The sequence below is a fragment of the Dendrobates tinctorius genome, unplaced genomic scaffold, assembly GCF_039654945.1.
Source record: "Dendrobates tinctorius isolate UK_male_01 unplaced genomic scaffold, ASM3965494v1 ptg000178l, whole genome shotgun sequence".
Classification (NCBI taxonomy): Eukaryota; Metazoa; Chordata; class Amphibia; order Anura; family Dendrobatidae; genus Dendrobates; species Dendrobates tinctorius.
In genome coordinates, this window is record NW_027361845.1 from 1,779,395 (window position 1) to 1,895,540 (window position 116,146).

The following is a 116,146-nucleotide window of genomic DNA, read 5'->3' on the forward strand; positions in this document are numbered from 1 at the left end:
TTAATCTCTCCCTCTCCTCGGGCATTTTCCCATCCTCCTTCAAACACTCTATCGTTACTCCATTACTTATGAAATCCACTATCGACCCATCCTGCACAAACAACTACACACCAGTCTCCAATCTCCTCTTTATCTCTAAACTTTTGGAGTGCCCAGTCTACTCCTGCCTTACCCATTACCTCTCCACTAACTCCCTCCTAGACCCTTCACAGTCCGACTTCCGCCCCCTTACATTAGACTAAAACTGCACTCATCAAAGTAACCAATGACATTCTGACAGGAAAATGTAATGGTGACCACTCTTTGCTTATTCTTATCGACCTTTCTGCAGCTTTCGGCACGGTTGACCACTGTCTCCTACTCTCTAGGCTCCAGTCACTAGGCATTAAGGACACCACTCTCTCCTGGTTCTCTTCCTATATTTCTGACCGGTCCTTCAGAGTTTTGCTTGCTGGCTCCACATCCAGGGGCGGGATTCAGCCGGTTCTCCCCGTTTCGGTGGAACCGGTTGTTAAAAAAAGCAGCCGGTTCCCCGAACCGGGGAGATTCACAGCCACGATCCGATACTGTGCGTGGCCGTACCCTCTGTTCTGTGATGCGGCCGGCAGCAAACATAGTCACCCACGTCACAGTGTATCGGGCCGGGAGCTGTGCACAGCCGTCACCTTGACAGCTGCGTAGCTCCCTCTCTACTTCCGGGTCAGGTGTCGGGCCTGCGAGCTGACGTAATCGCGCAGACGCCAACATGTACCTGGACGCTGGCTGCAGAGAGGCACTGCTGGGAAGTGGCTATGAGGTACAGTAAGTATGGGAAACCTTTTTTTTTAAAGAATTCAGTGGGTGAGGGGGCACCACATGATGGAGGAAGCGAATGGGGCTGCACATGATGGAGGGAGATGCGGGGGCTGTACATGATGAGGTTGTGAATGGAGCTGTACATGATGGAGGGGGGTGAATAGGGCTGCATATGATGGCGGGGGTGCGGGGGCTGTGCATGATGGAGGAGGGTGAATGGAGCTACACATGAAGGAGTGGGGTGAATGGGGCAGCTGTACATGATGGAGGGGGGTGAATATGGCTGCACATGATGGAGGGGTTGTGAATGGGGCTGCATATGAGAGAGGGGGTGAATGGGGCTGCATATGAGGGAGGGGGTGAATGGGGCTGCACATGAAGGAGGGGGATGAATGGGGCTGTACATTATGGAGGGGGCTGCGGGGGCTGTATATGATGTAGGGGGTGAGTGCGGCTGCACATGATGGAGTGGGGGGAGTAGGGCTGCATATGATGGAGTGGGGGGAGTGAGGCTGTACATGATGGAGTGGGGGGAGTGAGGCTGTACATGATGGAGTGGGGCTGTACATGATGGAGTGGGGCTGTACATGATGGAGTGGGGCTGTACATGATGGAGTGGGGGGAGAGGGGCTGTACATGATGGAGTGGGGTGAGTGAGGCTATACATGATGGAGTGAAGCTGTACATGATGGCGTGGGGCTGTACATGATGGAGTTGGGCTGTACATGATGGAGTGGGGGGAGTGGGGCTGTACATTATGGAGTGGGGGGAGTGGGGCTGTACATGATGGAGTGGGGCTGTACATGATGGAGTGGGGGGAGTGGGGCTGTACATTATGGAGTGGGGGGAGTGGGCCTGTACATGATGGAGTGCAGCTGCACTTGATGATGGGGGGTAAGGGGGACTGCACATGATGAAGTGGGGTAGTAAGGGAGACTGCACATGATGAAGTGGGGGGTAAGCGGGACTGCACATGATGAAATGGGAGGGTGATAGAGGGCTGCAAATGATGAAGGGGCACTGCAGATGAAGGGAGGGGTGATAGGGGACTGCAACGGATAAAGTAAGGGGACTTCAAATGAAAGTGGGGGGACTGCAAATGATGATGTGGGGGAGAGGACGGGGGACTGAAAGTGATGACTTCAGTGTGAGTGACAGGGCACAGCAATTTAATTGATGGTGGGGGGTGAGGAGAGCAAATGATGAATTGAAGGTGAGGGGTAAGGAGAGCAAATGACCTATCTGGAGAACAAATAAAGAAGTTTTGAGTGTGGGGGAGCAAGTGATGTATTGAATGTGGGGTAGAACAGTTGATAATGAATAGAGGGTGGGAGAGAAAGACATGACAATGAATTTGGATCACCCTCGCACCCAGGGCGGCGGGGTACTCGGAGCCGGGCCCGTTGATGTCAACGGGAGATGTCACAGCAGCTGTGACCGGTCCATGGCCCTGGGTGTCCATTGTAAAAGGGAGAATGTTTGAACGTGTGGATGATGATTAAAGTTTATGAGTGAATGATTCGTGACGCCACCTGTGGTGTTCGGCAATGAAGATGTTAAGCCGACGCTGCAGACAGATCCTCTGGGACAGATGGTGTGGTGCAACAATGATGTTGTGGCCCTCTACATGTAGGGCAGTGGTCCCAAGGCAGTGTAGGTGAGGAGATAGGGAGGAGACGTAGATGGTGCAGTGTTAGGCACAGCGATGTAGCAGTGCTGAGTGTGTTGCGCAGGAATAAGTGGAGGACACCAGGGCATGTAGTTCCAAAACTTTACTCACAGTCTGTTGTGCATACAGGTGCCCGCATCCGTGCTGTGTCCTCCAGGCCAGGGGCTCAGTCTACTTCCAGGCAAGATGAAGTACTCCGTTCCAACACGCTGCCAACATATGTGCCTTTCCTGAACGTCTCCCTCCTTAGCGCTCATAGTGAAGTACTCACAGTACTGAGTTACACTGGAGTTCCTCCTTTCTGATGTTCTCAGAACTCTACTTGTACGGCAGACAGCTGTAGGCTGCTTTGGGGACTCCTTACTACTAAGTCCCGGCTCACTCACGTTGCTGTTGTGCCCCCAAGTCTTGTGTGGGAATAAAGTGATGACAACTTCTATTCCTCCGGTGTCTGCTGCAGGACCATTAGTATCCATACAACCTCGGGGACCGGACCCCGGCCTTGCGCTTAGAACTTGAGGAAGGGCTCTACTCTAACCCTAGTCCTTAGTCCTCTTCTTCTCCTTACGTTCCATACAAATCAATCTATCAATCTTTCTTATGGAGAATTAGGCTTTCTGAATATCTCTTTCCTGTGCCAGCAGACCCAGGTCACTGAGGTCTGCTGCAGCACTTCCTTCAATCCATCCCACTCAGGGGATCATCTCTCACAGACAGACCTTGTTAGACTGCCCTAGTCGGACTGACCTAGTCCTAATGTCTTCCCACTCTTTTGGTGCAGACTAAGCTCCACCCACTTCCCAGCACTCTTCGTGTTCCAAGCAGGGAGCCACCAAAGGTGGTTTGCTACACTACTATGTTGTGCGGGATGCAGGTGTTGAAGTGTGGTCAGGTGTCTCCACCTTACCTGAATGGTGGGGTACCACACCTCAGGAGGAGGTGCAGTACCTCTGTGGCAACTGAACCCTCAGGGGCACCACAAATTGAGGGTGGAGGGGCATGTAAATATAATGAATCGGGGTTAGGGTTAGAGCGGGAGGTACATAGTGGGCGGCGTTGAGGTTGAAGTGCCTGGTAATGAATTGGGGGAAAGGGTACAGGTGCTAATTTATATATTAAATGGGGAAAGTGGCATTTATAGTTAGTGGGCACACAGTGGTGGATTGTAATTTATATTTGGAATGGTGGGTTGCATAATAACAATTATGTATTAATGGTGGGTGTATATTTGTATTCAGATGTGTAGTGTAGAAAAAAGGGGAAAAGTGGGGAATGTGCTCTGGAAGCTGTGCTCTAGGTAACTGTGTTATTTCATGCAGAGACGAGTCCTGGCTGGAAGAAGTGATGACGGTCTGTGCTGGATGAAAAGCAAAGATGAAGGACTTCAGCTAGAGACGTCTCTGGTGAGTCAGTGTGTTACCTGTACACTGACAGTAAATACACAGTTCCTGTATACAATTGCACTTAGTATTGTGTTTTTAATTAATGATCAGTATTGTAGTATTCAGTATTCAGTCACTATCTGGTGGTAATATGTGGTCTGGTCATGGAGTGGCGCTATTTGTTCCTTGTACATGGTATTATTCAGTCACTATGTGGTGATAATATGTGGTCTGGTCATGGTGTGGTGCTATTTGTTCCTTGTATGTGGTATTATTCAGTCACTATGTGGTGGTAATATGTGGTCTGGCCATGGTGTGGCACTATTTGTTCCTTGTATGTGGTATTATTCAGTTAATATGTGGTCTGGCCATGGTGTGGTGGTATTTGTTCCTTGTCTGTGGTATTATTCAGTCACTATCTGGTGGTAATATGTGGTCTGGTCATGGTGTGGCACTATTTGTTCCTTGTATGTGTGATATATATGCGGGGACAATACCAAGAGCTTTCTAATGATCTTTTTACTCTTAGACCTGTGACGGGGACAAGGGGGCATCCTCTACGTCTGGAGGAAAGAAGGTTTAAGCATACTCACAGACGCGGATTCTTTACTGTAAGAGCAGTGAGACTATGGAACTCTCTGCCATATGATGTTGTAATGAGTGATTCCCTACTAAAATTTAAGAATGGACTGGATGCCTTTCTTGAAAAGTATAATATTACAGGGTATATACACTAGTTTCCTTAATATTGCGTTGATCCAGGGAGCAAGTCTGATTGCCGTATGTGGAGTCGGGATGGAATTTTTTTCCCCAATGTGAAGCTTACTTGTTGCCACATGGGTTTTTTTTGCCTTCCTCTGGATCAACATGTTAGGGCAAGTTAGGATAGGATATGGGTTGAACTAGATGGACTTAAAGTCTCCCTTCAACCTTAATAACTATGTTACTATGTTACTATTATTCAGTCACTATGTGGTGGTAATATGTTGTCTGGCCATGGTGTGGCAGTATTTGTTCCTTGCATGTGGTATTATTCAGTGACTATGTGGTGGTAATATGTGGTCTGGTCATGGTGCAGCGTTATTTGTTCCTTGTATGTGGTATTATTCGGTGACTATGTGGTGGTAATATGTGGTCTGGTCATGGTGCAGCGTTATTTGTTCCTTGTATGTGGTATTATTCAGTCACTGTGTGGTGGTAATATGTGGTCTGGTCATGGTGTGACGATATTTGTCCCTTGTATGTGGTATTAATGGTTGTTTAAAAAAAAGTAAATGTATGCGACTCATTCCCTTAAAGAAAAATACATAAATATATATTTTTAATAGTTTAGAGTAGAGTAGGGCCCGGCCGAAAGAGTCTCCCGTGTCGTGGTATAAGCTTAAAAATTATTTTGGCCAGAACAAAAGCTGCTGGTTATATGTGTGATCTGGTGTTAGATGGGAACTGTTAATATCAGAATGTAGTGCACAGCCTGGCCAGATGGTCAGTCAAGTGAGACAGCTGCATAGAAATATATGCAGCTGTCACACGCGGGTCAGGAGAGCTGCTGGCCAGATTGTGCACTGTTCTGATATTATTCCAGTTTATTTTTTTTCAACTTTTTGACTGCGCCCCTACTTGTGTATGTTTGAAGAAAAGGTATGTGTAAATGGGTGTGGCTTAAATGGGTGTGGCTTAAAATGGGTGTGGTTTTCCTACACATAAACACAGAACCTGTTGTTAAAAATTTGAATCCCACCCCTGTCCACGTCATCTCCTTTTCCTCTCGCTGTCGGGGTACCTCAGGGCTCAGTCCTTGGCCCCCTTCTCTTCTCTCTGTACATGACTCCAATTGGACAGACCATCAGTAGATTTGGCTTTCAATACCATCTTCATGTTGATGACACACAACTATACAGGTCATCAAACAACCTTACCTCCGCTGTACTACAGAACGCCAGTGACTGTCTGTCCGCAGTCTCCAACATCATCCTCTCCACTGTACCCCACGCAGTGTGGGGTACAGCACGCAAGCATCCCATAAGCAAAGCATCACAGAAGATAAGCATCCAGCAAACCGGCAGTTATACATGGCATGGAATTAACATTCATCTTCTCTCTTCACACAGGTAATCAACTGAGCCACCCTGCATGTATTTACTCCATTCACTGCTAGCAAGCAGCCTGAATGATACAACTTCCCACCTCTGCTGCCTCTATTCTCTGCTGCTATATATCCAAATGGTAATCAACTGAGCCACCCTGCATGTATTTACTCCATTCACTGCTAGCAAGCAGCCTGAATGATACAACTTCCCACCTCTGCTGCCTCTATTCTCTGCTGTAATATATCCAAATGGTACAACTCCATACTTCTGCTGCTTTACCATTTTGCTGCATATTTAAATGTGCTTTGGTATAATTCATTTGTTGCACTGTATGTAATACTTACTGCTTTAGATCTGTGACTGGGGCCTTTCTAGATCTTATCAGGTGGAAGGTGCTATAGCATATTGCCACATCTTGGTCTAGTGCCTTTGATCATCTAACCATCCCCTGGTGTGCTGGCCCCAGCTGCCAAATTATACCCAACCAGCTCCCACAATCCCTCTCTCCTGACCCTGTAGTGTGGCCTATATATGTAGTAGTTGCTAAGGGGAAGCACGCAGTGTGGGGTACAGCACGCAAGCATCCCATAAGCAAAGCATCACAGAAGATAAGCATCCAGCAAAACGGCAGTTATACATGGCAGTTAGTCAGGGCAGGAGTCAGGTAACCCACACTTTGCCTTCCCCTTTAACCATGTGCTTTATTTTTATCCTCCTGTGTTCCCTTGCCATCCACATTCATCACCCTATCCCCCCTCCATCACGACTCATACACATCAGCCCCTCTATACTTCCTTCTCCCATGTACAGCTCCCACACACTCCTCACCTTCCTGAGAAACCTCAGCCCATCTTGCCCAAACACATCACAGAAAAAAACTACTTACAATTCCAACAACTATTGGCTCTTTATCTTCCTTCTCCTACTGATTTCAGGGGACATCTCCCCCAACCCTGGTCCACCATCCCCCAACCTCAACCCTTACCCTACCTCATATCGAAACCACAATAATCTGATTAACATTACTTGCACTCCCTCATCTCAATCTTTTAATTGTGCCCTCTGGAATCCACGGTCTGCTTGTAACAAGCTTCCTTTCCTACACAACTACTTTCTGAACAACTCTCTTAATCTGTTGGCCCTCACTGAAACCTGGATTCAGGATTCTGACACTGTCTCTCCTGCTGCCATTTCCTACGGTGGCTTACAATTCTCTCACTCCCCGAGACCCACAAACAGACCTGGTGGTGGAGTTGGCATACTCCTGTCCCCACAATGCACTTTCCAGGTCATCCCCCCAGTCCCATCACTCTTATTCCCTTCTTTTGAGGTCCACACCATCAGGCTCTTCCGTCCCCTCTCCCTCAGGGTAGCGGTCATATACCGGCCCCCAGGCTCACCCACCCACTTCCTTGACCACTTTTCAGCCTGGCTGCCACACTTCATGTCCTTAGAACTACCAACCCTCATCCTGGGAGACTTCAACATCCCCATTAACAGCCCTAATTCCATATCTGCATCCCAGCTTCTATCACTAACCACCTCTCTAGGCCTCTCACAGCTTTCAACCTAACTACAATCTTTAATCTCTCCCTCTCCTCGGGCATTTTCCCATCCTCCTTCAAACACGCCATCGTTACTCCATTACTAAAGAAACCTGCTCTCGACCCATCCTGCACAAACAACTACAGACCAGTCTCCAATCTCCCCTTCATCTCTAAACTTTTGGAACGCCTAGTTTACTCCCGCCTTACCCATTACCTCTCCATTCACTCCCTTCTAGACCCTTCACAGTCCGGCTTCCGTCCCCTACATTCGACTGAAACTGCACTCATCAAAGTGACCAATGACCTTATGACAGCAAAACGTAACGGTGACCACTCTCTGCTCATTCTTCTTGACCTATCTGCAGCTTTCGATACTGTTGACCACCATCTCCTACTCTCTAGGCTCCAGTCACTAGGCATTAAGGACACTGCACTCTCCTGGTTCTCTTCCTATCTCTCTGACCGCTCCTTCAGTGTTTTGTTCTCTGGCTCCACATCATCTCCTCTTCCTCTTGCTGTCGGGGTACCTCAGGGCTCAGTCCTTGGCCCCCTTCTTTTCTCTCTCTACACGGCCCCAATTGGACAGACCATTAGCAGATTTGGCTTTCAGTACCATCTTTATGCTGATGACACACAACTATACACGTCTTCCCCCGACCTTACCCCCGCTGTACTACAGAACGCCAGTGACTGTCTGTCCGCAGTCTCCAATATCATGTCCGCTCTCTATCTGAAACTCAACCTCTCCAAAACTGAACTTCTTCTGCTCCCGCCGTCTACTAACCTCCCTAAATCTGACATTTCCCTCTCCGTGGGTGGTACCACAATAACACCCCGGCAGCAGGCACGCTGTCTGGGTGTTATGTTTGACACCAATCTCTCCTTCACATCCCATATACAATCCCTTGCCCGCTCTTGCCGCTTACACCTAAAGAACATCTCTAGAATCTGCCCTTTTCTCACTATGGAAACAACAAAAACCCTCACTGTTGCATTGATCCACTCTCGCCTGGATTACTGCAACGCTCTATTAATTGGCCTCCCCGTCACTCGACTATCCCCTCTCCAGTCCATACTTAATGCAGCGGCCAGGATCGTCCATCTGGGTAATCGGTACTCGGACACGTCCGCTCTTCGCCAGTCCTTACATTGGCTGCCCATTCATTATAGGATCCAATTCAAAGTACTTGTTCTCACCCACAAAGCTCTCCACAGTGCGGCACCCCTTACATCTCTTCTCTCATTTCTGTCTATTGGCCTAGCCGATCGCTGCGCTCTGCAAACGACTTTCGACTAACCTCTGCACTAATCTGTACCTCCCACTCCCGACTCCAAGACTTCTCCCGTGCTGCTCCTATCCTCTGGAATGCTCTACCCCAAGAAATCAGGACTATCCACAATTTGCATAGTTTTAGGCGCTCCCTCAAAACACACCTGTTCAGAGCGGCCTATCACATTCACTAATCAAAGTCATTCTCTGTGTAAGTGTGTGTGTGTAGCCCATTCACTATCTCCATCCATCCTTCACTCCCGCAAGATGGCTGGACCTTCATTGTAAATACACCATTGTAAATACACACCTGTACTCTGTATTTCCCTCACCTCATTGTAGATTGTAAGCTCTCACGAGCAGGGTCGTCTTATTTCGTCTTATTTTGCTTTAATTATTGTATTGTTAGCGTTGTTACTTATGACTTGTGAACTTATGAACTGTTTGAAACTGTTAAACTGTAAAGCGCTGCGGAATATGTTGGCGCTATATAAATAAAGATTATTATTATTATTATTATCTCCAAAACTGAACTTCTTCTGATCCCGCCGTCTACTAACCTCCCTAAATCTGACATCTCCTCCCTCTCCGTGGGTGGCACCATAATAACACCCCGGCAGCAGGCGCACTGTTTGGGTGTTATGCTTGACACCAATCTCTCCTTCACATCCCATATACAATCTCTTGCCCGCTCTTGCCGCTTACACCTACAGAATATCTCTAGAATCCGCCCTTTTCTCACCATGGAAATAACAAAAACCCTCACTGTCGCACTGATCTACTCCCGCCTGGACTACTGCAATGCTCTACTAATTGGCCTCCCCGGCACTCGACTATCCCCTCTCCAGTACATTCTTAATGCAGCAGCCAGGGTCATCCATCTGGCTAATCGGTATTCAGACACGTCTGCTCTTTTCCATTCATTATAGGATCCAATTCAAAGTACTTGTTCTCACCCATAAAGCTCTCCACAGTGCAGCACCCCCCTACATCTCCTCCCTCATTTCTGTCTATCGGCCTAACCGACCACTGCGCTCTGTAAACGACTTTCAACTAACCTCTCCACTAATCCGTACCTCCCACTCCCAACTCCAAGACTTCTCCTGCGCTGCGCTAATCCTCTGGAATGCTCTACCCAAAGAAATTAGGACTATCCACAATTTGCACAGTTTTAGGCGCTCCCTCAAAACACATTTGTTCAGAGCGGCCTATCACGTTCACTAATCAAAGTCATTCTATGTGTAAGTGTGCGTGTGTAGCCTATTCACTATCTCCATCCATTCCTCAAGATGGCTGCACCATCATTGTAAATACATCATTGTAAATACATCATTGTAAATACACACCTGTACTCTGTATCTCTCCCACCTCATTGTAGATTGTAAGCTCTCACGAGCAGGGGCGGCTTATTTTGCCTTAATTATTGTATTGCTAATGTTGTTACTTATGAACTGTTTGAAACTGTTAAACTGTAAAGCGCTGCGGAATATGTTGGCGCTATATAAAGATTATTATTATTATTACTATAGCGGTGACCATCTTCCTAGCATTAGTTGCCCGGAAAATGACCATATTATTTCTTTTTACCGCTTTACGGTTTTCGAACCCTGAAGCGCTGAAAAGAAGTAACAAAAGACCGAACATCTCGTTTCTACATTACTTGTATTGTTTTCCCCTGTGACTGCCAGTGTCACCGGGCTCTTTCATGGGTGGTTCCCTGAAAAACACATCATGTGCACATTCCCTGTGGCTTTTGTGCATACAGAAACTTTTCGCATTTTTTCCAGAGCAGAAACTGACATGAAGCCACCCAAATCCCCCTCAAAAATGCAAAACTTTCCAAAAACTTGTAGTTTCTACAGACTTTCCTCTGATAAAAACTCGGCAAAATGACTGTGCGCACATACCCAGTTTCTACTGCAAAAATGCTCTGAAACACACTGTGTGCACATAGCCTTACAATAGAAATGAATAGGAAGTGTTTCATACATTTCTTTAAAAGCAATCTTTTTTTTTTCTCAGGCATTTTCAGAGTGAACCTGCTACTAAATAACTCCTTAAAAAAAACTCTGTGTGCACACAGCCTATGTCTGTGAGTTCTGTGTGGCTATACTGCCACCTACTGGAGGACCGTTGCATAAACATGAAAAATACTTACTAAATACAGACTGTACATATCTGATCACTTTTGTGTCAAAGTTAAAAATTGAGTAAGGCATATTCTAATCATAACTATGTATGAATATCGTACACTGAAATATGATCAGTTACAGTAAATATTGCTATGAAACAATTGTGGCAGTGGTGGGATTCGACCACACTCCCCCAAGGAGACTGGAGCCTTAATCCAGTGCCTAAGACCGCTCGGCCACGCTACCTGTTGTTAGACTCATGTTTTGTGTGTTGTGGTGTAAAATAAAGATAATTTGCTGTTGAATCTGTATTCACTGAACTCCAAATCCGGGACTGATTGTGGGTACTGAGGTAAAAGTTCATGACAAGTCAGGTAACGAACAGGTGGTCTAGGGGTATGATTCTCGCTTTGGGTACGAGAGGTCCTGGGTTCAAATCCCAGATGAGCCCAAGTTTTGTACAGTTGCAACGAAAATCAAACCTTTTCTGCATTTCTCTGTTATTTCCATCTACATACAAATCAGTATAGTACATAAGAGGAGTATTGTAGTTATATTCTTGTACATGGGGCAGTATTAGAGTAGTTATATTCTTGTACATAGGAGCAGTATTATAGTAGTTATATTCTTCTATATAGGAGCAGTATTATAGTAGTTATATTCTTGTACATAGGGGCAGTATTACAGTAGTTATATTCCTGTACATAGGGGCAGTATTATAGCAGTGATATTCTTGCATATAGGAGCAGTGTTATAGTAGTTATATTCTTGTACATAGGGGCAGTATTATTGTAGTTATATTCTTGTACATAGGGGGCAGTATTATAGTAGTTATATTCTTGTACATAGGAGCAGTATTATAGTAGTTATATTCTTGTACATAGGATCAGTATTATAGTAGTTATATTCCTGTACATAGGAGCAGTATTACAGTAGTTATATTCTTGTATATAGGGGCAGTATTATAGTAGTTATATTCCTGTACATAGGGGCAGTATTATAGTAGTTATATTCTTGTACATAGGGGCAGTATTATAGTAGTTATATTCTTGTACATAGGAGCAGTATTATAGTAGTTATATTCCTGTACATAGGGGCAATATTATAGTAGTTATATTCTTGTACATAGGAGCAGTATTATAGTAGTTATATTCCTGTACATAGGGGCAATATTATAGTAGTTATATTCTTGTACATAGGGGCAGTATTATAGTAGTTATATTCTTGTACATAGGGGCAATATTATAGTATCTATATTCTTGTACATAGGAGCAGTATTATAGTAGTTATATTCTTGTACACAGGAGCAGTAGTATAGTAGTTATATTCTTGTACATAGGAGCAGTATTATAGTAGTTATATTCTTGTACATAGGATCAGTATTATAGTAGTTATATTCCTGTATATAGGAGCAGTATTACAGTAGTTATATTCTTGTATATAGGGGCAGTATTATAGTAGTTATATTCCTGTACATAGGGGCAGTATTATAGTAGTTATATTCTTGTACATAGGGGCAGTATTATAGTAGTTATATTCTTGTACATAGGAGCAGTATTATAGTAGTTATATTCCTGTACATAGGGGCAATATTATAGTAGTTATATTCTTGTACATAGGAGCAGTATTATAGTAGTTATATTCCTGTACATAGGGGCAATATTATAGTAGTTATATTCTTGTACATAGGGGCAGTATTATAGTAGTTATATTCTTGTACATAGGGGCAATATTATAGTATCTATATTCTTGTACATAGGAGCAGTATTATAGTAGTTATATTCTTGTACACAGGAGCAGTATTATAGTAGTTATATTCTTGTACATAGGGGCAGTATTATAGTAGTTATATTCTTGTACATAGGGGCAGTATTATAGTAGTTATATTCTTGTACATAGGGGCAGTATTATAGTAGTTATATTCTTGTACATAGGAGCAGTGTTATAGTAGTTATATTCTTGTACATAGGGGCAGTATTATAGTAGTTTTATTCTTGTACATAGGAGCAGTATTATAGTAGTTATATTCTTGTACATAGGAGCAGTGTTATAGTAGTTATATTCTTGTACATAGGGGCTGTATTATAGTAGTTTTATTCTTGTACATAGGAGCAGTATTATAGTAGTTATATTCTTGTACATAGGAGCAGTGTTATAGTAGTTATATTCTTGTACATAGGGGGCAGTATTATAGTAGTTATATTCTTGTATATAGGAGCAGTATTATAGTAGTTATATTCTTGTACATAGGAGCAGTGTTATAGTAGTTATATTCTTGTACATAGGAGCAGTGTTATAGTAGTTATAGTCTTGTACATAGGAGCAGTATTATAGTAGTTATATTCCTGTACATAGGGGCAATATTATAGTAGTTATATTCTTGCACATAGGGGCAGTATTATAGTAGCTTTATTCTTGTACATAGGGGCAATATTATAGTAGTTATATTCTTGTACATAGGGGTAATTTTTATTGTATAAAACCCACAAATACAATTAAAATAAACAGAATTCTTCCTTAATACAAAACATAAATTCTCATGAATGCATCAGACAATAATTATAGAACTAAATTAATACATTAGGAATAAAGGTAACTTAGAGTTCACTCCTGTGGATGGAAGAATATGAAATAAACACTTTTAGTAACATGATCATGTTATTATCCCACAGACACATTCCTCCACAGTTTCTCATTACTCTGACTTTTCTTTATCTCTATCGCTCTTATCCATCTGAGCTCGGACAGTATCTTTGTGGCTGCGGTGACGGGATGGAAGGGCTCGCTGTGGAGGGACACTCGGGTTCTCATGTGCCAGTGGTAATACTTAATGGTGGTAATGATCAGGTACATTGTCCCCCTGTCGATGTTACCGTCAGTGGATGGGACACCATAGATAATGTCGGGGTATTTCAGGGACAGCAGTCTGGGGATTTTCAGCTTGGTCGATACTTCCGTCCATATTTCCCTACCTCCCCAGCAATCACAAATAAAATGCTCCATGGTTTCCTCCTGCTGACAACCAAGGGGACAGTTCCGATCCGAAACACTTAAATATTTTAAGTTCCCCCTCACAAAGAGCTTCCCATGTAGCGACAGCCAAGCAATGTCAAAAAACTTTGCTGGAAGTCGCCTCCTGTTGAGGAATCGGAGACTGTCCTTTAGAGTCCTGGTGGCACAATCTCTTAGGGCCAGTGGAGAGTAGACGAAAGTCCTACATATATGAGCACACAGATCTTTCCTCGTATTACTCTCAATGTAAGACTTCTCCAGTCCCCACTTCCTGACACACTTCAGACCATAGTCCAGATACTGGGGGAGGTGGTCACCTGTCCATCTCCTCCTCTTGAGACTGCCGCCTCGCACCCAAGATTCTGCAAAAGGCAATATCCAATACCTGATACTATTCACCCACAGGGAGCTACTGTTTTAATCCATGCTCCCAAAATTTACTTTCAGAAACAAGGAGTCAAAGAAAACCCTTGGATTTAACATATCCAGCGCGCCCTCACTCCGCTGTAGGTACGTTATTCCCCTCTTTATCAGGTTCATCCTGTTCCCCCACAAGAGCTGGAAGAACAGGCTGAGGAGCCTCGCCGAGAAGGATTCTGGTAAAGGAAAAACGACAGAGACATACAAAAAGACGGGGACCAGGTAAGTCTTCAACATAGCAACCCTTTCTCTGTAAGTCAGCCTCCAGTTCTTCCATCGCTGAACCTTTGCATTTCCGGTCTCCAATTTTTCCTCCCAATTTAGGCTGGCATTATCTTCCCTCCCAAATTTAACCCCTAAGATCTTAATATGGAAGGAGGCCTTAACAAACTGCGGCAGATCAAAGTCTGGGTCAGATTGCAATGTCCACAGAGCTTGACTCTTCTCAAGGTTGACCAGAGACCCGGAGGCCTCTGAGTAACTTCTGATGGCCGCAGACAACATCTGCACCTCATGAGGATTAGATATCACCAGCGTCACATCATCCGCGTAGGCAACCACCTTAAGAGGCAAGCAGTGGGGGACCGGCACCCCCCAAAAGTTACACTCCTGCAGTGACCTCAAAAATGGGTCTATGGCAAATACATACAGGAGTGGACTCAGCGGGCAGCCCTGTCTCACCCCCGCCTCAACTCCAAAAGTGCCACCCTGCCAACCATTAATCAGAGGAAAGCTCACCGCCTCTCTGTACAAAGTCTTCAGCCAATCCACAAATTGTCCTGGAATACCATACTTTGACAAAGTGGCCCACAGATAATCATGATCAACTCTGTCAAAGGCTTTAGCCTGGTCCAGACTAACAACATATCTCCCACACCGCAGAGCTTTACATCTCTCAAACATCTCCCGTATCGAGATGACCGCTCCAGAGATGTTCCGCCCTTTTACCGTGCCAAACTGAGAGCCTACCAACAGTGTCGGGGACAAACAGACTAACCTAGAAAACAGGATCTTCGCCAGAATCTTACTGTCAACATTCAAGAGGGCAATTGGCCTCCAGTTCTTGATGTCGCTCGGCTCCTTACCTTTAGACAGCAGAATTAATGAGGACACTCTCATGGATGGAGGCATCAGGTGATTTTCTAGACAATTTTTGTAAACATCCACAAGAATTGGAGCCAGGAGGTCTCTGAATTTCTTATAAAATTCTGCTGTTATACCATCCGGACCTGGTGCCTTCTTCAGATGTAACTTATCAATGGCCTCCTTAACCTCCTCCACCGTTAATTCTGCTGTCAAAGGAGAAAAGTCCAGATCATTAGTATCAGGCGTTGGAGTTGCCTCCAAGAATTCAGTCATTTTATGATTATCCAAAGCCTTCCTCTGAAACAAGTCAGTATAATATGATTTCACAACCCCCAGGATACAACCTGGGAGTCAATGAGACCTGTGACCAATTTATTGGCCACCCGCTCCCGGCAATTCTCAAAGGGATCAGGTGCCCCTAAGACCCCATAATCCCGTTCAAGAACCAAGGAGGTATACCTGCTGTACTGATACTGCCTTATCTCAGATTTCAACCGGTCGATCTTCTCTTTGTTAGCCCCGCCCTCCAAATAGAGTGACTCCAATTCTTTGCGCAGCCTTAGGTACTGGCTATACTTACTCCTGCCCTTCTTAACTGACAGTCTCTTCAAGAGGCATCTGATATCATCCTTGACGTCCTCCCACCAGTCGGCCATGTTGTCATAGAAGTCCACTCTCTGTAGATGACCCTGCAAAAGGGAGTGGACACAACTCTGGACAGAGACATCATGGAGGAGGCTAGAATTGAGTCTCCATAACCCCCTATCAACATCAGCTCGCTTAGTGGCCCCTAGGCAGAAATATAGGGCAAGATGGTCTGAGTATGGGACGACTCTCTCACTCATGGCACCAATGACTTCCATGGGGCTTACAAAAGCCAGATCTATTCTACTGCTTCTATTGGAGCAGGAATAGGTTAATTTTGGCTTTCGTCCTCCCCGTTTAAAGACGTCACCTAATCCAGCCTGCAGGACTATGTTATTCAAGATCCTACCATCCCTCGTCACGGTTCTACCTGAGGAGCTGTCACCTGATGTCAGTATGGCATTAAAGTCCCCCGCCATTATCACTGGAAGAGAGGTGAACAGATAAGGCTTGACATCATTAAATAACTGTATCCTGTCAGTCACTGTCTGTGGCCCATAGATGTTAATAAGCCGGAGACGCCTCCCATGGACAGTGACTTCCAGGACCAGACACCTTCCCATAACCACCTCCGTCATCCTATGTACTGTCACATCCCTGGTGTTAAACAGAATGGCGACCCCGGCGTATGGCTCCACAGCCAGTGACCAAAAAGAGGGACCAGACCACCATTCCCTCTCAGCCTCCCTCATGAGTCCCTGAGTCGTCAGCCGCGTCTCCTGCAGAAAGATGACATCTGCGTCCAGGTATCGGAGATGGTCATAGACAGCGTGCCTCGTCCTCCTCACCTTTATGCTGTTCACATTACTGGATGTTAGTTTTAATGAGAAGTCTGCGATCACAATACCACAACAGAGGAGCAGAGATGTAAAAGCCGCCATCATAAGTCTGGGGCACAGATGTTCTGACTACCACCGGTCTCCATGTCAGACTGTATCTCATTGTCAGCAGGTACGGGCTTCCGTTTTGTAGGGGGATGGTCCGCTACGTCCCTGTCATACTCAGTCTCTATTCTTTTTATCTCTTCCTCCAAGTCCCCATCAGACTCAGACAAAACATCAAACTTATTGAACATGACCATCACACCTGCTGAACTCTGGACTTTTTTCCTGCCACCCTGGCTAGTGACATACTCCTCCTCAGGTTTACGGAGGCCTTGTCCTTTTTTTTCCTTTTTACCTGATTACAGCCACTTTCTTCAGCTAGAGATGGTGATACTGAAGTGGTGGCTACATGTGGCTGCTGGACCTGAGGGACGACCTCCATGCTCCCCTCCATACCCTCTGTGCAAAGCTGCTCTGATGTTACCTGAGCGGACCCCTGGTGGACCTCTGACCTGGTCAGTATTGTCCCTGACATTAAAGCCTCCTCCTCCTGAGCCTCTGTCCCTGTCACTAACTCCTCATCAGGAAGGAGCTTACATATATTGTGCCAGGCATCAGGACAGTCCCTGTGAGGGTGGCCGATCTCCCCACAGAGATTGCATTTGATGTTCTGGCAATCTGCCGCTAAGTGGCCGACTTCCCCGCACAGGCTGCACTTTACCACGGTACAGGTGTTTGCCAGGTGACCCACTTTACCACACTTAAAACACTTTCGTGGCTGCCCAGGGTAGAAGCAAACCCCCTTCTCCCTCCCGATAAAGAAGGAGTTGGGTAAGTGAGCCGTGATGTTGTTGTGCTGGCGTAATTTCACCAGCACCTTCCATCCACCGGTCCATATACCGTCCTCATCCCTGTTTTGGTGAGGTCGGAGACAAGGTCACAATGCTTCCGGAGCCACACCACAATGTCCTGCGGGGGAACAGCCTCATTCCAAAAGATGATGTTAACCGTGGCAGTATCTGGCTTAGATATTGGAATGAAGCAGAACTAATTCCAGCCATCAGCGTCCCTGAACTTGGGGAAATTGGCCCAGAATCTGTCCAGATCAGACATAAGCTTAAAACTGATATCATAGCCCTGCCTGTCTGGCAGATTTATGACCGCCAAGATATTAACCGGCGCAAACCCCATCTGGCGGCACAGAAGCTCCCTGACTACCAGCCTCCTGTCCGGCAGGTCCTCCTTGGCACCTCTGTGCCTGAACCGCACCACATTCCTCCTTTTGAAAGCCTGCCCGGTGTAATTGGCGCCGGAGGTAAAGGACGGAGCGCCGCGGCTCCAAACATTACTGGGAGGGACCTGTGGGGCCACACTGGGCTGACTGACAGGGCGAGGGTCTGCAGCGGAGGGGCCTGTTACACTTTGTGTGCTGGAAACCAAAGGGGGGAAATCACAAACATTTTGCACATTAATATCAACATCATCATCATCAATCTCAATAGCGTCATCAGGATGCGCAATGTCCACCACAGTCTCTGTACCCCCTTCAGCCCCCAACCCCACATGAACAGTATCAATATCCCCAGAATTAGTGCTCTCCTGGACACCAACAGTAGATGCAGTCTCATGTCCACTGTCTTGCTGTTGTGCTGGGCATGCTGGGACTTGTGGTACCACTGGGATCTGAGCCTCTTGCTCCTGCTTGGGGTCTGCCGCAGGTAGTTGTGGCTGCTGGTGTAGTATCTGACCCTCCTTAAAACAGAAGCTAGCGGGCTGCAGCACCGGCCGTACCTGCTGCCGGGTCCCCCCTGGGACAATGTCTGTGCGGGAACCAGCAGAGTCCTGCGTGTAGGACCTAAACCGCTCCTGGTTCCTATATGTCTCTGCCAGGGGCCCCATCCTCGCCAGCACACAGTCTATGTCCCGCACCACAGTTGCCAGCTCTACCCCCAGTGCATTCAGTCTCTGGTCATATACAGAGTGATCCCCAGGATTAGCAGCCTTCACCTTGTAAATGCAGTCAATTTCTATTTGCAGAAGATTCCTCTGCTGCTGCAACTCACCCATCCTCCTGACCAGTCCTGGTATCTCCTCTGCCAGCTGTAGCTCTGGGGCACGCGGCGGCTCCTTCTGGGGTCTTGCTTTAGGGGTTGACACGTTGGTTTTTAATGTCGCTGGTTTTGTGGCTCCAGCCTCCGCAACACTTTTACCGCTGCCACCAGCCTGCAACCTCGTGCGTCCAGAGCTCGCCATGCTGGTCACCACATGTCCCAGCTGAAGGTTCTCCTGGAGTGTTTGCTTCTCCAGAGATGTCCGTCTCTGTCTGCCTGGAGTGAGCTGCACACCTGAAGCTGGTAATGGACTCTGCCTCACCTTCTGTGCAGCCACCTGCCCTCCAGCACTCAGGGTCTCAGCAGAAGATGCCTTCTGGGATTTCCTTCCAGGCTCTGGACACTGTTTGCCTTGACTGTCTGACTGTTTAACTGCAACATTCTTGCACACAGACAAAGCCTTCTCTTGTTTCTTTCCCATACTGAGCTTCAACACAGGATTTTTCTCCATGCTGTTGGGTCTTCCATTCTGAGGTTTAATTTCCCCAGAGGCAACTCTGGGATTTCCATCCACATGAGAAGGTTGGGAGTTTCCTCCCAGTGTAGGCCTGGAAGCCAGGGCCTTGCTTGGGGTGCTTCCCCGCCCAGGGTGGCCCCTCCCTGGGCTTGCTCCAGACATGAGGAGAACCACTGACACACAACCTCACAGCTAGGAGGCAGTATTATAGTAGTTATATTCTTGTACATAGGGGCAGTATTATAGTAGCTATATTCTTGTACATAGGGGCAGTATTATAGTAGTTATATTCTTATACATAGGGGGCAGTATTATAGTAGTTATATTCTTGTACATAAGAGCAGTATTGTAGTTATATTCTTGTACATGGGGCAGTATTATAGTAGTTATATTCTTGTACATAAGGAGCAGTATTATAGTAGTTATATTCCTGTACATAGGAGCAGTATTATAGTAGTTATATTCTTGTACATAGGGGCAGTATTATAGTAGTTATATTCTTGTACACAGGAGCAGTATTACAGTAGTTATATTCCTGTACATAGGGGCAGTATTATAGCAGTGATATTCTTGCATATAGGAGCAGTGTTATAGTAGTTATATTCTTGTACATAGGGGCAGTATTATAGTAGCTATATTCTTGTACATAGGGGGCAGTATTATAGTAGCTATATTCTTGTACATAGGGGGCAATATTATAGTAGTTATATTCTTGCACATAGGGGGCAGTATTATAGTAGTTATATTCTTGTACACAGGAGCAGTATTATAGTAGTTATATTCTTGTGCATATGGGGCAGTATTATAGTAGTTATATTCTTGTACATAGGAGGCAGTATTGTAGTAATTATATTCTTGTACATAGGGACAGTATTATAGTAGTTATATTCTTGTACACAGGAGCAGTATTATAGTAGTTATATTCTTGTACATAGGAGCAGTATTATAGTAGTTATATTCTTGTACAACAGGAGCAGTATTATAGTAGTTATATTCTTGTGCATATGGGGCAGTATTATAGTAGTTATATTCTTGTACATAGGAGGCAGTATTGTAGTAATTATATTCTTGTACATAGGGACAGTATTATAGTAATTATATTCTTGTTCATAGGGCAGTATTATAGTAGTTATATTCTTGTACATAGGAGGCAGTATTATAGTAGTTATATTTTTGTACATAGGGAGCAGTATTATAGTAGTTATATTCTTGTACATAGGGGCAGTATTATAGTAATTATATTCTTGTACATAGGAGGCAAGTATTGTAGTCATTATATTCTTGTACATAGGGACAGTATTATAGTAGTTATATTCTTGTGCACAGGAGCAGTATTATAGTAGTTATATTCTTGTACATAGGAGCAGTATTATAGTAGTTATATTCTTGTATGTAGGGAGCAGTATTATAGTAGTTATATTCTTGTACACAGGGGCAGTATTATAGTAGTTATATTCTTGTGCATATGGGGCAGTATTATAGTAGTTATATTCTTGTACATAGGAGGCAGTATTGTAGTAATTATATTCTTGTACATAGGGACAGTATTATAGTAGTTATATTCTTGTACTCAGGAGCAGTATTATAGTAGTTATATTCTTGTACATAGGAGCAGTATTATAGTAGTTGTATTCTTGTACACAGGAGCAGTATTATAGTAGTTATATTCTTGTGCATATGGGGCAGTATTATAGTAGTTATAGTCTTGTACAAAGGAGGCAGTATTGTAGTAATTATATTCTTGTACATAGGGACAGTATTATAGTAATTATATTCTTGCATATAGGGCAGTATTATAGTAGTTATATTCTTGTACATAGGGAGCAGTATTATAGTAGTTATATTCTTGTACATAGGGGCAGTATTATAGTAATTATATTCTTGTACATATGAGGCAAGTATTGTAGTCATTATATTCTTGTATGTAGGAGCAGTATTTGTAGTAGTTATATTCTTGTACATATAAAGATGCGGTATTATAGTATTTATATTCTTGTGGATAAGATAGTATTATAGCAGTTCTTGTTTATAAGGGTAGTGTTATAGTAGCTATATTCTTGTACATACAGGCATAGAGTTATATTTTTGAACATAAGGTACTATTATTGTAGTAATAATCTTGTACATAGAGGGGCTATATTATAATAGTACTTAGGGGGCAGTTGTGACAACACAGCATTTACTCTTACTTATGCCAGACGTATTATTAATTGAACAATCGATATTTGTTAATTTGTTGAATGGCTGCTGACTACATATTGTATCAACCTTAGCATTTTTTTATTCTACAAACCTTAGTTAATTGAAGACTGGAACAGAGAGGGATTATATCCTCCCTCCTTTCATCAAATCGGAGGATTATGCCCTGAATGACAACTGGTAGTATAAAAGTGACGTCTCTCTTTCTCCAGAGAAACACTACAGGACAGCAACCAAGGAACCATGGCACCAACTGGAGGAATATAAATCTGCCTCATTGACCATAACTGAACCCTCAAAGACATTTGAAGGACCCAGGTTGGGACAATCCAGTCACATGGCCACATTCCTTAATGTACTCTGTCAGCTTCCTAAGTTTGCCTCTTCCTCCTCTCTATGAATGCCAAACAAAAAGCAGGGCACCAATTGTTAGGGTAGTAGGCCCTGGAAACCCTGAAGTCTCAGATGTTCTTATTCCCGGGGAGACAATGGAAGACTAAGACTGTGTTATTTGCACAATCTTGCATATTTGCAGGGACTGTTCTATATGTTGTTAACTGTTAGTTGATTATTACTATAGTGTGTTACCCTCACCCTGTGTTGTCTGTAGTATTCTAACCATGAGGAAGTAGTGCGTGCATTCAGTGGGATGAGCCCTGGTCCATGTGGTCTTTCTAAAGGCAGCCACACCAGCAGACAAGAGAACCCACTGACCCTCATGTCACCATACGGTAGGATACGACTCAGCCCGGAAGATCCGTGGAAGCTGCAGGGAACTGGTGTTTGTAGACACCATCCAAGGGTTCCACATCCAGGGAGGCATATTGACAGACCCAGCAGACCATAGGTGAGGCATACACAGCGGGTTTCGAATGCCACCATCTCCAACCCCACTAGCTCTGCCTTGGGAAGAAGTCCAGAGGGGATATACAACCACAACAAGAAACAGCAATTACGGGAGCTGTGCCAGCTTTGACAGATCAAGTACCAGGCCACCGATGCTCATTCAGATTTGATCCAGGAATTTGTCCATTGGTATGCCCAGAACATCGTGGAGGATAATGAAAACACCATTGAGGTAGACCCAGAGGAAATAAACTGCTTGCCATATCAAGGATCCTCTAGTAGTCTGGAATCAAATACCCAGTCCCAAGCAGCCCAAAACCAGGAATTATTGATCTCATTGGGTCCCAGGGCCTCAAGCAAGGAGAGGGCTTGTGTTATGGAATCAGTTTTGGGAGTTCCTGTACCACTACCGCCAATGCCGGACCCTTCCTCCATGATGGCCTACCATCAAGGAAATCATCTACGCAACACAGACATGCCAGTGTTTGATGAGTCCGACAGGTTGATGAACATCTGCAAAGATTTGAAACCTTGATGCTTATGATCTGCCCCCAGCAGATTGCACCACATACCTGTGGACTAGTTTGACTGGCTGGGCACAGGATGCTGTCTGGTCACTTGGGATTCTGGACTGCCTGGACTATTGGACTAATAAGGACACCCTGTTGGCGCTTTTTACCTTCACCTCTGAGAGATATCACACTTTGTCTCACCTCTATGGGATGTGTTCTTGCCAAAGAAATTTATGGAGAAAATGGCCCCAGAAATATGAGAGTATGTAGCTGACCAGAAACCCAACACCCCGAGCAAGCAGCCCAATTTGCTGATGAGTTTACAGCCAATCAACGTTACTGGAGATACAATATGCCCATCAATTCCAGGACACCCCTCATCCAAGGATTCAAGCATCCATGAGTCATTTGAGCAGGGCTATCCCATTACCCAGTAGAAACCCCACCAGAAAAATGGTTTACAAACGTGACCCGTGATTTTCCCAACCCATGGTGCTGTTATGTGGGAGGGTACCTTGGACACAGGGTCAAGAATTGTTTACAGGGCTGAGGCCCCATGTCTAGAGCAAGTCTAAAAACCCACTCGGTTTATGTCTGCCAAGACAAGCCATTATGGTCTGACATTATCTCCAGTAGACACCAGCAGCGTATGAAGCGATATACCTGTCCACACTATATGGCAGATTGACAACCCTACACCAGCTAACCTTCATAGCCACATCCAGCCTGTCAAGGTCAGTGATGTCCAGGCTATGGTATCTCAGTACACTGGGTCTTCCATCACCCTTGTCAGCCCAAATATTGTCCACCCAGAACACCATTTACCAAGCTGCCAAGTGGAAATCTCTCAGGCTGGGGGTCAGCGCCCTCAGTAGAGGTGCATTTACATGGGCAATTTGTTGGCCAATGGGAGAAGGAGCTCGAGGAGTTGTTACATTGGTATGGGCAGATCAGTGCCATTGAGCTTAAGAATAGCAGGGGAGGTGGTGCTACACCGTTCACCTTCATCAGCTTTCAGGATACAATGGGATATGGAGGATGCCGTGTTTGAAAGCAATGGATACGAATTTGGTTCTCAAGGGTTACATGTGGAGTTTCTCATGTCCAGCCAGGAATCAGGGGGAGGATATGGAGGACCCCACAGGAGGAATGCACCCCTGTCCCGACTAGCTGAATACAGAGTCCTCGTCTCAGGACTTCCCCCATTGGGGAGTTGGCAGGATCTGAAAGATCATGTGAGAGAAGCTCATGTGCTCATGCACACCACAAGAATGGAATGGGGATTGTGGAGTTTATTCGCATGGAAGACATAGAATATGCTTTGCGGAAACTGGATGATACTAAGTTTCGTTCTCATGAAGGTGAAACCTCTTACATTTGTATCTGTGCTGAAAGAAATTACAGTATAACAAAAAGACACGTCACTCCGATAATTCGATACGGGGTGCTCAGAACAGGATACCAGTCCCAATAAATCATATAAGAAAAAAATCCGGCACTCCCAAATGCAAAAAGAAGTCCCTTTTATTTTTCACAGCTTAATAATCCACATGATGTATATTCAATAACGTTTCGGTCTCTATAATGGACCTTCTTCAGACTGAAAGTGACACAATAAAAGAAAAAAGAAAACAAAAAATACATAAATAAAATAAATAAAACAAAGCTGGTTCTCAAAACGCCTATCAAAATACAAATACTATCAATGAAGACTAGATCTGCACAGGAAACCAGATTATATAAGAGTGAATCATATGCGCATCATATTTATCTAGTGGTCACAAAAATAAGAACACATAGTAATCATATACAAATTTCAGAGAGGTAAAGTATCCCATATGAGACAACACCAAAAAAATATCATACAGCATAATATAGAGAAATACAATAACAGATGGAACTCCCAATGCACGGGTTACTGAAGAGATCTTCCATGTAGCTATCAAATCGTCATTTAGAAAGAAATTACAATGAACTGTCCCTGACAAGTGGAGGATGATCTGGAACCTATTACGTCTGGCAGCCCCATCAACAGTGACCATCTACAGGTTCCTGAAGACTCCAGGGCTAATTAAGAAGGGGGAGGAATTTGATGAGACACTTTATATTCTTAATTGCACCAGACGTATTATTCAGTACATCAAGAGACATGAGCCATTGTTCATATAGGCTTGCAAGTTGACTCCTGTATGTTGGCTTATTCTATGTTGATTTGTTGAATGCCTGCTGATGACTTATTCTATAAGCCCCTGCAGCTTATTATTCTATTAACCTTGGAGGACAAAGATGCAGGTTTATTGAACAATATGTGTTTGTTAATTTGTTGGATGCCTGTTGACTAACTATTGAATCAGCCCTTGCAGACTGTTATACTACAAACATTGGTTAATTGAACATTCTAACAATGAGAGATTACTCCTCCCACCTTCCCAAAAACCTGTGAATAATGCCCTGAATGACAGCTATGGGTGCAAAAGAGACCTGTGAGTATAAAAGAGACTCTACAGGACAGCAACCAAGAAACCACGTTACCATCTGGAGGAATAGAAATCTGCTCTATTGACCATCACTGAACCTTCAAAGACATTTTGAGAGCCATGGTTGGGACAATCAGGTCACCTGGCCATATATCTCAATATGTCAGATTCCTAAGCTTGCTGCTTCCTCCACTTTTTGGGTGTCTGCCAAAAGCATGGTACTACTTCTTTCAACGTTCTTTTTATTGAGTTAAAATGTATCGAGAACAGTAGTAGAAACTTCTTAAGAAAAGTCATAAAAAATTAGAACAATTTGAAACAGAGCAGGAAAAACACTTCTCCTATTATAAACAATATACACAGTAGGCCAACATAGCAGGCTAGGAGGAAATGATTGGTAATTCACTTGTAATCAAGTAAGCCAATTATGGCATAGAGGTAAGATTTTAAGGGAGAAGTGGCTGTAGGGGAGGGATGGGGGGAGAACACAGCAGGAAAGAGGGGAGGCAAGAGAGTCAGTCCGTTGTAGAGTGAAAAGTGGAAAAGCAATTGATGTAAAAGATCTCCTCCAAGATCTGAAATTTCAAGGATAAATTCTGACTGGATCTGAATTGGACCCAATGTTTCCAGACATTTTGAAAAGTATTGAACGATTCTTGTGTGCTAGCCACTATTTCGGCGGTCTGATATATTAGGTCAATTTTCTTGAGAACTTGTTTCTTGGTGGAAATTTGGGATGTTTTCCATAAAGTAGGCATTGAGAACTTACCAGCTGCTATTATATTGCTAGCCAGTTTTGAAACTAATGTGTTCTTTGGCCATAAAGGTAAATTAAGTAGAGTAGTTTGTGGATGTAGAGTTGGTGTCTGATCTAACATATCAAAAATTATCCCCGCTACCATCTGTCAATAGCTAGGAGGATTACCCATTTCATAAAACATAACCTTTAATCAGTCATTAAAACCTGAGACATCACAAATAACACAGATCAGTGCTCATTAAAAAATGGTTTGGTCTCACCATTAATCATGGACATAACCGTCCCGGTATAATTTCAGATGTATCCTGCCGGGTACTGGATCCACACGATGGAGCAGGACAGCGTAAGGGGAAAGGGATATAGGTATGCAATTTTCCCTATCCTCCCTGTCGTGCCCAAGTTTTGCTGCTGTCCTCACAAGGACAGGCCCCAAGTGGACCCTGTAGTGTCACCCCCAATTATAATAGGGGGTACTGGCTCCCTACGCGTTTCCTCCCCAATAATGGGGATTCATCAGGGGAGTTGAATAAATGAATGAGAGGGGTTTTTGTTTTTATATAAATTTGTCTGAATATTAAATATAGGCCCCGCAGTGGCTGAGTGCCTTATCCAGCAGAGTGACTGTCCATGTCACTGCCAAAAAGTAAGTCCCCTTTTCTTGAGATCTTGTTTCTTGGTGGGATTTTGGGATGTTTTCCATAAAGTAGGCGTTAAGAACTTACCAGCTGCTATTATGTTGCTAGCCAGTTTTGAAACTAATGTGTTCTTTGGCCAGAAAGGTAAATTAAGTAGAGTAGTTTGTGGATGTAGAGTTGGTGTCTCATCTAACATATCAAAAATTATCCCCGCTACCATTTGCCAGTAAGGTTTGATTTTTGGGCAAGACCACCAAATCTGCAAATAGGTTCCTGGTTCTGTTCTGCATCTCCAGCACACCTCAGACGTCATGGAATGCCATTTGCTCAGTTGTGACGGAGTGCGATACCAGCGGGTTACCACTTTGCAAGAATATTCTTGTACCTTTACACACTGGGATGGTCCATGGGATCTGTTATAGATAGAAGCTATCTATTCCGCTGTAAAGTGGATATTAAGATCCCTTTCCTAAAGACCTATATATGCCCTTTTGGACATGCTTTTTCACAAACCAAGTAATTATAGATTTTAGATAGAACTTTTTTGGTGAAATCTGCTGCGCACAAAGTTGTTCAAAATGTGTGATTGGACGGAGAAAATGGATTTGGCCTTTATACTTGTTGCAATAGTCCTTCACTCTGTTATAATGGAGAAAAGAAATGTTAAGCTGCGGCTCGAGTGCCTGGATTTCCGAAAGGGTCAACAAGGAACCGTCTGCAAACATTTGATCTATAGGTATTAGCGAAGTGGCCAAAGGTCGAGCCCTACTATCAAGGTCCTTAGGCAATTTAGAGGGGATGGGGCTCGTAATGTCTTGTAAAGCTAAAACTGGTGATAAGGGAGGAGTTGCTCTGAAATATTCCATCCTCCATACTTTGAGAATAGCTAGTGTAATTTCATTTGAGATTAGTTGGTTCTAGTTAATGTAGTCGTAAAGTAAGGACAGAGATCTCAGGGGGGCGGGAGCTAAATGTTCCTCTATGGGCAACCATAGTTTTCCCGGGGGTGCTTTCTTACCCAATCCACCACTCTAGTGAGCAGAGCAGCTTTCTAATATTTAAAAATATCTGGGGCACACATGCCTCCCTTGGATTTGGGCAACGCAAGAGTGTAGGTATTTGTAAGAGGGCATCTGTTTTCCCAGATAAAGTTTAAAAAAAGGAGTTGATTTTGGAGAGGCAGTGATTAGGAATATGGATAGGGAGCATCTGGAATAAATATAAGAATTTGGGCAAGATTATGATTTTCAGTAGGTTTTTCCTGCCAATCCAGGATAGAAAAGGCGCTTTCCATGCTTGTACTGTGGCAATAGCGTTATTTAACATAGGCAACACATTAAGTTCCAGAAGCTCCCAATACTGATGCCCAAGTACGTTATGTACCTGGGCGGTCAGTTGAAGGGATGGAGTTTTTTAAGTTTGTCAATAGAGGTTTTAGAGATATTAAGGCTCAGCGATCCTGATTTTGTTGAGTTAACTTTAAAATTAGATAGTTTCCCTTATAGATCCAATAAATGCACAAAATCAGGGATGCCCTTACTAGGTTCAGACAATATCACCAAAAGGTCATCTGCGAACTCTGCTGATTTGTGTTGGAAACCACCCACCAGAACCCCTCTAATCCCCTCATCCTGCTGGATATTTTGAATTAGAGGTTCCTTAGCTAATACATAAAGGAGAGGGGAAAGAGGGTAGCCCTGTCTCGTGCCATTCTTTATCAGGAAGGGGTCTGACAATAGATTGTTGATTTTTATCCAAGCCGAAGGGGTGGTAAACATTTGAAATATAGCTTCTATCAGTTGATTAGGAACATTAAATGCGAGGAGCATTTCACGTAAAAGTCCAGTCCTCCCTGTCAAAGGCCTTCTCCGCATCTGTCCCTAGTAAGACCAGTGGGATTTTATTAATTTAAGCAAATTGTATCAAATGCAAGTTTCTGTTTGTATTATCCCTCCCCTCTCTGCCGGACACAAATCCACTTTGGTTAAGGCAGATAAGTTGTGGCAGCAACTCCTCCAACCGTTTAGCGATAAGACTCACATAAATTTTTAAGTCAACATTTAGCATAGATATGGGTCTGTAGCTCCCGCAGCATTCAGGATTTTTCCCCTCTTTATGAAGAAGGGATATATTATTTTTATTATTATAATAAGAGAAAGAATGGGTATTCATGTCCTCAGCCGCCTGGGTCATCATCATCATCTCTTGTTGGCGCAACTTTAGAGGCTCGTTGTTTTGTTTGTTGTGGCTTTAGTTTAGGAGATTCCTGCCACAGAGGTGGGAGGGGGAGAGATTTTAAGCAGTAGGCATCATGGGCTGATTCTAGAACAGGATACTGGTCCAGGTGAATCTCCTGCTCTTTATAGGTCTCTGATGTCAGCAGAGGATCTTATCAGGAATTTCCATTCTTTGGCTGTGATGGATAGACCAAATGGAAACAGCCACCGATATTGATATCGTCTTTGTTGTAGGATAGAGGTGAGGGGTTTCAAGAGGTGCCTCTTGTTCAAGGTAGACGCTGATAGGCCCTGGAAGATTTGGATTGGTTTACCTTCATGGACAATTGACTCTGCCTTTCTGGCTCTTCTAAGTAGGAGATCCTTGGCCATGTGATCCAGAAAGCAGCATAAAGCATCCCGTGATAGTTCCTCTGGTTTTGGTTTGGGCCTCAGTGCTCTGTGAACTCTCACCATTTCAATCTCTGTTGGGTCAATAGGGGTGAGAATAGACCGAAAGATTTCAGTGACTGCTGAAAAAGTCGATTCAGGAATTCCCTTCAGTCTTAAATTATTTCTCCTTTCCCTGTTCTCGTGGTCTTTTAAAATAGTAGAGATCCGTTAATGTGGTCTTCTTGTTGCTTGTGGCAGGACAGATAGGCGTTGGTACATTGTATTATTTCCGATTGGGTAGACTCCACCACCTCAATTTTGTGACCCAGTTGATTAAGATCCTGCTTGACATCTGAAAGATCTTTTCCCAAAGGCTCAAGTGCTTTGCCTAGAATTATTTTAATGAATGACCTGGTAACTTGATTGCCACTGGTAGGTTCCTCCAGAGGCATATCTAGGGGGGGCAGCCGGGGCAGTTGCCGGCAGGGGGGCGCAGTCGGGCCGCCTAATGCAGAGGTCTGCAGTATCCTCCCTGGCGGTGGTTCTCTGTGTCAGCTGTCAAGCTGACAGCTGGCACAGAGAAGGTGCGCGTGCCGGCTCCCAGGGAACAATTGTACTGGCGTCTATACAGACGCAAGTACAATTGAAGCTCTGTCCGCCGGGTAAGAGCGACGTCAACAGCATGATCAGGTCATGTGATCACGCTGCTGACGTCACTGCCCGCGCCCAGAGCGAACGCTGGTGGTAAGTGTGCTCCAATGTGGAGCTGAAGAACCACCGAAGATGGGAGATGGGGGGGTGTTAATGAGTGGGGATGGGGTTAATGTTTGTGGGGTTAATGAGTGGGGATGGGGGTTAATGTGTGGGGGGTTAATGAGTGGGGATGGGGGTAAATGTGGGGGGGTTAATGAGTGGGGACGGAGGTTAATGTGGAGAAGGGGGTTAATGAGTGGGGGGGTTAATGAGTGGGGATGGGGTTAATGTGTGGGGGGTTAGTGAGTGGGGATAGGGGTTACTGAGTGGGGGGTTAATGAGTGGGGATGGGGGTTAATGTGGAGAAGGGGGTTAATAAGTGGGGGTTAATGAGTGGGGATGGGGGTTAATGTGAGGAAGAGGGTTAATGAGTGGGGGATTAATGTGTGGGGGGTTAATGAGTGGGGAAGGGGGTTATTTAATGTGTGGGGGGATTTGGAGTGGGGGGTACATAATGTGTTGTGGGATTTGGGAGTAGGGACAAGGGGTTATTGAGTGGGGATGGAGGATACTTAATGTGTGGGGGGATTTGGAGTGGGGATTGGGGTTAATGAGTGGGGAAGGGGTTAATGTGTGGGGGGATTTGGAGTGAGGGTACATAATGTGTGGGGGATTTGGGAGTAGGGAAGGGGATTATTGAGTGCGGATGGGGGGTTATTTAATGTGTGGGGGATATGGAGTGGGGATGGGGGTTATTTAATGTGTGGGGGGATTTGGAGTGGGGATGGGGGTTATTTAATGTGTGGGGGGATTTGGAGTGGGGATGGGGGATTATTTAATGTGTGTGAGGGATTTTGAGTGGGGATGGGGGTTATTTAATGTGTGTGAGGGATTTGGAGTGGAGATAGGGGTTAATTAATGTGCGTGAGGGATTTGGAATGGGGATGTGGGTTATTTAATGTGTGGGGGGATTTGTAGTGGGGATGGGGGTTATTTAATGTGTGGGGGGATTTGGAGTGGGTGTACATAATGTGTTGGGGGATTTGGGAGTAGGGAAAAGGGGTTATTGAGTGGGGATGGGGATACTTAATGTGTGGGGGATTTGTAGTGGGGATGGGGGTTAATGAGTTGGGATGGGGGTTAATGAGTGGGGGGATTTGGAGTGGGGGTACATAATGCGTGGGGGATTTGGGAGTAAGGAAAGGGGGTTATTGAGTGGGGATGGGGAGTTATTTAATGTGTGGGGGGATTTGGAGTGGGGATGGGGGATTATTTAATGTGTGTGAGGGATTTGAAGTGGGGATGGGGGGTTATTTAATGTGTAGGAGGAATTGGAGTGGGGAAGGGGGGTTATTTAATGTGTGGGGGGATTTGGAGTGGGTATGGGGGATTATTTAGTGTGTGTGAGGGATTTGGAGTGGGGATGGGGGTTATTTAATGTGTGAGGGATTTGTAGTGGGGATGGGGGTTAATTAATGTGTGTGATGGATTTGGAGTGGGGATGTGGGTTATTTAATGTGTGGGGGGATTTGGAGTGAGGGTACATAATGTGTTGGGGGATTTAGGAGTAGGGACAAGGGGTTATTGAGTGGGGATGGGGGATACTTAATGTGTGGGGGGATTTGGAGTGGGGATGGAGGTTAATGAGTGGGGATGGGGTTAATGTGTGGCGGGATTTGGAATGGGGGTACATAATGTGTGTGGGGATTTGGGAGTAGGGAAGGGGGGTTATTGAGTGGGAATGGGGGTTATTTAATGTGTGTGAGGATTTGGAATGGGTATGGGGGATTATTCAATGTGTATGTGGGATTTGGAGTGGGGATGGGGAGTTATTTAATGTGTGTGAGGGATTTGGACTGGGGATGGGGGTTATTTAATGTGTGAGGGGATTTGGAGTGGGGATGGGGGTTATTTAATGTGTGGGGGGATTTGGAATGGGTATGGGGGATTATTCAAAGTGTATGAGGGATTTGGAGTGGAGATGGGGAGTTATTTAATGTGTGTGAGGGATTTGGAGTGGAGATGGAGGTTATTTAATGTGTGAGGGGATTTGGAGTGGGGATGGGGGGTTATTTAATGTGTGGGGGGATTTGGAGTGGGGATGGGGGTTATTTAATGTGTGGGGGATTTGGAGTGGGGATGGGGGATTATTTAATGTGTGGGGGGATTTGGAGTGTGGATGGAGGATTTAATGTGTGTGGGGGGATTTGGAGTGGGGATGGGGGGTACTTAATGTGTGTGGGGGATTGGGGATGGGAGATTTGGAGTGGGGATGGGGGATTTAATGTGTGTGGGGAGATTTGAGGACACAGAGTATGTATGAGGAAACAGTATGGGGAATGGGTGCAGACAGTATGGGGAGCGAGCGGGTTAATGTATGTGGACACAGTATGGGGAGTGAGGGTGATGGGATGTGTGCAGACACAGTATGAGGAGTCAGGGGTATGTTTGAGCAGACAGTATAGAGAGTGAGGGGGTAAATATATGAGGAGACAGTATGGTGAACAGAGGGATGTTAGAGGAGACAGTATAAGGAGGGAGGGGAATAGTGTGAGGTGACAGTATATTGCAGATATTTTTATTTAGGAACATTATAATGACATTTCTATCTTTAAGGGCATCGTGTGGAGATTTGCTGCAGAAGACCAGAGAAGATGGAAGTCTGCAGAGACGGCTGTGGATGAGGAAACTCATCATGGGGTCTGGACAAGAAGAAGAAAAGGAGAACAATTCCAGAGATGACGTCATCTATAAGGTACCTGGATGTAAATATTATTGTGATACTGACTATTTCTCATGTTTTTATTTACGTTAGGAACATTAAAGGGGTTGTCCTTATTTGTGCTGAGTCTGCAGTCATTCTATGTGACTGCAGACTTCTGAATTCTCACAGTGCTCATTGAACGCTGTGAAGATTCTCTCATGCCGGTAATTTACATACATACGGTCACATGCTGACTAGACATGTGTGGCCTCACTCAATGAAAATGAACAGAGCGAGGCCGGGCACGTATTATCGGAATGTGGCCAGAAGTATATAAATCACATACTTGTGCTGACATTACTGTACATCGGCAAGGGAGAATCCTAAAAGTGTGCAGTGCATTCGTTGTGAGAATTCAGAAGCTGCAATGTCAGGACTCAGCTCTGCAGGTTCCAGTGTCATCACATAGACACTTCAAACATATGTGATTTTCATAGTTACGATCCTGTGACAACGAGCTTCTCTTCCTGCTTCTTTCAGTTTTTTACTGAACATTGAGAGCATTAGGGAGAGCAGCTCGTGGGTACATGGCTAAGTGTGCAAGTCGCATATGTACTTGGGGGGGCGCCGAACCAAATTCTTGCCCCGGGTGCCAGAAAGCCTAGATACGCCTCTTGGTTCCTCAGATTCCCCATCACTTTCCGGATCGGACTCCGTGTGGTCATCTGTTGCTGCCCCTAATAAGTGGGAAGTTTTGGTGGAGTTTGGCAAGTTTCTTTGTTTCTTTAAGAACTTGTCCATGTCAGCTTGAGAGCTTACTGGACTTAATGCTTGATCTTGTAAGTTTATGGGCTGATTTGACCATTGTGAGCAAAATGTGCATCTAATATAAAGTTCACCCAAGTCCCCTCAGTGTCTCCTTCACTGATAATTACATCTTACAGCGGATTATGATGTGGGGGTTAATATTTCAGCTGGGTTTGGGCAGCGAAAGGGTGAACTCTAGTGAGGATGAATGCCTTTATAGTAGTCTAGTAGGGGGGAGGGTAGGTTCAACCAAACAATCAGATACATTAAGAGGTGAGGCAAAAGTATTCAGGTGTTGATGATAAATTGTTCCAGGGCTTTATGCAGAATGAGAGCATCACTGCCCGGAGAGCAGTCAGGAGAGGGCTGAGGAAGCGTCGGACTCACTGCCAGCCACCCGCACCAGCACAGCAACGGTCCACACAGGACTCCCTCATGGCCCGTTCAGCCTCCACTATGCAGCCATCCAGCATGCAACTCTAGGTCACGGTCCGTCCAGAAGCGCAGGCCGCAAGGCGCTGCGGCCTCCACAGATCACACCGGCCATCTCTGATTCCACCACTGCAGCGCTCCGGACGGGGCCCAGGAGGGGTAAGCAACAATCTTCTTTCCTCGGGGTCTCCACAGCGGGAGGGAGGTGAGAAAGAACAAGTGTAGGCACCTGGGAGAGTTTGACACCGGCAGGCCCCGGGCCTACGTGCAGGCCTCCGCTCCACCAGCCAACAGGCAGGTTAGACAGATGCCGGCAACTGACCATGCAGCCTCTCAGAGCTCCCTCAGGCCAGAAGGAAGCGTAGATGGGTCCTCAGGAGCCAGATAAAAGCTGGAATCTAGTTAATTTCAGAGGAGCTCCGGAACATGCACCCAGCTCCAAAGTGAAGTACTAGTGGTTAGGGTAGTTGGCCCTGGAAGCTAAACACCAATATCACAAAAAGAGGACTTGAAAATCCTCCAAAAATTCAAAAATACAGCAAAAAGGCATGATGCAGTGGACCCATATAGTTAAGATGGCGGCAACACAGGTGCAAGAATACTGATGAGACCACCGCTCACAGCCTACCAATCCATGGAGGGGGCGGCTGCTTGGTATATAAATGGACAATGAAGACTTGTATGTGGTGCTGTTCACACTATGGCAATGCACAGCATCCTGGTTAACAGCCTATTAGTTACGCCCTTCTATTAGATCAGGCGGGCTGCCCAGCACTATCAAGATGCATCCCATTTGAAACCACAGTTTACAAGACCAAATGGGCCCAATAGCACCCCGAATAAAAAAGTGCAAAAAACACATTAAAAAAAATGTGAGGTATTAGTTGATATTTTGGCCAAAATACGTAAGCTCGTAATCCTCGTCACGGATCCCCACATACATTCCGGTTTCTTCATCTGTAATCACCACCGCTCCCTTTGTTCTCCGGCAGTTTGTGACCTGTTGGCTTCTCCAGTGATACATGGAGTGAGCTAGAGGTCACTCTTCAATGCAAGTCTTTGAGAGAATCGTTCTGGCTTCGCCCTGGTTCTCATTGTCTTGTTTTGAGAATTTGTGATGTAGCATCTGACTTCCAGCCAGTTAGAAGTTGCTATCACAAAATGGTGCTGTGGGACCGGAGCGGCGCCAAAAAACAGTGAAAATGCCGATTCGTGAGTATAAGTCGGAAGGCAAGGAGCTTAGGTTAAAAGCACCATTCCAGCACTGAAAAAAAACTGCTGGAGAGGAGTTTTTATTTCAGGACAAACAGTTCTCTGTTATTTGAGCAGTAAACAGTGTCACTTTGTCCTTCTGCCCAAATTAAAGCTCAAACCTTACCTAATTAGGCTGCTTTTAAACTTACCGTGTTTATGCGGGCCAAGTTTGCGGCCCCAATAGATTGCTATGGGACCGCAAAATCGGCCCGCAAAAATTCAACGGTGCGCCATATGCCATACAGCCGTGAGGGCCCTATTTGCAGCCATGATTAAAGATCGAGCTTGCTCGATCTTTTTCATGGAGTACGAATACGGCCCCATTGTAAATCAATGGGGTCGCAAAAACAAACGTAAGTTTGTTTTTGCGGTGCACCGTGACTTCTGGTTTTGCGGAACGCCGTTTTTTTTTCGATACTATTTTCATAGTATTGAAAAAATAAAAAACGGCGATCCACAAGCTGTTTTGCGGCCCATTATTGCGGCAGACCGTAAAAAATGTGACGATACGGCCTGCCAAAATGGGCCACAATAATGGGCCGCATAAAAGCAGTAAGTGTAAAAGTAGCCTAAGGCTATGTGCCCACAGTAGCAGTTTTAAACGCTCAGGAAACGGGTCTCCTTCCTAGAAAATGCGCGTTTTTTTCCGCGCATTTTTTGCCGTGATTTTTGCGTGTTTTTTGCGCAAAAAACGCGCGTTTTTGATGCGTTTTTTTTTCCGCGCGTCTTTTGGACTATAGGAAATAGCCAAAAATGCGGACCTAAGCGGAAATTATTGAACATGCTGCGTTTTTTACCGCTAAGCATTTCCTTAGCGGTAAAAAACGCATCCATTGGCACAAAAAGGCCAAAATGCATTAAAATGAATGGGATGCTTCTTTTAAGCGTTTTTGATGCAGTTTGACCCCAAAAAACGCATCAAAAGCGCTTAAAAAAACGCAACGTGGGCACACAGCCTTACTCATACAAATAGCCTCTTCAGACAAAGAAGAATACTTTAACTCTAGCAGCACCTATTGGACGTAACAGTCCTAAAAGCCAATATCGACTCATTAACGACAATTGTCACATGACTTCGGTTAAGAAACCAAACCAGAAACTCCATTTGCAGACACGTGTTTTGAGGTGTTTTTCTTATCCTCAGAGCACATCAAGAGATCTGAACTCCCTAGGTGAGAGACCCATGTCTGCAAATGGAGATTCTGGTTCAGCTTCTCATCCAAAATCATGTAGCAAGGCTCGTTAAAGAGTCGATATTAACTTTTAGGATTGTTAGATATGCGTGGGCTTGACTTAGTACCAGCAGTGGTCACAACCATTTAACCCTTAATGCACTATTCTATGCCTTGTATTGTTTCTACAAAAGTCTATATATATCATATGTACAATTCTTTCTACACCAAACAGGTTGTCTCTTTTATCGCCTTTTTTAATTTTAACTTCACGGTTCTCACCTGATATGATTTATAGCAGGAACACTTAAGACAACCTAACAATTGTGTTATTGCCCTTTACGTTTATATAGTCACCTTGATTTTCAGTTGTCTGCTGTCTTCAGTGTCCTTAATTTTTGTTTTTTGTTTTTTGGTGCTCTTTCCTCATCTAACCTCTTAACGACCGCTAATACGCCTTTTAATGGTGGCAGTTAAGGGTACTTTTTCCACAGGAAAAAGTGTATAGCACCCCCCAGAGTCGGAATTTACCCAGGGTCTTGGCTGCCGGGGTTAGCGGAGACCCCAAAGTACATGATTTGGGTCGGTTTTACGGACCCCTGGGTTGCGATCACCATTATATACGGTATAATGGTGACCACAAAAATTTTTTAAAAAGTTTGATTTGCCATTTAATTTCTCTCTCCTCTGATGTGATCGCACATCAGAGGAGAGAGAAATAGGGTTTCCAATCCCCCCAGTACCACCCTGTGTCCCTGGGACCTCCTGCTTCCCCCCACAGCCACCAGTGTCAGATGCATGTGCAGTATGGCCGTCAAGATCTGCCAGCCGGCACCCGGGAACAGTAGGAGATTTTTCCTATTGGTTCATTTTGATCACTGTGATAGACCTTATCACAGTGATCAAAATAAAAAAAATTGAAAATCAAACCCCCCTTTATCACCCCCTTAGTTAGGGAAAAATGATAAAATAAAAAAAAGTATTTATTTTTATTTTCCCATTAGGGTTAGAGTTGGGCTAAAATTAAGGTTAGGGTTGGGGCTAAAATTAGTGTTAGGGTTGGGGCTAAAGTTAGGGTTAGGGTTGAGGCTAAAGTTGCGGTTAGGGTTGGAGCTAAAGTCAAAATTTAGGGTTAGGGTTGGGGTTAGGATTACGGTTAGGGTTAGGGGTGTGCTGGGGTTAGGGTTGTGGTTAGGGTTGGGATTAGGGTTAGGGGTGTGTTGGGGTTAGGGTTGGAGTTAGAATTGGGGGGTTTCCACTGTTTAGGCACATCAGGAGTCTCAAAAGGCGACATGGCGTCCGATCTCAATTCCAACCCATTTTGTGTTGAAAAAGTCAAATGGTGCTCCTTCCTTTCCGATCTCTGCCGTGAGCCCAAATAGTGGTTTACCCCCACATATGGGGTATCGGTGTATTCAGGAGAAATTGCACAACAAATTTGGTGGTTCATTTTCTCTTTTTACATTTGTGAAAATAAAAAAAATGGTTCGGAAGTAAAATGTTTGCGAAAAAAATGAAATGTTAATTTTTTCCTTCCACATTGCTTCAGTTCCTGTGAAGCACGTAAAGGGTTAATTAACTTCTTGAATGTGGTTTTGAGCATCTTGAGGGGTGCAGTTTGTAGATGGGTCTCTTCAAATGTGAGGTGGTCCCTAAAAAAATGGTTTTGTAAATTTTGTCGTAAAAATTAGAAATCGCTGGTCAACTTTTAACCCTTAGCATTTTGCTACTAGGAAGCCAACCCCTCCATAATTTGTCAGGTGAGTAGGTGGCTGCTCTCATCAGTAGCTTGCACTTGTGCTGCCCCTGCCTTTGTCAGTGGGGGCCTGCTGCATCCTGCTAGTGCATTGGTCATTTGACAAGGTTTGGGTGAGGCTACTTTCTTATGATGTTTTTCTGAATTTCTCTATGACAACTTTTAACTTTTAACCCTTATAACTTCTTAACAAAAAAAATGTGTTTCCAAAATTGTGCTGATGTAAATTAGACATGTGGGAAATGTTAGTTATAAACTATTTTGTGTGACATATTTCTCTGATTTAAGGGCATAAAAATTAAAAGTTTGAAAATTGTGAAATTGTAACAATTTTTTGCCATATTTCGGCTTTTTTCATAAATAAACGCAAGTCATATCGAAGAAATTTTACCACTATCATTAAGTACAATATGTCATGAGAAAACATTCTCAGAATCAGCGGGATCCATTAAAGCGTTGCAGAGCTATAACCTCATAAAGTGACAGTGGTCAGAATTGGAAAAATTGGCCCGGTCTTTAAGTAGCATATTGGCTCTGTCACTAAGGGGTTAATTTAGTTTTTATTGTTTGTTTTTCATTTGTCTCCAACTTTTTTCTTTTTTTTTTATGTGTCTAATGCTATACATCCATCTAGCGCAGTGTCATATATATACATTTTAGTGTCTTGGTTTTTTACCTCCTTACTAGAGTTGAGCGAAACGGGTCGAAAAAATTCAAAAGTCGCCGACTTTTGGCAAAGTCGGGTTTCATGAAACGAAACCCGACCCTAGGATGAGGTCGGCCACGAGGTCGGCGACTTACGCGCCAAAGTCGCGTTTCAAAAGTTTGTTTTGCGCTCTTTTTCAGCCAATCAGGATCCACGGACACTGTGGGCAACGTGATGACATATGCATGGGTCACCACCATCTTTCAGAAGGGCATGCAAGTGATTGGCTTGCTTTGGTGGGCGTCACAGGGGGTATAAAAGGGCGTGCACACCGACCGCCATCTTACTTCTGCCGATCTTAGTATAGGGAGAGGTTGCTGCTGATTCTGTAGGGAGAGCGTTAGGCAGGGAAGAAGACAAAAAAACTGCTTCTGCTGCTAGCGATTTGGCCTGCACAACACACAAGTCACTGTGTGTGCAGTGCAAGGGGAGGCTATATTGTGGTGTATCAGTGGTGTTGGTTGTTGGGCTGCCTTTTAAGGCTTCCTGACACGCTGGCATTGCTGTTTACCCACTGCTCCGCAAACTGCTTCTTTAAAAGCAATCCAATCTCCCTTATCCTCTCGTCACTTTGGTCACAGGCAGCTGCGCCATCGAGCGTGTCACATAGCGCTCAGATATCAGTGGGCCTCACACCATCCACAAGTGTCCAGTGTCCAAAAGTGTACGCAGAGATTCAAAATCTCCATTATCCTCTTGTCACTTTGGTCACAGGCAGCTGTGCCATCGAGCGTGTCACATAGCGCTCAGATATCAGTGGGCCTCACACCATCCACAAGTGTCCAGTGTCCAAAAGTGTACGCAGAGATTCAAAATCTCCATTATCCTCTCGTCACTTTGGTCACAGGCAGCTGTGCCATCGAGCGTGTCACATAGCGCTCAGATATCAGTGGGCCTCACACCATCCACAAGTGTCCAGTGTCCAAAAGTGTACGCAGAGATTCAAAATCTCCTTTATCCTCTCGTCACTTTGGTCACAGGCAGCTGTGCCATCGAGCGTGTCACATAGCGCTCAGATATCAGTGGGCCTCACACCATCCACAAGTGTCCAGTGTCCAAAAGTGTACGCAGAGATTCAAAATCTCCATTATCCTCTCGTCACTTTGGTCACAGGCAGCTGTGCCATCGAGCGTGTCACATAGCGCTCAGATATCAGTGGGCCTCACACCATCCACAAGTGTCCAGTGTCCAAAAGTGTACGCAGAGATTCAAAATCTCCATTATCCTCTCGTCACTTTGGTCACAGGCAGCTGTGCCATCGAGCGTGTCACATAGCGCTCAGATATCAGTGGGCCTCACACCATCCACAAGTGTCCAGTGTCCAAAAGTGTACGCAGAGATTCAAAATCTCCATTATCCTCTCGTCACTTTGGTCACAGGCAGCTGTGCCATCGAGCGTGTCACATAGCGCTCAGATATCAGTGGGCCTCACACCATCCACAAGTGTCCAGTGTCCAAAAGTGTACGCAGAGATTCAAAATCTCCATTATCCTCTCGTCACTTTGGTCACAGGCAGCTGTGCCATCGAGCGTGTCACATAGCGCTCAGATATCAGTGGGCCTCACACCATCCACAAGTGTCCAGTGTCCAAAAGTGTACGCAGAGATTCAAAATCTCCATTATCCTCTCGTCACTTTGGTCACAGGCAGCTGTGCCATCGAGCGTGTCACATAGCGCTCAGATATCAGTGGGCCTCACACCATCCACAAGTGTCCAGTGTCCAAAAGTGTACGCAGAGATTCAAAATCTCCATTATCCTCTCGTCACTTTGGTCACAGGCAGCTGTGCCATCGAGCGTGTCACATAGCGCTCAGATATCAGTGGGCCTCACACCATCCACAAGTGTCCAGTGTCCAAAAGTGTACGCAGAGATTCAAAATCTCCATTATCCTCTCGTCACTTTGGTCACAGGCAGCTGTGCCATCGAGCGTGTCACATAGCGCTCAGATATCAGTGGGCCTCACACCATCCACAAGTGTCCAGTGTCCAAAAGTGTACGCAGAGATTCAAAATCTCCATTATCCTCTCGTCACTTTGGTCACAGGCAGCTGTGCCATCGAGCGTGTCACATAGCGCTCAGATATCAGTGGGCCTCACACCATCCACAAGTGTCCAGTATCCAAAAGTGTACGCAGAGATTCAAAATCTCCATTATCCTCTCGTCACTTTGGTCACAGGCAGCTGTGCCATCGAGCGTGTCACATAGCGCTCAGATATCAGTGGGCCTCACACAATCCACAAGTGTCCAGTGTCCAAAAGTGTACGCAGAGATTCAAAATCTCCATTATCCTCTCGTCACTTTGGTCACAGGCAGCTGTGCCATCGAGCGTGTCACATAGCGCTCAGATATCAGTGGGCCTCACACAATCCACAAGTGTCCAGTGTCCAAAAGTGTACGCAGAGATTCAAAATCTCCATTATCCTCTCGTCACTTTGGTCACAGGCAGCTGTGCCATCGAGCGTGTCACATAGCGCTCAGATATCAGTGGGCCTCACACAATCCACAAGTGTCCACTGTCCACAAGTGTGTGCAGAAATTCTAAAACTCCCCTGTCCTATAGACACCTTGTACCTTGTTTTACATTACTATATAGTTTGTTGGATTTTGTCTACATTTCTACCAAAAATGAGGAAGGCTGGTGGAAGAGGCCGTGGAATTGGGCGGGGGTTGGCAGCTGGTAATGATGGTGTTGGTGGTGGATCTGATGGTAGTGGCAAGAGCAAAATAGGACCGAATGCAGGAGGTGCTGACCCTGCGTCATCGTCTGGCTACATAAGGCCTCGAACGCTTAGTTTTCTAGGAGTTGGCAAACCGCTTTTAAAGGCAGAGCATCAGGAAAAAGTTTTGTCTTACATTGCTGACTCAGCCTCCAGCTCTATCGCCTCCTCTTCTTCAGTTGTAAAAAGTAAAAGCACTGAGTCGTCATTGGAGGCTCATGTTCATGAACCACACCTTTCCTTGTGTCCTTCACCCCAACCAAGATTGAAGGATGACGCAGGCCATACTACTGATTACTCCATGGAGCTGTTTTCACATACCATGCCTGGATTATCAAGTGAAATGGTGAATTACCCAGGCCAAGATGAATCTGACATGGAGTGCACTGATGCACAGCCGCTGATGGATGATTCTGCTGGTACATTCACTCAGAGCACTACATTGTCCTCGCAGTGTACAGAGCCAGATTCTGACCCTGATGAGACTCAGGTGCCCCTTCCCGCACACTATACCACCATACACGGTGACACAGAGGAAGGTGCACATGACATAGAAGAGGAGGTGATGGATGACCCAGTTGTTGACCCAGATTGGCATCCATTGGGGGAAGAGGGTGCTGCTTCCAATAGCTCAGATGAGGAGCATCCACAGCAGACATCGACATCGCAACAGCTGTTATCTGGCAGGCCTGGAGCACTCCAAAGACAGGTTCCAAACATCAAAAGAGTTGCTGGACAGCTTGTCCAGAGGGTCAAAAGATCACAGCGTGCTAGGCCGCAAAATGTCTGCCAAAGTAGGAAGAGTGCAGTGTGGCACTTTTTTGAACAAAATCCTCATGATCAGGCCAAGGTTATCTGTAAGAAGTGCGCAAAGACCTTTAGCCGAGGGAAAAATCTGAAAAATTTGAATACCAGTTGCATGCTTAGACATTTAACCAGCATGCACTTGCAAGCGTGGACACAACACCAAACCTCAAGTGCCACATGTGCAACTGATCACAACGAAGGTAGTCAGCAACGCTACATTGTTTCCCCCACTGTAAGCCCACCGGTTAGCACAGCAGCAAATGTTGAGGTGTCGTTGCAAGGCCACAGCAGTCAGGGAATCCCACTGTTATATCAATGAAAGACTGATTCTAGGCCATCAGAAAGAACACCAACTCCATCACCATCATCAACCCTCTCTCAGTCCGCCCTGTCCACCGCTACTTCCACCATATGCAGCTCTCAAGTCCAGCTCACCCTCCCAGACACTATGAGTAGGTCAAGAAAGTACTCAGTCTCTCATCCGCGTACACTGGGTTTGAACGCCCACATTGCCAAACTAATCTCGTTTGAGATGATGCCCTTTCGGTTGGTGGAAAGCACAGCTTTCCGCGAACTCATGGCCTATGCAGTACCACGCTATGACCTACCCAGTCGCCACTTCTTCTCTCGCAAAGCCATCCCAGCCCTCCACCATCATGTGAAAGACCGCATTGTCCATGCACTCAAGCAGACAGTGAGCGGAAAGGTGCACCTCACAACTGATGCATGGTCCAGTCGGCATGGCCAGGGCCGTTACGTGTCCATCACTGCGCACTGGGTTAATGTGGTGGATGCAGGGTCCACAGGGAACATCGGTGGTGGGACAGTGCTGCCTAGCCCATGGTATAGGAAACAGTTGGCTGTAGGCGTTCGACCCTCCTCCTCCTCCTCCTCCTCCAGAAGCGAAAGCTCGTCCACAGAGCGCAGTCGTACGAGCACTCCATCTGCAGCTGCCACTGTTGCACACGATGTGTCCCCCTATCGAGCAGCTAGTGGAAAGCGTCAGCAGGCTGTGTTGCAGATGATGTGTTTGGGCGACAGACACACCGCCGAGGTGCTGGCCGAGTACTTGAAGCGACAAACTGAGTCATGGCTGGGCAGTGTACATCTTGAGGCAGGCAAGGTAGTTAGTGATAACGGCCGTAATTTTGTGGCAGCCATAGCCCTTTCAAAACTCAGCCACATACCTTGCTTGGCTCACACCTTGAACCTGGTGGTGCAGTGCTTCCTCAAAAATTATCCGGAGTTAACAGCCCTGCTCCAGAAGGTGCGAAGACTGTGCGCGCACATCCGCCGGTCGCCTGTACACTCCGTTCGTATGCAGAAGCTGCAGCGATTGCTCCACCTTCCCAACCACCGCCTCATTATCGACATTGCAACAAGGTGGAACTCCACCCTGCACATGGTGGAGCGGCTGTGCGAGCAGAGGCAGGCCATAATGCATTTGTGGGAGGATACATGGCCAGGCACTTTGAGAGCAGACATGGAGTTGACAGGCGTGCAGTGGTCGAAGCTGAAAGACCTTTGTAAAGTCCTTCAGTGTTTTGAGGAATGCACACGGCTGGTAAGCGCAGACGACGCCATCCTAAGCATGAGCATCCCACTTATTCGTCTGCTCATGCAAACTTTGACGCACCTTAAGGAGCAGGCGTCTGCAGCCAATGTTGATGAGGAGGAAGAGGAGGAGGGAATCCTTGATGACATTCAGCCATTGTCTGCTCAGGGACCTCTCCTGGACGAGGTGGAGGAAGAAGAGGAGGAGGAGGAGGAGGATGATGGGGATGATTACTTAGGGGAGGAGGATGCATCTCGTGGGGCAAGTGAAAATGTTGGCGTGGCAAGGTCTGGTACAGGGTTTGTGCGTGACTGGAGGGATGTGGATTTGCCAGAAATTGCTCCTCCACCCAGCACTCGCAGTGCATCATTGACACCGGGAACATTGGCCCACATGTCAGATTATGCCTTGCGGATCCTAAAAAGGGACCCCCGCATTGCCAAAATGATGAACGATGACGACTACTGGTTGGCCAGCATCCTGGATCCACGCTATAAAGGCAAATTACAAAACATCATGCCACAGGAGAACCTTGACCTAATATTGGCTAATAAACAAGCAACTCTGGTAAATCGGTTGCTTGAGGCATTCCCAGCACACAGCAGCGGTGATGGTTCTCACAAGAGCCGTACGGGCCGGGGGCAGCTTGGCAGAGGTGTTCGTGGTGCACACAGCAGAAGTGGCGTTGGAGACAGGGGTTTCATGACAATGTTGTGGACTGATTTTTCAAATACCGCTCACACAACTGGTAATACTGCATCGATGGAAAGTGACAGGAGACAGCAGTTGTCAACTATGGTTACAAACTACTTTTCCTCCCATATCGATGTTCTCCCACACAGGTCATTCCCCTTTGACTATTGGGCCGCTAAACTGGACACCTGGCCTGAATTGGCCCAATATGCCTTACAGGAGCTCGCTTGCCCAGCTGCAAGTGTGCTATCGGAAAGAGTCTTCAGTGCAGCTGGATCAATCCTGACAGAAAAAAGGACCCGTCTGTCAACCCAAAATGTGGATGATCTAACCTTCATTAAAATGAACCACGCATGGGTTTCCAAGGATTTTGTCCCACCTTCCCCTGATGACACATAGGGTGACAGAAAAATGGCTTGCTTTGGTCCACCTCTTCCTGGTACTTCACCTATTTCGCCTTTTGCATCAGCTGAATGTCCAACATCAACATATGCCACTTTCTAAAACTCCATAACTGTGCTGCCTCCCCCCCCATGGCCGGGGTCACCACCTACCGCAGGACACCGTGCGAGTGCCGTTGCCCTGGACAGGTGGGTAGGCCGACTCTTGGGCGCGGGCACTGGCACAGGGTCCCTCATAGTGCAATCAAGTGTCTCTGACGGTGGTGGTGCACACCCGCCGTCAGACACACCGCTGTACTATGAGGGGCCCAGTGCCAGTACCAACGCCCACGAGTGGGCCCCCCTTGCTTGGCCAGGGCCCCAGCATTTGCAATCTTTACCTCTCCCTGCTCCTCCGCTGTGTAATCTGGGCCGTCAAATCCATACTGTGCCTGACACCGTCTGAGCCTGCCTCCTGAGACATATATTTTGAATGTGTACGCTATCCATACATCTTATCCAGGGATACGGTACCCTTTCTAACCTTTGTGCAATGACGTGCAATCCATACTGGGCCTAACACCGTCTGAGCCTGCCTCATGCTGTATAGACATATATTTTGAATGTGTACGCTATCCATACATGTTATCCGGGGATACGGTACCCCTTCTAACCTTTGTGCAATGACGTGCAATCCATACTGGGCCTAACACCGTCTGAGCCTGCCTCATGCTGTATAGACATATATTTTGAATGTGTACACTATCCATACATGTTATCCGGGGATACTGTACCCTTTCTAACCTTTGTGCAATGACGTGCAATCCATACTGGGCCTAACACCGTCTGAGCCTGCCTCATGCTGTATAGACATATATTTTGAATGTGTACGCTATCCATACATGTTATCCGGGGATACGGTACCCTTTCTAACCTTTGTGCAATGACGTGCAATCCATACTGGGCCTAACACCGTCTGAGCCTGCCTCATGCTGTATAGACATATATTTTGAATGTGTACGCTATCCATACATGTTATCCAGGGATACGGTACCCTTTCTAACCTTTGTGCAATGACGTGCAATCCATACTGGGCCTAACACCGTCTGAGCCTGCCTCATGCTGTATAGACATATATTTTGAATGTGTACGCTATCCATACATGTTATCCGGGGATACGGTACCCCTTCTAACCTTTGTGCAATGACGTGCAATCCATACTGGGCCTAACACCGTCTGAGCCTGCCTCATGCTGTATAGACATATATTTTGAATGTGTACGCTATCCATACATGTTATCCGGGGATACGGTACCCTTTCTAACCTTTGTGCAATGACGTGCAATCCATACTGGGCCTAACACCGTCTGAGCCTGCCTCATGCTGTATAGACATATATTTTGAATGTGTACGCTATCCATACATGTTATACGGGGATACAGTACCCTTTCTAACCTTTGTGCAATGACGTGCAATCCATACTGGGCCTAACACCGTCTGAGCCTGCCTCATGCTGTATAGACATATATTTTGAATGTGTACGCTATCCATACATGTTATCCGGGGATACGGTACCCCTTCTAACCTTTGTGCAATGACGTGCAATCCATACTGGGCCTAACACCGTCTGAGCCTGCCTCATGCTGTACAGACATATATTTTGAATGTGTACGCTATCCATACATGTTATCCAGGGATACGGTACCCTTTCTAACCTTTGTGCAATCACGTGCAATCCATACTGGGCGTGAGAACGGCTGGCGAGCTGTTAAGCAAGCTACAGCACCTGTCCAGACAAGTACAGGGATTCCCTAGCGAGGAGACTTATTTGATTGTTTTCAATGTTGGGACAGCAATTTTTGGGGAGCACTATACTCTGGAGAATGATAGATGGGGCCCACCATACACTGGAACATTCCAAAGGTGGACATCAGACACTGGAGCAGCATTTACAGGGCCCATTATACACTAGAGCATTAGAAATGGGGCCCATTATGTTTGGAGCATTATTTGGGCCCATAAGACAGTGGAGCTTCATCCATGGGGACCAACATATACTGTAGCATTATGTGGAGCTCATCATATACTGTTTCAAACATTATATGGGACCAATGATTTTGTATGGAGAAATAGATGGGCCTCGTCATGAGATGTAAAAAGTGAGGTATTTTTCATTGTACTACACCGCTATTTCTCTGCCGTATCGGAGCATGATGAGTTGTGGTATGTGTTAAAGGGGCGCTCTTTCGCCCAGGGCACATGAAAACCTGCAGCCAGCCCTCCCCCCCCACAACTTTAGCCAAATAACCCCAATTTTTCAGTGCGTAACTTGTATTATGAAGTTAATTAAGGTTGACAAGCTTAAGTAAGAAGAATTGATGCTTTTGGCATTCAAATGGGCACTGTAGGTGTGTTTCCTGTCCTCCTCTCACTGCCGACTTTTATTCCCCATTGACTTACATTGGGTTTCGTGTTTCGGGACGACCCCGACTTTTCCCTATAATCGGACGATCTTGCTCGACCCGACTTTTGGAAAAGTCGGGTTTCACGAAACGAAACGCGACCCTAAAAAACCAAAAGACGCTCAACTCTACTCCTTACACTACCGGGGATGTTTAATGCCACTTTGCTGCTTTTGGCATTACTGATTGTAGTGGGAGCAAGCACGGATGTGTTTTCTTCTCTCCTAGCTACGACTTGCTGTCTAGAATCCTGGTATGTCTTCTATTAGACTCATGTAAATCGACTAAGTATGAAATGGTGAAAACCTTGAAAAGGCAGAGCCAAAAGTTTAAAGAAATTCTAAGATAAAAGAACATGAAAGTTTTTATTTTTACAAAAATATATTTTTTAATAGAATCAGCGCATTTTATACCCTTATAATCTTAACAACACATACTATGTATTGTACTATATATATATATATATATATATATACATACAGTATATATACACAGTATATATACACACACACATAGAAGAAAACACTGTGACTATACGCTGAAGATCTCAACTTTTAATCATTCACATTTTTACACTTTTTTTCACATTTATGAAAACAAATAATTTAACAGTGATAACATTTAAAGGGATCCTGTCAGCCAACACCAAACCGACATGTATCAGCCACTGGCTGTAGTTTCCCATACAGTAGCTTTTAATAGGCACTGGGGACCGGACCGCGATGGCGATTAACTGTGTAGGCGGGTCCCAGGCGACTAATCCCTGCCCGCTGACAGGTTCCCTTTAAGGCTAAGAATTTAGAGGGTTATAATAAAAAACACAGCAATGCTTCCAATATAATACAGGTAATAAATAGTCCACTGAAATACAATTCTTGTAAGCCTAAACATTCACTATATGGACAAAAGTAGTGGGACACATGTTATAATAATAATAATAATAATAATAATAATAATAATAATAATAATGTTAAAGGGAATTCCCATTTTTGGACTATCAGCTGCCGGCACCGCCATCAGGAAATTATCTACACCACTCTGTAATGCTGTAGATAAGCCCCCGATGTAACCTGAAAGATAAGAAAAATGAGCTATATTATACTCACCGGGGGGCGGTCCGGTCTTGATCCGATAGGTATCGCGGTCCGGCGCCTCCTATCTTGTAGCGGTGATGTCCTCCTTTTTGCTTCCCATTGCGGCTCCAGCGCAGACATACTTTACCTGCCCTGTTGAGGGCAGAGTAAAATACTGCATTGCGCAGGCGCCGGACCTCTCTGATCTGGTCCGGCGCCTGCGCACTGCAGTACTCTGCTCTGCCCTCAACAGGGCAGAGCAGAATGCGCCTGCACAGGAAACATGATGGGAAGCAAAGTAGAGGACGTCACCGTTAGAAGATGGGAGGCGCTGGACGGACTGCTACACCCATCGGAACAAAAAGGACCCGGACCGCCCCTGGGTGAGTATAATATAACTCGTTTTTCTTATCTTTCAGGTTACATTACAGAATGCTGTAGATAAGCCACTGATGGCGGTGCCGGCAGCTGACAGTCAAAAAATGGGGTGACAGATTCCCTTTAATCAATGACTTCAGGTTTCTCATTCCGTCCCATTACCATCGGTGTATAACATCCGTCCCCATTGCTTACCGGTGGTGCAGAGCTCACTGATCCCAGCACGGTCCTGTAATACGAGCCACCAGGATAACAAGTCCATTCCTCTGGGTTCTCTGGTTTCCTTCCACATTCCAAAGACATACTGATAGGGAATTTAGATTGTGAGCCCCATCGGGGACAGTGATGTTAATGTATGTAAAGCGCTATGGAATTAATGGCGCTATATATTTGAGTTAAATAAATAAAATTAAATGTAGAACATTTCTTCCCCCTAAATCTTCCCCCATCAATTGTGAGTGATATTACTGAGAAGTGGAAGGAACCACAGAAACTCAGCCATGAAGTGGAGACCCCATAACATTACAGAGTTGGATCCCCGAGGGCTGAGGAGCAGTGGGCCGAAGAGTTACCATCACTCTGCTGACTCCAGACCTCCTCTGGTAATAACATCAGCACAAACACTGCGCCCCCGCCAGGAACTTTATGGCCGAGCAGCTGCATGCAGCCGTACATCACCAAGCACAATGCCAAGCGTCGGATGGAGTGATGTAAAGTCGTCACCCCTGCACTCTGGTGGAGACGTGTTCTGAGCAGTGACGGATCGCACTTCTCTATCTGCGTCTGATGCAGGAGTCTGGGTTTGGTGATTCCAGGAGAACGTTGCCCCCTGACTGCATTGTGCCCCCTGTACAGATGGTGAAGGAGGATAATGCATTGTGCTATCAGGGGGCGGCCTCAGACCCTAAGGTTCCAGTGAAGGGAAATATTAATGCTTCAGCGCAAGACATTATGGATATTTGTAAGTACAAGCTTTGTGAGATAAGTTTAGGAAAGGCCGATGTCTTATTTAAAATGTGGTGCCCAGAACTGGACACAGTATTCCTGATGAGACCTGACCATGGAGAAGTAGAGGGGGATAATTGCTTCACATGGTCTAGACTCTATGCTTCTCTTAATACATCCTAGATCTGTGTTTGCCTTTAGTAATGTGGAGCTGTCCCGATACTTTTGTCCTTATAGTATATTTATGGTGTCGCCACCACTGACTAGACCCAAAGCAGAGAGAAGGTGTAATACATGACTTTAACAACTGATTTGACCCTTTTAACCTGTTGACTGGCAAATAGTTGAAAAAAATAAATAAATCAGACTAAAACCTAATCTCATCACACATGTCCCTTTGTATTCCCCTCCTCATAGATTTGAGATCCTCCATGATCTGGAAAAACGTTTACTGGTCAGTAATATTGGAAGAAAACACAAGACTCCAAGGACAAGTAGGAGAAAAAACAAGGCCAATGCCTGGTCCAGTGGAGAAGGAGAGCCATCATTGCCTGCAAAACAAGACAATGTCTTAAATGGCAGCGTTTAACATTGCAATTATACGTTACAGGTTAGCAGAACGTATCATACATGACATGTCTGTATACCTCCCCCCGTCTTGTCGAATCCGGTAAGATGAATTCCAAGCAGGCCACAAGTCGAATTGCAAAAAATCCAGATTATGGCAAATCTTAATGCTCTCATTTTATTTTTATGTCATCAAAAGTTGTAGTGTAGAATTTCTTTGTTTCTGTAAATGAGATTGTGCTCTACACGCCGCACTGGACTCACTTGTGATAAACACCAGTTGGCTTAGCATCAGGGTGTGAATATTCCTCAAAACCTAAGAGTACATTTCAAAACGGTGCTGTGTACAAAGTTAGGGGTTTATAAAAAGTAAAGTGTCTTAAAAAAGAACCGAGCATGTGAGACCTAGGCAGATACCAGCTGGAAGGTACAGTTAGTTCCAGAAATATTTGGACAGTGACTCCAGTTTTGGCAATTTAGCTGTTTTAGCTGCAAGATACAGTTATACACACGTGGTGAAAATTGTTGGTTCCCCTCGTTTATTCACAGAAAAACGCACAATGGTGACAGAAATAACTTGAATCTGACAAAAGTAATAAAAAATAAAAAATCTGTGAAAATGAACAAATGAAAGTCACACATTGCTTCTCAGCCATGCATCCACAGAATGTAAAAAAAATAACACACATGAAATAGGCCTGGACAGAAATGATGGTACCCCTGAAAATAATGTGACAAAAGGGACATGATAAATCACGGTGTGTCCACTAATTAGCATCACAGGTGTCTACAGTCTTGGAATCAGTGAGTGGCCTCTATAGAGGCTACAGATACTCACTGTGCTGTGTGGTGACATGGTGTGTATCACACTCAACATGGACCAGAGGAAGCGGAGGAAAGAGTTGTCTCAGGAGATTAGAAAGAAAATTATAGACAAACATGTTACAGGTAGAAGTTATAAGACCATCTCCAAGCAGCTTGATGTTCCTGTGACTACAGCTGCATATATTATTAAGAGATTTAAGCTCCATGGGACTGTAGCCAACCTCCCTAGTCGTGGCCGCAGGAGGAAAATTGATGAGAAATCAAAGAAATGGATAATATAAATGGTAACAAAAGAGCCCAGAAAAACTTTTATACAGATTAAAGGTGAACTTCAAGCTCAAATAACATCAGTGTCAGATTGCACCATCCTTCGTTGTATGAGCCAGTGTGGACTTCATGGGAGACGACAAAGGAGGACACCATTGTGGAAAAAAAATCATAAAAAAGTGAGACTGGAATTTGCCAAACTACATGTTGACAAGCCACAAAGCTTCTGGGAGAATGTCCTATGGACAGATGAGACAAAAATGGAACTTTTTGGCAAGGCACATCAGCTCTATGTTTACAGACGGAAAAATGAAGCATATCAAGAAAAGAACACTGTCCCTACTGTGAAACATGTAGGAGGCTCTGTTATGTACTGGGGCTGCTTTGTTGCACCTGGCACAGTGTGTCTAGAATCTGTGCAGGGTACAATGAAATCTGAAGACTATCAAGGGATTCTAGAGAGAAATGTGCTGCCCAGTGTCAGAAAGCTTGGTCTCAGTCACAGGTCATGGGTCTTGCAACTGGATAAGGACCCAAAACACACAGTTAAAAACACCCAAGAATGGCTAAGAGGAAAACATTTGACTGTTCTGAAGTGGCCTTAAATGAGCTCTGACCTAAATCCTCTTGAGGATCTTTGGAAAGAGCTGAAACATGCCAGCTGGAAAAGGTAACCTTCAAACACGAGACAACTGGAGCAGTTTGCCCTTGAGGAGTGGGCCAAAATACCTGTCGAGCGGTGCAGAAGTCTCATTGACAGTTACAGGAATCGTTTGATTGCAGTGATTGCCTCAAAAAGTGGTGCAATAAAATACTAAGTTAAGGGAACCATCATTTCTGTCCAGGCCTGTTTCATGAGTTTTATTTAAAAAAAAAAAAGTTCTGTGGAAGCATGGCTGAAAAGCAATGTCTGACTTTCATTTGTTCATCTTCATAGATTTTTGATTTATTATTACTTTTGTCAGATTCAAGTTATTTTTGCCACCATTGTGGGTTTTAGGCTAGTTTCACACTTGCTTTTTTTTGCAGCGCGTTTTTCCCGCAAAAAAACGCATTAAAAAAACGCATACAAATGCATACAAACGCTGCGTTTTTTTCAAGCATTTTTATGCGCATGCAGGAAAAAAACGCAGCGTTTTTGCGCGTTTGTATGCGTTTTTTGTGCGTTTGCGTTTTTTTACAGATTTTGGAAAAACCCCACAAAAATGAAAAAACAACCATTCAACAACACACAAGACCAATGGGACTTCATTGTGGGTGTGGTATGTTAATATATAGGCCCTGTCTACAGTATTCTTCACATTTGCTTGATTCTTCTCGTGACCATGGATCTGCGCTGGAAGAGTTTTCACTTCAACTTGGATTTGGACATCGCGATGGCTCAGGCGTATGCAGTTGCTTGCCATGAACAAAGGAAGAGAGAGAGGCAGCGAAGACGGCGGCGTATGTGGATACATCCGATTGTTGAACTCCGGGAGAGCCGTGGGGCATACCACACCCTCTACAGCAAGCTACAGGCAAACCCGGAGAAATTTACAGATTATATCAGGATGTCCCACGAAAGTTTCATGGATTTGCTTGCTCGTGTCCAACAATCCATCCGGAGACAGGACACACAGCTCCGTCGTGCGATTCCTCCTGAGGAACGGCTACTGGTGACATTACGGTATGTTTTAAAAACCAAGGGGTGCGGTCTGATGTTTTTTTTTTAAATTTAGTATTCAAAACCTTGGGTAATTAGTTTTCGTGAATGTACTAATATTTTATTTTATAGTTTTTTTAAATAATATACATAAATATTAATTTTACTTCTTTGTCTGTTCACAGATTCCTGGCGACTGGAGAAACCCTATCTTCACTACACTTCCAGTACCGTATTGGAATCTCTACCTTGTCTGGAATTGTTGCTGACACCTGCCGGGCTCTCTGGAATGTTCTTTGCCCAGAATTTATGCCCCTGCCCACCGCTGAAAAGTGGATGGAAATTGCTGACAAATTCTGGACAGTATGCAATTTTCCCAACTGTTTGGGAGCTGTTGATGGTAAACACATACGGATCATCAAACCCCAAAGAACGGGATCTGAGTACTATAATTACAAAAAGTACTTTTCAATAGTACTCATTGCGATTGCGGATGCCGGATGTATGTTTGTAGCAGTGGACATTGGAGCATTTGGCCGTGGTAATGACTCACAGGCTTTTAAAAACTCAGACATGGGCCGGAGGTTGTATGGCAACCAATTTAATTTCCCTATGCCACGGCCTCTTCCTCACACCGAAGCTCCGCCACTGCCCTTTGTAATGGTTGGCGATGAGGCTTTTCAAATGTGCGGAAACTTACTGAAACCCTACTCCAGCCGGGACTTGGACCACACCAAAAAAATATTTAATTACAGGCTGACCAGGGCCAGAAGAACTGTCGAGTGTGCTTTTGGGATTCTTGTTTCCAGATGGCGAATTCTGGGCACGGCCATTAATCTTAAACTTGAAACAGTCGATGAGGTGGTGAAGGCCTGTGTGGTTCTACATAACTTTGTGATGGCTAAAGAGCACCCGACCTTTGAACTGGACGATGATGCTCCTAACCCATTGCCTGAATTCACTCAGCACACTCTCAGGTCATCCGTTGAAGTTGGCCAAATGAGGGACCAATTTGCGGCCTACTTTATTTCTGATGTAGGACGGGTGCACTGGCAAGATGAAATGGTGTAATGTTTTTGTTTGTTTAAGGTAATAAAAAACCTTATTTGATACCATTACTGAGTGCACTATATTTTTTAAACTCCAATTTAATAAAAAACTTCCCATGTATAACTGAATTTTTTGATGTTCACACACCTGGGCAGGTAAATACACATATGAGTTAAAATGCAGCATTGCTAGTCTGCGTGAAATATATTGGAACGAGCAAAGCTGCAGGCCATGAATCAGGAAACCATTTTTTTTCAAGAGAAAATTGTGCAACTAGTTGAAAACAAAGTATGTGATTTTCTCAAAACACAACCCTCAAAACCCAACCCCAATGAAAGTCCATGGGGAATACAAGTCAGCATTGAGTGGATGAATGTAATCTGCTCCATTCCAACTTACAAGTTATTACACTAGGCCTTGGAATGACTATACTAGGCCGTGGTATTTCAAATATGAGTATAGTAGGCCTTGGGCCTACTAGTATAGTCATATGTGAAATACCACGGCCTAGTATAGTCATAACAAGGCATACTCAATTTTTGCCAACTAGGATCTTGTTTCACGAAAAACAAACGGGTGAAACTTGAAACCAACAGTTTGCTTTTCATGAAACCAGATTCTAGTTGGTAAAACTAGAGTTATTACACTAGGCCTTGTAATGACTACACTAGGCCGTGGTATTTCAAATATGAGTATAGTAGGCCTTGGGGCTAGTAGTATAGTAATATGTGAAATACCACGGCCTAGTATAGTCATACCAAGGCCTACTGTAATAACTCGATTTTTAACAACTAGCATCTTGTTTCACAAAAAACAAACTGGTGAAACTAGAAAGAAACTTATTTTTAAGACAAGTTTCAACAGTTTGTTTTTCATGAAACCAGATCCAAGTTGGTAAAACTCGAGTTATTACACTAGGCCTTGGTATGACTATACTAGTCCGTGTTATTTCACATATGACTATACTAGGCCTTGGGTTGGTTTTTAACATGTATTTACCCATCAGTGTGTGTGAGCGGCGCAAACAACATTAATGAAACTTAGTAATGGTGAACCACAAATGTAAATTTATTTTTTATCACAAAAATAAACCAAAAAATTATTTTTTCCGGCGTTTGGGGGCAGATGGTTTCAATTTGGGGGTGTGCAGGGAATATGCAACACTTGCTGTTGAAGACGGTGTTTGAGGGGAAGGGGCAACAAAACTTGTGGGGGAAGGTAGTCCAGTTAAGGGAATTAAACTAGGAACACTTGGAGGAGAGGAAATCTGTTCAGGTACATTAGTTGTAATGGCATGTCGCCGTAGGCTTGTGTGCCTGGACCGACTTTGGCCCAATGCCCGCCTTGATAGATTTCGCCTTGAACTAGGGGCAAATATTGAGTGTAGGTCCCCCGTCTGCTGGTGTGGCTGCTGCTGCTGCTGAGGTGGCGGCTGCTGCTGCTGAGGTGGCGGCTGCTGCTGAGGTGGCGGCTGCTGCTGAGGTGGCTGCTGCTGCTGAGGTGGTTGCTGCTGCTGAGGTGGTTGCTGCTGCTGAGGTGGTTGCTGCTGCTGCTGAGGTGGCTGCTGCTGCTGAGGTGGCTGCTGCTGAGGTGGCTGCTGCTGCTGAGGTGGCTGCTGCTGCTGCTCTTCGTTGTCAGTGCTCGTCCTTGCAGGAGGACTGGTGGCGGCAGTGATGGTCCAGGTTTGCAGAGTGGTGGTGGCAGGGCTACTACATGTTGTTGTAGCGGCAGGGCTGTTCCATGTTTGCCTAGTGGTGGCTGAGCTCCACGCATGCATGGGAGTGGCGGTGGTGCTCCAGACAGGAGCAGCGCTTGCCATGGTGGTGTCGGCGAAGTGACCAGCTGCACTCAGACTTGTGGTGGTGTAACGGTGGGTGTCCTGGCTTTGAATAGAGGTGTCCGTGCAGTGGTATGCAGCACAAGTCGGTAGTGAGGTGAAGCGAGTCAATGGTGGCACAGGTGGAAAGGACACCACTGACTGCTGACCGTACCGATTATGCTGCATAGCCTGCAAGAAAGCATTGTTGCAGGCCTGCAGCACATTCAGCTGTTGATCAGGACTAAGGTGTTCCGCCATGCCCTTTTCAATCTTACTAAAAAAATGGTGTGCTGGTCTGTTGAGGTCGGCCTCCAGACGGTCAAGGCGCTGTTCTACAGAATTGAAGCGGTGTTCAAAGTGGTTAAAACCACGTTCCATGAGTGCAAAACCGCTTTCAACTCTGTCGGACAGTGACTTGAGGCTGGAATTAAATGTCTCGCTCAAATGCATAAACTCGGGCAAGACATTCCTGTCCAAGGCCCTCTGCCGCTGGCGGGTAGTGCCCGCATAACCAGTGGCAGAGACCTGGGACAGGGGAACACCTGATGGCCCAGCTTCCTGGTCACCAGCTGTGTGTGTGGTTGACCTGCAAGGTGCTTCCTGGCTGTCGGATGGCTGGGACGGGTCAGAGGACGTCCGAGGAAGGACCGCTCCAGGGCCAGGTTGCAGGGTGCTGCTCCAGGTGCTGTTGAAGAAAGGAAAATCATTACTACCATGCCTTTACAAGAAGCATCAGCTGTGGATTAGAAAAACACAGATTAATAAAAATAAAAACCCAAAATTTATAATACTTACGATCTCGTGGCAAGGACCGGTCTTAGGAACTGCAACGCGTGATAGTGACGGTATCTAGTTCTGGTCCTTGACGCAGATCCACTGCGAACCTGGCCCTCAGCACGAACATCACTGTTGAAGCGGTCCTTGATCGAACGCCAACGTGTTCGGACTTTGTCCACTGTTGATAAAAAAAAAAACAGTGCCGTCAAGGACAACAGTCACTGCGGCACAATGTAGCAATACAATACTCAAAGCAGTCACTGTAGACCCCGATGACACTGTTGGGTTTCCTGCTAGAATACACCTAGCACGAAACCCAACAGTGCCGTCAAGGACAACAGTCACTGCGGCACAATGTAGCAATACAATACTCAAAGCAGTCACTGTAGACCCCGATGACACTGTTGGGTTTCCTGCTAGAATACACCTAGCACGAAACCCGACAGTGCCGTCAAGGCCAACAGTCACTGCGGCACAATGTAGCAATACAATACTCCAAGCAGTCACTGTAGACCCCGATGACACTGTTGGGTTTCCTGCTAGAATACGCCTAGCACGAAACCCAACAGTGCCGTCAAGGCCAACAGTCACTGCGGCACAATGTAGCAATACAATACTCCAAGCAGTCACTGTAGACCCCGATGACACTGTTGGGTTTCCTGCTAGAATACGCCTAGCACGAAACCCAACAGTGCCGTCAAGGACAACAGTCACTGCGGCACAATGTAGCAATACAATACTCAAAGCAGTCACTGTAGACCCCGATGACACTGTTGGGTTTCCTGCTAGAATACACCTAGCACGAAACCCAACAGTGCCGTCAAGGCCAACAGTCACTGCGGCACAATGTAGCAATACAATACTCAAAGCAGTCACTGTAGACCCCGATGACACTGTTGGGTTTCCTGCTAGAATACGCCTAGCACGAAACCCAACAGTGCCGTCAAGGACAACAGTCACTGCGGCACAATGTAGCAATACAATACTCAAAGCAGTCACTGTAGACCCCGATGACACTGTTGGGTTTCCTGCTAGAATACGCCTAGCACGAAACCCAACAGTGCCGTCAAGGACAACAGTCACTGCGGCACAATGTAGCAATACAATACTCAAAGCAGTCACTGTAGACCCCGATGACACTGTTGGGTTTCCTGCTAGAATACACCTAGCACGAAACCCAACAGTGCCGTCAAGGCCAACAGTCACTGCGGCACAATGTAGCAATACAATACTCCAAGCAGTCACTGTAGACCCCGATGACACTGTTGGGTTTCCTGCTAGAATACGCCTAGCACGAAACCCAACAGTGCCGTCAAGGCCAACAGTCACTGCGGCACAATGTAGCAATACAATACTCCAAGCAGTCACTGTAGACCCCGATGACACTGTTGGGTTTCCTGCTAGAATACGCCTAGCACGAAACCCAACAGTGCCGTCAAGGACAACAGTCACTGCGGCACAATGTAGCAATACAATACTCAAAGCAGTCACTGTAGACCCCGATGACACTGTTGGGTTTCCTGCTAGAATACACCTAGCACGAAACCCAACAGTGCCGTCAAGGCCAACAGTCACTGCGGCACAATGTAGCAATACAATACTCAAAGCAGTCACTGTAGACCCCGATGACACTGTTGGGTTTCCTGCTAGAATACGCCTAGCACGATACCCAACAGTGCCGTCAAGGACAACAGTCACTGCGGCACAATGTAGCAATACAATACTCAAAGCAGTCACTGTAGACCCCGATGACACTGTTGGGTTTCCTGCTAGAATACACCTAGCACGAAACCCAACAGTGCCGTCAAGGACAACAGTCACTGCGGCACAATGTAGCAATACAATACTCAAAGCAGTCACTGTAGACCCCGATTACACTGTTGGGTTTCCTGCTAGAATATGCCTAGCACGAAACCCAACAGTGCCGTCAAGGACAACAGTCACTGCCGCACAATACAGAGCAGGGAAATACTCACTAAACGCCTTTTTGGAGGATGCTGTGGCGCTGTCCCAGCCATCCATCAACGCTGCGGCCACCTCATTCCATAGCCGCCGGGTCACCACAATGTCCTTGTGCAGCCGGTCACGGCTGTCCCACAATGGCGAACGCTCCTGGACCAGGCTGATGAGCTGCTCATTATCCAGGTAGACGTCTTCATCCCGTTGTGGAACCTAGACAAAACACATTCATTAGAATAATCAAATGTAAATTGAATAAAAAGTTACAAAAAAAGAAACATAAAAAAGACTAAAAATAGAAGATAAAAAATAAAGAACATTACAAATCATTTGATACTTACATTCCGTATCACCACCGGGACTTGGCTTCGCTGCTCCTGCTCTTCGCCCTCACTAGTCCCGTCCGCAGAAGATGATGATGACGATGTCTTAAAAAAGTTGAAAAAAACGTAAGAGATTTGGAGAAGCAGCAGATATACTTACCAGATGCACGAAAATAATCACCTCACGGTCTGCTTGCGCCAATTCCTGCCGCGATGGGGAATACTCTGATTCTGAAGACATACTGCATGTAAAAATAATAAAAATCATTAGTACATACATAATTTAAAAGGACAGGCATATAATGTAATATACTCACATTCTTCGCTGATATAATGGGTTCTTGGTTGACTGTCTGCTCTTCAATCTGTCAGTGTAGTAGTGGCAGAGTTTTGGCAGGCACCTCCTTTATATAGACTTTTTTTTTTTGACTTTAGAAGATTATAACTAGGACAACAAGTGGACACCACGAAAAAAACGCAGCGCTAAAAAAACGCATACCTGCGCATGCCAGTGCGCACGTATGCGCATCCATAGGCTATAATGGCCATTTTTAGCGCAAAACGTGCGCATACGTGTGCATGCGCTTTTTTCCAGGGCCAAAAAATGCAACATGCTGCGTCTGGAAAATACCAACGCACACCCCAAAAAAACGCAGCGCATGAAAATCGCATACATGCGCTTACCAGAGCGCAGGTATGCGCACCCATGTTAAATATAGGGGAAAAAACGCATGCGCACGTATGCGTTTTTTTCCAGCGCAAAAAAACGCAAATGTGAAACCAGCCTTACTGTCGTTAAACGAAGGGCACCAACAATGTTGAACACGTGTTTACAATCAATATGGGGTTGAAGTGCAAACTCTCAGGTTTCATTTGAGGGAATTCACATCCTAACTGCAGTAAGGGTTTAGGAATTACAGCTTTTTAATATGTAGCTGTCTCTTTTTAAAGTGACCAAAGGTCATTGGACAATTATCTCAAAAGCTCTTTAATGGGATGCATGGTATTTTCCTGCATTAATCCATCATCAATTAACCAGGTAAAAGGTCTGGATTTGATTCCAGGTATGACGTTTGCATTTGAAAGCTGTTGCTGTGAACCCACAGCATGCGATAAAAGAAGCTCTCAATAGAAGAGAAACTGACTATCATTTGGCTGAAAATAAAGAGGAAAACCATCAGAGCGATAGCAGAAATATTAGGAGTGGCCAAATCAACAGTTTGGTACATTATTAAAAAAAAAGAGCGCACTAGTGACCTTGGGTACTCTAAAAGGTCTGGACCTCCACAGAAGACAACAGTGGTGGATCATAGCAGAATCCTTTCCATTGTGAAGAAAAACCCTTTCACAATATCCACCCAAGTGAAGAACACTTTCCAGAATGCAGGTGTTTCAGTATCTAAGTCTATCATAAAGAGAAGACTTCGTGATAGCAAATACAGAGGGTTCACCACAAGGTGCAAACCACTAATCAGCCTTAAAAATAGAATTGTCAGATTTGACTTTGCCAAAAAAAAATCATGTTCTTGTACATATGGGCAGTATTGTATTATAGCAGATGTATTCTTGCATATAAAGCAATCATTAAAATGGTGGAAGCAGATGAGGAAAATTCATAGGACGTTTTATACTTTACAAATCATGTTACTCATCTCTAATCCTAGAAAAAAATATGAGATGGGTTCCCTAAAACTGATTTACCTTGTGATGTGCTCTGCTGTTTTATTGGTTGATTAGAAATTTTCAGTATGACTATACAACATCTTTTTTGTTGTCCTGGCCTGATCGGATATGCAGTGACCCAACAAGTAAATTTCCCGGCATCACCATGTGTCAGATGTCCTAACGTCAGGGTGGCATTTCCTTCTATAAACCAGTTCTTGGACATCATAGTTCGCCCTTTGAATATTTCATTCTGTTTGTCACCTGTGTCTTTCCCATTCTGGAAATGAACAACTAAATCCTCTAGTTCATGTTCCTTTTGCCATGAGACTTTCACCAGCTGGTATGAGGCTTTCTGAGAAGGAACAAATAGGCATGGAAGGACAGCAGTGCCGGACTGAGGGAAGGAGACTGTCTGCTCTTGTATTTCACAAGTCAGGAAACCTAGAGAAAAAGATGTAGAGTTTAAAAACAAGTGGACCCCATGAATCCAAAGTTCAACATAGTTGAAGAGCTTAAGAAATTAGACAAATTTTCCAAAACCAAATTTTGTTTAGAGCACAGGTGATAAATGTATAAATTGCTAGGTGAAAGAAATGGAAATGTGAATGTGAGACCACACTCCAGAGTGTATGGGACTAGTGGAAAAAACCAAGCAGAGCGATTCATATTTCCATCTATCCCATAGATTGTAAAGGGAGCCGTGGTTGTACATCTACACTACAGCACCATTTTCACAATTGTCTCAGGGACCCTTGTTCTTAAGGTAAATGGAGGATTCCAGCTGTCAAACTTACTTTGATCATACAATTATCAATATAAATGCAATTGATGATCTATATTTAGTACAGGTCGAGCTCGGCATGGCTCGGTAGCCAGGACAGGGTACTCATCGCCTCCTTTTATGCCCGGCGCGCTACATGAAAAAGTGGGTCCTGGCTTGGTTTTAGTGTGGGTGCTGTGAAGGCCTTGTGCCAGGCAGGCAGACTGTAGCCAATGTTGTTGGATGGTCAGGACCATAGGTTTCAAAGTTCAATAAAGGAGACTTCTGTTCTAAAACAAAGTCCTTACTGAGCGGTAACTTCATAAAGGTTATATAAAAAGGGTATCGGGTACAATGTCTTGTGGACACTGAATACCTCTGGAGGCCAACTATTTAAACCTCAGAACACACCCTGGGGTGGAGATAAGGTGGACAACCTCCCACCCGCTCTATGGTTATCCACAAAAACTCAGCCCTTAAATTAGCCGATTAACCCCTCTCTGTGCTGGAGCAAGCTTCTGGGTTTTAAATCACTGAAGCTAATAGCCTCAGTGAAACGTATCTCCCCTCCCGCATTCTGCCAGTGACTTTATCACACACTATATCTGCAAAAAGATACAGAACATTACTTACATGGCAAGACTGGTGTCTTCAGGGGCAGCAGCGCGACAGCACAAGTCCACACGTCTTACACACATCATGAATATGAGATTGTTAGGGTGGACTCTCGACACCACAATTGATCAGCAACCTAAAGAAATCACGATGCTTCGGGGGTGCTATAGTCTCATCAATGGTTACACAGCTCCAAATATTATAATATGAGATACTCTTGTTATGGTTAATATTTAATATTATTATATTTTATAACTTGCTTTGATTATCATTTAAACAATTTATATCTACATATATTTGATAACTTTTTGTTTTCTATTAAACAAAATGAGAATGCTGGGCTTGGGTGAAAATGTGTGTAAATGGGTAAGTAGCTGGCTTAATAATAAATAGAAAGCAGAGGGTGGTTATAAATGGTATATTCTCTAACTGGGTCACTGTGCAGGGGTCGGTGTTGGGACCTCTTCTCTTTAACATATTTATATAAAATATGCAGATGATACAAAACTATGTAAAGCAGTCAATACAAGAGAAGATAGTATTCTGCTACAGATGGATCTGGATAAGTTGGAAACCTGGGCCGAAAGGTGGCAGATGCGGTTTAACAATGATAAATGTAAGGTTATACACATGGGAAGAAGGAATCAGTATCACCATCACACACTGAACGGGAAACCACTGGGTAAATTTGACATGGAGAAGGACTTGGGGATCCTAGTTAATAGTAACATAGTAACATAGTTATTAAGGTTGAAAGGAGACTTTAAGTCCATCTAGTCCATCTAGTTCAACCCATATCCTATCCTAACTTGCCCTAACATGATAAACTTACCTGGAGCAGCCAGTGGAAGGCAGGAGCTGCCAAGGCAGACAGGATCATGGGGTGCATTAAAAGAGGTCTGGATACACATGATGAGAGCATGATACTGCCACTGTACAAATCCCTGGTTAGACCGCACATGGAGTACTGTGTACAGTTTTGGGAACCGGTGCTCAGGAAGGATATAATGCAACTAGAGCGAGTACAAAGGAGGGCAACAAAATTAATAAAGGGGATGAGGGAACTACAATACCCAGAGAGATTAGCAAAATTAGGATTATTTAGTCTAGAAAAAAGATGACTGAGGGGTGATCTAATAACCATGTATAAGTATATAAGGGGACAATACAAATATCTCTCCGAGGATCTGTTTTTACCAAGGAAGGTGACGTCACAAGGGGGCATTCTCTGCGTCTGGAGGAGAAAAGGTTTTATCACCCACATAGAAGAGGATTCTTTACTGTTAGGGCAGTGAGAATCTGGAATTCCCTGCCTGAGAAGGTGGCAATGGTAAGCTCAGTCGAGGGGTTCAAGAGAAACCTGGATGTCTTGCTGGAGCATAACAATATTGTATCTTACAGTTATTGTTAGGTTCTTTAGAAGGACGCAGATCTGAGGATTTATTCTGACGGAATATAGGCTGATCTGGATGGACTAATGTCTATTTTCAACCTTGCTAACTATGTTACTATGTTATGTTACTATTAACTTTAGATGTGTTATTCATAAAAGCAATGAGACAGGGCGTTGTCTTTTTTTCAAAGTTGCTGAAGGCATTGATAGCTCATTGATTTACGGTCCACGGAGTAACTAGAGTCCAATGCAAAATTTGGACCTGGGCCCTCACCTACATGTTGGTCAATATATCACCCCTTGTAGCGTTCTATATCCTATAAACACTAAAAAGTTTAATATTGCCTTCATCATCTCCCTCTTCTGTAGCTGGTGCAGAGGCGGGCAGCTGACTTCGGTGTGCCTGCTGCGGGCGACGTTTGATATCACTACTATGCGCCGCCTGCACCTTGCATGCTGACGTCGTCTGCTGGACTCTGATTGGTTGGTAGCATGTATTACAGGTCAGGGACTCAGCAGGTCTCAGAGCCATCATACATTTCAGCTGAATGAGTGTCCTTGAATGCTCTGAATTAGGTGCTACTGTCGGCGCCCCCCCTTGTCTCCTTTCTGCACAGTGCTTCGGTGCTTCTCCACTCACCCACTCCAGCAATTCTTGGTTGCTCATATCAGCTGCCCCCTCACCACACCCACTACATGACTCTGTGGGCTGGTGATCCCCCACCACCGCATCTCGCAGCCTTCCACCTCCCCCAGCTTCTAAAGTGTTCCCCCGATCAGTGAGCTAATATCAATCATTTTACAGTTAAAGGAGTATTCCCATCTGCAAGATCCTATCCTATCCTATATGTAGTAGGAGTAATAATAATAAAATTAGCAAATACCTCTAATTAGAAATTTAGTATAGTTCTTCAGATTTGCTATGTTGCTTACCCCATGTAGGACATTGCAGTAGCTTAGGTATCTATGGTTATGACCACTAAGAGCTGTCTAACTAACAATCACTACAAGAGTGGATGTAACTATGGATACCTAAACTATGGCAATCCCCTACATTAGCTAAGCTGCATAGTGAATCTGAAGAACTATACTAAATGTTTAATTAGAGGTATTTGCTATTATTATTATTATTGCACCTACTACATATCGGGATAGGATTTTGGAGCCGAGAATGCTCCTTTAACCTTTAGATATATTGCAGAAAAGGCAGCTGCCCCATAGCCTGCAATGCCGGCTGCGCTCTTCAGTGATATATAGAGTCCACAGCAGCATCGCAAAGTCATAGTTAAGCTCCCTGTCACCATCAGAGCCAGAGCGAGCAGGCAGAGGCTGCAGTGCTGGGACGACGAACACTTCTGCCTCCTCACACTTGCATATGCGCCTTACCCGATCTTTTACGTGCAGCGTCCTAAAACAGCTCAGCCTCAGACTGAAGTCACAGGGTGGACGAGGTGGAGCCCGCTGCTGCCCGGCAGTTTCCTTTGAAAGTACGCCAAGATGAGCCAGCTGCTTCTGTGCAGGGCGCGTCCCCAACCCCACTGGGCTCAGTCGCTGTCGTACCCCCTGCAACCATGATCGTTACATACCTATTAATGGCTCTTTGTTTCTAAATTTATGTATCCTCATGAGAATTGTACATCGCCACAGTCACATCATCCGCATAGGCGACATATTCAGAGGAAAGAAGAGGAGGATCATCACCCCAAAAGTCACAACACTCCTGCAGTGACCTCAGAAATGTGTCAATGGCAAAAATATATAATATGGGCAGTTCTGTGTCACCCTGCCACCCATTAATCAGAGGAAAGCTCACCGCCTCTCTGTACAAAGTCTTCAACCAATCCACAAATTGTCCCGGAATACCGTACTTTGACAAAGTGGCCCACAGATAGTCATGATCAACTCTGTCAAAGGCTTTAGCCTGGTCCAGACTGACAACATATCTCCCACACCGCAGAGCTTTACTTCTCTCTAACATCTCCCGTATCGAGATGACTGCTCCAGAGATGTTCCGCCCTTTTACCGTGCCAAACTGAGAGCCTACCAACAGTGCCGGGGACAAACAGACTAATCTAGAAAACTGGATTTTTGCTAGAATCTTCCTGCCGACACTCTAGAGGGCAATTGGCCTCCAATTCTTGATGTCGCTCGGCTCTTTACCTTTATACGGCAGAATTAACAAGGACACTCTCATGGATGGAGGCATCAGATTAATTAACAGACAAATTTTGTACACATCCATGAGAATTGGAGCCAGGTGGCCTCTGAATATCGTTTAGAATTCTGTTGTTGTACAATCTGGTCCTGGTGTCTCCTTAAGATATAACGTATCAATGCCCACTGTAACTTTTTCATCAGTTAATTCTGCTTTCAAAAGAGAAAAGTCCAAATATTTAGACCTGTAAATGATTTCTTGGCCACACGTTTCCTGCAATTCTCAAAGGGATCAGGTGCGCCTAAGTACCGATAATCCCTTTCAAGACCCAAGGAGGTATACCTGCTGTACTGATGTTGCCTTATCTCAGATTTTAGCCTGTCAGTTCTCTCAGTCCTCTCTTTGACCTCCCTGCCTGTTGAATAAAGTGACTCCAATTCTTTACGCAGGCTTAGGTGCTGGCCATACTAACTGACAGTCTCGTTAAGAGGGATCTGATATCATCCTTGACATCCTCCCACTAGCCAGCCATGTTGTCATGGAGGTCCACTCTCTGTAGATGACCCTGAAAAAGGGAGTGGACACAATTGCAAACATAAATGTCATTCAACAGACTGGAATTAAGCTTTCATAACCATCTCTCTGTATCAGGGCATTTAGTGGCCCTCAGGCAGAAACACAAAGCGAGGTGATTGGAGTAGGGGAAAATGTTCCCACTTACAGCACTGACAACGTCTTGGACTCATGAAAGCCAAATCAATCCTACTGCTTCTGTTCGCTCAAGAATATGCAAATTTTTGTTTCCGACCTCAAAGTGTAAAAACGACATGGCATCCCACCTGTAGAATGACGTTATTTAACACCTTGTCATCCCAGGTCATGGTCCTGAATGAGGGTCTGTCACCCGATGTCATCGTGACATTGAAGCCCTCCTGCCATTATCACTGGCAGAGTGGTGAAGATACACGCATGGTCAAAATTGTTGCTACCCCTCGTTTAATGACAGAAAAACCCATAATGGTGACAGAAATAACTTGAATCTGACAAAAGTAATAATAAATAAAAAATCTATGGAAATAAACAAATGAAAGTCAGACGTTGCTTTTCAGCCATGCTTCTACAGAATATAAAAAAAAAATAAAACTCATGAAATAGGCCTGGTCAGAAATGATGGTTCCCCTGAAAATAATGTGACAAAAGGGACATGATAAATCACGGTGTGTCCACTAATTAGCATCACAGGTGTCTACAGTCTTGGAATCAGTGAGTGGCATGTATAGAGGCTACAGATACTCACTGTGCTGTGTGGTGACATGGTGTGTATCACACCCAACATGGACCAGAGGAAGCGAAGGAAAGAGTTGTCTCAGGAGATTAGAAAGAAATTATAGACTAATGTAAGCAGGTGTGGGGATGCAGTAACGCAGGGATTGCAGAACAAAACTGTATAACAATGCTATTTAATTTTTTAACAAGAAGAATGGCAATGGTCTCCTCGCAGACAGTTAATAAACAGTAAACAAGGGAAGTAAAGGGTTAATGCAACAGGCACTTATTGTAGTCTTCTTTGGTCCTTATCCACATACAGTCTGATGGGAGATGGAGCACTGGCAATGGCCGGCGTGATGTCCTCAGATGAATTCCAACAAATCACGGTCCAGCTTCTGGCGGCAACGGTTGGTGACTGGTGTTGCCCACTGAACCCCTAGTCCATAAATCTGTGCAGCCAAAGTGGGGATCGCTGCAGGAGTCTCAGTCTCACACATGTGCTGCTGCATGTCTATCAACAATGGGGAACGCACCTCAGGGTCCTGCCACTGGCACCCGCTCCTCCGTGCGAGCGTTGCACTCTGCTTGGCCGGGCGTGTGGCGCGCTAAATACTCACTGGCTCACTGCAGCATTCACCTAAGTTCTGCCGGGGCACATCTCCGCGCTGCCTCTGCAGAGCGTGCAGCACACCTCTGTCTTCCCTCACCGCTGGCGGGAAACTGAGAGTTCTGTCCCGCGCTTCCTGCTCATCCCCTGGCTTAGCCACGCCCCCTCTCCCCAGGTCATGGGACCTGTCCGGTTCCCCATTCTTTCCCCCCGGCAACACTGGGCGCAGCCTCAACAGTTCTGGACCCGGCATGACGCAGGTACCCGCAGCCTGGTCTTCCTCCTTACACAAACATTTTAAATGTAAAAGTTATAAGACCATCTCCAAGCAGCTTGATGTTCCTGTGACTACAGTTGCACATATCATTCAGAATTTTAAGATCCATGGGACTGTAGCCAACCTCCCTGGACATGGCCACAGGAGGAAAATCAAAGAGATGGATAATACAAATGGTAACAAAAGAGCCCAGAAAAACTTCTAAACAGATTAAAGGTGAACTTCAAGCTCAAGGAACATCAGTGTCACATCATACCATCCGTCATTGTATGAGCCAAAGTGGACTTCATGGGAGACGACCAAGGGAGACACCATTGTTGAAAAAAAATCATATAAAAGACAGACTGGAATTTGCCAAACTAGATGTTGACAAGCCACAAAGCTTCTGGGAGAATGTCCTATGGACAGATGAGACAAAAATGGAACTTTTTGGCAAGGCAAATCAGCTCTATGTTCACAGACAGAAAAATGAAGCATATCAAGAAAAGAACACTGTCCCTACTGTGAAACATGGAGGGGGCTCTGTTATGTTCTGGGGCTGCTTTACTGCATCTGGCAACAAAACATTAAGTTAAGGGTACCATCATTCCTGTCCAGACCTATTTCATAAGTTTTATTTTTTTTTAAATTCTGTGGAAGCATGGTTGAAAAGCAATGTCTGACTTTCATTTGTTTATTTTCATCGATTTTTTTATTTATTATTACTTTTGTCAGTCAACTTATTTCTGTCACCATTGTGGGTTTTTCTGTCATTAAACGAGGGGAACCAACAATTTTGATGTAATTTCGTGTGTATATGGCTTAAAGGGAATCTGTCACCCCTTTTTTGGAAATGAGCTGCCGGCACCGACATCAGGGGCTTATCTACAGCATTCTGAAATGCTGTAGATAAGCCCCCGATATGACCTGAAAGATAAGAAAAAAGAGTTAGATTACACTCACTGGGGGCGGTCCAGTCTTGGTCCGATGGGTGTTGCGGTCCGGCACCTCCCATCTTCATACGATGCCGTCCTCTTCTTTCATTCCTGTCGTGGCTCCGGCGCAATCTCACTGCTCTGCCCTGTTGAGGGCAGAACAGAATACTGCAGTGCGCAGGCGCCGGACCTCTCCCGGCGCCTGTGCACTGCAGGACTCTGCTCTGCCCTCAACAGGGCAGAGCAATGAGCTTGCTCAGGAGTAACGACAGGAAGGAAAGAAGAGGACGGCATTGTATGAAGATGGGAGGTGCCGGACCGGACTGCGACACCCATCGGACCGGAACGGACGCCGGGATGAGTATAATCTAAAGCCCTCGTCACACACAACGATCTCGCTAGTGAGATCGCTGCTGAGTCACAAGTTTTGTGACGCAACAGCGATCTCTCCGGCAAGATCGCTGTGTGTGACATCTATCAGTGACCGGCCCCCTGCCGGGTATCGCTGATCGTTCTTGAAAGCTCTGGACTTTTTTTGGGTCGTTGGTCTCCCGCTGGCCAGCATGCATCGCTGCGTGTGGCAGGCGGGAGAGCAACGACCAGCGAGCTCCCAGCTCGTATCCAAGGTAAACAGCTCACCAGCGATCATGTAGCGACACACCAGCGATCCTGACAAGGTCATATCGTTGTCGGGATCGCTGGTGAGTCGCTATGTGTGACGGGGCCCTAACTATTTTTTTCTTATCTTTCACGTAACATCGGGGGCTTATCTAGAGCATTACAGAATGCTGTAGCTAAGCCCCTGATGGCGGTGCCGGCAGCTGATAGGGCAAAAAAAAGGGGTGACAGATTCCCTTTAACCTTATTAAAACTAATAAAGTGTATAAAGTCCACTCACCTTACAGGCGTGGAACATGGAGCAGCTGCAGCATGGACATCAAAAGGAAAAGGAAATTCAGCACAGAAACTTATTTGCATTTAAAACTTAGCTTTTATTAAGCCATATAAAATGCTCCATACCAGTAGCGTAGCTACCAGGGGGGCAGAGGGGGCGATGGCCCTGGGCCCTGCGTTCTGAGGGGCCCACCCAGAGCTACGCTTAACTGTCACATTCTGCAGCAGAGCAGGGAGAATCGATCTCCCTGCTCTGCCGCCCGGCTGCTATGTTCATCTCTTCTGTGCGCACAGGACCTGTGATGAGGTCACAGCAGGGTAGGAGTCAAGGGTCACATGATCAGGGGCCTCAGTGTATGCAGGACTCTGTTGTGCTGGTTGTCATAGTGCTGGATGAGGGAAGTTTATGTGTGAGGTCAGGAGGGGTTTACAGGGTGGATGTAGCAGAGCTGTGTGTATGAGGGGTACGGAGCGGAGCTGTGTGTGTACGAGGTGTACGGAGCGGAGCTGTGTGTGTACGAGGGGTACGGAGTGGAGCTGTGTGTGTACGAGGTGTACAGAACGGAGCCGCGTGTATATAAGGTGTACAGAGCGGAGATGTGTATGGAGCTGAGATGTGTGTGTACAAGGTGTATGGAGCCGCGTGTGTACGAGATGTACGGTGCGGATATGTGTGTGTACAAGGTATACGGAGCCACATGTATACAAGGTGTACGGAACGGAGCCGCGTGTGTACTTGGTGTATGGAGCAGAGTCGTGTGTGTACGACGTGTACGGAGAGAAGCCACGTGTATATGAGGTGTATGGAGTGGAGCCGTGTGTGTAGTTGGTGTATAGAGTGGAGCCGCGTGTGTACGAGGTGTACGGAGCGGAGCCGTGTGTGTACGAGGTGTACGGAGCGGAGCCGCATGTGTACGAAGTGTATGGAGCGGAGCCGCATGTGTACGGAGCGGAGCCGTGTGTGTACGAGGTGTATAGTATCTTTATAGAATCTTTCTTTTTTTCTGTCTCTTTCTTTCTCTCTGTTCTTTCTTTCCCCTCTTCCGTTCTCTCTGTTCTTTCTTTCGCTCTGTTCTTCTTTTTTCTCTCTCTGTTCTCTTTCTTTCTCATTGTTTCACTCTGTTCTTTATTTCTTTCTCTCTCTCTGTTCTTTCTTTCTTTTCTCTGTGTAAGGTAGCGCTTATTGTTTGGGTTTTCCACATAAACAGTCCATGTGGTTTATTATACAGCATAAACCATAAACGGCAACAGTCTTACATCAGACAGGTCAATGTTCATCATAGGGCTTTGCTCTCTCAGCCCTGTGGTCACACAGGCTGTGCTATATCCAGCAAACAGGCTCTATAGCCTCACAGTTATTTTCCCCTGTCCAGGGTTACCTCTTAGTTGCTTCTTATTCAGGACGTCCGTCCCCTCCTGGGGACCATCCAACACACACCGGCCTTCACCAGTTACAAAGGCTCACCATGTGCTCCAGGGATCCAATCCTCCTTCCAGGATCTCCCAACACAGACGTTTGAGGACCTTGCAGTCTGCACCATTCAGTTACACGCACTCTCTCCATGTGACCCAGCCTGATCACATTTTATGGTCCATAACCACACCCACAGGTGTGGTATGGATCACATGGTCATGACCTCACTAAAGGTCCTATTCCACACAGCCACACACACATAGGCTATACTTTGAGTGTTCAGACACACGCCCCTGGGTGGGTTTGTAGATGACTGGTTCCACCCATCTCACCAAGTCACCTGGAAGCTTCCCTAATACACAGTAACAAACCCTCAGCAGTAGATCTGCTGATCAATACATATTCCAGCTTCCATCACAGGGCCACCCACCCTGTGATACATATCGGTCATGCTGCCCTTCTCATGGGGTATCATGCTGCCCCCTTATACGGGGTATCATGCTTCCCCCCCTCATGTGGGGTATCATACTACCCCCCTCATATGAGGTATCATGCCACCCCCTCCTCATACGGGGTATATCATGCTGCCCCCTCATACAGGTATCATGCTGCCACCCCCCCATATGGGGTATCATAATCATGCAACCAGGACTCGCTATATAATTTAAAAAAAACTATACTCACCTCTCCTCCTCGCTCCCATGCTGATTTTGGCGACGGCTCTGCTCCAATGTCAGGAGCTGCGCTGCAGTCAGTCCGGCACACAGCGGGAACGCGATGAAATGACGTCATCGCGCACCCGCTGTGTGTCAGAGGAAGTGAGTAATGATGGGAGAGGGAGCGTCAAACACTGCCTGCTTAATATTCACTCCTCTCCACGCCCATGGGGGCATGAAGAAGAGTGAATATTCATTTCACTTTAGCAGCTGGAACAGGCTTTGGCTTCCTGTCACCCGCTGCTGCTCTGCTGGCACCGGGGGTCCCCCATAGCAGCTGCTGGTGTGCCGCTATTAGCAACACATCACTGGCTGGGGGCCCCTGGAGCAGCAGGGGCCCTAGGCAGCTGGCCCTATATGCCAGCAGGTGTCAGTGCCTGGGCCCACCAAAGAATCCTCCGGTAGCCTAGTCAGACCCTGAATGTGGGCTCTGTTTTCTAGGGCACTTGCACCAGGCATTACTATTTTCTAGAGAGTTGCTTTAGAATTTAGAGGTCACACAGAACCACACAATAGGTGCAGTAATATGGACACATATGGCAGCAGCGGCTCAGTATTGGGGTATCAGGTGCAGTAATAGGGACACATACGGCAGCAGCGACTCAGTATTGGGGTATCAGGTGCAGTAATAGGGACACATATGGCAGCAGCGGCTCAGTATTGGGGTATCAGGTGCAGTAATAGGGACACATACGGCAGCAGCGGCTCAGCATTGGGGCATCAGGTGCAGTAATAGGGACACATACGGCAGCAGTGGCTCAGTATTGGGGTATCAGGTGCAGTAATAGGGACACATATGGCAGCAGCGACTCAGTATTGGGGTATCAGGTGCAGTAATAGGACACATATGGCAGCAGCGGCTCAGTATTGGGGTATCAGGTGCAGTAATAGGGACACATATGGCAGCAGTGGCTCAGCATTGGGGCATCAGGTGCAGTAATAGGGACACATACGGCAGCAGCGGCTCAGTATTGGGGTATCAGGTGCAGTAATAGGGACACATACGGCAGCAGCGACTCAGTATTGGGGTATCAGGTGCAGTAATAGGGACACATATGGCAGCAGCGGCTCAGTATTGGGGTATCAGGTGCAGTAATAGGGACACATACGGCAGCAGCGGCTCAGCATTGGGGCATCAGGTGCAGTAATAGGGACACATACGGCAGCAGCAGCTCAGTATTAGGGTATCAGGTGCAGTAATAGGGACACATATGGCAGCAGCTGCTCAGTATTGGGGTATCAGGTGCAGTAATAGCGACACATATGGCAGCAGCAGCTCAGTATTGGGGTATCAGGTGCAGTAATAGGGACACATACAGCAGCAGCGACTCAGTATTGGGGTATCGGGTGCAGTAATAGGGACACATACATCAGCAGCGACTCAGTATTGGGGTATCAGGTGCAGTAATAGGGACACATACGGCAGCAGAGGCTCAGTATTGGGGTATCAGGTGCAGTAATAGGGACACATACGGCAGCAGCGGCTCAGCATTGTGGTATCAGGTGCAGTAATAGGGACACATATGGCAGCAGAGGCTCAGTATTGGGGTATCAGGTGCAGTAATAGGGACACATACGGCAGCAGTGGCTCAGTATTGGGGTATCAGCAGAATGAGCAGTTTGTGCAGGTTGAGAATAGTCCAATTGGTGACAGTGCTGAAAATATGAGAAGTGAAACGTGTCTTGTTGTATACTCTGTAGCCGAGTCCTGGCTGGAGGAGTCGTCATGTCGGTCTGGGCCAGATGGAAAAGACGTGAAAAGTGAACGATTCCATCAGAAAGAATGTCGGCGTTAATACACTATCTGTAACTCTGCTGTAATCTAGTATATGTTCTGTAGGACTGGTATCTACCACTGACCATATGGCGGAAATATCAATATTGGTCTTTTTATATATAGATTATTATTGGCAACAGCGCGGTCATCTGCTGAGGTTCTCTAGTTAGGGGCCCACTCAGAAGTTTCGCCCCCCCCCCCAACCAAAACCCTAGCTACGCCTCTGCTCCATACAGAACTAGTAGGCAGTTATGCAGTCCAAAAAAAGAGTGTCACTGACCTACGCGTTTAGACAGAATATCTATCATGGTCTGTTTGCTAGGGGCTTATAAACTTTTTCTATTCCCATTCACTTTAAACTGGAGATATCTCCTCCACCATGGCATCTTGAAAAAAAATCATAAATTGCAACACACCTTGGGTAATTTATTTGGTGGAATGTACCACATGTAAGATCCAGTATGTAGGTTGCACCACAGGACAGTTAAAAACACGGATACGCAGACATTTGTCTGATGCGGTTAGTTCACAAGCGGTTAAATGCTCTGCGGTCTCCATTTTTCAAGATGCCATGGTGGAGTTGTCTCCAGTTTAAAGGTTATGGGAATAGAAAATGTTTATAATCCCCTACAGGGGGGAGATCATAAAGGAAAATTCCTTAATAGAGAGTCATTTGGGATTTTCATGCTTCCTACAAACACCTCCATCATCCTATGTGCAGTCACATTATTGGTGGTAAACAGGATAGCGACCCCATTGTAAAGCCCCACAGCCAGTGACGAGAATGATGGACCCAACCTCTAAGCCTCTCTTATAAGCCACTGACGCGTCTCCTGCAGAAAGATGACATCTGCGTATAGATATCTAAAATGGTCGTACACTGCATGTCTTGTCCGCATCGCCTTAATTCTGTTCACATTAGTACATGTCATTTTTAAAGCAAACCTGCCTTCACAGTACAATATGAGAGGAGTAGAAAAGTAAAGGCCGTCATCATAAGTCCGTGTGAGACTTTCTTTGTTTAGCAATGGTCTCCTTGTAAAATTTTACCTGAGTGTCAACAGTTAAGGGCTTATGTTTAGGTGGGGGATGGTCCTCTACTTCGCTGTCACGCTTCTATTCTTTTCAATTCTTGCTCAAAATCCCCTTCTGGCTTAGACAGAACAGCAAACCTATTGGACACAATAACCTCACCTGAGGCACTCGGGTCTTTTTTCCTAGTACAGCTCTCAGTGTCATAGTCCATCTCAGGTTTATCGAAGGTCATGTTCTTTTTTCACTGTTTGCCCTGTATGATCCTACTTTCTTCAGATATACAGCTCTGGCAAAAATTAAGAGACTACTGCACAGTTTTATAAAAATCAGCTTCTCTCCATGTCTGACAGCCATTCCATTCCAGTGTCAGGTGAATTCCAACCAGAGGACACCTCATTCTACTTACTGTGCGTCTGATTAGGTGATCACCTGAACCAAATCTTATTTAATGAAGGAAAGTATAAAAAACCCTGCTGTGGTGTTCACATTCCTCTTGTAATAGGACAAGCTGGATGGCAAAACAAGTGCTAGTAATATCCCAAAAGTAATAGGAATGAAAAAATAACTTTTAACCATGCCAAAGGAGTTGAAAAGTCTTGAGTGAGGAAAAGAAGGGCTCAATTCTGGCTTTACTAGCAGAGAGATACAGTGAGCATCATGTTGCCTTCATCCTTAAAATTCCTAAGACGGTAGTCCATTACAACAAGGTCAAGCTGCAGATATTGGGGACAACAAGGCTACAGACCGGCGGAGGGCGAACACGACTCTCCACTGACCAGGTTGACTGTCATCTTATTTGAATGTCACTCAGCAACCACAGGATGAAATGAGGAGACCTACAAAAGGAATGGCAAATGGCAGATGCACGGCAAGAACAGTTCTTAACAGGCTCCTAGAGGCAGGGCTCAAGTCATGTAAAGCTAGAAAAAAGCCTTTCATCAATGAGGAGCAAAGAAGAGCCAGGCTGAAGTTTGCCAAAGACCATAAGGATTGGACCATAAAGTACTGGAGTAAGGTATTCGTCTTTGATGAGTCTAATTTTCAGCTTTGCCCAACACCTGGTCGTCTAATGGTTAGACAGAGACCTGGAGAAGCATACAAGCCACAGTGTCTTGCACCCACTGTGAAATTTGGTAGAGGATCAGTGATGATATGGAGATGTTTCAGCAAGGCTGGAATTGGGCAGGTTAATCTTTGCGAAGGAAGTATGAATCAAGCCACATACAAGGTTATCCTGGAAAAACAGTTGATTCCTTCTGCCCAAGCAATGTTCCCCAACTCTGAGGACTGTTTTTTCCAGCAGGACAATGCACCATGCCACACAGCTAGGTCAATCAATGTGTGGATGAAGGACCACCACATCAAATCTCTGTCATGGCCAGCCCAATCTCCAGACCTGAACCCCATTGAAAACCTCTGGAATGTAATCAAGAGGAAGATGGATAGTCACAAGCCATCAAACAAAGAAGGACTGCTTACATTTTTGTACCAAGAACGGCATAAGGTCACCCAAAGGCAGTGTGACAGACTGGTGGAAAGCAGCCAAGATGCATGAAAGCTGTGATTACAAATCATGGTTATTCCACAAAATATTGATTTCTGAACTCTTCCTGAGTTCAAACATTAGTATTGTTGTTTCTAAATGACTATGAACTTGTTTTCTTAGCATTATTTGAGGTCTGCAAGCACTGCATTTTTTTGTTATTTTGACCATTTCTCATTTTCTGAAAATAAATACAAAATTTAGTGCTTGGAAATTCGAAGACATGTTGTCAGTAGTTTATAGAATAAAAGAGCAATTTACATTTTACTCAAAAAAAAATACCTATAAAGAGAAAAATCAGACAAACTGAAAATTTTGCAGTGGTCTCCTAATTTTTGCCAGAGCTGTAGATGGTGATACTGACTGTGACTTCTGGTCTTGAGGGACCACCTCCATTTTCCCCTGCACACCTTCTGAACGCTGCTGCTCTGGTGTTATATGAGCGGGCCCCTGGTGGACCCTTGTCCTGGTCAGTAATGTCTCTGACATTATTCCTGAACCCCTGCTACTGCCACCAAATCCTCATCAGGAAGTCCTTTTACAAGTTGTGCCAGCTGTCTGGACAGTCCCTGTGAGGGTGGCCAATCTTCCCACAAAGGTTACACCTGATGTTCTGACAGTCTGCATCTCAGGGGCAGACATATCAAGAGGCCCAAGCGGTAAGAGTGCCCATTTCCCCCTTCAAAGCAGGTGCAATTTTGCATTTTTAGAAGCTCTTAGGCCTATATATTCTTTTCTGACTGTGTTCAGCAGTGCTGCAGGTACATGGCCAACTTCCCTGCACAGGCTTCACTTTACCACTGTACAAGCATTTGCCAAATGACTTGCTTTGCCACATCTAAAACGCTTTCTAGGCTGCCCAGGATGGAAGCATACACTCCTCTCCCTCCCGATAAAGAGCTGGGTAAGTGGGCAACAATGTTATAACACTGGCGAAGGTTAACCAAGAAATTCCATCCCTTTGTCCAGGAAACAATCATCATCTCTGTTTTTGGTGAGGTCAGAGATGAGATCACAATGCTTCCTAAGCCACGCCATAATGTCCTGCAGAGGAACGCCCTCATTCCAGAAGATGAGGTTGACGATCACGGTATTGGGCTTGTAAATCGAAACAAAGATAAATTTATTCGAGCTCTCAGTGTCCCTAAACTTGGCGAAATTGAACCAGAATGTGTCCAGATCCGGCATGAGCTTAAAGCTGACATCATAGCCCTGTCTGTCTGGAAGATTAACCCCTATGTATGGCACTGCGGGAGTTGTGTTCCCACAAACCGCCATACATATATGTCACGGGGTCCTTCTCTGGTATCACACAATCAACAGAGCAAGCGAAGAGTGAACAATTACAAGACCTTTATTCAGGAAAAAATACGAAAAGGTCCATATTCAGTCCACCACACAAAGGATAAGATAGTCCAGAATAAGAATGCAGTCCAGTAACAGGATAAAATGTGCAGGGAAACGAGATTCCAAAACTCTAGCACCAGAGGATAAAATGGGTCCTTCTCTCTGAAATGCAGTCTTTACACGATCCTGTCCACACCGGAACTGACTTGCCCAGCTCCTGTTCTCTCTCCACCCCCTTCCTTGTCCAGGGAAAGTCAAACAAGTTGGGGTGGTTTCCAGGCCCCCCCCAGAGGAGAACAAAGGGCCTTAGGGATTAATGCACTACAGGGGGGTCATCAAGAGACAGATACAGTGAGGCTGTAGACTTACAATGTAATAAGAAAAACCCTGTGAAAATAACTGAAATAGAAAAATAGGAATATACAAAAAATGACATCCACATAGCATATCACACCATCACAACCTCTCCCCCCCCCATAATAAGTGAGCACGCCATGAGGTCTACACAGACCTCTGGCCTGCTCACTTTAGTCCACATTACTCAGTTATTTATAGTTCCTTGTACAGTGGCAGGGGTAGGACGGCCTGGGGAGCCTGTGGTTCTTCTTGTCCCATTCCCGTACCTCTGCGGGGACTTGGCAACAAATTCTTCTATAAGGAACGCCTGTATAACATCTTCCACAGTAAAGGCGTTTTCTGCTTCCAGCCATCTCCGACATGCCTCGGACATCTTATGTGCATACATCCTAAACGATCCCCCCGTGGTGCATGGGAGGTCTCGGAACTTGGCCCTATATGAGTCTGGGGTGATAGCATGGTAATCCAGGATAGTCCGCTTTACAATGTTATAATCCCGATTCCGCAGTATATCAATGGTTCGGTAAGCCTCCGCCATGCTTCCGTTCAGGAGCCCCACTAACAAACGCATCCAGCTAGAGTGGGGCACCTCCATCACAGCACACTGCTGCTCAAAGTCCTTGAAGAACCCCTCCACATCTCCAGAAGCCTCATCAAATGGCTTAAACTCTGTCCGGGTGATCCGTACAGGCTCCCGGATTGTTGGGGTTACACTCCACATTGCGTTACTCCCTTTTTCAAGCTCCATTGCTTCCTGTCTCCGCTGTGCCCGGCGGGCAGCCTCCTCCTTGTACTCCTGAGAGACGCCGGGGCCCAGAACCGCCATCTCTTCTTCGTACCACACCAACCACTGGCTTTTCTGGAAGGGGATCCCTGTCTCCAGTGCTCGTCCTTCAGACATCTGGGAGGTGGTGGCCGCGCTAGCGCCCACCGGTAGATCGATTAAGGCCTCTTTAGTCAGTCCCTGGTAGTTCAGGCCCAGGTCTCTGGCTCTCTCCTGTAAACTACATACAGTCCAATTTCTGTACTCACTCTGTGGGTGGTTCTCCATTGGGTTACGCTCTGTTGATCCCACTGCTGCCACCAGTTGTCACGGGGTCCTTCTCTGGTATCACACAATCAACAGAGCAAGCGAAGAGTGAACAATTCCAAGACCTTTATTCAGGCAAAAATACAAAAAGGTCCATATTCAGTCCACCACACAAAGGATAAGATAGTCCAGAATAAGAATGCAGTCCAGTAACAGGATAAAATGTCCAGGGAAACGAGATTCCAAAACTCTAGCACCAGAGGATAAAATGGGTCCTTCTCTCTGAAATGCAGTCTTTACACAATCCTGTCCACACCGGAACTGACTTGCCCAGCTCCTGTTCTCTCTCCACCCCCTTCCTTGTCCAGGGAAAGTCAAACAAGTTGGGGCGGTTTCCAAGCCCCCCAGAGGAGAACATAGGGCCTTAGGGATTAATGCACTACAGGGGGGTCATCAAGAGACAGATACAGTGAGGCTGTAGACTTACAATGTAGTAAGAAAAACACTGTGAAAATAGCTGAAATAGAAAAATAGGAATATACAAAAAATAACATCCACATAGCATATCACACCATCACAACATACTTCATGGCGATCGCGCGGACTCACTTTGAGCGCTGCCATGGCCAAGCGCGGGTGTCAGCTCTATATGAGAGCTGAAACCCTGCAGCAATGCTCAAGACAGATGGTAGTACAGATCATGGGCATTTAACGCCTCTGATGCCGCTGTCAATGACATTGTGACAACATTGATGGGCATCGTAGATGGAGTGAGTTCCCTCTCTGCTCCCATCGGCACAACGCAATTGCAATCGCGTTGTGCGGATGTCTCTGGTGACCACGGGCCAAAAGATGGCTGCTGGGTCACCCAGGGACGGTTGTGTGGTACCCCTGAGGGTCCAGTTGCCACAGAGGTACTGCACCTCACCCAGAGGTGTGGTATCCCACAACCAGATAAGGTGAATGCACCCAACCAAATTCCAACACCCACACCCCACACACACCAGAAGTGTAGCAGAGCATCCTTTATGGTCCCTGCTTGGAACACAAAGAGTGCTGGGAGGTGGGTGGAGCATAGCTTAGAGCAGGAGAGTTACAAGGAAGTTAGTGTTGTGAATTCACTTTCTGGTCTGCCTCTGGTTGCTGGTGAGGGTGGTGGAGCTGGTTGTATTGACAGAGGAGTCGTGAGTTCTCTTTCCAGGCTCCCTCTGGTGGTTGCAGGAGGTAATGAAGCTGATCTAATTAACAGACCTGCCACCTGATAATGAGGACAACGATTGGACATCTGGAGTCTCTGACAGGATTTAAGACAGCCGACTCCCTCTAGCCCCTGCTGGTGATTTTTCCTGCCTCCTGAGGTCTTAGTTTCCAGTTCAGTCCCTGCCTTCCAAAGCTAAGTGTTCTTTGCTATTGTTCACATTTGATTTGTTTTTGTCTATTCAGTTTTGTGTGGTCAGCCAGCCTGCTGGGACTGTGCTGAATTTCCATTCTTATGTTACTGTTTGTGCCAGTTTGCTTTTTGTCCCTTATTAGATTGGCCTCTTTTTGATCTGTTTTCAGAATATGCCGGAGTGCTGATATAGTGGGTGAAGTCTAGTGACTTCAGGGTTTTTTTTGCTATCAGAAGTGTTGGACATTTTTGCAGGGTTTTTTTTGGCGTGTTTGCAGACAGTATCTTTCCTTTCCTGTCCTTTCTAGTTAGTGTGGGCCCCATCGTTTGCTCAGCCTATTTTCCTACCTGTGTTTGTGTTTTCATCTTGTCTCACGACAATACATGTTTGGGGGCTATCTATTCCTTTGGGTTCTGCTCTGGGGCAGTTTAGATTTCCCCTTTTCTTGCCTTAGGCTTATTTAGTCCTCCGGCTGTGTCGAGGCGTCTAGAATCATCGTGGGTGCACTCCACGGCCACTGCTAGTTGTGTGGATGGGACCTGGGGTCTGCAATCCGCTTAGTTACCAACCTCTCTGGTTTTCTGTGGCTTAGCTTGGTCTTGTTTTCCTCCTCGGTGACCCAATCATAACAGTTAGGCTGAGATCCCTCTGAGGGAGGGAAGTAGAAGGATGTGTCTGCAGCAGCTCTATGGATTAGAGGCTGCTGGACTGTTTGGACTACAAAAGGCTCCCTAAAGAAGGTTCTTCTGGGACACGGCTGGAGCATACGCCCCGTGGGTCCCTTATCCACGCTGACTACAGGTCAAGTGAAGGGAGAAACTGGTCGCAAAGGGAACGGCCCCTAGCCTAGTTCTCATTCCTCAGGGTTCTACTAGCAAGCCAATAGCTTTGGTTACTGTGATGGTGTGATATGCTATGTGGATGTCATTTTTTGTATATTCCTATTTTTCTATTTCAGTTATTTTCACAGGGTTTTTCTTATTACATTGTAAGTCTACAGCCTCACTGTATCTGTCTCTTGATGACACCCCTGTAGTGCATTAATCCCTAAGGCCCTTTGTTCTCCTCTGGGGGGCCTGGAAACCGCCCCAACTTGTTTGACTTTCCCTGGACAAGGAAGGGGGTGGAGAGAGAACAGGAGCTGGGCAAGTCAGTTCCGGTGTGGACAGGATCGTGTAAAGACTGCATTTCAGAGAGAAGGACCCATTTTATCCTCTGGTGCTAGAGTTTTGGAATCTCGTTTCCCTGGACATTTTATCCTGTTACTGGACTGCATTCTTATTCTGGACTATCTTATCCTTTGTGTGGTGGACTGAATATGGACCTTTTTGTATTTTTGCCTGAATAAAGGTCTTGGAATTATTCACTCTTCGCTTGCTCTGTTGATTGTGTGATACCAGAGAAGGACCCCATGACAGTTACTTTATGGCCCATCGCCCCTACCATGGTTAGCCCGACTGGTAGGGCGGCTATATAGAATCACAGAAACAGTGAGGTGTTGTCTGAGCAGGATTTACAGCTGCTGGCCCAGAACGATAACTGTGAAGTGCTGGAGTGGAAGGAAGGAGTTAAAAGCAGCATATTGTTTGGAGACGGCCAGGAAAGGCACACACTGACAGGTAAAGCTGAAAAGGTGCATTTCATCTTATCTGGAAGTTGGCTGGACCCCTCACCTGGAGGACGCAGCACTGAAGCAGGCACCTGTGCACACCAGAACTGTGAGTAAAGCCCATTAAACTACATGCAATTGTGTCTTCCACATTCTTTCTTTGCCTCCCATCCAGCACTGCTACATCCTCCACTCCACCCTACCTCCCCAGCTATCAACACATCTCCACTGCCCTGGGACTACAGCTCTACCTGTGGAGAGCTTAACATCATTGCTGCACCCCAACATCTGTCCCAGAGAAGCAACACTGCAGCGCTGGTCATTGTGACCAGAAACCACAGGTGGCGTCACGAATCACTACATAAACTTTATTCCCCATTCAATTCTACCCCTTTTATATGACTGCCTGAGGCCACAGACCAGGTCACAGCCACTGTGATATCTCACATTGAAGTTAACGGGCCCGGTACCGAGTATCCCACGGCCCCTGGGGCGAGTCAGTTGCCTGTAAGCTCCTCAGGTGTCTGTTTTTTGAGGCATGCATAGAGTCGATTACAGTTTTGTTCACATCTGAAAAGAAGGACACAACTGAACAGAGGCTAGACAGAGTCCAGGGTAACTCTGCTATCTCATTATAGTTAATATCAGAATATCCAGACTCATGTTACATAATACTGTATGTAGCGGTGAACTACTCACCTCTTAACTACACATAACTCCATATCCAATTAAATCAAAAACCAGAGAAACATAGGAGTTTTTAGAAAAAATATCAAAAACACTTTTATTTGCACCATACACTAAATAGACATACAATGATAAAAAGATGTGTTTAAAAGCAGACACCAGAAAAGTTTAACACCCCACAGCACAAAATTCATATACAATGTGAATCAGTGACATCATAGGGTGAGAGAGTTTGCAGAGACAACGTTTGTATAGCCACCTATTAGAGTACCATGACTATTAAGTGTTAATCACTGGCAAAACATCCTGCATGAGTCACTCCCATGGCTTGAATAGCGTCCACATCCCCCATACCTCATTTACATAATAACCCATAAATATGGGATAAAAGGGGGATTAGAAAGGGACTCAAGCAAGGAAGGACGTCTTTCACCATGTGCAGTGGTGTCCTAAGCGCACCCCGACGTGCGTTTCACTGCTGTCAGCCTCGCTTTCTCAAGGGGAGGTGTCATTATAGTGAATTAATCCCTCAGGGGTTTCATCTGAGTCATGTCACTTGGAGATTTGGATGGATAAGTGTTCAGCATAGAGCGCCAGATAACTGTGATCCCAAACGTTATGTAAAATGTTCCAAATGACAGCTTCAACTTAATCCACAAAAAAAGCAAGTCCCCACTCAGATCTGTCATCTGTTAATGGAAATACAGGGGGCTTCCACATTACTGGTAGCACAAAGGCTCTAGAAAATTGAAATGGCTCCTCACCCCTGCAAAAATACATTTAGCAAATTCTGCGCTCCCAAATCCAAATGGTCCTTCCCTTCAGAGTCCCAGTGTTCCTAAACCACATTTAGCATCTAACGTTTGGCATTTCTGTAGCGATGAGAGCCTGCCTAATTTATGGGTGCGTGGCTCCAGAAGCACGGGCTGGGCATAATGTACTGGGCACTGCAGCATACTGGTCACTACAACGGCAGTTTGCAATTTTCACTCAGCAACCTCCACTGCTGCTTGTTTATGAAAAACACCCATGAAGTCAAAATCGTCACTACACCTGTAGATAAATTCCCATATGGGCATAATTTCCAAAATGAGGTAATTTGAGGAGGGATTCTGCTCTTCTAGCAATTAGTGGCTCTGAATATGGAGTTCCACGTGATGTGCATTGTCTCATTTGCACCCATAGGCTTATATGGGTGTGAATGAGCCGAGACTTGGCCGAGTGTCAATGACAATCACAGCATACTGCGATTTCACTCGCACGTTGAAAACGGCCAAGAAAAAAAAACACTGATGTGAGCTGTGTGATGGTGTGATATGTTATGTGGATGTCATTTTTTGTATATTCCTATTTTTAACAATTCCAGTTATTTTCATAGTGTTTTTCTTATTACATTGTAAGTCTACAGCCTCACTGTATCTGTCTCTTGATGACCCCCTGTAGTGCATTAATCCCTAAGGCCTTTTGTTCTCCTCTGGGAGGCAACTTGTTGGACTACCCCTGGACAAGGAAGGGGGTGGGGGGGAAGAACGGCAGCTGGACAGGTCAGTTCCGGTAGAGACATGATGGTGAAAAGGCTGCATTTCAGAGAGAAGGATCCATTTTTATCCTCTGAATGCTAGAGTTGTGGAATCTCGTTTCCCTGGACATTTTATCCTGATACTGGACTGCATTCTTATTCTGGACTATCTTATCCTTTGTGTGGTGGACTGAATATGGACCTTTTCGTATTTTTGCCTGAATAAAGGTCTTGGAATTGTTCACTCTTCGCTTGCTCTGTTGATTGTGTGATACCAGAGAAGGACCCCGTGACAACTGGTGGCAGCAGTGGGATCAACAGAGCGTAACCCAATGGAGAACCACCCACAGAGTGTGTACAGAAATTGGACTGTATGCAGTTTACAGGAGAGAGCCAGAGACCTGGGCCTGAACTACCAGGGACTGACTAAAGTGGCCTTAATCGACCTACTGGTGGGCGCTAGCCCGGCCACCTCCTCCCATATGTCTGAAGGACAAGCACTGGAGACCGGGATCCCCATCCAGAAAAGCCAGTGGTTGGTGTGGTATGAAGAAGAGATGGCAGTTCTGGGCCCCGGTATCTCTCAGGAGGACAAGGAGGAGGCTGCCCGCCGGGCACAGCGGAGACAGGAATCAATGGAGCTTGAAAAAGGGAGTAACGCAATGTGGAGTGTAACCCCAACAATCCGGGAGCCTGTACGGATCACCCGGACAGAGTTTAAGCCATTTGATGAGGCTTCTGGAGATGAGGAGGGGTTCTTCAAAGACTTTGAGCAGCAGTGTGCTGTGATGGAGGTGCCCCACTCTAGCTGGATGCGTTTGTTAGTGGGGCTCCTGAACGGAAGCTTGGCGGAGGCTTACCGAACCATTGATGCACTGCGGAATCGGGATTATAACATTGTAAAGCGGACTATCCTGGATTACCATGCTATCACCCCAGACTCATATAGGGCCAAATTCCGAGACCTCCCATACACCACGGGGGGATCGTTTAGGATGTGTGCACATAAGATGTCCGAGGCATGTCGGAGATGGCTGGAAGCAGAAAACGCTTTTACTGTGGAAGATGTTATACAGGCGTTCCTTATAGAACAATTTCTTGCCAAGTGCCCTGCAGAGGTACGGGAATGGGTCCGGGAGCGCACGCCGTGTACCGTGGATAGAGCTGCAGCCCTGGCCGATGAAGCCCTGACTATACGGCCGCAATGGAGGAGGCTTCTGGACAATGAACCACGGCCTGCTGCCGCGCCCTGTCCCCCTCCAATTATATCTGCCCTTCCACCTAGTCGCAAGCCGATGACAATCACGGCTCACAATCCTAGGCCCCAACAGTTCTGACCACGACCTGGGGGTATCACAGAGAGGAGGTGTTATGGGTTTGGGCAACCTGGACATTTGCAGTCTGGCTGCCCCTCCAAGATTCGGAGGGAGCCCCACGCAGCCCCACCTCGTCCAGTGCATCTTGTACATTCCACCACACCTGAGGAAGAGCTACCACCACCCCCACCAGAGTGGACCACCGACCACGGCACCATAGATACCCCTCCTGGAGTGTACGGACTCCGGCCTCTGTCCTTTAGCTACTCAGAGCAACGGCAACGCCACCTGCAGGATGTCTTTATTGATGGATACAAAGTGTCAGGATTTAGAGACACGGGGGCATTCTTGACTATCGCTGACCCCCATGTGGATGGACCCAAGGCAATTTACCAGGGTCCGGGAATTCCCACTGTCCTGGCGGGCGGTGCCCGCAAATATATACAGCGAGCTTCTGTGCGTTTGGATTATGGTTGTGGAGAAAAACTGTGTTGGATTGAAGTTATGGGAGGACTTCCTGCAGATATCCTCCTTGGGAACGACATTGGGTAGTTACAGTGCCAATTTGTGGGAGCAGTCACCCGACTACAGGCCCTTCAAGCACTACGTCATCCGGACCCCACCGGGGAGCAACCACCACGAACCGCATCAGAGTCGGTAAGCAATACTTTCGCTGCTACTACATTGGGAGAGTCTTGGGACAGAGAGGAGTTTAGGAGAGAAATAGAGGGTGACACTACCTTAGCAGCCCTTAGGCGAAAGGCAGAAACTGGGCACATGGGAGATAATGGGGATGGCTTCACTCGAGAAAACGGACTGTATTATCGTGTAACAAAGGGCAGTGACCAGGGCAACCCTGACGCAATGACCAGGCAACTCATTGTCCCTCAGAAGTACAGGGCACAGCTACTTCAACTGGCCCATGACATCCCCTTGGCTGGGCATCAAGGGAGAAAAAGGACTGAAAAGAGACACCCAAAGTTTTTACTGGCCGGGCGTCTCGCAGTCTGTAGCCCATTATTGCCGCACCTGTGATGTGTGCCAGCGAATGCGGCATCCAGGAGCTCGACATAAGGTACCCCTGCAATCCCTGCCCATAATTGAGGAACCATTTCAACGTGTAGCCATCGACATCATAGGTCCTCTGGCCCACCTCAGCAGGTCGGGGAAAAAATATATCCTGACCGTGGTGGACTATGCCACTTGGTATCCTGAAGCTGTGGCCCTGTCCAGTATTACAGCAGTAAAGGTAGCCGAGGCCCTTGTTACCATCTTTACCCGGGTAGGTTTTCCTAGTGAAATATTGTCAGATCAAGGCACTCAGTTCATGTCAGATCTGGTCCAGTCCCTATGGCATACCTGTGGTGTTCGAGCCATTCGCACCACCCCATACCACCCGCAGACCAACGGACTATGTGAACGCTTTAATGGAACCCTAAAAAATATGCTGAGGGCTTTTGTTGACGTTGAAAAAGACAGGGAAAAGTACCTGCCACATCTCCTCTTCGCCTATCGGGAGGTTCCCCAAGAGTCCACAGGGTTCTCTCCCTTCGAACTACTGTTTAGCCGGAAGGTCCGTGGGCCTCTCACTCTTCTGAAAGAACATTTGGAGGGAGACATCTCAGATACCAGAATGCCCATCGTTCCCTATGTTCTAGAGCTCAGAGACCGTCTCGCCCAGCTAGCTACCTTCGCTAAAGAACATCAGCGAATGGCCCAGTCCAGACAAAAAACCTGGTATGACCGTAATGCCAGGAACCGGGAATTTATGGAAGGACAGCAAGTGCTCATGATTACTGCTTCCCCTGCCAACAGGCTTCAAGCAGTGTGGGAAGGCCCTTACCAGGTTGTCAAGAAAATTAATGACACTAACTATGTTATTGCCCTGGACTCTAGTGGTCGACGACAGAAAACCGTCCACATTAACATGCTGAAAGACTACCACGACCGATCTCTGCCTGTTCTAGCTGTCTGCCACCCCCCTAGTGATACCGCCGACGACGAGTATCTCCCAGATCTCCTCCAGGTTGCCCAAGCGGGAGGATCACTGGAACAAGTGCCCCTGGGTTCCCATTTATCGGATATACAAAATGACGATATTGTCGCCATACTAAGGCTGAGGGCTGCTGTTTTCTCCTCAAAGCCGGGGAAGACTACTCTCACCAGTCACCATATGGAAACCCCCGGACAACGCCCCATCCAGCAGGCTGCCTACCGGGTTCCAGAGGCTGTTCAAGGCATGATAAAGAACGAACTGGAGGAGATGAAACAACTGGGAGTTATTCAGCCATCTCACAGTTCTTGGGCCTCTCCTGTCGTCCTGGTCCCCAAGAAGGATGGTACAACACGGTTCTGCGTTGATTACAGACGACTAAATGATGCCACCAAGAGTGATGCTTATCCCAATGCCCAGGATTGATGATCTATTGGATTGTCTGGCCAGTGCCCAATTTGTGACCATGTTAGACTTGAGCAAGGGGTACTGGCAGATACCCCTAACGGAGGACGCTCTGGAGCGCTCAGCCTTAATTACTCCATTTGGGCTTTATGAGTTCCTGGGAATGCCCTTTGGGATGAAAACTGCCCCCGCTACTTTCCAGAGACTGGTGGATCGACTGTTACAACAATGTCAGGACTTTGCCTGTGCTTACTTAAACGACATTGCCATTTTTAGCACAACCTGGGAGGAACATCTTAAACACTTGGGCTTAGTGCTGGACTGTATCCTTACTGCAGGACTGACCATTCGCCCTGATAAGTGCCAAATAGGGATGGCTGAGGTGCAGTACCTCGGGCATAGAGTAGGGGGTGGGACACTAAGGCCTGAGCCTGCCAAGGTAGAAGCCATTAGCAACTGGTGTAGACGCCAGACTAAAAAGCAGGTACTTGCGTTTTTATGAACTGCTGGTTACTATCGCAAATTTGTTTCTAACTTCAGCACCTTGGCCAAGCCCCTAACTGACCTGACCTGCAAGAACATGCCTAGGAATGTGACGTGGACGACGGCATGCGAGGATGCCTTTTCAGCGTTAAAGACTGCCCTCATCACTGCTCCTGTCTTGGCTGCCCCGGATTATAAACGCAGGTTCCTCGTGCAGACAGATGCGTCCACCTTTGGGATTGGGGCAGTACTTAGCCAAGTGAAAGCCGCCGGAGAAGAACATCCTGTTGCTTTTGCCAGTCGGAAACTACTGGATCGGGAAGTTGCCTATGCCACTATTGAAAAGGAGTGCCTTGCCATCGTATGGGCGCTAAAAAAATTGCAGCCCTACTTGTATGGCAGAGACTTCACAATTGTTACAGACCACAACCCCCTCACATGGCTGAACCGCGTATCAGGGGACAATGGAAGATTGCTGCGGTGGAGCTTGTCCTTACAACCCTACAGCTTCTCCATCCAATACAAGCAGGGAAGCCAACACCAGAACGCCGATGGACTGTCTCGACAAGAAGAACCATAGGCTCCCCAGGCCGACCTACCCCTGCCACTGTACAAGGAACTATAAATAACTGAGCAATATGGACTAAAGTGAGCAGGCCAGAGGTCTGTGTAAACCTCATGGCGTGCTCAATTATCATGGGGGGGAGAGGTTGTGATGGTGTGATATGTTATGTGGATGTCATTTTTTGTATATTCCTATTTTTAACAATTCCAGTTATTTTCATAGTGTTTTTCTTATTACATTGTAAGTCTACAGCCTCACTGTATCTGTCTCTTGATGACCCCCTGTAGTGCATTAATCCCTAAGGCCTTTTGTTCTCCTCTGGGAGGCAACTTGTTGGACTACCCCTGAACAAGGAAGGGGGTGGGGGGAAGAACGGCAGCTGGACAGGTCAGTTCCGGTAGAGACATGATGGTGAAAAGGCTGCATTTCAGAGAGAAGGATCCATTTTTATCCTCTTTGTGTGGTGGACTGAATATGGACCTTTTCGTATTTGTGCCTGAATAAAGGTCTTGGAATTGTTCACTCTTCGCTTGCTCTGTTGATTGTGTGATACCAGAGAAGGACCCCGTGACAGCTGCCCCATAGATAAATACTGGTCCACGTGCTAAGCGATGTTTTATCACATAGCACTCATCCGTATTCATCACTAGTGTGACGCAGGCCTTATATTCTTATACATAGGGAGCAGTATTATAGTAATTATATTCATGTACATTGGGGGCAGTATTATAGTAGTTATATTCTTGTACATAGGGGGCAGTATTATAGTAATTATATTCTTGTACATAGGGGCAGTATTATAGTAGTTATATTCTTGTACATAGGGGCAGTATTATAGTAGTTATATTCTTGTACATAGGGGCAGTATTATAGTAGTTATATTCTTGTACATAGGGGGCAGTATTATAGTAGTTATATTCTTATACATAGGGGACAGTATTATAGTAGCTATATTCTTTTATATAGGGGCAGTATTATAGTAGTTATATTCTTGTACATAGGAGCAGTATTATAGTAGTTATGTTCTTATACATAGGGGGTAGTATTATAGTATCTTTATTCTTGTACATAGGGGCAGTATTATAGTAGTTATATTCTTGTACATAGGGGCAGTATTATAGTAGTTATATTCTTGTACATAGGAGCGGTATTATAGTAGTTATATTCTTTTATATTGGGAACAGTATAATAGTAGTTATATTCTTGTACACAGGAGCAGTATTATAGTAGTTATATTCTTATACATAGGAGCAGTATTATAGTAATTATATTCTTGTACATAGGGGGCAGTATTATAGTAATTATATTCTTGTACATAGGGGCAGTATTATAGTAGTTATATTCTTGTACACAGGAGCAGTATTATAGTAGTTATATTCTTGTACATAGGGACAGTATTATAGTAGTTATATTCTTTTACATAGGAGCAGTATTATAGTAGTTATATTCTTGTACATAGGAGCAGTATTATAGTAGTTTTATTCTTGTATATAGGAGCAGTATTATAGTAGTTATATTCTTGTACATAGGGGCCAGTAATATAGTAGTTATATTCTTGTACATAGGAGCAGTATTATTATAGTTATATTCTTGTACATAGGGGCAGTATTATAGTAGTTATATTCTTGTACATAGGAGCAGTATTACAGTAGTTATATTCTTGTGTATAGGGGCAGTATTATAGTAGTTATATTCCTGTACATAGGAGCAGTATTATAGTAGTTATATTCTTGTACTTAGGAGCAGTATTATAGTAGTTATATTCTTGTACATAGGGGGCAGTGTTATATTAATTATATTCTTGTACATAGGAGCAGTATTATAGTAGTTATATTCTTGTACATAGGGGCAATTTTTATTATAAAACCCAAACATAAATACAATTATAATAAAACAAAAATCATCCAGTATTACAAAACACAAACCACTTAGGTAATATATACACAGCACTAATAATCAGATCATATTCATCAATAAATTAAAGTGTCCACACCTGGGGATGGAAAAAGAAAGTTAGAGGGAAAAAAAAACAAAAAAAAAAAACACACAAAAAAAACAAAAACATTATCATATTTTCTAACTGAATTTTACGTTTCTCCATAACGTTATGTTTCTTGGACTCCTTCCAACTTCTAGTGATTTTATCCACCGGAGTTCTGACATAACCTGATTGGCGGCAGCGGTGTGATCGAACGGCTCATTGTGCAGTGACACCCGGGTTCTCATGTGACAGTGATAGTATTTGATGACACTGATTATAATGTACATTGTCTCTCTGTTGATGTTACTAACAGTGGAGGGGACACCATAGATTATGTCAGGATACTTTAGAGTCCGCAGTCTGGGGATTTTTAGATTATCTGACACTTCCTCCCAGATCTTCCTCCCTCCCCAGCAATCACATATAAAGTGCTCCATAGTTTCCTCCTGCTGACAACCAAGGGGACAATTCCGATCAGAGACACACAGATGTTTCAGGTTCCCTCTGACAAAGAGCCGACTATGCAGTGAAAGCCAAGTGACATCAAACAGTTTAGGAGGAAGCCGTTTCCCGTTTAGGAACCTAAGGCTTTCCTGCAGGGTGGTGGTGACACAATCTCTCAGGGCCAGTGGAGAGTAGAAGAAAGTCCTACATACACGAGCATACAGGTCTCTTCTCGTACTGCTCTCAATGTAAGACCTCTCCAGTCCCCACCTCCTAACACACTTCAGACCATAGTCCAGATACTGGGGGAGGTGGTCACCTGTCCATCTCCTCCTCTTGAGACTGCCGCCTCGCACCCAAGATTCTGCAAAAGGCAATATCCAGTACCTGATACTATTTACCCACAGGGAGCTACTGTTTGAGTCCATGTTCCCAAAATTCACCTTTAGAAACAAGGAGTCAAAGAAAACCCTTGGATTCAACATATCCAGCCCACCCTCTCTCCGCCGTAGGTATGTTATTCCCCTCTTTATCAGGTTCATCCTATTCCCCCACAAGAGCTGGAAGAACAGGCTGAAGAGCCTCGCTGAGAAAGATTCTGGCAAAGGGAAAATGACAGAGACATACAAGAAAACGGGGACCAGGTAAATCTTCAACATTGTGACCCTTTCTCTGTAGGTCAGCCTCCAGTTCTTCCATCGCTGAACCTTTGCATTTCCGGTTTCCAATTTCTCCTCCCAATTTAGCGTGGCATTATCATCCCTCCCAAATTTAACCCCTAGGATCTTAATATGGGTGGAGGCTTTGGAAAACTGCGGCAGATCAAAGCTGGGCTCAGTATCTAATGTCCACAGAGCTTGACTCTTTTCAAGGTTGACCAGAGACCCGGAGGCCTCTGAGTAGCTTCTGATGGACGCAGATAACATCTGCACCTCACGAGGAATGGAGATCACCAGCGTCACATCGTCCGCATAGGCAACAACATTCAGAGGCGGGCAGTGGGGGACCGGCACCCCCTGAAAATCGCACTCCTGCAGTGACCTCAGAAAGGGGTCTAGGGCAAAAACATACAGGAGCGGACTCATTGGGCAACCCTGTCTCACCCCCGCCCCAACTCCAAAAGTGTCACCCTGCCAACCATTAATCAGAGGAAAGCTCACCGCCTCTCTGTACAACGTCTTCACCCAATCCACAAATTGTCCCGGAATACCGTACTTTGACAAAGTGGCCCACAGATAGTCATGATCAACCCTGTCAAAGGCTTTAGCCTGGTCCAGACTAACAACATATCTCCCACACCGCAGAGCTTTACATCTCTCAAACATCTCTCGTATCGAGATGACTGCTCCAGAGATGTTCCGCCCTTTTACTGTGCCAAACTGAGAGCCTGCCAACAGTGCCGGGGACAAACAGACTAATCTAGAAAATAGGATCTTTGCTAGAATCTTCCTGTCCACATTCAAGAGGGCAATCGGCCTCCAGTTCTTGATGTCACTCGGCTCTTTACCTTTAGACAGCAGAATTAACGAGGACACTCTCATGGATGGAGGCATCAGGTGATTTTCTAGACAATTTCTATACACATCCACGAGAATTGGAGCCAGGAGGTCTCTGAATTTCTTATAAAATTCTGCTGTTATACCATCTGGACCTGGTGCCTTCTTCAGATGTAACTTATCAATAGCCTCCTTAACTTCTTCCACCGTTAATTCTGCTGTCAAAGGAGAAAAGTCCAGATCATTAGTATCAGGCGCTGGAGTTGCCTCCAAGAATTGAGCCATCTTATCTTTATCCAAAACTTTCCTCTGAAACAAGTCAGCATAGTAAGATCTCACCACCTCCAGGATACCCTCCCGTGAATCCTGCAATACACCCTGGGAGTCAATGAGACCCGTGACCATTTTTTTGGCCACCCTCTCCCTGCAATTCTCAAAGGGATCAGGGGCCCCTAAGGACCCATAATCCCGTTCAAGAACCAGGGAGGTATACCTGCTATACTGATACTGCTTTATCTCAGATTTCAGCCGGTCGATCTTCACTTTGTCATCCCCGCCCGCCGAATACAGTGACTCCAATTCTTTGCGCAGCTTTAGGTACTGGCTGTACTTATTCCTCCCTTTATTAACTGACAGTCTCTTTAAGAGGGATCTGATATCCTCCTTGACGTCCTCCCACCAGTCGGTCATGTTGTCATAGAAGTCAACCCTGTCTAGATGAAGCTGGATAAGGGAGTGAACACGGCTCTGAACATAGGCATCATCCAGGAGACTGGAATTGAGCTTCCACAACCCTCTACCAATGTCCGGACGGTTAGAGGAACCCAAAGAGAAGCACAAGGCGAGGTGATCAGAGTAAGGGACGACCTTCTCACTCAGGGCGCCGACAGCCTCAGTAGGACTGACAAAAGCAAAATCTATCCTACTGCTCCTGTTGGAACATGAATACGTGAATTTTGGCTGTCGCCCACCCTGTGTGAAAACGTCGGTCAGTCCTGCCTGCATTATAACGTTATGTAGGACCTTACCGTCCCTGGTCACTGCCCTGCCCGAGGAGCTGTCACCTGATGTCATTATGGCATTAAAGTCCCCCGCCATCACCACTGGAAGAGAAGTGAAGAGGTAAGGCTTGACGTCATTAAACAGCTGGATCCTGTCCGTCACTGTCTGTGGCCCATAGATGTTAATAAGCCGGAGTCGCCTCCCATGGACAGTGACTTCCAGGACCAGACATCTTCCCATGACCACCTCCGTCATCCTATGCACAGTCACATCATTGGTATTAAACAGGACAGCGACCCCGGCATAAGGCTCCACAGCCAGTGACCAGAAAGAAGGACCGGACCGCCATTCCCTCTCAGCCTCTCTCATAAGCCCCAGAGATGTCAGTCGTGTCTCCTGCAGGAAGATGACATCTGTGTCCAGATATTTGAGATGTTCATACACCGTGTGTCTAGTTCTCCTCAGCTTAATGCTATTCACATTGCTCGAGGTCACTGTCAATGAGAACCCCGCCATCACAACACAATATAGAAAGAGCAGAGTAATAGCCATCATCATGAGTCAGAGATGTTCTGTCCACCACTGGTGTCCATGTCAGACTCTACCTGAGGGTCTACAGATAAGGGCTTCCGCTTTGGTGGGGGATGGTCCTCTATGTCCCTGTCACACTCAGCATCAACTTTCCTCAACTCTTCCTCATAATCGTCACCATTGGAGTCAGATAAAACTCCATACTTGTTGGACACGACCATCACTCCTGCAGAATTCTGAACCTTCTTACTAGCACTCTGACCAGTGTCATATTCTGCCTCAGGTTTACGGGAGGATGTGTTCTTTTTCTTCCTTTTATTATTATTAATGTTCCAGTCATCAGATACAGACAGCGATGCTGAAGGGGGGGCTATCTGAGGCTGCTGGACCTGATGGACGACCTCCATGTTCCCCTCTGCACCCTGCTTCTCTGGTGCTGCCTGAGTGGACTCCTGGTGGGCATCTGAGCTGGTCAACATCTCTCCTGACATTAAACACTCCTCCTCATGTGTCCCTGCCACCACATCCTCATCCTCCTGAGCCTCTGCCCCTGCCATCACTAACTCATCAGGGAAGACTCTGCAGATGTTGTGCCAGGCGTCTGGACAGTCCCTGTGAGGGTGGCCCATCTTACCACAGAGGTTGCACCTGACGTCCCGGCAGTCTGCAGCGACATGGCCGATTGCCCCACACAGACTGCACTTCACCACAGTACAGGCGTTAGCCAGATGACCTTTCCCACCACATTTGAAGCACTTTCTGGGTTGCCCGGGATAATAACACCTTCCCTTCTCCCTCCCAATGAAGAAGGAGTTGGGTAAGTGGGCAGTGATGTTATTACATTGCCGCAATTTTACCAAGACCCGCCACCCCATTGTCCAGATACCATCCTCATCTCTGACCTTGGTGAGTCCAGAGACGAGGTCACAGTGTCTCCGGAGCCACACCTCGATGTCCTGTGGAGGAACGGCCTCATTCCAGAAGGTGATATTCACTGTGACAGTGTCTGGCCTGGAGATAGGAACCAACACAAACTTATTCCAGCCCTCAGCATCTCTGAACTTGGGGTAATTGGCCCAGAATCTGTCCAGGTCAGACATGAGCTTGAAGCTGACCTCGTAGCCCTGCCTGTCCTGAAGACTAGACACTGCCAGTATCTCATTTGCCACAAACCCCATCTGGCCGCAGAGCAGCTCTCTCACCACATACCTGCGTTGTGGCAGATCCTCCTTGGCACCTATGTATTTAAACCGCACCACATTAATGCGCTTGAATGTCTGGCCGGTGTACCTGGCGCTGGAAGTGAAGGATGGGGCGCCGCGGCTCCAGGCATTCCTGGGGGGCACCTGCCGGGTCACACTGGGCTGACTGACAGGGAGAGGGCCTGCAGCAGGGGGGGCTGTCACACCTTGTGGACTGGATGGCAAAGGGGGATAATCACACATATCATGCACATTATCATGAGCAGCATCACTATCATCAGACAGTGCGACGTCCAATACAGAATATGAAACCCCTCCAACCCCCGACCCCATGGGCACAGCATCACCAGCCACAGTCTGTGCTTCAGCCTCAGCCTCGGCCTCATCAGCACAAACAGTCTCACAAACACTGTCCTGCTCCTGTGTGGGGCATTCTGGGACCTGTGGTGCCTCTGCTGGAGTCTGCAGTGTGTGCTCCTGTTCACACTCGGCTGTCTCATCAGCACAAACAGTCTCACATATACTGTCCTGCTCCTGTGTGGGGCACTCTGGGACCTGTGGTGCCTCTGCTGCAGTCTGAAGTGTATGCTCCTGTTCACACTGAGCTGCCTGCTGCTGCAGTTGTTTTCCCTCCTGGAAGCAGAAGCGGGCGGCCTGTAACACTGGCCGTGTCCGCTGCTGGGGGGCCCCGTCCTGAACATCAGGGGTCCTGGTCTCTACAGCACAGTCCTGCTTATAGGAGGCGAACCGCTCGCGGTTCCTGTAGGTCTCTGCCAGGGGCCCCATGCTCTCCAGCACAGATTCAGTGTCCTGCACAACACTCGCCAGCTGTACACCCAGTGTGTTCAGTCTCAGGTCATAGGCGTCATTACTGGCAGGATTAGCGGTCTTTAGACTATAGATGAAGTCTACCTCCATTTGCAGTGCTTTTTTTTGCTGCTGTAACTCACCCAGTTTTCGGACAAGTCCTGGTATCTCATCCGCTAGCTGCAGCTCGGGTGCACGCGCCGGCTCCACAGGCTTAGTCTTGACCACGGGTACAGGGGTTTTGAATCCTGTCTTGTGCGGGTCCACCATAGATGGTTTTGTGGCCCCTTGGCTGGATGCAGGCTCCGCAGCAGGTTTATCGCTGCCACCTGACTGTGACCGTGTGCGTCCTGACCGCGCCATACTGCCATGCTGCTGTAGGTTCTCCTGCATTGTCTGTCTTTCCAAAGACGTCCGTCTCTGCCTGGAAGCAGCAGAGGTGATCTGCACAGCTGGGGCCGATCTCACCTGTGCACCTGGCAGGAGCTGCTTACTGACTGGGGAGCTACAAGACTTCACATTCAGCTGGTTTCCATCACTCACCAACACTTTTCCTTCTGGCTTCTTTGCTGGAACTGGAGAAAGTTTTCCTCCCAAAACTTTACTCACAACTGTTTCTTTCTTCATAGAACTGCTGCAGCTTTGACTCGCTGCATTCACTGGACTCACAGTGGCTTTGGGATTAACATTCCCATTAGTAGAAGCCTGAGAGGCTAGTCCCAGTGTAGGCCGGGAAGCCTGGGCCTTGCCAGGGGAGCTTCCCCGCCCAGGGTGGCCACTCCCTGGGCTTGCTCCAGACATCAGGAGAACCACTGACACACAACCTCACAGCTAGGAGGCAGTATTATAGTAGTTATATTCTTGTACATAGGGGCAGTATTATAGTAGTTATATTCTTGTACATAGGAGCAGTATTATAGTAGTTATATTCTTGTACATAGGGGGCAGTATTATATTAATTATATTCTTGTACATAGGAGCAGTATTATAGTAGTTATATTCTTGTACATAGGAGCAGTATTATAGTAGTTATATTCTTGTACATAGGGAGCAGTATTATAGTAGTTATATTCTTGTACATAGGGAGCAGTATTATAGTAGTCATATTCTTGTACTTAGGGGCAGTATTATAGTAGTTATATTCTTGTACACAGGAGCAGTATTATAGTAGTTATATTCTTGTACATAGGGACAGTATTATAGTAGTTATATTCTTTTACATAGGAGCAGTATTATAGTAGTTATATTCTTGTACATAGGAGCAGTATTATAGTAGTTTTATTCTTGTATATAGGAGCAGTATTATAGTAGTTATATTCTTGTACATAGGGGCCAGTAATATAGTAGTTATATTCTTGTACATAGGAGCAGTATTATTATAGTTATATTCTTGTACATAGGGGCAGTATTATAGTAGTTATATTCTTGTACATAGGAGCAGTATTACAGTAGTTATATTCTTGTGTATAGGGGCAGTATTATAGTAGTTATATTCCTGTACATAGGAGCAGTATTATAGTAGTTATATTCTTGTACTTAGGAGCAGTATTATAGTAGTTATATTCTTGTACATAGGGGGCAGTGTTATATTAATTATATTCTTGTACATAGGAGCAGTATTATAGTAGTTATATTCTTGTACATAGGGGCAATTTTTATTATAAAACCCAAACATAAATACAATTATAATAAAACAAAAATCATCCAGTATTACAAAACACAAACCACTTAGGTAATATATACACAGCACTAATAATCAGATCATATTCATCAATAAATTAAAGTGTCCACACCTGGGGATGGAAAAAGAAAGTTAGAGGGAAAAAAAAACAAAAAAAAAAAACACACAAAAAAAACAAAAACATTATCATATTTTCTAACTGAATTTTACGTTTCTCCATAACGTTATGTTTCTTGGACTCCTTCCAACTTCTAGTGATTTTATCCACCGGAGTTCTGACATAACCTGATTGGCGGCAGCGGTGTGATCGAACGGCTCATTGTGCAGTGACACCCGGGTTCTCATGTGCCAGTGATAGTATTTGATGACACTGATTATAATGTACATTGTCTCTCTGTTGATGTTACTAACAGTGGAGGGGACACCATAGATTATGTCAGGATACTTTAGAGTCCGCAGTCTGGGGATTTTTAGATTATCTGACACTTCCTCCCAGATCTTCCTCCCTCCCCAGCAATCACATATAAAGTGCTCCATAGTTTCCTCCTGCTGACAACCAAGGGGACAATTCCGATCAGAGACACACAGATGTTTCAGGTTCCCTCTGACAAAGAGCCGACTATGCAGTGAAAGCCAAGTGACATCAAACAGTTTAGGAGGAAGCCGTTTCCCGTTTAGGAACCTAAGGCTTTCCTGCAGGGTGGTGGTGACACAATCTCTCAGGGCCAGTGGAGAGTAGAAGAAAGTCCTACATACACGAGCATACAGGTCTCTTCTCGTACTGCTCTCAATGTAAGACCTCTCCAGTCCCCACCTCCTAACACACTTCAGACCATAGTCCAGATACTGGGGGAGGTGGTCACCTGTCCATCTCCTCCTCTTGAGACTGCCGCCTCGCACCCAAGATTCTGCAAAAGGCAATATCCAGTACCTGATACTATTTACCCACAGGGAGCTACTGTTTGAGTCCATGTTCCCAAAATTCACCTTTAGAAACAAGGAGTCAAAGAAAACCCTTGGATTCAACATATCCAGCCCACCCTCTCTCCGCCGTAGGTATGTTATTCCCCTCTTTATCAGGTTCATCCTATTCCCCCACAAGAGCTGGAAGAACAGGCTGAAGAGCCTCGCTGAGAAAGATTCTGGCAAAGGGAAAATGACAGAGACATACAAGAAAACGGGGACCAGGTAAATCTTCAACATTGTGACCCTTTCTCTGTAGGTCAGCCTCCAGTTCTTCCATCGCTGAACCTTTGCATTTCCGGTTTCCAATTTCTCCTCCCAATTTAGCGTGGCATTATCATCCCTCCCAAATTTAACCCCTAGGATCTTAATATGGGTGGAGGCTTTGGAAAACTGCGGCAGATCAAAGCTGGGCTCAGTATCTAATGTCCACAGAGCTTGACTCTTTTCAAGGTTGACCAGAGACCCGGAGGCCTCTGAGTAGCTTCTGATGGACGCAGATAACATCTGCACCTCACGAGGAATGGAGATCACCAGCGTCACATCGTCCGCATAGGCAACAACATTCAGAGGCGGGCAGTGGGGGACCGGCACCCCCTGAAAATCGCACTCCTGCAGTGACCTCAGAAAGGGGTCTAGGGCAAAAACATACAGGAGCGGACTCATTGGGCAACCCTGTCTCACCCCCGCCCCAACTCCAAAAGTGTCACCCTGCCAACCATTAATCAGAGGAAAGCTCACCGCCTCTCTGTACAACGTCTTCACCCAATCCACAAATTGTCCCGGAATACCGTACTTTGACAAAGTGGCCCACAGATAGTCATGATCAACCCTGTCAAAGGCTTTAGCCTGGTCCAGACTAACAACATATCTCCCACACCGCAGAGCTTTACATCTCTCAAACATCTCTCGTATCGAGATGACTGCTCCAGAGATGTTCCGCCCTTTTACTGTGCCAAACTGAGAGCCTGCCAACAGTGCCGGGGACAAACAGACTAATCTAGAAAATAGGATCTTTGCTAGAATCTTCCTGTCCACATTCAAGAGGGCAATCGGCCTCCAGTTCTTGATGTCACTCGGCTCTTTACCTTTAGACAGCAGAATTAACGAGGACACTCTCATGGATGGAGGCATCAGGTGATTTTCTAGACAATTTCTATACACATCCACGAGAATTGGAGCCAGGAGGTCTCTGAATTTCTTATAAAATTCTGCTGTTATACCATCTGGACCTGGTGCCTTCTTCAGATGTAACTTATCAATAGCCTCCTTAACTTCTTCCACCGTTAATTCTGCTGTCAAAGGAGAAAAGTCCAGATCATTAGTATCAGGCGCTGGAGTTGCCTCCAAGAATTGAGCCATCTTATCTTTATCCAAAACTTTCCTCTGAAACAAGTCAGCATAGTAAGATCTCACCACCTCCAGGATACCCTCCCGTGAATCCTGCAATACACCCTGGGAGTCAATGAGACCCGTGACCATTTTTTTGGCCACCCTCTCCCTGCAATTCTCAAAGGGATCAGGGGCCCCTAAGGACCCATAATCCCGTTCAAGAACCAGGGAGGTATACCTGCTATACTGATACTGCTTTATCTCAGATTTCAGCCGGTCGATCTTCACTTTGTCATCCCCGCCCGCCGAATACAGTGACTCCAATTCTTTGCGCAGCTTTAGGTACTGGCTGTACTTATTCCTCCCTTTATTAACTGACAGTCTCTTTAAGAGGGATCTGATATCCTCCTTGACGTCCTCCCACCAGTCGGTCATGTTGTCATAGAAGTCAACCCTGTCTAGATGAAGCTGGATAAGGGAGTGAACACGGCTCTGAACATAGGCATCATCCAGGAGACTGGAATTGAGCTTCCACAACCCTCTACCAATGTCCGGACGGTTAGAGGAACCCAAAGAGAAGCACAAGGCGAGGTGATCAGAGTAAGGGACGACCTTCTCACTCAGGGCGCCGACAGCCTCAGTAGGACTGACAAAAGCAAAATCTATCCTACTGCTCCTGTTGGAACATGAATACGTGAATTTTGGCTGTCGCCCACCCTGTGTGAAAACGTCGGTCAGTCCTGCCTGCATTATAACGTTATGTAGGACCTTACCGTCCCTGGTCACTGCCCTGCCCGAGGAGCTGTCACCTGATGTCATTATGGCATTAAAGTCCCCCGCCATCACCACTGGAAGAGAAGTGAAGAGGTAAGGCTTGACGTCATTAAACAGCTGGATCCTGTCCGTCACTGTCTGTGGCCCATAGATGTTAATAAGCCGGAGTCGCCTCCCATGGACAGTGACTTCCAGGACCAGACATCTTCCCATGACCACCTCCGTCATCCTATGCACAGTCACATCATTGGTATTAAACAGGACAGCGACCCCGGCATAAGGCTCCACAGCCAGTGACCAGAAAGAAGGACCGGACCGCCATTCCCTCTCAGCCTCTCTCATAAGCCCCAGAGATGTCAGTCGTGTCTCCTGCAGGAAGATGACATCTGTGTCCAGATATTTGAGATGTTCATACACCGTGTGTCTAGTTCTCCTCAGCTTAATGCTATTCACATTGCTCGAGGTCACTGTCAATGAGAACCCCGCCATCACAACACAATATAGAAAGAGCAGAGTAATAGCCATCATCATGAGTCAGAGATGTTCTGTCCACCACTGGTGTCCATGTCAGACTCTACCTGAGGGTCTACAGATAAGGGCTTCCGCTTTGGTGGGGGATGGTCCTCTATGTCCCTGTCACACTCAGCATCAACTTTCCTCAACTCTTCCTCATAATCGTCACCATTGGAGTCAGATAAAACTCCATACTTGTTGGACACGACCATCACTCCTGCAGAATTCTGAACCTTCTTACTAGCACTCTGACCAGTGTCATATTCTGCCTCAGGTTTACGGGAGGATGTGTTCTTTTTCTTCCTTTTATTATTATTAATGTTCCAGTCATCAGATACAGACAGCGATGCTGAAGGGGGGGCTATCTGAGGCTGCTGGACCTGATGGACGACCTCCATGTTCCCCTCTGCACCCTGCTTCTCTGGTGCTGCCTGAGTGGACTCCTGGTGGGCATCTGAGCTGGTCAACATCTCTCCTGACATTAAACACTCCTCCTCATGTGTCCCTGCCACCACATCCTCATCCTCCTGAGCCTCTGCCCCTGCCATCACTAACTCATCAGGGAAGACTCTGCAGATGTTGTGCCAGGCGTCTGGACAGTCCCTGTGAGGGTGGCCCATCTTACCACAGAGGTTGCACCTGACGTCCCGGCAGTCTGCAGCGACATGGCCGATTGCCCCACACAGACTGCACTTCACCACAGTACAGGCGTTAGCCAGATGACCTTTCCCACCACATTTGAAGCACTTTCTGGGTTGCCCGGGATAATAACACCTTCCCTTCTCCCTCCCAATGAAGAAGGAGTTGGGTAAGTGGGCAGTGATGTTATTACATTGCCGCAATTTTACCAAGACCCGCCACCCCATTGTCCAGATACCATCCTCATCTCTGACCTTGGTGAGTCCAGAGACGAGGTCACAGTGTCTCCGGAGCCACACCTCGATGTCCTGTGGAGGAACGGCCTCATTCCAGAAGGTGATATTCACTGTGACAGTGTCTGGCCTGGAGATAGGAACCAACACAAACTTATTCCAGCCCTCAGCATCTCTGAACTTGGGGTAATTGGCCCAGAATCTGTCCAGGTCAGACATGAGCTTGAAGCTGACCTCGTAGCCCTGCCTGTCCTGAAGACTAGACACTGCCAGTATCTCATTTGCCACAAACCCCATCTGGCCGCAGAGCAGCTCTCTCACCACATACCTGCGTTGTGGCAGATCCTCCTTGGCACCTATGTATTTAAACCGCACCACATTAATGCGCTTGAATGTCTGGCCGGTGTACCTGGCGCTGGAAGTGAAGGATGGGGCGCCGCGGCTCCAGGCATTCCTGGGGGGCACCTGCCGGGTCACACTGGGCTGACTGACAGGGAGAGGGCCTGCAGCAGGGGGGGCTGTCACACCTTGTGGACTGGATGGCAAAGGGGGATAATCACACATATCATGCACATTATCATGAGCAGCATCACTATCATCAGACAGTGCGACGTCCAATACAGAATATGAAACCCCTCCAACCCCCGACCCCATGGGCACAGCATCACCAGCCACAGTCTGTGCTTCAGCCTCAGCCTCGGCCTCATCAGCACAAACAGTCTCACAAACACTGTCCTGCTCCTGTGTGGGGCATTCTGGGACCTGTGGTGCCTCTGCTGGAGTCTGCAGTGTGTGCTCCTGTTCACACTCGGCTGTCTCATCAGCACAAACAGTCTCACATATACTGTCCTGCTCCTGTGTGGGGCACTCTGGGACCTGTGGTGCCTCTGCTGCAGTCTGAAGTGTATGCTCCTGTTCACACTGAGCTGCCTGCTGCTGCAGTTGTTTTCCCTCCTGGAAGCAGAAGCGGGCGGCCTGTAACACTGGCCGTGTCCGCTGCTGGGGGGCCCCGTCCTGAACATCAGGGGTCCTGGTCTCTACAGCACAGTCCTGCTTATAGGAGGCGAACCGCTCGCGGTTCCTGTAGGTCTCTGCCAGGGGCCCCATGCTCTCCAGCACAGATTCAGTGTCCTGCACAACACTCGCCAGCTGTACACCCAGTGTGTTCAGTCTCAGGTCATAGGCGTCATTACTGGCAGGATTAGCGGTCTTTAGACTATAGATGAAGTCTACCTCCATTTGCAGTGCTTTTTTTTGCTGCTGTAACTCACCCAGTTTTCGGACAAGTCCTGGTATCTCATCCGCTAGCTGCAGCTCGGGTGCACGCGCCGGCTCCACAGGCTTAGTCTTGACCACGGGTACAGGGGTTTTGAATCCTGTCTTGTGCGGGTCCACCATAGATGGTTTTGTGGCCCCTTGGCTGGATGCAGGCTCCGCAGCAGGTTTATCGCTGCCACCTGACTGTGACCGTGTGCGTCCTGACCGCGCCATACTGCCATGCTGCTGTAGGTTCTCCTGCATTGTCTGTCTTTCCAAAGACGTCCGTCTCTGCCTGGAAGCAGCAGAGGTGATCTGCACAGCTGGGGCCGATCTCACCTGTGCACCTGGCAGGAGCTGCTTACTGACTGGGGAGCTACAAGACTTCACATTCAGCTGGTTTCCATCACTCACCAACACTTTTCCTTCTGGCTTCTTTGCTGGAACTGGAGAAAGTTTTCCTCCCAAAACTTTACTCACAACTGTTTCTTTCTTCATAGAACTGCTGCAGCTTTGACTCGCTGCATTCACTGGACTCACAGTGGCTTTGGGATTAACATTCCCATTAGTAGAAGCCTGAGAGGCTAGTCCCAGTGTAGGCCGGGAAGCCTGGGCCTTGCCAGGGGAGCTTCCCCGCCCAGGGTGGCCACTCCCTGGGCTTGCTCCAGACATCAGGAGAACCACTGACACACAACCTCACAGCTAGGAGGCAGTATTATAGTAGTTATATTCTTGTACATAGGGGCAGTATTATAGTAGTTATATTCTTGTACATAGGAGCAGTATTATAGTAGTTATATTCTTGTACATAGGGGGCAGTATTATATTAATTATATTCTTGTACATAGGAGCAGTATTATAGTAGTTATATTCTTGTAGATAGGGGCAGTATTATAGTAGTTATATTCTTGTACATAGGGAGCAGTATTATAGTAGTTATATTCTTGTACATAGGGAGCAGTATTATAGTAGTCATATTCTTGTACTTAGGGGCAGTATTATAGTAGTTATATTCTTGTACATAGTGGCAGTATTATAGTAGTTATATTCTTGTACATAGGAGCAGTATTATAGTAGTTATATTCTTGTGTATGGGGCAGTATTATAGTAGTTATATTCCTGTACATAGGAGCAGTATTATAGTAGTTATATTCTTGTACTTAGGAGCAGTATTATAGTAGTTATATTCTTGTACATAGGGGACAATATTATAGTAGCTATATTCTTTTATATAGGGGCAGTATAATAGTATTTATATTCTTGTACATAGGAGCAGTATTATAGTAGTTATGTTCTTGTACTTAGGAGCAGTATTATAGTAGTTATATTCTTGTACATAGGGGGTAGTATTATAGTAGCTTTATTCCTGTACATAGGAGCAGTATTATAGTAGTTATATTCTTGTACTTAGGAGCAGTATTATAGTAGTTATATTCTTGTACATAGGGGGCAGTATTATAGTAGTTATATTCTTGTATATGGGGGCAGTATTTTAGTAGCTATGTTCGTGTACATAGGGGGCAGTATTATAGTAGTTATATTCTTGTACATAGGGACAGTATTATAGTAGTTATATTCTTATACATAGGGGGCAGTATTATAGTAGTTATATTCTTGTACATAGGGGCAATTTTTATTATAAAACCAAACATAAATACAATTATAATAAAACAAAAATCATCCAGTATAACAAAACACAAACCACTTAGGTAATATATACACAGCACTACATAATCAGATCATATTCATAAATAAATTAAAGTATCCACACCTGGGGATGGAAAAAGAAAGTTAGAGAAAAAAAAAAAAAAATTATCATATTTTTCTAACTGAATTTTACGTTTCTCCATAACGTTATGTTTCCTGGACTCCTTCCAACTTCCTGTGATTTTATCCACCGGAGTTCTGACATAACCTGATTGGCGGCAGCAGTGTGATCGAACAGCTCATTGTGTAGTGACACCCGGGTTCTCATGTGCCAGTGATAATATTTGATGACACTGATTATAATGTACATCGTCTCTCTGTTGATGTTACTAACAGTGGAGGGGACACCATAGATTATGTCAGGATACTTTAGGGTCCGCAGTCTGGGGATTTTTAGATTATCTGACACTTCCTTCCAGATCTTCCTCCCTCCCCAGCAATCAGATATAAAGTGTTCCATAGTTTCCTCCTGCTGACAACCAAGGGGACAATTCCGATCAGAGACACACAGATGTTTCAGGTTCCCTCTGACAAAGAGCCGACTATGCAGTGAAAGCCAAGTGACATCAAACAGTTTAGGAGGAAGTCGTCTCCCATTTAGGAACCTAAGGCTTTCCTGCAGGGTGGTGGTGACACAATCTCTCAGGGCCAGTGGAGAGTAGAAGAAAGTCCTACATACACGAGCATACAGGTCTCTTCTCGTAGTGCTTGCTCTCAATGTAAGACTTCTCCAGTCGCCACCTCCTAACACACTTCAGACCATAGTCCAGATACTGGGGGAGGTGGTCACCTGTCCATCTCCTCCTCTTGAGACTGCCGCCTCGCACCCAAGATTCTGCAAAAGGCAATATCCAGTACCTGATACTATTTACCCACAGGGAGCTACTGTTTGAGTCCATGTTCCCAAAATTCACCTTTAGAAACAAGGAGTCAAAGAAAACCCTTGGATTCAACATATCCAGCCCACCCTCTCTCCGCCATAGGTACGTTATTCCCCTCTTTATTAGGTTCAACCTATTCCCCCACAAGAGCTGGAAGAACAGACTGAAGAGCCTCGCTGAGAAAGATTCTGGCAAAGGGAAAGCGACAGAGACATACAAGAAAACGGGGACCAGGTACGTCTTCAACATTGTGACCCTTTCTCTGTAGGTCAGCCTCCAGTTCTTCCATCGCTGAACCTTTGCATTTCCGGTTTCCAATTTCTCCTCCCAATTTAGCGTGGCATTATCATCCCTCCCAAATTTAACCCCTAGGATCTTAATATGGGTGGAGGCTTTGGAAAACTGCGGCAGATCAAAGCTGAGCTCAGTATCTAATGTCCACAGAGCTTGGCTCTTTTCAAGGTTAACCAGAGACCCGGAGGCCCCTGTGTAGCTTCTGATGAACGCAGATAACATCTGCACCTCACGAGGATTGGAGATCACCAGCGTCACATCATCCGCATAGGTAACAACATTCAGAGGCGGGCAGTGGGGGACCGGCACCCCCTGAAAATCGCACTCCTGCAGTGACCTCAGAAACGGGTCTAGGGCAAAAACATACAGGAGCGGACTTATTGGGCAGCCCTGTCTCACCCCTGCCCCAGCCCCAAAAGTGTCACCCTGCCAACCCTTAATCAGAGGAAAGCTCACCGCCTCTCTGTACAATGTCTTCAGCCAATCCACAATTTGTCCCGGAATATCGTACTTTGACAAAGCGGCCCACAGATAGTCATGATCAACCCTGTCAAAGGCTTTAGCCTGGTCCAGACTAACAACATATCTCCCACACCGCAGAGCTTTACATCTCTCAAACATCTCTCGTATAGAGATGACTGCTCCAGAGATGTTCCGCCCTTTTACTGTGCCAAACTGAGAGCCTGCCAACAGTGCCGGGGACAAACAGACTAATCTAGAAAATAGGATCTTTGCTAGAATCTTCCTGTGCACATTCAAGAGGGCAATCGGCCTCCAGTTCTTGATGTTGCTCGGCTCTTTACCTTTAGACAGCCGAATTAACGAGGACACTCTCATGGATGGAGGCATCAGGTGATTTTCTAGACAATTTCTATACACATCCACGAGAATTGGAGCCAGGAGGTCTCTGAATTTCTTATAAAATTCTGCCGTTATTCCATCTGGACCTGGTGCCTTCTTCAGATATAACTTATCAATAGCCTCCTTAACTTCCTCCACCGTTAATTCTGCTGTCAAAGGAGAAAAGTCCAGATCATTAGTATCAGGCACTGGAGTTGCCTCCAAGAATTGAGCCACCTTATCTTTATCCAAAGCCTTCCTCTGAAACAAGTCAGCATAGTAAGATCTCACCACCTCCAGGATACCCTCCCGTGAATCCTGCAATACACCCTGGGAGTCGGTGAGACCCGTGACCATTTTTTGGGCCACCCTCTACCTGCAATTCTCAAAGGGATCAGGGGCCCCTAAAGACCCATAATCCCGTTCAAGAACCAGGGAGGTATACCTGCAATACTGATACTGCTTTATCTCAGATTTCAGCCAGTCGATCTTCACTTTGTCATCCCCGCCCGCCGAATACAGTGACTCCAATTCTTTGCGCAGCTTTAGGTACTGGCTGTACTTATTCCTCCCTTTATTAACTGACAGTCTCTTTAAGAGGGATCTGATATCCTCCTTGACGTCCTCCCATCAGTCGGTCATGTTGTCATAGAAGTCAACCCTGTCTAGATGAAGCTGGATAAGGGAGTGAACACGGCTCTGAACATAGGCATCATCCAGGAGACTTGAATTGAGCTTCCACAACCCTCTACCAATGTCCGGACGGTTAGAGGAACCCAAAGAGAAGCACAAGGCGAGGTGATCAGAGTAAGGGACGACCTTCTCACTCAGGGCGCCGACAGCCTCAGTAGGACTGACAAAAGCAAAATCTATCCTACTGCTCCTGTTGGAACATGAATATGTGAATTTTGGCTGTCGCCCACCCTGTGTGAAAACGTCAGTCAGTCCTGCCTGCATTATGACGTTATGTAGGACCTTACCGTCCCTGGTCACTGCCCTGCCTGAGGAGCTGTCACCTGATGTCATTATGGCATTAAAGTCCCCCGCCATCACCACTGGAAGAGAAGTGAAGAGGTAAGGCTTGACGTCATTAAACATCTGGATCCTGTCAGTCACTGTCTGTGGCCCATAGATGTTAATAAGCTGGAGTCGCCTCCCATGGATAGTGACTTCCAGGACCAGACATCTTCCCATGACCACCTCCGTCATCCTATGCACAGTCACATCATTGGTGTTAAACAGGACAGCGACCCCGGCGTAAGGCTCCACAGCCAGTGACCAGAAAGAAGGACCGGACCGCCATTCCCTCTCAGCCTCTCTCATAAGCCCCAGAGATGTCAGTCGTGTCTCCTGCAGGAAGATGACATCTGTGTCCAGATATTTGAGATGTTCATACACTGCGTGTCTAGTTCTCCTCAGCTTAATGCTATTCTCATTGCTCGAGGTCACTGTCAATGAGAACCCCGCCATCACAACACAATATAGAAGGAGCAAAGTAACAGCCATCATCATGAGTCAGAGATGTTCTGTCCACCACTGGTGTCCATGTCAGACTCTACCTGAGGGTCCACAGATAAGGGCTTCTGCTTTGGCGGGGGATGGTCCTCTATGTCCCTGTCACACTCAGCATCAACTTTCCTCAACTCTTCCTCATAATCGTCACCATTGGAGTCAGATAAAACTCCATACTTGTTGGACACGACCATCACTCCTGCAGAATTCTGAACCTTCTTACTAGCAATCTGACCAGTGTCATATTCTGCCTCAGGTTTACGGGAGGATGTGTTCTTTTTCTTCCTTTTATTATTATTAATATTCCAGTCATCAGATACAGACAGCGATGCTGAAGGGGGGGGTATCTGAGGCTGCTGGACCTGATGGACGACCTCCATATTCCCCTCTGCACCCTGCTTCTCTGGTGCTGCCTGAGTGGACTCCTGGTGGGCATCTGAGTTGGTCAACATCTCTTCTGACATTAAATACTCCTCCTCATGTGTCCCTGCCACCACATCCTCATCCCCCTGAGCCTCTGCCCCTGCCATCACTAACTCATCAGGGAAGACTCTGCAGATGTTGTGCCAGGCGTCTGGACAGTCCCTGTGAGGGTGGCCCATCCTACCACAGAGGTTGCACCTGACGTCCCGGCAGTCTGCAGCGACATGGCCGATTGCCCCGCACAGACTGCACTTCACCACAGTACAGGCGTTAGCCAGATGACCTTTCCCACCACATTTGAAACACTTTCTGGGTTGCCCGGGATAATAACACCTTCCCTTCTCCCTCCCAATGAAGAAGGAATTGGGTAAGTGGTCAATGATGTTATTACATTGCCGCAATTTTACCAAGACCCGCCACCCCATTGTCCAGATACCATCCTCATCTCTGACCTTGGTGAGTCCAGAGACGAGGTCACAGTGTCTCCGGAGCCACACCTCGATGTCCTGTGGAGGAACGGCCTCATTCCAGAAGGTGATATTCACTGTGACAGTGTCCGGCCTGGAGATAGGAACCAACACAAACTTATTCCAGCCCTCAGCATCTCTGAACTTGGGGTAATTGGCCCAGAATCTGTCCAGGTCAGACATGAGCTTGAAGCTGACCTCGTAGCCCTGCCTGTCCTGAAGATTAGACACTGCCAGTATCTCATTTGCCACAAACCCCATCTGGCCGCAGAGCAGCTCTCTCACCACATAACTGCGTTGTGGCAGATCCTCCTTGGCACCTATGTATTTAAACCGCACCACATTAATACGCTTGAATGTCTGGCCGGTATACCTGGCGCTGGAAGTGAAGGATGGGGCGCCGCGGCTCCAGGCATTCCTGGGGGGCACCTGCCGGGTCACACTGGGCTGACTGACAGGGAGAGGGCCTGCAGCAGGGGGGGCTGTCACACCTTGTGGACTGGATGGCAAAGGGGGATAGTCACACATATCATGCACATTATCATAAGCAGCATCATTATCAGACAGTGCGATGTCCATTACAGAGTGTGAAACCCCTCCAACCCCCGACCCCATGGGCACAGCATCACCAGCCACAGTCTGTGCCTCAGCCTCATCAGCACAAACAGTCTCACATATACTGTCCTGCTCCTGTGTGGGGCATTCTGGGACCTGTGGTGCCTCTGCTGCAGTCTGAAGTGTATGCTCCTGTTCACACTGAGCTGCCTGCTGCTGCAGCTGTTTTCCCTCCTGGAAGCAGAAGTGGGCAGCCTGTAACACTGGCCGTGTCCGCTGCTGGGGGGTCCCGTCCTGAACATCAGGGGTCCTGGCCTCTACAGCACAGTCCTGCTTGTAGGAGGCGAACCGCTCCCGGTTCCTGTAGGTCTCTGCCAGGGGCCCCATGCTCTCCAGCACAGACTCAGTGTCCTGCACAACACTCGCCAGCTGTACACCCAGTGTGTTCAGTCTCAGGTCATAGGCGTCATTACTGGCAGTGGTCTTTAGACTATAGATGAAGTCTACCTCCAATTGCAGCGCTTTTTTATGCTGCTGTAACTCACCCAGTTTTCGGACAAGTCCCGGTATCTCATCCGCTAGCTGCAGCTCAGGTGCACACACCGGCCCCACAGGTTTAGTCTTGACCACAGGTACAGGGGTTTTAAACACAGTCTTGTGCGGGTCCACCATAGATGGTTTTGTGGCTCCTTGGCTGGATGCAGGCTCCGCAGCAGGTTTATCGCTGCCACCTGACTGTGACCGTGTGCGTCCTGACCGCGCCATACTGCCATGTTGCTGTAGGTTCTCCTGCATTGTCTGCCTTACGAAAGACGTCCGTCTCTGCCTGGAAGCAGGAGAGGTGATCTGCACAGCTGGGGCCGATCTCACCTGTGCACCTGGCAGGAGCTGCTTACTGACTGGGGAGCTACAAGACTTCACATTCAGCTGGTTTCCATCACTCACAGACACTTTTCCTTCTTGCTTCTTTGCTGGAACTGGAGAAGGTTTTCCTCCCAAAACTTTAGTCACAGCATTCTCCTCCTTCACCGAACTGCTGCAGCTTTGACTCGCTGCATTCACTGGACTCACAGTGGCTTTGGGATTAACATTCCCATTAGTTGAAGCCTGGGAGGCTAGTCCCAGTGTAGGCCGGGAAGCCTGGGCCTTGCCTGGGGAGCTTCCCCGCCCAGGGTGGCCCCTCCCCGGGCTTGCTCCAGACATGAGGAGATCCACACAACACAACCTCACAGCTAGGAGGCAGTATTATAGTAGTTATATTCTTGTACATAGGGGCAGTATTATAGTAGTTATATTCTTGTACATAGGAGCAGTATTACAGTAGTTATATTCTTGTACATAGGGGCCAGTATTATAGTAGTTACATTCTTGTATATAGGGGCAGTATTATAGCAGTTATATTCTTGCACATAGGGGCAGTATTATAGTAGTTATATTCTTGTACATAGGAGCAGTATTATAGTAGTTATATTCTTGTACATAGGGGGCAGTATTATAGTAGTTATTCTTGTACATAGGAGCAGTATTATAGTAGTTATATTCTTGTACATAGGGGGCAGTATTATAGTAGTTATTCTTGTACATAGGGGCAGTATTATAGCAGTTATATTCTTGTACATAGGGGGCAGTATTATAGTAGTTATATTCTTGTACATCGGAGGCAGTATTATAGTAGTTATATTCTTGTACATAGGAGCAGTATTATAGGAGTTATATTCTTGTACATAGGGGCAGTATTATAGTAGTTATATGCTTGTACATAGGAGGCAGTATTATAGTAGTTATATTCTTGTACATAGGGGGCAGCATTATAGTAGTTATATTCTTGTACATCGGAGGCAGTATTATAGTAGTTATATTCTTGTACATAGGAGCAGTATTATAGGAGTTATATTCTTGTACATAGGGGGCAGTATTATATTAGTTATATTCTTGTACATAGGGGCAGTATTATAGTAGCTATATTCTTGTACATAGGGAGCAGTATTATATTAGTTATAATCTTGTACATAGGGGCAGTATTATAGTAGTTATATTCTTGTACATACTGTAGGGAGCAGTATTATAGTAGTTATATTCTTGTACATAGGGGCAGCATTATAGTAGTTATATTCTTGTACATAGGGGGCAGTATTATAGTAGTTATATTCTTGTACATAGGGGGCAGTATTATAGTAGTTATATTCTTGTACATAGGGGGCAATATTATAGTAGTTATATTCTTGTACATAGGGGGCAGTATTATAGTAGTTATATTTTTGTACATAGGAGGCAGTATTATAGTAGTTATATTCTTGTACATAGGGGGCAGTATTATAGTAGTTATATTCTTGTACATAGGGGGCAGTATTATAGTAGTTATATTCTTGTACATAGGGGGCAGTATTATAGTAGTTATATTTTTGTACATAGGAGGCAATATTATAGTAGTTATATTCTTGTACATAGGGGGCAGTATTATAGTAGTTATATTCTTGTACATAGGGGGCAGTATTATAGTAGTTATATTCTTGTACATAGGAGCAGTATTATAGTAGTTATATTCTTGTACATAGGGGCAGTATTATAGTAGTTATACTTAATGATTTGTGGCTGTTAGATAAACGTAACATTAAGCCGCAGGGATTAGAACATATTATCCATGCACGCCCAAGATTCTTAGATAACACATTTACAAACATTCACTAATCACTAGAAAGAATTTAAGTTGTTTTTCAAAATCACAAAGAAAACTATTTTTCCCATATTGTGATTTCTTCATCCTTTCCTGGCCTCCCATATCCTTGTCTTGTACTTTTGTGTCACTTCTCCGCCGTCTGTGGAGTCAGTGAGTGAGACTTTTGTGTCCTCCTCATCTTCATGGATGTCATTAGTCTGGAATATCTGCTTCAGCCTGTTTTCTTGATTACACAGAGACCATTTGCAGTCTTACCTGCCATTGTCCTGACCAGATCCAAGATTATGAAGCAGATCACAACCTCTGCTGTCCCCATCCTGACATCGGAGGTTTGGCCGTCCTAGAGATTTGCAGCTCTTCGCCCAAGACGTCGCGGTCACTCTGGAGGAGTCAGCAGCTTCGTCTGTAGAGATACTTTCAGTTTCCAATAATTCAGTTCTCTTCTTACAGCTCATGGGAGGTTCCTGGAGTTTCTGCTCCAGGGTTAATATCTTATATTATGTTATATCTTATACAAATAACATCTGCTCAGACATATGTAATAGAATGCAATTAATCATGTATGTAGGTAAAAATACATAATATACTGTACCTCCAAGGAGGAGGAGGAATATCTGCCGCATGCAATATGTACAGTCGTTAATCCTATTCTCCATTAAAATTCTTGTTGAATTTTAATTTCCATCTTAAAGATCTAAAACGCCTCCCGGGTCCCAACTAAGAAGTTTTCGCTGATGATCTTCACCTGAGCAGGATCACTGACTCTCCCAATGCCCCGTATAGAAAAGTCAGAAATATCGCTGTTATGACCATAGTCATGTGTTTAATACGCCGGGTACAGTTAGGTCCATACTGAGGCTAAAATTCAGTCGTGCCATAAAATGATAAAAGGTATATGCTCTGTAGGGACAGTCTATGATCAGTTTATATTCACTATATTATACTGTTATATAACATTACCTGTGACTTTCCACAGTTTATGAAGCTCTAACTGTAGTGCAAATAATAAGCAATAGACTTAGAGAATATTGGTAGTTTCACACCTGTTGTTCCCTGTTTCACTGTCTTTATATATAAAATATCACCAAACCACCATCAGTACATAAATACAGCACCAGAACCACTATCAGTACATGAATACAGCACCAGAACCACCATCAGTACATGAATACAGCACAAGAACCACCAGAAGTACATGAATACAGCACAAGAACCACCATCAGTATATGAATACAGCACCAGAACCACCATCAGTACATGAATACATCACTAGAACCACCATCAGTGCAGGCATACATCTTGAGAACTACCATCAGTACATGAATATGTAAAAAAGAGCCACTCTCAATTCATGAATACATCACCAGTTCCTTCAAAACCTGTGTGTAAGTGATAAGTACCTAGAAGTGAAGGAGGCAATGAGTGATCACCAGATATGGAAGATGGAGGCAATGGGCAGTCACTAGATATTGGTGATGTAGGATATGGTCGATCATTAGATACTGATGATGGAGGAAACAGGTGGTCACCAGATACTAATGACAGAGGCGATGAGTGATCACCAGATGCTGATGGAGGCGACAGGTGGTCACCAGATACTGATGATGGAGGCGACGGGCAGTCACCAGATACTGATAATGGAGAAGATGGGCAGTCAGCAGATACTGACGATGGAGGAGATGGGTGATCGCCAGATACTGGTGATGAAGGAGACTTACGGTCACCAGATGCTGATGATGGGGGCGACGGGCGGTCACCAGATACTGATGACGGGGGCGACGGGCGGACACCAGATACTGATGATGGGGGCGACGGGCGGTCACCAAATACTGATGATGGGGGCGACGGGCGGTCACCAGATACTGATGATGGGGGCGACGGGCGGTCACCAGATACTGATGATGTAGGTGACGGATGGTCACCAGATACTGATGACAGGGCGACGGGCGGTCACCAGATACTGATGATGGGGGCGACGGGTGGTCACCAGATACTGATGATGGGGGCGACGGGCAGTCACCAGATACTGATGATGGGGGCCACGGGCAGTCACCAGATACTGATGATGTAGGTGACGGGTGGTCACCAGATACTGATGACGGGGCGACGGGCGGTCTCCAGATACTGATGGTGGAGGAGACGGGCAGTCACCAGATACTGATGATCGGGGCGACGGGCAGTCACCAGATACTGATGGTGGAGGAGACGGGCGGTCACCAGATACTGATGGTGGAGGAGACGGGCGGTCACCAGATACTGATGGTGGAGGAGACGGGCGGTCACCAGATACTGATGGTGGAGGAGGCGGGCGGTCACCAGATACTGATGGTGGAGGAGACGGGCGGTCACCAGATACTGATGGTGGAGGAGACGGGCGGTCACCAGATACTGATGGTGAAGGAGACGGGCGGTCACCAGATACTGATGGTGGAGGAGACGGGCGGTCACCAGATACTGATGGTGGAGGAGACGGGCGGTCACCAGATACTGATGGTGGAGGAGACGGGCGGTCACCAGATACTGATGGTGGAGGAGACGGGCGGTCACCAGATACTGATGGTGGAGGAGACGGGCGGTCACCAGATACTGATGGTGGAGGAGACGGGCGGTCACCAGATACTGTGTGATTTAAATTTTTCTTTTGTTCATTCACTTTGCATTTTGTTAATTTATCAATAATACACTATTAACACTTCTTGTTTTATGACTTTCTGACTTTGCAGCATTTTCTCCTGCCTAAACCTTCAGCTCAGTTCTGTACATTGCGACACGTTTTATCAGGACAAGATCTACAGACACGTATGTACAAAAATACTCGGCACTCAGAAATGAAGAAGCAGTGTATTCTTTATTGTGCATCCAGACAAAAATCGACTCATATCGTATGAACGTTTTCGGTCCAACAGAAATCATCAGAAAGGTTTTTTTTTTTGTTTCTTTTGGTAGAAAACTGCAAAA

General features: G+C 46.0%; 1 protein-coding gene across 1 annotated transcript; it reads right to left on the bottom strand.

Moving 5' to 3' along the window:
• Positions 1-49,105: 49,105 nt before the first annotated feature.
• LOC141054322 (CD276 antigen-like) lies at positions 49,106-113,591 on the bottom strand. The gene is made up of 3 exons (XM_073551627.1): positions 113,444-113,591; positions 60,943-61,347; positions 49,106-50,563 (listed from the first exon to the last, which is right to left on the bottom strand). Exons 1-3 carry the CDS (start codon positions 113,502-113,504, stop codon positions 50,424-50,426), a joined length of 606 nt encoding a protein of 201 aa, XP_073407728.1. The 5' UTR covers positions 113,505-113,591; the 3' UTR covers positions 49,106-50,423.
• Positions 113,592-116,146: the final 2,555 nt, after the last annotated feature.

Bases quoted from the DNA above. Each gene is read 5' to 3' on its own strand.
- LOC141054322 (XM_073551627.1), bottom strand. From the start codon at position 113,504: ATGGGGACAGCAGAGGTTGTGATCTGCTTCATAATCTTGGATCTGGTC. The intron at 61,348-113,443 runs GTAAGACTGCAA...CTTTTTCTCTAG, and splicing joins TCTGGTCAGGACAATGGCAG to GTTTCCTGACTTGTGAAATA. The intron at 50,564-60,942 runs GTAAATCAGTTT...CTTGTTTTGCAG, and splicing joins ACAGCAGAGCACATCACAAG to GCAATGATGGCTCTCCTTCT.